This window comes from Bos indicus, chromosome 1, assembly GCF_029378745.1.
Source record: "Bos indicus isolate NIAB-ARS_2022 breed Sahiwal x Tharparkar chromosome 1, NIAB-ARS_B.indTharparkar_mat_pri_1.0, whole genome shotgun sequence".
Taxonomy (NCBI): domain Eukaryota; kingdom Metazoa; phylum Chordata; class Mammalia; order Artiodactyla; family Bovidae; genus Bos; species Bos indicus.
The window spans coordinates 109235423-109379601 of NC_091760.1; the positions used below are offsets into that span (position 1 = coordinate 109235423).

At 38.3% G+C, this 144179-nt stretch overlaps 4 protein-coding genes across 8 annotated transcripts in view; 1 reads left to right on the plus strand and 3 right to left on the minus strand.

Annotated features, from left to right (window-relative positions):
- Positions 1 to 2132: 2132 nt before the first annotated feature.
- GFM1 (G elongation factor mitochondrial 1) lies at positions 2133 to 52731 on the minus strand. Its single transcript, XM_019960227.2, has 18 exons — positions 52528 to 52731; positions 50031 to 50183; positions 48379 to 48511; positions 47740 to 47944; positions 45669 to 45785; positions 42763 to 42913; positions 34454 to 34608; positions 33818 to 33902; positions 31100 to 31237; positions 29557 to 29658; positions 28200 to 28256; positions 25525 to 25662; positions 24378 to 24460; positions 12171 to 12333; positions 10463 to 10607; positions 4334 to 4494; positions 3516 to 3569; positions 2133 to 3357 (listed from the first exon to the last, which is right to left on the minus strand). The coding sequence occupies exons 1-18, from the start codon at positions 52615 to 52617 to the stop codon at positions 3226 to 3228; spliced, it is 2262 nt and encodes a 753-aa protein (XP_019815786.2). The 5' UTR covers positions 52618 to 52731; the 3' UTR covers positions 2133 to 3225.
- Positions 16659 to 24342, plus strand: LXN (latexin). Its single transcript, XM_019960239.2, has 6 exons — positions 16659 to 17103; positions 18318 to 18380; positions 19696 to 19873; positions 20189 to 20325; positions 23674 to 23736; positions 24006 to 24342. The coding sequence occupies exons 1-6, from the start codon at positions 16975 to 16977 to the stop codon at positions 24102 to 24104; spliced, it is 669 nt and encodes a 222-aa protein (XP_019815798.2). The 5' UTR covers positions 16659 to 16974; the 3' UTR covers positions 24105 to 24342.
- A 3666-nt stretch (positions 52732 to 56397) lies between the features above and the next one.
- Positions 56398 to 88377, minus strand: MLF1 (myeloid leukemia factor 1). Of its 5 annotated transcripts, XR_002180672.2 has the most exons (9): positions 88202 to 88377; positions 75911 to 76058; positions 69146 to 69187; positions 64628 to 64711; positions 63416 to 63544; positions 61244 to 61403; positions 59599 to 59737; positions 58727 to 58789; positions 57884 to 58005 (listed from the first exon to the last, which is right to left on the minus strand). XR_002180672.2 is itself a non-coding variant. In XM_019960251.2 (8 exons), exons 1-8 carry the CDS (start codon positions 88246 to 88248, stop codon positions 57900 to 57902), a joined length of 855 nt encoding a protein of 284 aa, XP_019815810.1. In that variant the 5' UTR covers positions 88249 to 88377; the 3' UTR covers positions 56398 to 57899. The 5 variants fall into 5 exon arrangements, 4 of the variants coding, with proteins under 4 accessions (XP_019815810.1, XP_019815819.1, XP_070648635.1 ...); XM_019960251.2 differs by lacking the exon at positions 58727 to 58789 and having other exon boundaries at positions 56398 to 58005; XM_019960260.2 differs by lacking the exons at positions 58727 to 58789; positions 69146 to 69187 and having other exon boundaries at positions 56398 to 58005; positions 88202 to 88376.
- A 27589-nt stretch (positions 88378 to 115966) lies between these two features.
- RSRC1 (arginine and serine rich coiled-coil 1) overlaps positions 115967 to 144179 on the minus strand; it is a 448839-nt gene continuing 420626 nt past the window's right edge. The window contains exons 8-10 of the mRNA XM_070767993.1: positions 124386 to 124492; positions 117272 to 117424; positions 115967 to 116623 (exon numbers count right to left, since the gene is read on the minus strand). Of these exons, the coding sequence (XP_070624094.1) occupies positions 116531 to 116623; positions 117272 to 117424; positions 124386 to 124492 (353 nt within the window). The 3' untranslated portion in view covers positions 115967 to 116530. The remainder of the gene's footprint in view (positions 116624 to 117271; positions 117425 to 124385; positions 124493 to 144179) is intronic.

The window sequence follows — 144179 nt, forward strand, 5'->3', positions numbered from 1 at the left end:
GGAATCTAAGGTAACCTTTTAACAGATTTCAGGGACTTCAGTGTGGCTCACTGTGATTGCAAAAGGCAGTGGGGCGAGGTCTGTGTGTGGACTTCCCTATGGCTCAGATGGTAAAGAATCTGCCTGCAATGCAGGAGATCTGGGTTCGATCCCTGGTTCAGGAAGATCCCCTGGAGAAGGAAATAGCAATCCACTCCAGTGTTCTTGCCTGGAGAATCCCATGGACAGAGGGGTCTGGTGGGCTACAGTCTATGGGATCACAAAGAGTTGGACACGACTAAGTGACTAACACACACATATAAAATAGATTATAAAGATGAATTCTACCCTTACAACATACAAAAAAATTACCTAATTTATAGATTTACACAATCCACAAAAGTTAAGCCTACTAAAAGTTTCTCAATATCACCATTAGAACATCTTTTCTAGCACAAACTCTGTAATTGCTGACTTGATTTTGCTAGCTAACAATGGAGGAAAATTACTTTATCTGCCTTGACATAAAATGAAAACCTCTAAATTCCCTAAGCCCTCTTTTCATTTAGAGTCTAAAGAATTCTGAGTCACTCTGACACAATGACAGTTATAGGCAGCATCACATTCATCTTCCTAATCTCTTTCCAATTTTCAAAAATTTTAAGACATACAAGATAACACCAGGATTTTGCCTGTATTCCATTTGATTCTACTCATAGTTTTGTTTTGAGCTATGAATAGTTAGAAGTTAATAAGTTCTTCTGAAAATCATTTGGAAGTTTCTATGTTGGCCCTCGAATGAGAGTCCTTCATGACATAATGAGTTTATTACACTAATTTCTCTCAACTTAGGAAATTCTATGACCTGTTCTGTGACCTTTCCTAACTTTCAAAGTGCTACAACCACATAACATGCTGCCTGGCACTTATGGATAAATGAATGAATGCTCACAATAAACTGCCTGTGAAAACATTAACTATTTCAATGATGCATTAGTTTTATTTGAAGACATTTTAAGCAGCAATTAAAGCTCAAATTCAAAAATTCACACTTTTGGCAATGCAAGTAGATGTTTTCTACAAAGGGATTTTTTCCTATATGTCACAATTTACTGCGTAACCTGGAGGCTGCCTTGGTTAACTGGCATCAACTTTAAGACCCATCCATATTTCAAAAGTATTAAAATATGAAAAACTCTAACTTCAGTATTAAATTTTAGTGGGACTTGCCTGGTGGTCCAGTGGCTAAGACTCTGTGCTCCCAGTGCAAGGGGCCTGGGTTTGCTCCCTGGCCAGAGGACTGATCCCATGTGCTGCAACTAAAAGTTGCAAGCCACAACAAAGACCAAAGATCCTGAGTGCTGGAACTAAGACCCGGCCGTCACAGCGACAGTGTAGTGACTTCACAACCTAAGTGTAAGAGTGAGCGAGGAGGAAGGCAGAATAGAAAATCGACTGTGTATCTTACAGATAAAGTTACCAAGCTAAGAACTAACAGCCCAAAATCTACCACCACACAAAAATTAACAATATGACACACGTGAACATTTCACGTTTCAGAGGTACCGGTGATACTGCAGGGGTCTTTAACCGTGCCTGTACATTAGAATATGCTGGAAAACCTTTGCTCTTGATCCAAAGAAGCAGCAGTACCTAAGGGTTGGCCTGGATATTTTTTAAAGCTCCACAAGGAATTTTTAATTCCCAGCCCTGCTGCCAGGGTTGGGAATCAGGGTGATTCTACTGTCTAGCGCTGCTACCATTCTCCAAAGCAAATAACACTGTCTTTCTTTAAATTAGCCAACAATTATCCTAAGAGCAGGAAAAAGAAACCCTTATTTATAAATGCTGTCATTAATTTTTTCCTTCTGCAGACTACTTTGGCTGGTAATGTGGTCTTTACCAACTATAACCAAACTGAGTCAACAAAAGATGTTGGTTCTGGTCTTGGATGGGTTCCTATGAGATCTTATTCTTGTTTTTTGGATGAGCCAATTCTGAACAATATGGCAGAACTTCCTGGCAAAGTCCAATATACCCTAGAAACAAAAGCTTAGCATTTGTCTTTCATAATCTCAACACAGTATGTGATACATTCCAACAGACTCAAATTCAACTAACATTTACTGCGTGGATGAAACAGACTACCCAACAACCCTGTAAGTAGTATTTTATTATTTCCAAACTGTAGAAACATCAAAATGAACTCAGACAAGCATATGCAAGGGTCTGTTTTTTGCCTCACAGGTCTGTAAAAAAGCAACATTTATACCCCTGAAAACAGGCAGTTACAAATGTGTATAAGCCACAAACTTATACCATCAGCTCTATATAAAACAGCTAGAAATTTAGCTAGCATTTTAATACCCCAATGAAGAATCTGAAAAACATTCTCCATTAAGATCATATGGAATCCTTTTTTGTTTAAAAAAAAAAAAATTTATCCCCATGACTCATTTATTTTAGAATTGGAAGTCTGTGCCTTTTAACCTCAGTCAGCGATTTCACTGCCCTCCCCGCCCCTTTTAACCACCACCTACTTCTCTGCTCTCTGCGTCTATGAGACTTAGTTTTGTCATGTTTGTTCATTTGTTTTGATTTTTAGATCCACATATAAGTAAAATCATATAGTATCTGTCTTTAACTTATTTCACTTGGCATAATACCATGTAGGGCCATCCAGGTTGTCACAAAGGAACCCCACTCTTAAACAAAAAAAGTGACACTCTAAGAAGTATCATGATATATGCAATTCACTTTCAAGTATTCAGCAAAACAATATTTTTTTAAAGAATGGATGTGACACAGATGGACACCAAACAGCAAATATGACAAATTATTATCTGATAAACACTCTTAACAAAACCTCACTGTTCAGTCTAGACGGATGGTATATGGCTGTTCTTTCTACTGTGTTTTCAGCTTTTCTGTATACTGAAAATTCTTATGCTGAAAAATCTGCACGTTTATATATGTTCTAAGCTTATAAGTAGAACAGAAATAAGTCTCCTCTCTCAAATAAATATTAAATATATTTTGATAATAACCATATTTTTTATTTCGGTATAAAACCAATCAACAGAGTTGAGATATACACAGAATTAACCTTTACATAATAGAAACTCTTGAATATATAGGAAGGGCTTCTAAAGTTACTTGTTTTCAGTCTGAATTTATTCCACTGGAATCCATTAAAGTATCCAAACTTGCAGATACAGTTAAAGTTCGTCAACAAAGTGAGAAAAATTAGTTCTTGGCTTTTCCTTTTTTTACAGGAAGTTGACCTGTAGCTTCCAAATACTTATTAATGAGTTCTTCTTGTGTAGCTGGTGAACATGGCTGATATCTGCAATACTCCATTGTATATTCTCCCTTCCCCTGGGGATTCAAAACAAAATCAAAAAGATTTTAAAAAACCAGACCTCCAAAAACTATCAAGTAAAGAAATTCATGCACAGCCAAGATTTCACAAAGATGATCATTTTGTAGGATGACCTCTTGAAGAGCACTGAAGTAAAATTTAAACACCTGCTTACCTCTGTGCATGACCTAAGTTCCGTAGAATAACCAAACATATTATTCAGAGGGACCTGAAAACAAGCAGCAAATACTTCAGCATTACTTATTGGAAAATATTTGAGAAAAACACAGAAGCCTTAGCCATTTAACTCCTTTAGACTCAGGTATCTACTAGTAACTCTTGGTTTAAAAGAATTAGAAGCCAAAGAAAAACTTTTTTGTTTTATTGCGAATAGAAACCCAATTTGAAGATAATTTCATTTGACAGTCACAACTAGCAAATTGATCTTTCAGTTTCACGGAATGGACACCACTGACAGCTTTCCCCCTCATCCCCACTCCACACGGCTGCAGCTCAAGCACTCAAGTGTTTCTTCTGTGAAAAGGTGAATATTAATACAGCTTTTCTCTGGACTCCTCAATGATATGCCCACAGTAATGTCTTCTAGGAGACCTTAGGTAATATGACTAAACCCTTTCTCCCATGAACTTTAAGTCAAGTAAAGCAAAGGAGATAAATATCCTAGTAAATTAGAACATAAGAAAACAGCTATGTAAATAAAGCTATCATGAGGGAGAAGGGTAATTGTACATCTAAGAAAATGACATACAAAAGGCGTACGTGAAATGAATCTCATTTTTACCTTTTACACTTAAAGAGATGCTCTAACAGCGAAGTATAGAAATTGACACACACATATATAAGCGCAAATTCAACACTTGAATAGCCAGGGAAATGTGCCAATTTGCTCTACAATTTCCAAACACAAAAGCTAATCCTGGTTTTCTCCTGTGGATAATAAAAGCAAGGTTGTCAGTGACTAGCAGTACTTACGTCTGCATACAGTGTAAAATAGTCCTCAATTCCATCTTGTCCTGTGATGACCCCGTGGCGTCGGTTAATTCCTGCAATCACTGGTCCCTGAAATTCATTTGGGGCTATAACTTCCACCGACATAATAGGCTCAAGAATACATAATGCTGTATTTGCCAGGGCTGGAGTTTAAAAAAATAAATAATACATCGCTTTATTAATCTTTAAACAAACTGGAACTCTTTCCTTACCCAGATGTACAAAAGGGAGATGGAAAGTACTCTCCCAAAGGTACACACAAAAATGATAAGATTAAAATATTTGATCTGGACTCATTTTTCTAGCAGCAGTAGCAGCCACTCTTAAATGGAATTTCCAGAAAGACAACACTTAATTCTAATATTAGTATTTCCATTACCATATTTTTATCCTTAAAAATCATGAGGTTGCAGAGAATAATATAAAAGGGGTCTTAGAACAACACTCAGTAAAGTCCTTTCCCACTTAAATTATGCAGTTAACAGTCACTGATTCTTTCTGAGACCCGCACTAGCTGCTGAGTCCCTGACCTCGGCAAATCAACCCTTTCCTATTGGTCCCTGGCAGACATTTACACTTGGAGACAATAATCAAGTCAGGCCTGAGATCTGTCTAGGCTAAACAATTTCAATACCTGATTGAGAGCTAGAAATACAAGTTTCTGCTTTCTACTCTGCCTCTAATAAGTGACATGCCTTTTGGAAAAACACAATCAATCCAGGTATTGAGCTTCTTTACCAACAAAATAAAGACACTGGCTGAGAGGCTAATGGCCATTTAAGCACTGTACCCCAATGTGAATGTCCACACTTATTTTGTTTTAGTCCCACTTAGTACGTAACCAGGATACTTCTTACTGTAACAGATGCTTAAGGGACAAATGTAACCATGTGGAGAGAAGGTAACTTCCAACACTCAAATTTAATATGGACATTATGACAGTGTGGAATAATACTTCAGCCTCAGACTGGATGGATTATCTTTAAAGACTTGAAGCAGGATGTCCCTGGTGGTACAGTGGGTAAGAATCTGCCTGCCAATGCAGGGGATGCAGGTTTGATCTGATCTGGGAAGATTCCAAATGCCACCGAACAACTAGGCCCGTGGGCCACAACTGCTGAGAACACACGCTGCCCTTACTGCAGCTGCTGAGCCTGCAGCCGCGCTCCGCAAGAGAGGCTCCGCAGTGAGAAGCCCGTGCACACACCAACAGCAGCCCCCTCAGTGCAACCAGAGAAAGCCCGCACAGCAACGGAGAGCCAGCACGGCCCCAGATAAATAAAGCACGAAAAGGTGACAAATATGTAATTTTTCAAAAAATTATTAATTTCCCAAGCATTAATTCTGTTTATAATAAACTAGTCAGCAATTATTCTTGTATATTCCTTAAACCACTTGTTCTAAAGATACTACTAACTTAAGTGCAATACTTAGAACAGCCATTTAATATACTTGCATTTCTTTGAAATATTTTCTAGTTCAAATCATATCTTAGCTCAGACCTACCTCTGACTCATTAGTCCTAATTAGTGAGTTTTGATTTCAAAAGAGGGATAAGTGAGCTCTGCAGATTCCTCAGGGTCATTAGTGAGGCCCTGCAGAATTCTATGTAGACATCTAAAGCAGTTTAGACTAAAAATTCTAGACTATGGAAGCAGCTCTATTTCTTGTAACTTCTTGGGTTACCACAATGGCTGGGCTTTCTTGGCTCTGCTGCTGCTAAGTCGCTTCAGTCGTGTCCGACTCTGTGCGACCCCATAGATGGCAGTCCACCAGGCTCCCGCGTCCCTGGGATTCTCCAGGCAAGACCACTGGAGTGGGTTGCCATTTCCTTCTCCAATGCATGAAAGAGAAAAGTGAAAGTGAAGTCGCTCAGTCGTGTCTGACTCTTCGTGACCCCATGGACTGCAGCCCATTAGGCTCCTCCATCCATGGGATTTTCCAGGCAAGAGTACTGGAGTGGGGTGCCATCGCCTTCTCTGTCCTTGGCTCTAAATAAATGTAACTAATGCAGAACCCAGGTGGTGCTAGTGGTAAAGAACCCACCTGTCAATGCAAGAGACAGGAGATGCAGGTTTGATCCCTGGGCTGAGAACATCCCCTGGAGGGCATGGCAACTGACTCCAGTATTCTTGCCTGGAGAATCCCATAGACAGAGGAGCCTGGTGGGCTATACAGTCCATGGGGTTGCAAAGACTCAGACATGACTGAGCACACACACACAGAGGGACCCAGAAAGAGGGATGTGAACAGACATATTTAGTTACATATTATCTAGTGTTTTCAAAAGGTCAGTAATATAAAAGAGCTAAAGTGTGAAAGAGTCATCATATCCTAAAGGGAAAGAAGGGGCCAAGTATACAGTCCTCCCTTAACTGTTGAGGGCAACCTGTCCAGTTCTGTTTCATATTCCCCCACCCTCCTTTTAATTCCTTCTTTCTTCCCAAATCCACCTTCTGATTCACTTGCCTTTCTTCATGCTTTCTCTGTCCCATTCCGTAATGACAAGACTCCAGAGCTAATTCATCCTGCCATTTTTCAATAGTCACATGGCAGCCAAGTCCTAAAAGCAATTTTTCCTGAAGAATAGCAGGAAGTGAAAATATCCACACCATCCATCACAAGACCTTTAAGTCTAAAGTGGTGGGCAGAGGTGGTAATGTTTCTATTTCCGTTCACTAGGGATAAAGCTGAAAACACCATGCTGGGTGCCAAAGAGTTTTGAGAGGAGGTGGTCAAGGGCTAGGACCCTGGTGAGGGTTTAACTCTCAGTTCCACCACTAACAAGTAGCCTTGGGTCATTCGATTAACTACTCTTGAGTCTCAGTTTTCTCAACTATCAAGTCACTGTGGAAGATATGATAATTCATGTACTTAGCATAATATTAATACACAGCACAAAAGTCATCAATAAATGTTACTGTGACTTCTCTGAGACAAAAATCTGGGAATGGGTGGCATGGAACAGGTCAAAGGTAATATGAAGGGGGGAGGGATAAGCTTTCACTATGCCCAAACACATATGTGCAAGTGTGTTGTGTGCAAGTCACTTCAGTTGTGTCTGACTCTTTGTTAGCCCATGGACTATAGCCTGACAGTTTCCTCTGTCCACGGAATTCTCCAGGCAACAATACTGGAGTGGGCTGTCGTGCCATCCCCCAGGGGATCTTCCTGACCCAGGGATCGAACCTGTGTCTCTTATGTCTCCTGCACTGACAGTCAGCTTCTTTACCACTAGCACCACCTGGGAAGCCTGTGCAATATTTAAGTACATTCTGATTTAACAGTGTGGAATTACTATCTGCAAGCAGCTGGACATGCCCATGTCCACAGTTAAGTATGAAGAAGAGCCAGATTCAAACTCAGCCCGGGAGATCAAAAAAGGGACAATGATGAGTAAAATGAGCTATGTAATCCTGAGTAGGCCTTTATTTCTCCTGTAGAGTAACGACAAATTAAATGTCTGTGGAGAGACCAAGCACAGTGGTCTAAATATTGGCCAAAGAAAATGACGGTGGGACTTCCCTGGTGGTCCAGTGGCTAAGACTCTGCGCTCCCAAGGCAGGGGTCTGGCTTCAATCCCTGATCAGGGAACTAGATCCCACATCCTGCATCTAAGAATTTGAATGCTACAATTAAGAGTTCGAATGTCGCAACTAAAGATCCCACATGCCACAACTAAAAATACCCTGCAGCTACAAAGCAGATCAAAGAGCCTGCATGCTGCAACTGAGACCAGGGCAGAACATGAAAAGTTAAGAAAAGAAAAGAAAATGATGGTAACGGTTAACATCCATGGGGTGAACCAATCCCTGAAAGAACATTTAATTTCACGTTTCAGTTTTAGTTATATCACTGATTAATTTCAGGGATAAAGTTTAAATTGTGACTGAATATAGTTCCAGTTTTCACTTTTTTAAATTAAAAACGTATGAGCACATGAACTATTTTTCTTCCAATTTTGATAATAGAATAGTTCAAAAGTATAAGTTAATCTGATATTAAGCTCAATTAGCAACATTTACCACCTTAAAAGTCTTATATGATAATCAGTGGAGGTAGGTATGTGTATGAAAAGCTGATTTTCTTAAGAGCCCAGCAAATTTTTTTTTTATTCTTTTACACTTTTATCTTTTAATCATGGAGAAAAAAGAATCAGATGATGAAACAGCAAAGTAACTCATTTTTCATGCTAGCACCCTGTTCATTTGCACGTATTTTTCTGGCGAAAACCCCACAATACGCCTCAGTTCTACGATCATCTAGTGCTCTTCCTTTGCCTCCCTATCAGGCAATTAATCACACAGACGAATATCTGCACACTGAAGTCTTCAAAAACTAAATGGTACATATCTGTTTAATTAATATCATAGACATACAGATTTTTTTCATGGATATACGTATGTGTATATTATGGACATCTAATCTACATTTATTTATATTTCATATAGGTACAACTGAAAAGCATGATGCTCTTTATTGATTCTACCAATTATCTTGCTTTATGTAACCTCTACCCAGGAAAGCTACCTATTTCCAGGATAGAATAGTTCGTGATTTCTAATTTGTCTTAACTATACTAAAAAAAGTATCACAATGCAAAAAGTATCACAATGCATATGTTTATCAAATCATCACTTAAAATATTTCAGTTTTGTCAACTGCACTTCAATAAAGCTGAGAAAAATATAAAGTGATTACAACTAAATTGTCAATTTAAGACTTATTAAAGTACTAAACACCTTTGAAGGCAAAAGGCAAGTGTTATAATCTGCTGCTGCTGCTGCTAAGTTGCTTCAGTCGTGTCCGACTCTGTGTGACCCCACAGATGGCAGACCACCAGGCTCCTCTGTCCACAGGATTCTCTATGCAAAAATAATGGAGTGGGTTGCCATTTCCTTCTCCGTCATGCCTAATATAAAATCTTACTTTGTGACTTTATTTCCCTTTTCCTATTAACACAATTGTCAGATTTTGACAAAGTTTCTAGATCATAGATTTCAACTGCATTTTTAATAGACAGCTAGCTGGCATAAAGAAAATGAAGGATTCTTTTCCTCTTTCACAACTAGGAAATGAAATAACAACTAATGGCTCCCATTAAGCAAAATAAGGAATTAGCGGCTTGGTCAAGAAATAAGCAACCTTCTCCAGCCACTGCCCCACACCTGATCACAGATGCAGACAGACTAAAAACAACCAAGTCCAAAATTCAAACAAAATCAATAAAATCCTGATTCTCTGAATGCCTGGAAATGAAGTGTTAGAATTTTCTGCTGTCCATTTTGACCTTCTTTGATAAAAATATTTATGAAATGTTTTATGAATTATAATGTAATTTTCTGTGAAAACACACTTATGGACATAACTAATGAATCATCATCTAATGGATATGGAAGAGATGACAAACAGAATGAATTTTCTGACTTTCAGTTATAACTTAAAATTCTTTTGTTGAATAACCCTGATATCAAACTGCTGTGTCATTTGCTTTTCTCTCTTAAAAGCAATCAGTCAGATACATCTGCAGTTGTTTATGGTTCTGGTATCATCAGGGTTTTAATACACATTATCCTTGTGAGAAAGGTTGACAATTTTAGCAGTTTAGTAAGAAATCTGCACTGAGAATAAGGTTTACTGAATTCTTTCAAATGCCTAAAAGCCTACAATGCCATATGTGAAAAAACTGTTTACAAATTTATAGATTTTTCTGACATCTGAATAAATCACTAAAAACAGCATGACTGTAGTTAATGTTTGTTTAAAATATTTCTTAAAATTCTAAGCATTTGTCTTCTCTATTAAAAATACAGCTTACAGATTATCTATGAATTTAAACATATGAAAAATACCAGATAATTGAAGAGAACAAAGTAGGATCTTAGTTTTGTAAGAAAGAAAACAAAGTAATCTTTCCTCACACCGATTCTATGAGTACCTGTCCAGAAGCTACCTTGTTCCCTCGAGTGCTGCCTACTGCCCCAGGGGAAGTGGGCAGAAGGAGTGGGGGAGTTGGGAGGAGACCTAAGCAGCACAAGGCCGCCCTCTGTGGCTCTGACGGTCGACTAGGGAAGCAGACTCATCGATGTGGCAGGTGCCAGGCGCAGCTACCTTGTTTAAGAGCACCTTCTCCTGCGCGGATGAAGGAGATTTCATTGGAATCCACCATGTGATGTGCTCCATCTTGCAGAACAAACCGGAGCCCAGAGAGCTTGTGACCAGACAAAGGGCCCTTCTCGCAGGCATCCAAAAACCCCTGTTAATGAATAAGCTTCTTGAGTGTCTCTTCACTTGCAGATGCATTAAGAAAAACCCTCAAACATTTTAGTATTCAGAAGTTTAACATTTTCATGTATATTTAATTTTTTTTTAATTTCTTTAAAGTTGAACAGCCTATTTAAGCTTTATTATTGTGGAATGTAGATAAACAATCCTTTGGAACAGTCTATTACTTAAAGGTATGAAATGGTTTGAAAACGATGCTGAGTGTTAGCCATCACTTTCTCATAACCTAATATTCAAGAATTACTAAACTCTCATGATACATTGTAGATTGAGCATGATCTTAATTTTACAAGGCGTAAACAGAGGAAAGGCAAATCTAAGAAATTCCCTAAAGTAAAACTTTAATCAAAACTGACATCTTATCAACAGCTGTGTCTTAAGCTCCTACTCTATACCTATTACTGCTCTGACTCACTGGCAGACCACTACATAATAATTTTTGTGCTACACAATGTTAGAACTAAAATTAAAAACTAATTTCATTTTTCCAAAGCAATTCTTTTAAGACACAGCTTTACTGAGATATAACTGATATACAATAAACTAGACATATTTCAAGAGTGCAATTTGCTATGTGTGCAGTTCTTTTTCATTCATTAAATACTTGCAGAGCTGCTACAATTCTAGTTACACAGTTGCACATGTAGTACAATATATTTCTGACACTTCAAAATTGTAAACTCTGAATGCTGTAAAATATCTAAGCTTTCCTTCACCTATGTTAATCTTGGAGAGTAAAAGATAATTTAAATTTGTGTGAATGACACATTCATTTGTGTGAATGACAAAATACTGTTTTGAAATTAAGTATAATGGATGATCACAAAAACTGCTACCACAATTAATACTAAAACCAAAATCATGATCTGTTAATAAAGACTTCTGAGTTAAAAGTTTTTAAAAAATAACCTCAATCTTTATGAATAGACAGTTGCTAAAGGTTTACAACAGTCTTAAAGCCAGTGATGTAGAAAGCTAGCAAAACACAAATAACCCCTTATATATGCAAAACACCTCACAATTCCCAAAGAAATGTCAGAGTCTTATCCAATCTTCGATTTTGTGAGGGGTTCGGGATTAAGTACTGTATGCTCAATTTACAAAAGAAATTGGCTCTGAACACTGTGATTTATGCAAGGACATATTAATCATTAGCAGAGATAACAACACACGCAGGTCCTGGGAATCTTAACGCATGACCATTCTACTACAAGGGCACTACATGTAAAACTTTCACAAACCCCTAACGACTACTGAAAATTTCAATTGCTAATTATAATCAATCAAGTAGTTTCAACTTATCAAGAGAAATGTAATAACTATGATTCAGAGACAGAATGATTTCCTCTCATTGTCATAGCCTATATTTATAGCTCTTGAACTTAATGATTCTAAACCAGATGGAGAGCTTAATCAGATAAAGAAGCAGGACTGGAACAAAAATGAACCACAGAATACATGACAGCAATATGATTTGATATCTAATACACTTTTTTATTTTTTTCAATGCAATAAAGGCTTTGTTTGTTTTTACCTTTTCCACAGCAGGCACAAACTGCTTTGGTACATTCGACCCAAATGTTTCATCGGAAAACTCCAACTTAGTGTAGTTCTCTGGGTCCAGAGGCTCCAGTACACCTATCACTTTTCCAAACTGGCCTGCACCACCTGATTGCTTTTTATGTGTAAAGTCAAACCTGAAAGTAATATGAGAAGAAAAAAAAATCAACATAGTGTAATTACCAAAATGAAATAAACTCCTACTAACTGAAATGAAAAACCACCTCTCATCAATCTTACTTCTTCCTTCAAATAGGATGGCCTTGCTATAAAATTTTATTATAGAATTTATTTAAAAAGCAATTCGCTCCTTTCTGTTCTTACTTAGAGGTAGGGTACTCCATCAAGTAATCCATGGTTTTAATTCTGCTAATTTATCTGAATTTCACAAGTAGAAAGTAAAAGCATTAAAACAAAAAGCCAGTGGAAGGTTCTTATTCTAACCTACATTCCAAAAAGCTTACCCATTTTCTTTTGCAAACAGGGTTCTGTTTCCCTGGGACACAGGATTCTGTCCTGAATCTCTCTGAGGACAGTTATCTGAAAATAGGAGTTATGCAAGTAATTCATTCAGATAATTATTTGATTTTACAACGTGGACACTATGGACTGCTGCTGCTGCTAAGTCGCTTCAGTCGTGTCTGACTCTGTGCGACCCCAGAGACGGCAGCCCACCAGGCTCCCCTGTCCCTGGGATTCTCCAGGCAAGAACACTGGAGTGGGTTGCCATTTCCTTCTCCAATGCGTGAAAGTGAAGTCGCTCAGTCATGTCCGACTCCTAGCGACCCCATGGACTGCAGTCCACCAGGCTCCCCCATCCATGGGATTTTCCAGGCAAGAGTACTGGAGTGGGGTGCCATTGCCTTCTCCGTGAACACTATGGACTAAAAAAATACAAAAAGGGGAGTTTCAGGAAAGATAACTAACACCTGAAAATGATTAATGGCAAAATCATCACAATTAACATAAGTCAAATCCTCCAAACAGACATATATATATAGACACAGGTCAGTGTTTACTTCAAATTATTAAAGACAACATTAATAAGATGGCATAAGCATCTTGCATGCATATTAAATATATGTAAATATAGGCTACTATATCACTCAAAAAACATTTCATGAGTTTCTACTGTCTGCAAGGCATTTTTCTTTTAAACTGCAACCTTCCTCAAGACCATAAGATGGAAGAAGCTGGCTGCTTTCAAAGTTGTCTACAGATAACTGCAGGTAAGTGGACATTAATGAACATCTGTTCCTGCATAGAGATCTGTGAATGGTTTGGCAGAAGTAAATAGCAATTTCAGTAAGAGATGTCAGCTTGGAATGAGTTTTCATAGAAAGCCTAAGTGTGAATGTGCCTGATGAATTGCCTTTAAATAATGTTGCAGTTGCCAAGAGTTTCAGGATGGGCTGGTGAAAACAATGCTGAAAGGTAACCAGATATCAGAACCAAAAGAAGGACAGCAGAAGAGAAATAACTGCCAAATCACCACAGAATTACTAAGGGATTTCAAAACGGGTCCACTGACATATTCTTAGGTGTCCTCACGTTCTCCAAGACAATGTAAATTTTGTTTTCAATTTAATAATAATATCCATACAACATACTCTAGATCTGCGCTGTTTATATGGTAATCACTAACCATGGATATTTAATTGAAGTTAATTAAAATTAAATAAAATTTAAAATTCAATTCCTTAGTTGCACCAGTCACATTGCAAATGATCAACAGGCCAGTGTGGAGAGTGGCTGCTGTCCGGGACAGCGCACCGCCAGAACATTTCCACTGCTGCACAAAGTTCCAATGGACAGCAGTGCCCTGGAAGACCAGCTTACAAACGAGTTATCCATGCAGTTTCAGGGATCCTGGCTGAGTTTATAACCAAGTGGATGCCAAGTAAGAGGATGCAAGTGCCAGGCTTGTGCTAAGCGCTTTTTATGGACTCTAGTACTTATTCTTCATCACAGACCCATGAAATAGGCACTATTTTCTTACCATTATTTTACAGGTGAGAAACCTGAGGGTCAGAGAAGCTAAGTAACTTGCCAAATGTGACGCAACTCTTAAGTGGCAGAGCCAGAATTTGCACCAAGACCAACAATCAAACATGCTTCTAGAAGGACAGTAAGAATGTAAACGGATTTACACATAATGCATTCAACTCAAAAGGCTTATAAGGACACTGCACGAAGAGATTTTCCTAGAGCTTAGAGAAGCGGAAGAACTAAGACATCACTTGGTAGGCAGTGAATACACATGCTGAAGGTAAAAGAATCCATGCTCTTGTGGTCAGACCACTGGCTTTCTGTGAAAGAGTTTCATTTTGGCAAAACATCATCTCTCACATAAAAGTTAATGTTAATTAGAATTGTGTTGGTTTTACTGTTTATTTGTAGATTTATTTTGACATTATAGTCTTACCAAAGTTGCAAGCCATAGGTGTTTTTACTTATTTTCATATAGCTATTTAAAACAATAATTAATTTGCACGATCCCAGAGACTTATAATTGGAGAAGGAAATGGCAACCCACTCCAGTGTTCTTGCCTGGAGAATCCCAGGGACAGGGGAGCCTGGTGGGCTGCCATCTCTGGGGTCGCACAGAGTTGGACATGACTGAAGCGACTTAGCAGCAGCAGAGACTTATAATAATTTTGCTACTTTCAAGGTAACTCATAAATTATTAAACTTTGAGGATAATGATCTCTTGATTAACCATTAATGAAATTTTATGAAGAAACTAAGATCTCAAGGAATCTATAGGGATAAGATTCTCTTAATGCAGTTTAACATCTACACAGGCAACTTAAAGTTTTTACTATGTGCTTCCCTCCTGGCTCAGTCTGCAATGTGGGAGACCTAGGTTCGATCCCTGAGTAGGGAAGATCCCCTGGAGAAGGAAACAGCTACCCATTCCATATTCTTGCCTGGAGAATTCCATAGACAGAGGAGCCTGGCACTTTACAGTCCATGCAGTTCAAAGAGTCAGACATGACTGAGCAATAATATAATAATTATATTTTTAAAAGAACCTAAATTGGTATGTGTGTTTTTAGCAAATAAACGCCTGATATTGTCTGTCACCCAGTACCTCTATTACTAGCCTTGATCTACAGAGACGGTAATTACATCCTTAAAGCTTCAAACTGATGACTTTGGAGGGCTCACATATTGTATTTCTCACAACTCTAACTGGTAATAACACAGGAGATGTTAACTAGCTGCATGTGAAACTTTAAAATTTCATTTTCAGCAAAAAGATCTATGTAATCAGAATGTATTTGACCCCTCTTTCTTGGGCACTATCAAAGGAGCACATAATTCACACAGCTATTAAGCACACACACAAACAACTATCTAAGAGGTTGGCTGTTAGATGAATGAGTCACTGGCCCCTCCATCAAAAGAAGAAAAACAGCTTTCAATTTTTCAGAAAAAGCCTGAAGAGAAGAAGGGAAACCCTTTCTCTAGTTACTTGACAGCTGTTGGCTAATATAACTAGAAAGGATGGGAATGCCTTACTACTTACTATTCTTAAAAAAAAAAAATCTATTTACTCCAAAGACTTTATTAATAAATAAATTTAAAAGGGTATTTGAAGAGGAGAACACAATACAAATACATTTTTAACTTTTTTTTTTTTTTTTTAAAGCAACACAACATATATATCTATCCAAAGAACCTTCAACACCCATTTTGGGAAAAATACCTAAGAATCTTTATTTCTAAGCCAACAAGCTGCAGTGTCAGTTTGGTTACATATCTTTAGAAAACAAATCTTAGCTGCCAGTTCAATAACATTTCTTAAGAACAGTCTAGACTACAGTGCCTTTAAAGGTGACAGAAAAAGGTAATTAAGAGATCTGGAGAGTAAGAACGCACTGACTACTAAAAGTTTGTGCTTCCTTAAGGAGCTTTTAAAAAATGCTTTTGTCAGAAGTACTTAAATGTAGTGCCTTGTATAAACTCGGTTTTAAACTACGTTTTAATCCTCTTTCAAAGTGATCCAGAAAGTTGGAAGCCTGGTGTGCTCAAAATCTTGTCTTTCTAAGATTAGCAAAGGAAGAGAAGGGTCCAAGTATCTTTTAAAATCCCCCTGCCCTAAATTACATAATCCTCCAAATTAATGCTATCGCTTGCAGTCTTTCAAACCCTGATTTGGGCAGAACCAGTCCAACATCACAGAAAGCTGGGGATGAGCAAGATTGTTCCTGGAAAGGAGAGGGAAAAGAAGGAATCACACTCACTCACTACCAGGAGCTCCTCTGGACTTTGCCCCGAGCCTGACACTGTGGATGGTGGATAAAGAAGTTACTCCAGACTTTTTTCACGGAGAGGGAAACTCGAAGCCCCAGAGGCGACGCTGCAGTTAGGCAAAAGCCAGAAAGCCCCTCCCCGCACTTCTGTTAAGGTTGGTAGAAGGAAGGATGTAGTCCCGGACAACCCACCCCCAACCCCCGACTCCCTCCCTACCCCCACTTAAAGGTGGAGGGGGCTCTCAGTGCAGGAACCGGAGAGTAATTGCAGGCGGCATCAGGGCGGGGCTCCACAAGGGGCCCTGGCCTGGAGCCAGCTCCCAGGCAGCTGCTTTCAGAATAGGAAGGAGGGAAGAAGGAAGAGAGCGGGAAGGAGCTGGTGACCCCGCCCCAGCCCACGCCCAGCCCCAAGACGGCGGGAGGACTCTTCCGGCTGGGGTACCCAGCAGCAGGCAGGACGGGGACGGGGACGGGGACGGGGACGCGGACGCTCGCAAGTCCAGCCAACACTCAGCAAGAATGGAAATCCCTCCGACCCACTACCCGGCCGCCAGGGCGGCCTCGGTGGTAGAGAGCTGCATCAACTACCAGCAGGGGACTCCCCACAAGGTGTTTCTGGTGCAGACAGTCGAACAAGCCAGCCTGGAGGTGAGTCAGGCAGAGGGCGGTGCGGGCACCGGCGAGCGTTCCCTCCATTCCCTCCGCTCCCTGCTCGTCTGCTCCCAACTCCCCGACACCATGCCTGTTTCGGGTCTCACTGCTGCCGTCTCTCTAAAGAAGCTGGTATTTCTGGCATTTCTCTAGTCTCTGGGGCTGTTTATTGTTTTCACAGGGAAACACACACTGATACAGTTTTTATGGGCACTATTATAAGGAAATGGATAAATGTTCTAAGTTTGCGGCGGCTTCTCCCCTTTTCCCAAGTGAAACCTATAGGAACAGTTTTCAAGTTTCTTAAAACTGGTACCACGTTTCTCATCTACTGCTCCAATATGGACCAACAAAAGCTCTGGTCTTGCCTAAGATTCATTGCCTAAATTTTAAGACCAATTGTTCATTTAACCAAAACGAAGTCAGAATGAAGGAACTGTGGGCTGAAGCTTCACTTCCACCACCCAAACACAACTGCTGTTGACTGCTGTGGGTGATGGGCTCTCTCTGGCTAACGGGTTAAATTAAGTGCTATGCTTAAGACCTTAGCAACCACTAAGCTTGTTTCCATTTTACTGAAATCTAATGGATCTGACAGAAGTTTAACTTCCAACAGTCTGTAAGAGCTGACAGGGAGTACATATTTCAAAACCACACCAGGTAACATAATTAGGTATAAACTTTCAAATTGTATCTTGATTCAAAAGTGAAGTACCTAAATGTTTGTCTTAGTTATAAAATTTATTAAAGTCTCATTCTGCAGGTCCACTAATACACAAGTAAAAGCAGTATAACATCTCTAATCACTTTGCAGTAATCTGACTCAAAGTGGAATTCTGTTTGGAGGCTTTATGAAAAATCTTTTCAGTGGGTATCCTATTTGTCATCTTTAGAATTAAAAATGTTAAAATTTCTTATGTGGAACTCAGGGTCACAGATCCAGATGTCAGCGTTCTCTGATGATTGAAAGTGAATTATAACCGATTATATATGCTTTTATCCCACTCTTGTTCTCATCCAAAATAACCCTGCTTAGAAGACCTGCTAAATTAGACATCACACACACGGTGACATGCCTTGCTCAAGGTCTAAGGCTTTAGTCATTTACCTCCAACAGTCAGCTTCCCCTGGCCCCATCAAAAGAGAATGGATTCCTCTAACAATATAAAGACTTTATATGTTGTTATAAAAACACATTTTCTTAATTTTAGGATATTCCAGGAAGAGGACATAAGTACCGCCTTAAATTTTCTGTGGAAGAAATTATCCAAAAAGTAAGTGAAATATCCTTTATTATGAAATAAAATTTGATTCCTTACATTCCAGGTCACCTCTGCTGATCAAATCATAGGATTGATTTGGTTTTTTGGGTTGTTTTTTTTTTTTTGAGAAAAAGTTGTGAAATTCCTGCCTCAAAAAAAAAAAAAAAAAAAAAAAGATCACCATACAAGGGTTAGTTTTTACTTTTTGTGTATTCTGAGATACACTTAGTTTTCTATTGAGCTATTTAGAAGAGGCTCTGGATACTTCAATATGAATAAATTTCCTTTGAAAATGTTATATATGCATAGGTCAGTGTGAATTTATGCGAATAATATGAAGAAGTGAAATAATTAACTCTCTAATCATCATTAGGTGTTTTTTATTTCTGTCTCATTCTTTTATTTAAAGAAAGCAAGTGCTTTTAGTTATTTATCAGCAACAGAAAGGCCAACTGATACCACTGTGTTCAGATTAGAATCCTTCAGTAATGGGGCAGGGACAATTTTAAAAATTATACACCTATCTAATTATTAACAAGACAAACTTAAAAGGAAGGAACTGCCACTTGTACAATAACCATCTTGAAATTTTAAAAAGCTTGCCCATTTGTTAAGCATAACTAAGAGATACAGGCTAACAGAGAGAGATCCACTAAAAGGCATCTGAGCTGCTAGACGAATATTCATCTTTATAAAGCAGAACCAATGCTACAATCTTCTCATTTTACATCTGGATACAGATTGAAGAATCTGAGTTTGAGAAAATTTCTGTTATTTCAGGAGGAGAGAAGAATAGAATGACTTAATAAAGTCAGACTAAAATCTGCCTTAGAGATGGACTTCCCATTACTACTAAAATACAGTCAAAGTTTTCAACGAATTTACAAGATTATGAGACTTTATAAGTTATAAACTAAGTTACCTATTTTAGCTACCTCTAAGAAAATTGACTTCCCTAGTGGCTCAGATGGTAAAGCGTCTGCCTATAATGCAGGAGACCTGGGTTCGATCCCTCGGTTGGGAAGATCCCCTAGAGAAGGAAATGGCAACCCACTCCAGTACTCTTGCTTGGAAAATCCCATAGAATGAAAAGCCTGGTAGGCTACAGTCCACAGGGTTGCAAAGAGTCGGACACGACGGAGTGAGTTCACTTCAAGAAAATTACTGGGCAACCATGAATTAGATACCTCTGAAATAGGCACATTCAAGTCCAGTCTGAAGTAATACCATAGGGGGACAATGCTTTAAAGGTTCTATCTCAAAGAATAATAATTAGTAATGGATGTCCATCTACATGTAAAGACCTTTTGCAAAATGTTTCAAACAGGAAGTTACAGTGAACTGCACAGCTGAAGTACTGTACCCTCCAACGGGACAAGATACTGCACCAGAAGTCAACTTCACATTTGAAGGAGAAATTGGGAAAAACCCAGATGAAGAAGATAACACATTTTATCAAAGACTCAAGTCCATGAAGGAACCACTAGACGCACAAAATATTCCAGGTATATAAATATATAGCAGAGGAAAATATTTTTTCAATTTTAAAAACAGTATCAATTTACCTGTGCTCAAAATTGTTAAGATGTTTACATTATGCTGGAAATAAACTGACTTTCACAAAAATATTCATTACTAATCTAACAACAATAAAGGCCTTAGGACTTTATAGACATAGCTTAATTACTTTCTGCACACATTTGAAGAAATGTAAGAAATGACTTAGAATTTATATTTTAAAATTTATATTATAAAAATTTATATTTATATTTCACTATGTAAAATAATTCCATTTATCCTATAAATATTTCCTTCACCAGACAGTTTTGGAAATGTACCTCCAGAAATGAAGCCAGTTCGACATTTAGCCTGGGTTGCCAGTGGTTATATAATATGGCAAAATTCTACTGAAAATACATGGTATAAAATGGCAAAAATTCAAACTGTCAAGCAAGTGGTAAGTAATTTCTATAAAATACACTCTAAATAGGTTCAGTATTTACAAAAGGTGTCATAATTCATGATGGGGTAACTAGTGCCCCTTCAGTCATTCTGTATTTTCAGTAGTGAACTCAGTATTTGAAGGAGAGGTCAGTTACCAAGGCTGGAGAAGGTGAAGCTGCAGTTTCCAGTGAAGTCTTCAGTTATAATTTGGCAATGGTTTTTGTGTGCAGCTTAATACAGATCATTTCCTTTGGCAACCTAAGTTTTGTGTTCTGCTTACTATAATCATATGATACTGAAACTACCTCTGCTTTTTTCCTCTCCTCAAATGTTAGTGCCAGAGCTAGATAGAGGGTTGACACGTTCCCCACCTGGATCCGCCAAAATAAAATATTAGCATCTCAGTCTCTGTGAAGCTTGCTGCAAACAACTGTCTTTGATAACCCATCCAGTCATAACTGCCCGCCTATCTTGTTTGTTGCTAGCATGTACTTTAAGTCTGACAGAACTACTCCAAACTGCCTCTTTCTAGACCTTAAAGAGATTAAAACAAATTGAGTTTAGCTTTATTAAGAGGTTTAAAAGAAAAAAAAAAAAAAATATATCAACTAGTAGTATTTAATGGAATGCAAGAAAAAGATTCTGTAAGAGAAAAGCACTTTCCATTGGATTATCTCAGTTTGTTGATAACAAAATGCAAGAAAGCTGGAGCACCTTTACTCCACAAACTTTTGCAACTACCTATCAGATACCTTTGGGCTAGATCACACATAAGTAACCTTCCTGATCTTTCAGTTCAGTTCAGTTCAGTTGCTCAGTCGTGTCCGACTCTTTGCGACCCCATGAATCGCAGCACGCCAGGCCTCCCTGTCCATCACCAGCTCCTGTAGTTCACTCAAACTCACGTCCATCGAGTCAGTGATGCCATCCAGCCATCTCATCCTCTGTCGTCCCCTTCTCCTCCTGCCCCCAATCCCTCCCAGCAGCAGGGTCTTTTCCAATGAGTCAACTCTTTGCATGAGGTGGCCAAAGTACTGGAGTTTCAGCTTTAGCATCATTCCCTCCAAAGAATACCCAGGGCTGATCTCCCTTAGAATGGACTGGTTGGATCTCCTTGCAGTCCAAGGGACTCTCAAGTCTTCTCCAACACTACAGTTCAAAAGCATCAATTCTTCGGTGTTCAGCCTTCTTCACAGTCCAACTCTCACATCCATACATGACCACTGGAAAAACCATAGCCTTGACTAGACAGACCTTTGTTGACAAAGTAATGTCTCTGCTTTTCAACATGCTATCTAGGTTGGTCATAACCCTCCTTCCAAGGAGTTAAGTGTCATTTAATTTCATGGCTGCAATCACCATCTGCAGTGATTTTGGACCCCCCAAAAATAAAGTCTGACACTGTTTTCACTGTTTCCCCATCTATTTCCTATGAAGTGATGGGACCAGATGCCATGATCTTCGTTTTCTGAATGCTTAGCTTTAAGCCAACTTTTTCACTCTCCTCTTTCACTTTCATCAAGAGGCTTTTTAGTTCCTCTTCACTTTCTGCCATAAGGGCAGTGTCATCTGCATATCTGAGGTTATTGATATTTCTCCCAGCAATCTTGATTCCAGCTTGTGCTTCTTCCAGTCCAGCGTTTCTCATGATGTACTCTGCACAGAAGTTAAATAAGCAGGGTGACAATATACAGCCCTGACGTACTCCTTTTCCTATCTGGAACCAGTCTGTTGTTCCATGTCCAGTTCTAACTGTTGCTTCTTGACCTGCATATAGGTTTCTCGAGAGGCAGGTCAGATGGTCTTGTATTCCCATGTCTTTCAGAATTTTCCACAGTTTATTGTGATCCACACAGTCAAAGGCTTTGGCATAGTCAGTAAAGCAGAAATCGATGTTTTTCTGGAACTCTCTTGCTTTTTCGATGATCCAGCGGATATTGGCAATTTAATGTCTGGTTCCTTTGCGTTTTCTAAAACCAGCTTGAACATCAGGAATTTCACAGTTCATGTATTGCTGAAGCCTGGCTTGGAGAATTTTGAGCATTACTTTACTAGCGTTTGAGATGATTGCAATTGTGTGGTAATTTGAGCATTCTTTGGCATTGCCTTTCTTTGGGATTGGAATGAAAACTGACCTTTTCCAGTCCTGTGGTCACTGCTGAGTTTTCCAAATTTGCTGGCATATTGAGTGCAGCACTTTCACAGCATCATCTTTCAGGATTTGAAAGAGCTCAACCGGAATTCCATCACCTCCACTAGCTTTGCTCGTAGTGATGCTTTCTAAGGTCCACTTGACTTCACATTCCAGGATGTCTGGCTCTAGGTGAGTGATCACACCATCGTGATTATCTTGGTAGTGAAGATCTTCTTTGTATAGTTCTTCTGTGTTTCTTGCCATCTCTGCTTAATATCTTCTGCTTTTGTTAGGTCCATACCATCTCTGTCCTTTATCGAGCCTATCTTACCTTATCCTTAAAGGAGCTTCTTTATTGATATAGTCAATAGGGATTGTTTCAAGAGACTATAAAGAGAGAATAGTTTTATTCGATCCTGGGGCCATCTTTATAATTACTGTTAACAAAAGGAGCCACAGGATTTTTCAGTGCCTCATTATAAGCATTTAAGAGCCTTAAGTACAGCAAATTTCTGATGATCAAGGTTTGAAACTATGTAGATACAATATTTCTGTGTAGTTGATGGTGTACTTTAGATGCCCAAAGCAGTAGACAGCATAGATCAAAGCTTTAGTTACAAAATCAAGTATTACATTTTATTATTTTCAGTTTTTTAAAAGAGAATTTCTATTATAAAATTGGTTTTCTTTAGTGTAAACACTCATTTCAGCTGTTTATCCCTTAAACGATGCTTTTTTGAGCAATGGAAATATTAAGGAATTTAAATGACAAATTATCGACTGTAATGTTCTAAAATGTTCAAATTATAGACTATAATGTTATGAGTTCCACAACTCAGAAACGCAAAACAGAAAGGGTAAATGATTTAGAGTAAGAAACGGAAAAAAAAAAAAACAATTTTAAAACATAGTTTGAAAGAAATCTTATTTCTAAGAGAATAGTTTTTCTGCCAGGCCAAATAAATTATGACATTCAGTTTGTAATTTTTTTGGCTGTGCTGTGTGGCACATAGAATCTTAGTTTCCCTACCAGGGATTGAACCCATGCCCCCTGGAGTGAATGCGTGGAGTCCTAAATACTGGACTACCAAGGAATTCCACAACATTCAATTTTTAATTTTACTTAAGTATTATCATCTACTAATGAAAACTGATTTTTAAAATTAAAATATACTTTTTGCCAATGATACTAAGTTTAAAATGCCAGGTTTTTATTTTTTATTATAGCAAAGAAATGATGACTTCATCGAGCTAGACTACACTATTCTCCTTCATGACATTGCATCTCAGGTATAGTATCATTTACCATTATTTAATGTCACTTTGGAAATTGAGACTCACTTTGTAGCCTCAGTGTATGCATTGTTGATTTTGACTCTAAATCAGAATTCATGTAAATTCAAATAGGCACCAGGTTGAAGTATATTACCACTTGTAGCAATTTAACTTGTCTTATGCTATCTTTATGAGGACTGTTTTGTCTCCAACAATATAAATCCAACTGTTTTCCTAAATGTTTTTATTAATTTTATCACAGCATTAGTTTCTTTTACTTGCAGGAGATTATTCCTTGGCAAATGCAAGTTCTCTGGCATCCACAATATGGTACTAAAGTAAAACATAATAGCCGTCTGCCAAAGGAAGCACAATTGGAATAAACGAAGACCGTAACATTGGATTAAGTGTAAACATGCTTGTTAACGATGACCTGTATACCAGTCTTCACTGATATCTAGCTTAAGGGGTTAGACAAGTCCCAAAAGTGTCATTATCTATAAATGGCCTGATTACAGTACAGAACTATATAGCTTCCATAATAAAGAGCATCACAGTGTACAAGTGTCTTATCAACAGCAGTGGTGCCGTGTATACCCCTAATAAAACCTTTTAATTCCAGCCTCATTGCTTGTTTCATCGTGTTGGATACTTACGGAACAGGGGCCGTAATAGTCTCTCTGAAAGCAACTTTTGGCTTTCCTGTGATACAAGGACAGCCATATTCTCTTTCCATTCGCTAAAAAGAACAAGAGAGATCTTTTTTGATACATTTAAATTAAAAAATAATATTAGAAAAATCCTAAGAGTCTTAATTACCTCAGGATTCATTTAAAAGTGAAAGTGTTAGTCACTCAGTCATGTCCGACTCTTTGTGACCCCACAGACTGTAGCCCATCAGGCTCCTCTGTCCATGGGATTCTCCAGGCAAGAATACTGGAGCGGGTTGCCATTCCCTTCTTCAGGGAATTTTCCCAACCCAGGGATCAAACCCGGGGGTTTCCTGCATTGCAGGCAGATGCTTTACCATCTGAGGCACCAGGGAAGGTTATGATGAGCAAATAATAAATCTAAAATAACTTAAGTACCTTATGAGGATAAATACATTACAAACTTTTACAGATTTTATATAAACAAATTCTAATTTAGACTAATTAACTTACACTCACCTCCGGTTAATCTACTAAAACTTTACCTTTGCTCCATTTTATTACATATTTATTGGGATGGTATATGGATCTATTGTCAGAATTTTCTACTATCTCAACTTCAGAGATACAATTACAACCAGAATTTTTATCGTAAGTCAGATATATTAAAAAAAAAAAGTCATATATTTTGATCTCATTCATATACACATAAGACCTTTCCTAGGAAAGAAGGGTCTCCCATCTACCCATTTGTTTATCTATTTTATATTGATCTTCAAGTACTGACTTGAGAAGAAAACAGATAAGAAACGGTCTGGAGAGTGAGTACTGGTGGGCTAACTTTCTCAGCCGGTTTCTCCCTGAGGTTGTCCCCCTAAGGCTGAGACCTCAGGGATATACTTGACCCAAAGAACCATGACCTAGGTATGGATGGATGGTCTGACTGCAATGGTTTACAAATAAAAATATTTAGAGATCAAAAGTAATTAATTAGTAACAGACAGTAGAAGATGCAGTATACCACATCTGGATAAAACCAGAGTGAAGACTGAAGAACCACTATTAGTTTACGACCATTAGACTGAGAATTCTTGACTTTTACACTCTTAAAACACAGACATAAATGACGTGACTTGAACTTGTTATTCACTACCTGAGCATAGATTTCCAGGTGTAATTCTCCCATTCCAGATACAATTGTCTCTTTGCTGTCAGTGTCAAAGTGGACTTTAAATGTGGGATCTTCTCTTGTAAACCTGCCAATACCTTTGGAAAATTTTTCCAGATCATTCTTAAAAAAACAAAAAACAAAAAACATTATACATTGTACTAAGCATGATAAGCAATGAAACTGTTAAAATAATCTGACTGAATGAAATAAAAAACATGGGCAGTTAAATAAAAATGATCTACCATTTAAGTTCTTCACGCTATTTTAATATATGAGCTTGGATACCACACAAGAGAGCAAGGAACAGCTAACTTACACAATTTTCTTTTCACACCAAGATTCAAGAGCCTAAGACTTAACTCTGCCCTTTCCTATTGACGAAATCTCTCCATTTGTGGAAAACTCCCCACAAAACAGAAAGTAGAATCTGTGTTGCAGTTTAGAATTCCTAAACCAAAGGATTGGTTGAGGCTGTCATCAACTGTAACTGTGTTACAGTTTAGAAATCCTAAATCAAAGAAATCGGCATGGTCACCAAGACTCTAGGTTCAAGAGGACAGTTAAGACCAGCAAATGCACACTGAGACATCTCCACTTCCAAATAATCTACCTGGATGTAGTCTGATGTACCTCTATCCTCCTTAGATGTTAATTCCTTATGTGGTAAGCAGAATGCTGTTCTTCTTTAAAGACATGCCCCATCCCCCAAATCTGTTACCTTACCTGATAAAAGGGACTCTGTGGATATGATTAAGGTTACAGACTCTTCAGATGGGGAGATTATCATGAATAATCTGGACAGGTCCAGTGTAATTGCATGAGACTTTAAAAATGGAAGAGGAATGAAGAAGAGCAGTTGAGAGATAAGTGGGAAATAACAGGAGATATCTGAAGCATGACGGGCTCATTTCACTCCTGCTGGCACTGAAGACAGGAGAAAGGGGGCTACGAGCAGCCTCTAGAAGCTAGGGATGGCCCTCAGATGACAGCACGGAAATCTCAAGTCCCACAACGAGGAGCTGAATTCTGCCAACAATCTAAGCAAGCAAGGAACCAAACTGTCCCCCAGAGCCTCCAAGAAAGGAACACAAGCTTACCAATACCTGATTTTATCCCATTAAGAACTGTGAACTGTGACCTATACAACTGTAAAGTAATGCATTTGTACTGTTTTTAAGCCACTAAGTTTTTGCTAATTTCTCATGGCAGCAATAGAACATTAACAAGCCCTGAATCACCAGTGTTAACAGCCACATATGTAGCTAAAGAGGTGTTACTGTGCTTTGTTTATGTTATCTGGAATTCTAAGCACAAGGCTGCAAGGTAGAATTATCCCCATTTTACAGGTGACGAAGCTAGGTACAGACAAGTCAAGTGACTTGCTCAAGGCCACACAGCTAACTAGGAGTGAATCTTAAGTTAGTCTACCTCCAAAGTCTTTTCCCTTTTCCCTGCATTGGCCAGGGTCTCAACTTACAAGCTGCCCCACTACTGAGATTCAGGGTTTTATGCAGGGTTTCATCATTTGGTTTGTATTAACTCCAGCAAGCAGACAACCCTGAGACACCAAAAAGCTTTTTGAATATTGATCCATTTGATTTCCATCCATTATTGTGAACTATCAACAGTAAAATGTCTACATAAACTCTGAATTTAGGAATAAAGAATATTTTAACTTCTAGTCCTTTGTCTTCCAAAGGGAAAAGCAACCAATTTGGCAAAGAACTTTGAACAAACTGGCGTATCACTGTGGTAAGATATAAGGTTTGACTTGCTTCACATTTCTGAGATGGAGTGATTGAATGTTTCTTGCCACCTCGACATTCTCTTCTCTGTAATTTGAGAAGGAAAATCTCAAGTTCCTCAAAACAGGTGAAGCAGTAGCCATTAATATATCCATAAGACAATCAATCAGAACATGTTCTATAATGATAGTACCTGGATGACAAGAGATCATAAAATGTTCACTCAATGCATAAATGAATTAATTTCAATATAGCACATTAACATGACAGTTGTGAATATAACCAACTTAAGAACTAAACAATTATGGTTCAAGATGAGGACTAATTTCAGTGACAAGTTATGCAAATACAGAACCTATTCAAGCAGTTTTGGCTAAAAAGCTAAATGACATGAAATACAATCATAAGACTGTTATATCTGAAAGTGAGTCAGAACAGTCTTATTTGCAGGCCTTCCATGTTATAATCACGTTTACCACGTAACTACCATAGATGTGGAGATGTACTATAACCCATGAGGCAAGTACTTGATGCAATATTCTAATGTTCTTTACAGTGAGGTTTTTCTGCAATTTAAGACAAATGCCCCGGTTTCCTCTTTTCTCTCTCTTATGATCTGCATCTAGGAAGTTACTTACCATTCTGGAGCCAACGATATACCTTTACTATGGTAAGAGTTATAAAGCACAGTCTCATGAATATGTTAAAACCATCAACTTCTTCAAATATTCTGAGGAGTACTTACTAGTAGTAGACTGGTAAACTTTAAAAGATGATTTGAATACCAGAAAAGGAAACAGAGTCCATAAGAGTGCTTATGGTCAACCCAAGACACCATATGCATTGTGGAGACAGGTGAAAATGAGCTCAAGGTTTTACTGTGATTTACTAAGTGCTAAATCAAACTCCCACCTTGTTAGACGGCTTCATTGCTATTGAAATGACAGGATCAGGAACATGAATTGACTCCTAAAATATTTTTAAAAGAACAGACAAGAATTCAAACACAGTACTGTATATGTCAGAGATGGATTAATTTTAATGTTCTTTACAGCAGAAAAAACACTATAGTCAACATCTTTAAGGCAGACAAAATATATCTTGCTCTACTTTTCATTAAATTATGAATATATTTATATAAATAAAGGTTATACTGAAATCATTGATAAGAGAAGCAGAGAAAGGGACTAGATTCTTCATACATACCATATCTCCTTTAACCAGTCACAACTCTGAGAGGCAGATGGATTTTATTATCCCCATTTTACAAATAAAATAATTAAAGGGTTGGCAAGAAAAATGAATAACTTGGTCAAGGGCCAGCAGTAGCACAGGGCAGAAATAAGGCTCTGACCAAGGTCTATTTGCTTCAAAGCTCGAGCGCTTCCCACGACCTCCAGTCCCTTCATACTGCTAATGACAAGTTTCGAGAAAGTCTCATCACTAATACTTACTAAAAAGTCCACTTATTGAAACTGATTTTTGTAGTGTCCTAACTCCACATGTAAAACCACAGACATCAGAGAATACTTTAGACAAAAAAGCTAAATTATAAAATTAAGAATTCATCATATGATATAGGAGCTACTACAGAGACATCTGTTAGGGCTGGACAAGTTCTTATATATAAACAACGTACTGTAAGCTCCTATCCCCTTTGTACTCATATTCTTCCTTTACTGAATTCAGGAGAGGAAGCACCCTCATAAACACACGGTCATACTGTAGAAGAGCCGCCCTCCTGTGGGGGCAAAAAGGGGGCGGGCGTGAAGGGGACTGAAAGGCAGGAAGTCTTCTAGTTGCATCCTGCCTGCAGAGCACAGTTCTAATCTGTTATGCAATTCCCCGGAGTCCAGCCTAAATGTTACAGTCTGCTCTTATGGTTCTCTAGGAGACTGAGGGAGGCATCCTCTCTCCAGCTGCCGGGTTACTAAGGAAGGAGCACTTGGCTGGGACCAGCCTGATGATGGTGACAGCAATCAGGGGTACACCCACAATGGGGAGGCAGATCTCAGGGAGGAGTCACAGCCACACAGGCCAGGTTACCTAGTGGAGATTTTCCCTCCATGCTAAACCTTGGAGGATGGTGGAATGATTTTACTAAGAAAAATCAGGTAAGTTAGCTAAGTTGACATTAAATGAGCCACAACCAATCTACACTTGATACCTGTGGCACTCAATGAACACTTCTGTGCTTGTTTTTCTGAAGTACTGAAACATACATTCTTGAAATGCAAGTGATAAACAGCTTTGAAGTTAAATGACTTACCATAGAAAGGCCGCTATTATCTTTGTTTGTGAATGTGTCTCCACTGGCACAGTCAATGCCAAACAATGCACAGATGTCTCCAGCAAACACTTCCTCAACATCCTAAAGAAAGAAATAATGCAAAATGATACTTGCAAGTAATTCAAAACTGTACATAATCACTAAAAAGTAACTGCATAATAATCACACTGTGCACAAACAAACATGCCCAAATCTCACCATGAATTCCACAAAGAATTAGACAGAATCAATGCAATACCAACAATCAACCGTGGCAAGATACACCTTCAACAGGGCTCTTATTTAAACCACATCTCAACTGGCAAGATTCTACTGTAAATGGAAACTCAGAACACGGCATCTGTACTTGGAGATCTGCAGTACCTACAGAACACAGAGCCTCATGGTTCTAACGTTATTCCTATAGAATTAAAAAGTATGTAGTACTGTATGTGCTGCCATTGTCTAACAAGCAAATGTGTATGACAAAGGCATACACGGAAAACTTGCAAAGGAAGTTTTGAAAACAAAGGCAGGAGATGTAAGCAGTTAAGAAAACACAGGAAATCTAAGAATAAAGCACTGGGGCCTCTAAACTTCCTAGTCTTTGTCCTGTAACAGTTCATTCATAACAGCTGTGGCTGTGAATGAGCAAGTGCGCGTGTCTTGCTTTAATGGTTACACAGCTATAGGGAGCCTTCTGGCCCATGAAACAGCTGTGACAATCACTAATCCCTCTAGCCTGCCCCCTGCTGCCTATTTCAAAAAACAACGATGTCTAATTTTGAAAGACTGTCTATTCATTTTCCAGGAGATACAACAGTTATGGATGCCAAAAATGTCCACCATAAGATTTTGCTTAGACTAATAAATTTCTCTATGAATAACAGAGCTAAACTGGGAAAGAGTGCAAGGAGAGGACAATCTCCTGTACTTGGTATTCCTGCCAACGCTTAACCCTGTGGACCACAGAAGATAGGACAGGTTCAGAGCCAATTCAAGAAGTCAGATCATAAGCCAAAGTTTATCTCCCAGACTAGGCCTTCAGAGGTTTTAAATCTTTAGATGAGTTCTAGCACCAATAAAGCCCTTCTAGGGGTTGATTCTATTTCCATATTTCAGGAAGTAAATCCACTGAGCAATATGGGAAGTTACGTGTAAATTTATTATTCTCATTTACTTTTGAGAACCGCAGATCTACTAAACTAAAAACCTATTATACTCTTTCCAAGGCTAGCTTTTGAGGAAAGTGCTGTCCCTTCTCCCTAACCCTGGCCACTGAGGAAAGACAGCCAAGTCACAAATGGTGGTAGTTTTATACCACCATTATTAGAACAGATTAAGTGTTCTTAATATGTGCTAATTTAGCCTACACCAAAGTGCTACATGAGACATGTAGCCCACCTAACTAAAAAGGAAGAAGCTAGGAAAACACATTCAACTAAAAGTGATTTTCTTGTGGAGCTCAGGATACCAAAAAAGTAGACCTATTTCAACTGCATGAGACAGACTTCTGATTGTAGAGTGAAGCGCGGGTACTCACCTCCATCATGTCGGCATGCATGCGAACCAGTCGCTGCACCCGCACTTTCTTTCTCGTCCTCGTATTATAGATGTTATCACCTTTCTTCAACTCTCCTTGATAATTGCGAACGTACGTTAACTGGCCAAATCGACCAGCCTAGAAGTCAACATTAGGTAAGGACAGAAAGAGTGAAAAAGAGACAGGAATCAAAAATAAGAGGAAAATTTCACAATCACCTTCAAATACTTGCTCTCAGTTTTAATAGTACAACTTATATATATATGTTTCAGCTTATTGCCATAAACTACTTTGATGCTAGTTTTAAATAAAGTTAAATGGTTCTTGTGCTTTCTGATATCAAAATCCAAGACACTACTTGTTTGCTCTGAAAAAAGTTGTTAGAAAAAGTTTTAAAATTATATAATAAGCCAGTTATTTCATAAGTTCAGTTTAATACAGTAAGATATAAAAATAAGGTAAAATTATATTAGAAAGACAACAAAAATATTAGAAAGGAAAGACTATACATGTTATAAAAACTGATAATCACCTGGAAAGATATACAAATATGAATTCCGTAAAGTAACTGAATATAAAATGAATAATCAGGATCATTTCCTCCTGAATATTTAAAAGTTGCCAGTTCTTCCCATATTAATATTTAGGTTTAACACAATAGCAATAAAATTCCAAAGAGGACTTTTTAAATATATTATTAGTGATTTTTAATATTTAGAAGAAAAGCTAAAAAAAGAAAATAACTCTGATATAAGAACACGTTAAATACTTCAAAATATTAAAAGTAATAGTCCTTATAGAATAAATATCTAAAATGTTTAATTCATTAGTCAATAGATAAAAAAGGAGACATGACAATCAATGAAAAAATTTAACACTGTTCAAAAACTGGTAACTGTACAATTGGTCTTTTATTTGGAGGCAGAGGAAATTCACTTAGATCTGAACACCACATTCAGCAAAACAAAATCCAATAGGATTAACAATGAAAAAAACAAAGAAAACCCACAAGAAAGCAGAAGAGACAAAAGTAAGTATTTATAGAATATAATCAAAGAGGAAGATTGAAAAAATGACAAAAGACAAAGATTGCTATATTTGACTATGTAAATTTTAAACTGTTTTTTTTATTTTATTTTATTAGAGAAAGGTTCATACAAGTAAGTAAAACACTTTGACTCTAATTTTAAAAAGGGAAGGACAAAAAAATAAAGAGGGAATTACAAAAGAGGACACAGAATTGCATAATGATTCTATGGAAAAATGTTTTCTATTATTAAGAATTAAGGCAAGATATGGGGAAAAAGATTGGGGCAAGGGATGGTTAAGGAGTTTGGGATGGATATATACACACTGCTACATTTAAAACGGATAACCAATAAAGACCTACTGTTTAGCACAGGGAACTCTGCTCTATGTTATGTGGCAGCCTGTATGGGAGGGGAGTTTGGGGAAGAATGGATACATGAATATGTATGGCTGAGTCTCTTCCCTGTTCACCTGAAACTAAAAATATGAAAGCAATCTGGCAATATATACCATTAAACATTTAAAATATCTTGTATCTTTTACTCAAGAAACACATTCTGGGTATCCTAAGAAAAATATTCCTAGGACTTCCCTGGCGGCACAGCGGATGGGAACTGGCCTGCCAATGCAGGGGTCATGGGATTCATCCCTAGTCCAGGAAGATTCCACACGCCGTGGAGCAACTAAGCCCGTGCGCTGCACCTACTGACAGTGTGCCTAGAGCCCGGGCTCTGCAACAAGAGAAGCCACGGCGATGAGGAGCCCAGGTACTGCGACAGAGTAGCCCTGCTCACCGTAACTAGAGAAAGCTCGCACACAGCCAACAAAGTCCCAGCGCAGCCAAAACTACTAATAAACAAACACTGTCACTGCAATGTTATTTCTACTTTTTAACTTAAAATTACTTTTTCTGGATTTAGAATAAAAATCGTACTGTAAAAATTTAAAAATAAAAACTAGGAAAAAGCACCCCCCCGCCCCCCACCAGTATAATTCCATCCCAGAAATAACCACACTTGAACACTTCCGACTTATCTACCCTTTTCCTCCTTAAAATATTATACACAGAAGCAACACCACCACAGCAAAAAGCATACCCAGTCCCCAAATCTTGGTTCCTAATACCATTCACAATTAAAAGGAACCAGGACTCTTAGACAAATGGCTGATTCTCGAGCTGCGGCAGGAAATATACAACGTAAGCCTGGAAGGTAAGGAAGTGCTCACAGAAGCAAAATACTGGGGAACATCTGAGGGACACAAAAGCCACCTGAAAGAGCACCAACCGCGAAAACTGGTCAGTCTGGCAGTAAAATAAATAACATAGTACTGGGTTTTAACTCAAAGTATGAGACAAATATATGTAAGTCCAGACTGATAAAAACAAATGACTGCGTAAATAAATATGGGAGAGAAAGGACAACTCGTCCTTACAGAAGAATCCCACGTAACTCAGAGACACTGCCCCCTCATGGAGGAAGAACGTAATTCCCCACCCCTTAAGTGCGGGCTGTGCATAGAAACCTTCTTCTAGAGTCAGTATGGAACAGGGTAGGGGACAAAGTAAGTTTACAGTGGAGAAATCTGTAACTAAATCTTTCCTAAGAGTCACTTTGTAATAGGAATAAAAGCCTAAAAGAAAAGAAAAATTCTATATACATCAGTTAAATACATTAGAAAGCAACTTACCTCCAGTTTAAAAGCCAGGCCAACAAATGGATGGGAACTGTCTCTTTTGGGGTTCATTAAGATTTTTGTTTTCTCTTGGGAGTCACTTAAAATAAAAGACATACACATTTGTGAGATGCAACATTTGATATTTCTTTTATAACTATTGGCTTCATCAGAATATTACCTGAGGAAAAGCACACATGCACTCAACATTTCTGAGCTTATTCTTAAGTGAAATTTCACTGAATGGGATCAACAAGAATAACTTCTGGCCAATACTGCACTGCGACAGGACCAGAGTAGAATAATAAACACAAAATGCACCTCAGAAAAAAATAATGAAAGCTTAAAAAATTTTTGTTTCTTAAATAACATTAAAAAAAATTGGTTCCAAATGAGAAAATCTTCTAATGATGTAAATCTTGATAATGAAACAAACCATATTCTAACTTACAAATAGAATATGATATGGGAAGGTATATTTTTCTTTATGCCAAAATTGTTACCCAAACACAAATAAAGATTGGTTTTTATAAATTATTGGAAAAAACCCACAAATGCATCATAATTTCAAAAACCATTCTTAAATTCTTTTCTAGTGCACAGATGTTAAATTCTCTGTGCATAGACTAAGAATCAATTTCGAAGACTTACTCCTGATTGAGAATAGCATAATTCTGGACTTCAGATGGATTCGGGAGGTATTCTAAAACAGCATCTAAAAGAGGCTGAACTCCTTTGTTTTTCAAGGCACTTCCCAAAAAGACAGGAGTAAATGACCTGTTTAGAGTAGCTCTTCGAATGGCAAGCTACAAAAGAAAAAAAAATAATAATGATTAGTTCATCTTAAAGTTACATTTTGTGTTTCAGATCAATTACAAAGGAACAAATGAATGAAATAAATTGATACTCTTTGGAGTACTGGCTTTAGTGGAGACTGGAATAGGGTTCTCTACAACTTAAGGTCAAAATACCCTCCTGCTCCCACCAAAAATAGAAAGAAAAAGGCTATTTAACTTTCAACACTGTAACTGCTTTCAACCCTTAGAATGTCACTAACTTTCAATTTGGAGAAAAAACTATATACATACACACAGGACAGTGTAAATGGTATGTTAACAATTGTGTATAATAGAGGAAAAAGCAACATATATGCAAACAAAACAAAACAAAAATCTATGGAAAGAAACACCAGAAACTATTAACTGGCAACCCAGTTTAGGAATGGGGCCCAGAGTGGCTCAGACATAAAAGAATCTGCCTGCAATACGGGAGACCTGGGTTTGATCCCTGGGTTGGGAAGATTCCCTGCAGGAGGGCATGGCAATCCACTCCAGTATTCTTGCCTGGAGAATCCCCATGGACAGAGGAGCCTGGCAGGGTCCATGGGGTCATAAAGAGTTGGACACGACTGTGCAGCTAAGCACAGCACAGAGTGCTGGGCAGATGAGAGCCAGGTAAGAGACTTCTTACTGTATAACTTCATATAGTTTTTAAATGTTTAAACCATATGAAAGTATCTATTAAAAAAACAATTAACCAATTTGTTTTCTTTTTTTAAAGGATATACATACGGGAAGCCAAACCGGTACAAGTTGCTCATAAATTAAGGGTCCTGATAGTAGCAGGCTGTAAATAACGACCTCCTGATCTTGTACCAACCTCTCGTGCAAGCACCATCCATGTGCCCCAGCCTTGCTCCTCAGGGGCTACTGGCTACAGGCCTCAGAGGGGGCAGTAGAGCTTTAGCTCTGGCGGCTGGAAGAGGCCAACAGCAGTCTGTGCTATGGCCACAACCCACCACAGTTGTTGGTGCAGCAGAAATACGGAGCAGAATAGTCATTTCTCAGTCCTCAGGAAAAATAGAAGCCTAGATATTCCACAAAGCTTAAAGCAACACATTTATAACCACAATTTCTAAACATCACAATGAAAACTAGGATAACAACTGAGCACAATAAAAGGAGTACAAAAAGAAGAAAATAAGCATGTTATGAAAGCAATTAGCCTTCAGAATGGGAGAAAATAATAGCAAATGAAGCAACTGACAAACAACTAATCTCAAAAATATACAAGCAACTCCTACAGCTCAACTCCAGAAAAATAAATGACCCAATCAAAAAATGGGCCAAAGAACTAAATAGACATTTCTCCAAAGAAGACATACAGACGGCTAACAAACACATGAAAAGATGCTCAATATCACTCATTATCAGAGAAATGCAAATCAAAACCACTATGAGGTACCATTTCACGCCAGTCAGAATGGCTGCAATCCATAAGTCTACAAGCAATAAATGCTGGAGAGGGTGTGGAGAGAGGGAACTCTCTTACACTGTTGGTGGGAATGCAAACTAGTACAGCCACTATGGAGAACAGTGTGGAGATTCCTTAAAAAACTGGAAATAGAACTGCCTTATGATCCAGCAATCCCACTGCTGGGCATACACACTGAGGAAACCAGAATTGAAAGAGACACATGTACCCCAATGTTCATCGCAGCACTGTTTATAATAGCCAGGACATGGAAGCAACCTAGATGTTCATCAGCAGATGAATGGATAAGAAAGCTGTGGTACATATACACAATGGAGTATTACTCAGCCATTAAAAAGAATACATTTGAATCAGTTCTAATGAGATGGATGAAACTGGAACCTATTATACAGAGTGAAGTAAGCCAGAAAGAAAAACACCAATACAGTATACTAACGCATATATATGGAATTTAGAAAGATGGAAATAATAACCCTGTGTACGAGACAGCAAAAGAGACACCGATGTATAGATCAGTCTTATGGACTCTGTGGGAGAGGGAGAGGGAGAGGGTGGGGAGATTTGGGAAAATAACATTAAAAAAAAAAAAAAAGAAAAAAGAAACTCTCTTAAAAACTTGCTTTTTCTAGGACCAGAAACGGCTTGGTCACTAACCACCGAGGCTACCTTAGGCCACAAAGTCACATTTTTGACATTCCAACCCTCCCTTATATACAAAAGTAAGAATGAATGAATCTTACCACACCTTCTTTACTTCCACTGAATAGAGAAACACATGAGTGTGGTTGATGAATAGAAAAAAGGAGAAATTAAAGCTAAACCTATACCAGCCTAACAAAAGCTATGTTCTTACCCCAAATTTCCCTTACTTTTTTAAGAATCACATTCACACTTGGAAACTGCTGCCTTCCCACTGTGCCTGATACATCCAACGACAACACAGAAGCTAAAGTACACTGCAGCCTGGAAGAAAGTGAGAACAGCAGGACTGAAAGCGCTCTCGCTGAAAGCCCCCTGCAAGGCTGGCCCCTGGCTGGCGTCTGGGAATCTGGGTGTCAAGGGATTCCCAGCAGCTGGGAAGACTGGCTCACTGTGCCTATACTGCTGCAAAAACAATGGGATGTATGCTAAATACCTGCTTTCCTTCTGGAAGTCTGGAAATTGGTATGTGCTAGGCAGGGTGTGTCTATGTGAGTGTGTCGCTCAGTCATGCCTGACTCTGACCCCATGGATCGTAGCTGGCCAGGCTCCTCTGTCCATGGAATTCTCCATACAAAAATACTGGAGTGGGTAGCCATTCCCTTCTCCAGGGGGATCTTCCCAACCCAGGGATTGATCCTAGCTCTCCTGCATTGCAGTTTAATTCTTTACCATCTAACCTACCAGGGAAGCCTTATGTGACCAGCCTCCAGTGAAACCAGCACTGAGTCTCTAATGACCTTCTCTGGTAGACATTTCACAGGTACAGTCACGACTTGCTGCTCGAGGACACAGGCATGCACGGCAAGACTCCACTTGAGAGTGCCTGGAAGCTTACACCTGGTTTCTTCTGGACGTTACCTCACACGCCTTTTCCCTTTGCTGATTCCGCTCTGTACTCTCTCACTGTAATGCACCAGAGCCATGAGTGTGACTACGTGCTGAGTCCTGACTCCCAGTGAATCACAGAATCTGGAGTGGTCTTGGGGACTCCTGACACATTCCTTTTAATAGATCAAGACCTCTCTTTGGTGGTTCTTAGGATACACTGCTCAACTTTATTTAAGGCCCAGACCTATACTTTCCTATAAGGAGTTCTTTAGTCATTAGAGAGCTGAGGTGATAAGGCCTTTGTGAATGGTACAGAACTCAAGCTGAGATATGTTAGTAAGCATCTCAGTTTCAATAGGGTTCTTTCCTTGTGCACCTGATCTATAAACTCCCTGAGTGCACTTATTACACACAATGTTTATTTACCTGATCTCCGCTAAGTGCATGAAGTGGTTTGGCAAAATAAGTGTCAGTCTTTTTTTATTATGATAACATAAACATCACAAAATTGACTGTTTTAACCATTAAGTGTACAGTTCAGTAGCATTAAGTACATTCACATTGCTGTCACCACTATCTGTCTCCAAAACTTTTTATCACCTCAAATTGAAACTCTGGATCCATTAAACTTCCCATTCTCCCCTCCCCCAGCCCCTGGTAACCACTGTCCTACTAGAAACTTGACTGTTCCGGCTATCCCACAGAAGTGTAGTCATACAATACTTGTCCTTTTATGTCCGGCTTATTCCACTTAACGTGATATCCTTAAGACTCACCCATATTGTAGCATGTATTAGAATCTGGTTCCTTTTTAAAGCTGAGTAATACCCCATTGTATGAACACGCCACTGTTATTTGTCCTTCATTCACTGATTGGCACTGAGTTGTTTCCAACTCTGAGCTACTGTGAATCATGCTGCTGTCAACATTGGTGTGCAAATATCTGATCCTTGCTTTCAATTCTCTTGCATATATAGAAATGGAATTGCTGGACCGTATGGTAGTTCTTGGATATGAATCTGAGCAAACTCTGGTATACAGTGGAGGACACAGGAGCCTGGTGTGCTGCAGTCCATGGGATCGCAAAGAATTGGACACAACTTAGCAACTGAATGAAACAACGTGGTAGTTCTGGGTTTAATTTTTTTTTGGGAAATCACTACTGTTTTCCACAGAAGAAGCATCATTTTACATTCCCACCAGCGATGCACAAGGATTTCAATTTCTCTAAATCCTCACCAACACTTGTTACTTTGCTTTTTAAGTAACAGTCATCCTAATGAATAAAGTGGTATCTCACTGTGGTTTTGATTTGCTTCCCTAATGACTAGTGATGTTGAGCATCTTATTGAGCCATTTGTTCTCTGTTATGGAGAACTGTCTGTTTAAAAACTGAATACCAGTCTTAAGCAGGTGATTTCTCTTCATTTTAAAGAGCTGAACAATCAAGTAAAGAAATCTATATGGCCTTCCAAATAGTCAGCAGTGTACATTTCTAGTTTATCTTCTTTCTTTTTAATAAGGATATGTCCAAGAGGTTGGCTGTTTAAGTATCCCCTTCATGGCTCACTACCTTGGTGGTGAAGGGGCTTGAATAACTCAATGAAGCTATGAGCCACGCCGTGCAGGGCCACCCAAGATGGACGGGTCATATCAGAGAGTTCTGACAAAACGTGATCCACTGGAGAAGGGAATGGGAAACCGCCCAGGACACTTGCTGTGAGAATCTCATCAACTGTATAAAAGGCCAAAAAGATACGACACCAAAGACGAGTCCCCCAGGCCTGAAGGTGTCCAAGACACTGCTGGGGAGAGTGGAGGAGAATTACTGATAGCCTCAGAATGAATGAAGCGGCTGGGCCAAAGCAAAAATGACACTCAGTTGTGGATGTGTCTGGTGATGAAAGTAAAATCCCATGCTGCAAAGAACAGTATTGCATAGGAACGTGGAATGTTAGGTCCATGAATCAAGGAAAATTGGACATGGTCAAGCAGAAGATGGTGAATAAACAATGACATCTTAGGAATCAGCGAACTAAAATGGACAGGAATGGGAGAATTTAATTCAGATGACCATTATATCTACTACTGTGGGCAAGAATCCCATAGAAGAAGCGGAGTAGTCTTCATAATCAACCAAAGAGTAGAAATACAGTACTTGGCTACAGCCCCAAAAAAGACAGAATTATCTCAATTCGTTTCCAAGGCAAGCCGTTCAACATCACAGTAATCAAAGTCTATGCCCCTACTACCAATGCAGAAGAAGCTGAAGCTGATCAATTCTACAAAGACCTAGAAGACCTTCTAGAACTAACACCTAAAACAGATGTTCTAGTCACCATCGGGGATTGGAATGCAAAAGCAGGAAGTCAAAATATACCTGGAGTAACAGGCAAGTTTGGCCTTGGAGAACAAAATGAAGCAGGGCAAAGGTTAACTGAATTCTGCCAGGAGAATGCACTAGTCATAGCAAATACCCTTTTTCAACAACACAAGAGATGACTTTACACATGGACATCACCAAATTAGTCAATACTGAAATCAAACTGATTATATTCTTTATAACTGAAGATGAAGAAACTGTATACAGTCAGCAAAAACAAGACGTGGAGCTAACTGTGGCTCAGATCATCAGTGTCTCATAGCAAAATTCAGGTGTAAACTAAAGAAAACCAGGAAAAACAACAGGCCAGCCAGGTATGACTTAAATCAAATACTGTATGAATTCACAGTAGAGGTAACAAACAGGTTCAAGCAACTAGATCTAATTAACAGCATGCCTAAAGAACCACTGACAGAGGTCCCTACTGCACAGGAAGTGGCAAACAAGATCATCCCAAAGAAAAAGAAAAGCAAGAAGGCAAAGTGGTTGTCTGAGGAGGCCTTATAAATAGTGGAAGAACAAGTGAAAAGTGAAAAGCAAGGGAATGAGGGAAAGGTACATCCAGTCAAACGCAGAGTTCCAAAAAATAGCTAGAAGAGGCAAAAAGGCCTTCTTCAATGAACCATGCTTAATAATAGAAGAAACAACAAATGGGGAAAGGCTAGAGATCTCTTCAGAAAAACTGGAAACATCAAGGGAGCATTCCGCCCAAAGATGGGCACAATAAAGGATAAAAATGGTAGAGACCCAGTAGATGCTGAAGATCAAGGAGAGCTGAAAAGAATACACAGAAGAACTATATAAAGACGATCTTAATGACCAGATTATTACAATGGTGTGGTTAGTCACCCAGAACCAGACGTTCTGGAGTGCGAATCAAGCGGGCCTTAAGCCCTGCTGTTAATAAAGCTAGTGAATGCGATGAAATTCCAGCAGAACTATTCAAATCCCTAAAGGATGACACCGTCAAGGTTTTTATGACAGCCAATCTGGAAGATCCAGTAGTAGCCACAGGACTGGAAAATCCTCATCCCAATTCCCAAGAAGGGTAGTATCAAAGAATGTGCTAACCATTAGACAATTGCACTCATCTCCCATGCTAGTAAAGTCATGCTTAAAATCTTGCATGCCAGGCTTCAGCATTATGTGAACGAAGAAATTCCTGATGTCCAAGCTGGGTTTAGAAAAGGAAGAGGAACTAGAGATCAAATTGCCAACATTCCCCAGATTATAGAGAAAGCAAGGGAGTTTCAGAAAAACATCTATCTCTGTTTCATCGACTACGTTAAAACCTTTGACTGTGTGGATCATGACAAACTGTGGAAATCTCTTAGAGTGATGGGAATACCAGACCATCTTACCTGTCTCCTGAGAAACCTGTAGGTGGGTCAAGAAGCAACAGTTAGAACCCTGTATGGAACAACTGATTGGTTCAAGATGGAGAAAGGAGTACGACAGGGCTGTCACCCTGTTTGTTTAATCAACACGCTGAGCACATCATGAGAAATGCTGGGCTGGATGAGTTACAAGCCGGAATCAAGATAGGTGGGAGGAACATCAACAACATCAAATGTGGGGATGATACCACTCCAATGGCAGAAAGCGAAGAACTAAAGAGCCTCTTGATGAGGGTGAAGGAGGACAGTGAAAGAGCCGGCTTAAGACTAAAAAAAAAAAAAACTAAGATAATGGCATCTGGCCCCATACTGCATGGCAAATAGAAGGGGAAAGGTGGAAGTAGTGACAGTTTTCCTCTTCTTGGGCTCCAAAATCGCCGCACACAGTGACTGCAGCCATGAAATCATAGGACAATTGCTTCTTGGCAGGAAATCGATGACAAACCTAGACAGTGTGTTGAAAGCAGAGACGTTACTCTGCCGACAAAGGTCCGTATAGTTAAGTCTATGGTCTTCCCAGTGGTTCTGAGAGCTGAATGGTAAAGAGCACAGAATGCCAAAAAATTGATGCCTTCGAACTGTGGGGCTGGAGAAGACTAGTGAAAGTCCTCTGGACAGCAAGGAGATCACACCAGTCAATGTTAAGGGAGATCAACCCTGAAAATTCACTTGAACGACTGATGCTGAAGCTGAAGCTAAAGTATTTTGGTCACCTGATGCAAACAGACAGCTCATTGGAAAAGTCCCTGATGCAGGGAAAGACTGAGGCAGGAGAACAGGGCATCAGAGGATGAGATGGCCGGATGGCATCACCGATGCACTGAACATGAACTTGGGCAAACTCTGGGAGATGGTGAGGGACAGGGAGGCCTGGTGTGCTGCAGTCCATGGGGTTGCAAAGAGTCGGACTTCACAACTTTGCAACAAGACTGGGCGACTGAGCAACAACAGTGGAGAACTGTCTATTTAAAAACTGAATACCAGTCTTAGGCAGGTGATCAGTTCATTTTAAAGAGTCGAACAATTAAGTAAAGAAATCTATGGCCTTCCAAATAGTCAACAGCGTACATTTATAGTTATCTTTTTTTTCTCTTTGATACAGATAGGTTCAAGAGGTTCACTGTTTAAGTATCTTTTGTCTTAGAACAAACTGATTCCTTTCCCATTTTATATAACTCACTACTTAAAAAAAGAGTAATATGCCATGTCACACTTTTTTTGAAGGAACCAATTATGTTAAACAACTTTGCTCGGATTTCATTAATAAAACCCCTACATAAAAGCATCATGTCCCTTCCCTACAAAAAAACAAAAACAAAACCCCCCAAAAACCCTCTTTTTCTTGTTCATATAAGATGTATTTTGAGAGCACCTGCCTTTAAATCTGAGATTGAGGGAGTTTTTTCTTCCAGAAACATCTCTCCAAGTTGCTCATCTGAATTAGCAACACATTCAATCAGCTCCTGCCGGTGGTCTGCTGCCGCCGCCCTGAATTCTGCTGGAATTTCCCCGTATCGAACAATCTGACTAAGAGAAGAAATGTTTTATTTTGGTACTTTAAGAATATTCAATTAAGTTGTAACTAACTTTACTCCAATAAAAATTAATTTGAAAAAAGAATATTCAATTAAACATATAAGTTATCAGTGAAAAAGATAAACTAATGGCCAAAATGTTTTTTGAGATAAGAGCTCTGATATTTTTGCATTAAAATCACAAATAAGAAAAAAATGTATCTGTAAAATTCAGACGGAATAGTGGACAAAATATTTAAAACAGGCAAAGCAAATTGCTCAAGGTTCTACTACCAGTAAATGTATGAGCCACACACAATTCAAAGCCAAACTGACTCCAAAGCCCATGAGTATAGCTGACCCGTGAACAAAACAAGTTTGAACTGTGCAGGTCCACTTATACAAAGATGTTTTCAATAAACATGCAAAAATATGTGTATTACATTGTCTGCAAGACTTGTACTGAAGTGTATCATTATGTAGGAATAAGTGATATTTAATATGAAATTAAAAATGTATTAGTTTAATTACTGTTTTAAAACTTTGCTTTCAAAGAATTACATCCATACAGTATGCCTCTCACAGAATTAGAGAAACTGCATACCATCACAGGTAATTTTTTTAAGTCACAATATTTCCAATACTGTATTAGGAATATGATTATAATATCATATGCCATAAACAATTTTATAATAACTAGGCTAGGCTACTACTTTACACCAATTATACTAGGCTACCATAAAGCAATACATTGCTGCTTCTTTCTTATCAATGCATGAACTGTTATACCTGTAAATAAATATGAATTTCTTTTCACGTTATCTTTTCATTTTTGATAGTGTCCAGTCAACAGTAGGTTACTAGTAGGTAAGTTTTGCGGGGAGTCAACAGTTATACTCGAACTTTTGACTGGATGAGGGATCGACACCTCTCATCTCTACACCGTTCGAGGGTCAACTGTACTGGAAAATTCTATTAGATTAATCAGAATATCACAGTCTTTGACAAGCAAGATAGAGATTTGACTCATCTGGGTCATTAATAACAAATCCAATTACACAATTTTTTTTTAATACAGAATACTCCATTTTGTAGTTAAAAAAAAAAGTTTACTAATTATGACAGACTCTTCAAACTTGACCTCCATTCTCCATTCCTCCAGGGGCCAGATAGCTAAAAGTCACAAATAAATACACACAATGGAGAAATGGACATACTCGGTATTTACAAACGTCAGTCTGAACACTTTAAAAGTAGTTCTTTAAAAATGGAGTCTAAGGTCAAGCAATTAACAAGCTTTTCAGAAAAAAACTCCTGAAAAAAAAAAAGGGGTGGGGAAGGGAGAAGCAAATCGCAAACAGTCAGAAAATAATTCTTATTATCCTAAAGAATGGCTCTTCACAGCCTTCAGAATCTAATTTCTTCCTTCCTGGCAAGGTCCCTGGTTGTCTTTCATTTCGGAAACTTCCTTTCAAAATATACATACCCAGTGGTCTAGGGCTGGGAAAAGGCGCAGGTACATTAAGAAGTTCCACCTGTGGTTCTGATGCACAACAAAGTTTAAAAACCTCTACTTTAGAGGACAGAAACGTGCGCACTGGTAATTCTGGGCAAGCGAAGTAATCATTTACTTAAAAATATTTTTTGAGTCCCTATTTTGTACCAGACAGTTCTAGGGCTGGGGACATAGCAGCGAATAAACCTGATAAAAATTCTTGTCCCTTACATTCTAAGGAGTGAGAGGTAAACTCGGTTGTCATCACTTAGTCGTGGAACAAAAAGTGAGAGAAACGCCTTGTCCACTGAATGGGCTTGATCTTCTCCTTACGTAAAAGATGGTCAATAAAGATAAACTCTATAGTTATCTGATCACAATGGCTTTCATCCACCTGCCAGACTAGTAATCTCAGTTCCAAAAGAGAGGAAGGGACCCCTTAGAAAGGACCTTTGGAGAAACTGCCAGGCTCCGGAGCGACTCTTCAGAACAAAGGATCACTTACAACTCCCCACACTGTCTATTTAGTGCCATTCAAACTCTGGCATTCGGACCTGAAACATGAGCACCACTTGGGAGCATTCCAGAAATGCAAATACCAGGCTCCACTCTATAGCTACTGAGTTAGAATCCCTGCTAGTGGATCCGGATATGTGCATTTTTCCAGGTGATTTTTCTGAATGCCACAGTTTGATAACCACTGGGATTTGTATGCAAAGGTCTCTCAAAACTTGGTTGATGGACCAAATACCATGTCAAAAGTTACCAATTTGCTTTTTGTATTGCCCAAACATTCTTTTATTTACATAAAAGAATATGTAACTTCTTTTACACATTAATCTTTTTATCTTTGTAATCCTATGAAGTAAGTAGAGAAGTATTTATAATCCCTTCTTTCTTCCCAGTTTTTATAACAATACTCATGACACAGTAGTTGTTCCAACAAAGTCTACAGAACGAATGAACAGATCAATGAATAAAAGTAGAAAAAGAGATATTACATCATTAGTTTAAGCTGAAGGCCTTTCACCATACCATGTATATCACAGTGTGATATACATATATCATCCAAAGAGCAACATATTCCCCCTTGGACTGAATGCTAAGCAAAATGGGAAGTAACCAGAATTAAATGCATTAAAAGAAAATCATCTTAAATGACATTTTTTCAGTCTCATTTCAAAAAAGTTTATATTTAAAGCACTCATCCATATCCTTCTCTTTGATACTTTTTTAAAATATAAGATTTGAATAGTATATTTTTAACACTTACCCAAAGTCTCCATCAAAATAGATGGCTCGTTCCTCAATAAGATCTATAATACCTTTAAAATCACTCTCTAAACCAATGGGCAATTGTACAAACGCTGCATTATGACTTAGTTTAGACCTGAAAAATAAAAATACGTGTTTACCCCTTTTTCTCTTCATCAAATTTCTTTGAACTGACAAAATAAATTAAAAAAAGAAATCAATGGCAGATCTTTGGAACTGATTAGCAGGTCAGAGCCAAAGGTACAAAGCAGCTGGGAACAGACTGACAAATTCATTGTGCTCAGGAAGCACAACCCTATTTAGGCAACAAAGATAACTGTAAGATAAGTGTTTTTCCCATTAGATCCCCGGAATACCCTGAATCAGACACAGAAGGGAGAAGACAAGTCACTGAGTGGTTGGCCCGGAATACCCTGAATCAGACACAGAAGGGAGAGGACAGGTCACTGAGTGGTTGGCCAGGAAATTAAAGGATGGTGGGATAACTGTGTCCACGTCTCCTTCTTGGATCAGCTAATACAAGTGAAGCCAAGTACAGCTATCTGAAAAGGAAGTTCCCTAGGGGGAAAATCCATACGGTGGTTATTAGACACTCATCATCAGCCTGTGCACCCAATCAGGCACAACCACAGAACGGAAATTACACTCATTGGCAGGAATTCACATTCAAGTAGGCATATGCTGTTTAGTCTGTAACTCTGACCAGATAACTAAGAACTACCAAATACTTGAAGGAAACAAACAGCTTGAAAGAGATGGGAGTTCAAGAAACAGTACTAACTTCCAAGGAAAGAGTTACTAGAGAAAATAAAATGTAAAGATTCAAGAAGTAATCACCTCTATTAATATGAAACTGAACTACATAATTGCTGGGATTAAAAAGAACAAAAAACAGGCTAAATAACAGAAGGGAAGCAGATGAATACCAGAGAAGTGAATTGGAAGACTAACCTCAAAAATTTTCTCATAACCCAGTGAAAAATGAGAAGGAAACAGAAAGTATGAGAAAGTATGGTAGAAAAAGCAAGACAGAGAGGTCAGATTCAGAAGTTTCAAAAGCTATTTAATGGGAATCATAGGATGAGGTAACAGATAAAGGGGAGTGGAGCAAAGCAGTATTTGACTACCAAAATAGTCAAATAAATGCTGAAAGAGAATCTGCCTGGAATTCAGAAGAAGACTTGGTGGAAAGAGCCCGTTTACTGCCAACCACAAGTAAAATATAATTAGAACAAAAAGTGAAAACATTTCATTTTACCAAGAAAGTATTACAAACACCCAGTAAAGAAAAGGTTCACTTGCATATTCTCAAACATGTCATCTCCATCAGAGAGCACACAGCAATACCGTCGCTTCAAGTCCCCTAACACGCATCTCTTGTCATGAGACGCATTAGTCTCTCCACTGACTCAGACTTTACTGCCTACATCCAAGAGCTCAGTCACGGGAGACTTGGGTAGGAACTCTACGGCTCCATCTACGGATCTACCAAAGGTAAAAAGGGCAATCGACTCTTCTCAAAGGCTGTGTGAAGTACATCGTACTGTGAAAATGTAAAATCATGTGAAGACCACTGGGTTATGTCTAGAAAGGAAGGACTGCTGCTATCCTAACAAATACATTAACTGATGAAACGAATAAGCATACTATTGACAATTTAAGGCATTAAATTAAAATTCCTCAAATAAAGGTTAAAACTGAAGGCAATCCTTTATGCTTGTTTAAATAAACATGAAGTACTTTTACAACCTATCCTAGATTATAACTTCTCTAATTATAACACTACAAATTACCAGATGAGTTCTGAATTCACCTTCAACTTCTCTAAAAATTTAAGTCATATTTCTCCTATTATACAGAGAAAGTAGTTGGTAAAATCATATCACAAACTAAACTATGGACATCAGGGTTCCATTTACTAAGATAAGTAATTCACATACGTGAATTTTAAAAAGGAAAAAAAATTCAGGATAAAGCTTAATGACACTGAATTAACGGTGTTTCTAGATGTACACCTAGCTAGGTCTGGTAGCTAGACCGTAACTCCGCTCTGTTCTAAGGTGCGGTACCTCATTTGCTGCAGGGCCCTGGCTGGGTTGGAGCCCACCCGGTCCAGTTTGTTAATGAAAGTGAGAAACGGAACATTGTAGCGCCTCATCTGGCGGTTAACAGTCATGGTCTGGCACTGCACCCCTCCGACGGCACAGAGAACCAGGACCGCGCCATCCAGCACTCTCAGGGCTCTCTCAACTTCGATGGTGAAGTCCACGTGCCCTGAGCAGACAGACAAGTGTGTGAGGGTCTTAAAAAGCAGTCTGAATTTTTACAACGTGCACAAGTAAAAGTCTACCTCTGATCATTATGGAAGTCTTCTAATTAGAATGTGGACTCTTTAAACCACCAATATCATTCACCAACCACAAGGTCCAGGGGCCCAACAAAATCCAACTCCAAAGCTGCTAGGGCACGGGCACCTCTGGGATCAGCAGCAACGTGTAAAAGGGAGGAATCTTGCTAGTCACTATTTATTTGCACTATTTTTCAAAGAAACCACTTAAAGATGAAGTATTTTAGGTGCCATTCAGATTTCTCTAATAGGGAATTCACAGTTACACTTTAGGAGTTTTATTTGTTATTAAAAAATGAGCTAGGTCATAGGAGAGGAAAGAACTGTGTTGCTGCCCAAAAGGCTCAAGAACTCAACTCACCAGGAGTATCTATGATGTTGATATTGACATCTTTCCACATGGTATATGTGGCCGCTGACTGAATAGTGATTCCTCTTTGTCTCTCTAGTTCCATGGAATCCATGACAGCACCAACTCCATCTTTACCTTTCACCTAAACACAAGCAAAGCAATTCAGATTTCTCTGTCCCTGCCTTCCAAGAAGGGAAGACATCTTTACAGAAGGAACCAGAACACAGAGAAACTTAACTGTCAAACCACATCTCAGGAAATTGCAATTGAAAACTGATTACAGTATTTGGCCTCTATTAACAGTAACCCTTTTTTTCACTGCTGTTGTCAGCAGCTGCTACCACTGAGCGTCACCTGGTCTCAAAAGCCACCCTGGCTCCCTCTGCCGCGTTTCTTCTACCTGCCTTGTGTCAGTCTGTGAGCAGGTGTGCAGGGAACAGGTATATCCCTTCTATGCTACTTGTGGACTTTGAGGGCTGGGTGGGAAGGATTCAGCTTCTAAAGTCTGTGATTTAACAAGATGGTCTTCATCTGAAGTAACACTTGTAAGTGGAAAGTTGAGTTACTGGATATGTTATGCCTTCAGGAGAGTGCCAAGATTTTCTAAAATAATTTTTTCCTGATAACTGTAATTTTTAACTAGTAGGCTAATACATCATCAGTTTAAACCCTTTCCCCACTTAACATTATAAACATCTCTCCAAAACATATGTAAACATTATTTTTACGGCTGCTTAGGGGTATATCGTATTGACTTAACATTCTGTTTTTTTTTCAATTGGAGGAAAATTGCTCTACAGTGTTGCACTGGTTTGTCATAGATCAACATGAATCAGTCATAATTGTACATACACCCACTCCCTCTTAAGCCTTCCTCCCCTTTCTCATTGCACCCCTTGAGGTCACAGATCACCAGGCTGGGGTCCCTGGTTACATGGTAACTTTTCACCAGCTATGTATTTTGCACCTGGCAGGGCATATACCTCTATGCTACTTTCTCCATTCATCCCATTCTCTTCGTCCCCCACTGTGTCCACAAATCCATTCTCTACGTCTGCGTTTCCATTCCTTCCCTGCAAATAGGTTCATCAAAACCATTTTTCTAGATTCCATATATATACATTAATATACAATATTTGCTTTTCTCTTTCTGACTTACTTCACTCTATGTAACAGATTCCATCTCACTAAAACATTCTTTTTTATGCCTGGGTAATATTCGTGTGTGTGTGTGTGTGTGTGTCTCTCTCTCTCTCTTCATGCCTGGGTAATATTCGTGTGTGTGTGTGTGTGTGTGTGTCTCTCTCTCTCTCTCTCTCCTCATCTGCTGATGGACATATCAAGGTTGCTTCCAAGTCCTAGCTGTTGTAAATAGCACTGTGATGAACTCTAGGGTACACGTGTCTTTTTCAATTACGGTTTTCCCAGATTTACTTAACATTCTTAAAAAAACAATCTACTCAGGATACCCAGAGTGATGGTTTCTAGAGAAACTCCTCAGAGCAACATTTCAAGCCAACCTGAGCTATCCGCTTTGTGACTGATTAAATTTCCAGGGTTACGATCCTTTTAATCTTTCAGGATTGTGAAGTTTATTAAATCCTTACAAAACAATCAAAACCAAGGTCAAACTAATCTGAAGTCAACCATGAACCCCATACCTCATGCATTTTTGCGATTCTGCCAGTGTAGTAAAGCACTCGTTCTGTTAATGTCGTTTTCCCAGAATCAATGTGAGCTGAGATCCCGATATTTCGTATTTTTTCATTAGGAATCACCCCTGATGAACACCATCGGCAGATCTTCCAATTAGCCTGAAAACATAAAAGCTCAATTCAGTGCACTTTTTATGAGATAACAGTGGACAATTAGAAAGGGCTGAATGGACATCTCTCCTCTAAGAAATCTCAATGAACACAAAACAGCATAGGAGATAGCCTGAAAGGGCAAAACAGTGAATGTCTCAACTGTCAACTCCTATAACCAAAGAAGAGATTGCAAGGGAGAACAGGAAAAGCATACTATAATCTCAATGAACACAAAATAGCATAGGAGACAGCCTGAAAGGGCAAAACAGTGAATGTCTCAACTGTCAACTCCTATAACCAAAGAAGAGATTGCAAGGGAGAACAGGAAAAGCATACTCGTAAAGAAAAAAAAAAAAAAACTCAGAAAAAATACATTCAAATTAATTAAATATAAATGGACAGATATTTTTACTAAAAGGCACAGGTCTTAAAACATACACTGGGGCTGATAAAATCAGAAAGACAGTTCCCAACAGCTGCTTTAATAGGAAATAGTTTTCACCCTAAATTTTACTTTGATTTCCCCCTGTTCCTTCTTACTGTAGATTCATAGCTAGCAAGGATTTTTGAGGATTTTTAAGCTGTATGTGGAGGTGCCAATATGTTCAAGGTAGTGTACAAAAGGTTGCCAATTCCTTCTACCCTGAAACAATAACTTTTAAACAGCAACAACAACTTTATTTTACTCCAGTGGTGATGGGGAATTCTGCATTTTATGCAATCAAGACAATATAAATCTCTCCCTACAAGACTGCACATCCAAAATGCACTGCAGCCACTTCTAGATAAGGGGAAGTAGAAGATGTAAAATGGAATCTGGGTGATCAGCACTTAGTTGATTAAACTCCTGGGATATCAGCAAGCAAAGCAAAGTTCTGCATGACAGGAAAGGATCAACTCCTAATGCAGGTCAGGAAGCAACAATCAGAACTGGACATGGAACAACAGACTGGTTCCAAATAGGAAAAGGAGTATGTCAAGGCTGTATATTGTCACCCTGCTTATTTAACTTCTATGCAGAGTACATCATGAGAAACGCTGGGCTGGAGGAAGTACAAGCTGGAATCAAGATTGCCAGGAGAAACATCAATAACCTCAGATATGCAGATGACACCATCCTTTTGGCAGAAAGTGAAGAGGAACTAAAAAGCCTCTTGATGAAAGTGAAAGAGGAGAGAGAAAAAGTTGGCTTAAAGCTCAACATTCAGAAAACTAAGATCATGGCATCCAGTCCCATCAATTCATGGCAAATAGATGGGGAAACAGTGGAAACAGTGGCTGACTTTATTTTGGGGGGCTCCAAAATCACTGCAGATGGCGACTGCAGCCATGAAATTAAAAGACGCTTACTCCTTAGAAGGAAAGTTATGACCAACCTAGATAGCATATTAAAAAGCAGAGACATTACTTTGTCAACAAAATTCAAGGCTATAGTTTTTCCAGTAGTGAGGTATGGATGTGAGAGTTGGACTGTGAAGAAAGCTGAGCGCCGAAGAATTGATGCTTTTGAACTGTGGTGTTGGAGAAGACTCTTGAGAGTTCCTTGAACTGCAAGGAGATCCAACCAGTCTATCCTTAAGGAGATCAGTCCTGGGTGTTCATTGGAAGGACTGATGTTGAAGTTGAAACTCCAATACTTTGGCCACCTGATGTGAAGAGCTGACTCATTTGCAAAGACTCTGATGCTGGGAAAGATTGAGGGCAGAAGAAGGGGATGACAGAGGATGAGGGCTGGATAGCATCACCGACTCAATGGACATGAGTTTGGCTGGCTCCGAGAGTTGGTGATGGACAGGGAGGTGTGGCGTGCCGCAGTTCATGGGGTCGCGAAGAGTCAGACACGACTGAGCGACTGAACTGAATGCTAGTCCACTCTGCGACCTCTCCCCGCGTCCCGCAAAAGGCAGACAGAACCAAAGAAAGGTACGGGGAAGGTAAGGCTACAAATCAAATAAACCAGGTCAGCTAAAATAGACAGCACTCAGCCCAATGACACTCTGTACTGAAAAGAGCACTGGATAATGAGCCAGAAGCCCTGGGTTCGAGCCCTGAACACACTAATTTTTCAGTTGTCTTGATCTTCACTCCAGTTACCTCTTGTCTTTAAGGTATACCAAAAACACAAGGCTTAACCGGAGGCCGCCCAACCTCCCACGGCACAGAGGCGCTGCTCATTAATAACCAGCAGCTGTGCAGATACCCAAGGGGCTTTTCACACTGAGGTCCATTCGGAGTTGTCAGTAAGGAGATGCCAGGGAGGGAAGGGTGTCGCTTCCCCCCTGGCCTCGGACGCACCGCAAGGTCCCGGGGACAGACCGTAGTGCGGTCTCACCCCGTCGGACTCCACTACCTGCTTCCCCTGCCAGCCCAGGGCTGCGGGGACCCGCGGGAGCGGCCCGCGGCCCACAGCCGCGGCGGCGGCAGCTCCCAGCAACCTCATGGCGAACGCAGCACAGGAGAGAAGGTCCCTCGACTCCGGCTCTGTCCAGCAACCAGCACTACTACTGGAAGCGGTCAAAGTCACGCCGGCAATCAGTGCCGAAGAGCACTTCCGGGGCGAAGGATACGAGGGAGGAGAGAAAAAAAGAGAGAGGGAGAAGCTTCCGGATCTCAGAGTAGAGCGGCGTCCTCCGCTGCCCGGATGCCCTCTACCGACTGGGAAGAGAAAGTGCAGTCGCTTTGCGTAGCTAATCAGGCTTTTTATGCATGCTGCCAGAAAGATGCAGCAGCCTTTATTTTGCTTTGCCTATACAGCAAAGTGGAAATATGTTTATAATCGTGTTTAAAATTAAAATTTAAAAATAGTTATTTATGCTACTACAAAATATGAAAAAATAATCTACAGGATATGATCTGTAAAAAACTTGGGAAAATAATAAAATATCTACAAGTGATTTTTCTCAAGACGTTCCATCGTTGTTCGATGTTAAACATTATGTGTCTAGTCCATATAGAAGATAGCATCCTTGAAATTCCACTTCGATTTCTTGGAGGCATAGGAGCTAATGATCTTCCCCTCAAAACCTTCTTCTGCAGTCTTCGTTTCAACGGAAACTCCATTCCTCGAGTTGCCGGGACCAAAAATGTCACTTTAAACCCCTTTGACTTTCCTGCTCTAGTCAGTCGGCATGTACTATGGGCATTACGTTAAAAAATGGATGCAGAATCTGCACCTTCTCCCCACCTCTCAAAGCACTGCTCTCTCTACGGACTTACTGTCGTAGCCTACCTGACCTTACTGCTTCTGCCCTGCAGCTGCTCGGTCTATTCCTTCACAGTCACTAAAAGGGATCCTTTTAAGCGTGAGGGTGTCATGTTTCTGCTGAAAACACCCATCCAGTGAATCAGTCACTGTCATCTCTAGCGTAGGCTTGAAATTTTTTATAACGGATTTTTTAATCTGAAAGCTTTTCATTACCTTAAAAATTTAAATAACTAAATTAAAAAAAAATAATAACCTTCAGAATAAGCACCTACAAAGCCTTGCTTGAGCAGCCACGCCAGCGTAGCCCTACTTCACTTGCTTTTTCCTCTCCACCTCCTTGCCGACCCTCACAGAACCAGAGCCAGTGCTCTCCTCCTGATCCAGGCATGGCTCTTTCCCTTTCTTCTCTGTTCAAATATCTTCTATCAATTAGCTGTTTCCTGACCAACTCTTCTAAAACAGCAAGCTCTTTCCTATGTTTGTGCACTGCTTCGTTTTCCTTCAGAGCTCTTCTTAGATCCAGACACACTTTACACAACTGTCTATTGTCTGACTCCCCCGATGAGGACTGCTCCAAAAAGACAGTGATTTGATTTTGTTAATTGCTGTACTCCTTGCTGTGCTCAATAAATACTTGTTAAATGAGTAAGTGCAAATAAATAGAAATCAGAGTAAATTACAAGAGACAGGAAAAACCATAGATTTGATGATGAATTTTGGACTTACTTTTTGTATATCAATCATGTGTTAATTTGTAGTAAAGGACTGACTTTGATGAATAAATCCATTAATGTTGAATACACTTTTAAGCAAACTTTATTTGTAGGCTTTCAAAAATTGAGTCTTTATAAACCTTTGTATTTGTTTAAAATACACAAATTAAATAATAGTTATGTAAATGGTAATACAATTAAGGTTTTAATTTAAAGATATAATTTAAGTAAAAAAGTGTGTTACTTTTGGAATTGCTTTTTGAAATTACCATTTTAACAAACTAAATTTCCTAGAGTAAAAATTCATACTCTTCCTGTGTGTGTATATTTATATTCATATTTTTCTGTAATTATTATACCAAGTATATTCTTAATTTTTTTTAATTAATCACCACTTTTAACCAAAGTAATAAACTTTTGTTTGCTCCACAGAAAGAACTGGAAGACAAAAACCAAAAACCATCTAGCTAGTTTTCACACTTTATAAATTACTTAAATTTTAAAATGGCCAAAAATACACATACATTTAAAGTAGTTGCACATAGAATAAAGATACATTCAATGAAGTTCCTGATTTACTGCAGTGAGGGTCTAGTCAAACCTCAGTAGACTCTCCAAAATATCCTAGCCTGACTAGCTGAATACTACTGTCTTAGTCCATTCAGTCTGCTATAACAAAAGCACCATAGACTGGGTGACTATATGAAATTTATTTCACACAGTTCTGCAGGGTGGGAGGCCTGAGATCAAGGCTCCAGGAGATTCAGTGACAGTGTGTGGAACTTGCTGGTTCCTGGCGGCCAACTGCTCACTGTGTGCGCACAAGGCAGAAAGAACAGGTGAGCTGTCCAGGGTCTCATCTGTTGTTTTTGTTGTTTAGTCGCTCAGTCATGTCTGACCCTTCACAACCCCATGGACTGCAGCCCGCCAGGCTCCTCTGTCCATTGGATTTTCCCAGGTAAGAATACTGGAGTGGGAAATACTCCAGGAAAATACATTTCCTCCCCCAGGGGATCTTCCCAACCCAAGGATCAGACCCACATCTCATGCATTGGTAGGCAGATTCTTTACTGCCAAAACCACCAGGGAAACCCAGGGTCTCTTTTTTGTTGTTGTTGAGTTGCTAAGTCATGTCCCACTCGTTGCAATCCCATGGACTGCAGCATGCCAGTCCGTCCTCCACTATCTCCCAGAGTTTGATCAAATTCAAGTCCACTGAGTTGGTCTCTTTTACAAAGGCTTTAATTGTATTCAGGAGGGCTCCACCCTCATAACCTTACAAAGGCCCCACATCCAAATACCATCACGTTGCCATGAGCAAGTCACTATTTGCTACTAATGTGCTCCTGCCACTGCCTGGTGACAGTAATAGATAATGAAATCATAAAGGTAAGTAATGGAAATCTATCCCTGGGACTGAGTTACCAGGAAAATCGCTAAAGTAGCAAAGAACCTAAGTACTCAACTTGACCTTACTGTCAAGGCCACATTCACCAAACAGCTAATATCCTTACATTCCCCAAAGACACAGACTTCCGGGAAGATCAGTGGTTGTCAATAAAGAAAAAATAATATAAAAACTACAAGTATAGTTTTTATACTAGTTGATTTCAGAATGGGCTTCCCTTGTGGTTCAACTGGTAAAGAATCTGCCTGCAATGCTGGAGACCTGGGCTCAATCCCTGGGTTGGGAAGATCCCCTGGAGAAGGGAAAGGCTACCCACTCCAGCATTCTGGCCTGGAGAATTCCATGGACTGTATAGTCCATGGTGTTGCAAAGAGTTAGACACGACTGAGTGACTTTCACTGACTTCAGAATTAGGATAAAAATAAATTCTGGAAAAAGTCAATTTCAGTAGTGTGTGAACGTAAAGAATTGACATTTAATCTCTGGATGTCACATATTTTATAAATGGCCCCCTAGGAAGCACTGTTGGAGAAGGCAATGGCACCCTACTCCAGTACTCTCGCCAGGAAAATCCCATGGACAGAGGAGCCTGGTGGGCTGCAGTCCATGGGGTCGCGAAGAGTCAGACACGACTGAGCGACTTCACTTTTACTTTTCACTTTCATCCATTGGAGAAGGAACTGGCAACCCACTCCAGTATTCTTGCCTGGAGAATCCCAGGGACGGGGGAGCCTGAGAGTCGGACACGACTGAAGCAACTTAGCAGTAGCAGGAAGCACTGTGGCAGAAGATGAATTACATATTTAAATCAATTTTAACATGACTGCCCCAGTGAACAAATTGGGGTGAAAAAGGCATCTATGAATTCTGTTATATGATGCATGGAAGTTATACTCTTGTAACTACAATATTTATTCAAGTGTGTTTCATATTTGAATACAATGATTTGAGTTAACAATCAGTGTAATAATTTAGGAGAATAACTACAGTGTCTACTGGATTTTGATCTATCCAGTGAATTTACACAAACGTATTATTTAAAACCAATGCCTTATGATAAGTTCCCAATGTGTAATAGTATGTTATTAGTATAATCATTATTCATAAGAGGAAAATTTTAACATCTTTAACTGATACATGCTCAATTATTTTCCATTCTAAAACTGAGATGACACATTCGCATTTTATTTTAGTGACTAAAGGCATGAAACACAACTACTAATATTAACAGGATATGATACAGAAAATTAGAAGAGTATAAGCATAATTACACAATTCTAATTCCAAAGTTTAAAAAGGAAGATATTAGGATTATAGAGTGTTAGTTGACTTTGTTCTTTTTTTCTCCCTTTGAAACAACAAAAACTTAAAGAGTTAAGATTTTATATTTTCATCAGCTTTATGCTTAAATTTATATAAACAGATCAATGCTATAATTCTAGAACAAAAAATTCAAGAGCTGAATTTTTAAATAGTATAATTAAAAAGGGAACAGTTGAATTATTAAGTACCTTGCTCAAACACACACATCACCTGTCTAAGAAATTTTGAGACAATCAATCATTAAGGTTTGCAGAATACCAAATGCATTTTTCTAAATGTCACAAAGAGGCTGAGCAGAGTTTCTCCAAGGACAATCCAACTTTAGAATCTTAACCATGGAGATAAATTAAGCTGTCTGTGAGAAAGGAGAACAGAAATATGCTACCTTAAGATGTTAAAGAGAAACGTCAATGGAAAGTCTGATGAGTGTTAACAATGTAATACAGAACAAAAAAAGAATACACTGTATAAAGAAATGATAAGAAGAAAATTCAGGTATATTAGCAATTTAAAATCTCTTCAAAAATGAACTATTTGCTTATTCTTTATGTCCTTCATCAAAATAACAACTAACTTTTTATAAAGAGTACTAGTATAGTTTTTGCTTTATTTTTAAAAATTCTTTAAGCTGGCTGGCTACATAAACACATTATAAAATTTGAGCTAAATAATTTTAACCTTTATTAACATCACTCTATTACAGTGTTGCTAAAAAACTGGGACTATTTTTGAGCAGTTTACTTATTTTAACTAATTTTATATGATAGAACAGTTGTACGTTCAATCTTGAATATACAGGGGAAAACATAACCAATATAAAAATAATTATGAAAGCAAAATCAGCATATGTTATGTTTTAAAGAGTGTTAGAGAACAGCTTGCACTGTTGAAGATTCAAGTTTTATTCCTAAAGTAGGGACAATATAAAGCGAGCACTTTCAAGAACATTCAGAAGAAAGTTGCTAAGAACAGTACTGATTTAATAACAAAAGATTGGTCTTATGTGTATTACCCAGCACCATTACTTTCTCTGTTAAAATAATCAAAACTAAAGAAATCAAATGCAATGCTATTTATTTTTTGTTGATTTTCACAGGTGATCCTTTGATGTTGAGTTTGTCCACAAAAACATTTGATCTTCTTCCATGTTCAATGGCTGGACTTTGATGATGTTTCTCCCTAAGAAATATACATATGAACATTAACATCATTTTTAAATGGTCATTAAAACATCAACACAAACTTGATAAAGGCCACTGTAATTTAAGGTGAGTTTTATCTTAAGAGTTCTGTAATAGCTTTGAAAAACATATGGCAGACAATTTCACTTAACATTTAAGAGAGCAGCAGCTGCTTCCCTGAGACAGATTTAACTGTTTACCTTTGAACCATGCTGTCCAACATCATAGCCACTAGCCACATTATTTACATTTAAATTAATTAAAATAACATAGAATTTCAAAATTCAGTTCCTTGGTTGCATCACTGACATTTCAAGTGTGATTCAACAGCCACGTGGGGCTAGTGGCTACCATACTAGACAGTACAGATGTATAACGTTTTCATCACTGCAAAAAATCGTTTCAGAAAGTTCAGCTGGACAGTGCTGGTTTACAGAAAATGCCACTGATCGGGTTATAGATTTATAAACCAACTATAAGGAGCATGCTTTTCTCTAGCTGGGACCTGAATCTCACAGGCAAACTTAGGTTTGATTATAGCACTGTTAGGTTTTTATCAATGAACTTTTCAAAGGGAGACAATTATGGTTTACAATTAATAGGGGAGCAAGTTTTCTATGGAAAACATTAGGGCTCTAAATTCCTAGACAAGTATTTTAAAATAAAAGATGTTAGCACACAAAATTCTGCACAAGGCTTCTGGTTTACTTGGTACCCACTTGTTGCTTGCTGGTTCTGGGCAGCATTCCACCTTCTGCAGCGATCCTCCACTCTCTTATAGCCTAGAACAGATTTCTGTTTTGAGGCCTGGTGAGGCCTCTCTCTCTCTCTCTCTCTTAAGTCTAATGGCAACAGGAATTAGGTAGTGTTTTCAATTTTCCCCCAGAGAACCAAATTAAATGGTAACTCTAGAATATACACTAAACGTGTCCAAGTCTCATCTTTAAAGTTGGTTAAGGATATTTGTTTTTCACATCTATTCCAAAAGATAATTCCAAATGAGGCTAAAGTTTTTGAAAAATTCTTCCAGAATATCTAATACAGATATTGTAACATACTATTTAATACATAAGTATCTAAAAATATGTTTGCCATTAAATGCTCAATTTTGATCTGTTAGGGAAGTTTTGTTCAGCCTTTCAGCTACAGTCCCTCTCCCCTTACCATATCCCTAAACGCCAGTATCTTTACCTAGTACAACACCAGTTTCTTTACCTAGTACAACACCGGTTTCTTTACCGAGTACAAAATGTACAACTCCTCCTCTCTCCAGATGAGAATCTGTTGCATAAGAATAACTGCATTATAGTATATCACTTTTCCTTAGGAGGATTTTAGTCCTATTGTCTAAAGCATAATTTGCTAGTGAGTTACTAGTCATACAATCCTAAAATATTATTGGGTTTCAGGTACAAATTTAAATTTCTGTTGGAATACTCGGATGTAATTTAAAATTATTACATCTTTCACAAAACATTGATACAAGCCACCTGGTCATAAATCAAAACTTCCTGATAAGAGAGGTAAAATTACATAACTTTCCTTCTAATTTGTTTTTAAAAAACACAATTTAATTAGAAATAACTTTTACCTTCTTTTAAGTTCTCGGGATCCTGAATTCTCATGAGCAACACTTCGCATCCTAGAGTTATCTAGATTGCGCCATTGTCCCCTTGGCTGGTACTTCAGAATCTCATTTTGCCACTCATCATCAAAAGCATGAGCATCACCTACATTAAATATCAAAATGAAAGGGTAAGTAGTAAGGTGTCAACTGTCAGTAACTGCTTTGCTCCCTACATGTTCCCTGGTGTTTCCAACGGCCTAACCTTAGAGATAGGAAACTGCTTCAAATATAGAGGTCTTTGACTCAGAGTGATGCTTCCTTTTCTGTTTGTTCCTCTCCTATTCTTGCTGGTAATTTGGTTATTGCTGAGTTGTTTTTTCACAAACCTGCCTGGATATCATGTTGTTCTATCCCTGGACCCCATGACCCAGTGACACTGACTTACAGTCTTTCTTTTTTCCTGGGTCATCTCACAGTCATCCCACTTTTCCTCTACTTGGAGGACACTCCTCCTGGGACTAGCACTTCCTATTAATCTCACAATTTCACTACATAGTTTGGCCCCACAAGTTTCTGTTTCAGTTTCCTAAGATAGGTTACTCATCTGCCAATTTATGTTGCTATGAAGTAGGTAATCTAAATTCTATAATAATGATAAGTAAATGACAATACTTGTTCTTTCAGATTGCCTATACAACAATGTTACTTTGCCAAAATTTTCTTCAATATGTTAATTATTGTGAAGTATTCTGTATATATATAAATATTACCAAATTGCAAAGGTTAAAATTAAAGAAAGGTTAAGATGTTGTGGCTTTCATCTCATTGCATAAGAATAATTTTCTCTAATTCCAACCTGAAGAGAATTTCTTTCTCTAAAATGAAACAATAATTAAAACTCTTTACTATTATAAAACAGTTTTACTTAAAATACTTTCTAAAAACAGGAAATGAATATAACTTAAAAACTATAATGAGAAGAGTTAGGACACTAGAAAGAATTGAATGCATTAAAGAATGAGTAGGAAATATAGGAAGTGGAAGAGATGAGCTTGATCCATATATATTATCACTTTTAGGTAACCATTTAGAATGTTTTTGAAAAAGTAACATCATAGATGGCTGTTCACAATTATAGTTGGGAATTAAAATAAGCACAATATAAACTATATAGATGGTAAAATACTAATTTTGAAAAAGAAAAGCATGTGTGTTTATATGTTTATATACACATAAAACTATTAGGAATATATATACTAAAACATTAATACTAGTATTTGGGGTTGGAATTATGGATGATTTTATTTTCTCTCTTTGTACTTTTTTATGCTTTTCAAATATACTTCTTTGATAACCACAAATATATAAAGACTCGTTTTTACTAATGACAGCTTTACTAAAAAACGAAAGATTCCATTTTCCAAGTATAAAACAAAAAATAAATGATACTCAACATTAAAAAATCACTATGAAAAAACAGATCTACTATGAAACAATGAAACCACAATTTTATTACTATGTTGATGATGTCTTGCCTACATATACAATTCATAAACTGCCTGAAAGATCACATGAAATGTTTCTATTAAAAAAATTCTCACCAAGTGCTACTGGTACAGCTGCTATTTTAACTTCAAGAGGAAGAATGCCATTTTTTCTGATAACTTACATTCATTCATATTGATGAACTCTTGATTGACCTCTTCATCTCCAGTCTTGTTGTTCTTTGACTTTTTAATGACATGAGCTCGGTCATGGAGGTGATGACCAACAGCCATTTTTTCTAGTCCACTGTCGGAATCTCTTAATGCTTTCCTGGTTTCCTTTATCTGTGAAAATGAAGAATATAAAAATTAGTTATTATTTATATAAATATAGCATATAAACTCCTCAACCTACTTACCTATACAGGTAAGAAAATAAATATATTGCTCTAAAAATAATGGGTACTTAGTTCCACTACCAACTTGTAGTAAAATTATGGTAATAATTCTCTGATATTTCCTGACCTGCTTAAAATTAAAATGTCTAGGACAAGCAGAACCAGTATAATTATTTAAAAAAAGAATACATGTAAGGGCAACTAATTATTCAGCAGTCATGAAATGACTTAAAATATTGTTTTCATTTAAGTCACCCATTAGACAGGCAACCCCTAATTTTCTTTAGGATAAGTACTAACAAATAGAATAAATGGAAAAGTGGCAACTGGTACCAAAATCTGTAGGAGTCAACTGTTTCAAACCCTACATGATACAAAGTTGGTAATTTCTAGGTGAGGATGAGGACACACACTTCCTCCAGTCCAACAATAGTATTCCTAGCCCTTTCTTCACAAGGAGACAGCTATGAAGATGAATAAGTGAGAAATTATAAACACCTACATAATCTATTATTAGAAAAGGAGATTGTAAAACTGTGGTATATTCATATTTTGAACATTATATAGAAGTTAAAATAAAGAAACCAGAGCTACACATATCAACTTGAACAAATCTCAGAAGCAATTACTGAGCAAAGTCTAGTTGCAGAGCAAAGTCACGTGTGCTTGGAAACCATTTATACAAAGTTTAGAAACCTGTAAAATGATTCACTATATTGTATATGGAGCATACATAACTAATGAAATCATAAAAGCATGCATAAAAGTGGTAAGTTCCAGGTACAGACATACCTCAGAGATAGTGCAGGATCCATTCTGGACCTCTGCAATGAAGGAAATAGTGCAATAAAATGTGTCACACGAATTTCTGGTTTTCCTGTGCATATAAAAGTAATGTTTATTCTATTCTGTTGTTATTAAGCTTGCAGTAGCATTATGTCTAAAAAAGCAATGTACACACCATAATATAAAAACACTTTATTGCTAAAAATTGCTAACTAGGACCTGACAGCACAGGATTGCCACAAACCTTCAGTTTACAAAAAATGCAACTTATCTGTGAAGTGCAATAAAGCGAAGACCAGTAAAATGAGGTATGCCTGTATAAGAAAATGGTTCTCTTTGGGGAGGGAGAAAGGGAAAAGGGACCAAGGAGGGAGGAGCATATTGGAAATTTTAACTGCATTTCTGCTTAAAAAGAGAACAAAAGACAACTTAGAGAAAAGCATTATGACTTCACTAAACTGGATTACAGAAATATGGGGTATTTATATTATTCTCTATGTTCTGTCTGTACTCTTGAAATATTTTGAGTTAAAAAATTCATTTACTTCAAATATAAACTAACTGTAGACATTTATTTCATGAAACAAAGACTTTAGTGTCTACTTCCCTTGTCAACATGTAAAGGTAATAAACATCAGTAGACATTAAAGATAAAAAAGCACCCGGGCGCACAAATGGAGGTAGGTGGGGAGACAAGTGAGCCAAAGTGAAAGGTGCCCCGTCGTGTCCGACTCTTGGCGACCCCATGGACTATATATATAGTCCATAGAATTCTCCAGGCCAGAATACTGGAGTGGGTAGCCTTTATATTATGGTGAGTACATTGCTTTTTTAGACATAATGCTGTTGCAAACTTAATAACAACAGAATAGAATAAACATTACTTTCATATGCACTGAAAAACCAGAAATTCGTGTGACACATTTTATTGCACTGTTCCCTTGATTGCAGAGGTCCAGAATGGATCCTGCATATCTCCCCCACTAGCAGTGGGGGAGACAAAGAATGCCTTAAGATAAAAACTACCGTCAACTTCACTGCTTTTCACTCTGCTTTGTGTTTCCTTCCCTCTTCTCTTTTCTGCACCAGTACCAGGTCAAGTTTTAATAGCTAAAATTTGATATGGGTGATCTATCATTCCATAACTTTATAAAGTTCCAAGAAAGTACTTACTCCTCCTGGAGCCCTACGGGTTTGTGTTGAGGCCTGGAAAACCTTTGGCGGTTCATCTCCTACTTTGGAATAAGTCATCACGGAGGAGGAACTAAATGAATGTCCATTTGGATCCATTGAAAGGTGACCCTGGAGATAAATATAAATTGTATATCCAGTGAGTTCAGTCAAATATGAAGACTAATGTCAGAAGATTCAAATAAGCAACAACACTAGCTGTAAGTTCTAGTAAAGATACTGTATATGGTTAGTATGATGTATCCAAATGGTACCCCCATGAAGGCCCTAACCTCCTTCCATTTTAGGTACCAATTCACACTCCTCTTGTAAGGAATAATGAATAACAAGTGATTCACTTCGAATTCCTCAAATCTTTGAGGTCAAAGACTTCAAGGCTTAAGTTTATAGATGTTATGCTTTGAAGCACATGATACTTTTATAGTCAGTGGTTAACTTTTGTGAGCAATTTTGCCAATGTTGAGCCAATTAACCATATGCCAAGAAGTTTATACCTTCTGTGGATACCAATGCTACACTTCTAATGTCCAAGATTTGGACATTATAAGATGTGCTTAGATTTCAAACTGGATGACCAAAATAATATGGTTGGTCTTCATACTGAATCAAGTTATTATTTTGATTATGATTAATGTTATGAGTAGAAAAGTAAGAATATTAGTACTAGTTTATAAGTATTCAGACTATATGACTCTAATCCAGTTTCTAAATATCATTCTTAAAATTTCTATTTTGAGTTATTTTTAAACACTAAAACTTAATAACTTAGATGCTATAATTTTTTTAAGTAGACAAGTTATACATAATAAAAAATCTAAACTCATATAAAATGTTCATTACAACAGTGACCTTCAGCAGAATAAATATTTTTGAGGTTGAATTTTTTATTTTGAAAATTTAAGTAATGCTATTTATCAAACTTGTAGGTTATGAGATCATTTTGATAGGTTGTGACCAGGATTTTTAAAATATGAAATAAAATAGAAAATATCAATAGACACTGTAAACAGCATGATCCTTTTCTCATGAAACTTTCATTTCAGGTGTATAATATATACAGTACACAAGTAGTGTCATGATTTAAGATATATTTATTAGTTTCTGGAGACTATGGTTAGAAAATGGTTGAAAGCCACTATAATATAGGGTACCAATAGTGGAAAACAACATTCTCATCCATCTTTTAGTACTTACAAAGTTTCTTTGTAATTCCTGCATACTGTTTCGCATATTTAACATCATTCGGTCCATTGCCTGAAAGGGGCTGACATCTGTATGCTACAGGACATTAGGAAGTATGTTATTAACTATAAATACAACACGAAAGAAGCAAATCCACCTTCCCCAAACAGCTGAATTTCTTTTTTTATCTTGACTTTTGCTGTGGGATCTCATGCAGTGATCAACCAGGCAAAAATAATTTAAGGACTATACAATGAAAGCGATTTGTTAAAGAACACTTTGAAGCATACACACAATCCTAGACAGCCAGCATATAAATGGTTAGGAAGCTGTAACACTATAAACACATGCATACATACATGTGTATATATCCACATGAATATACATGCAAGAACAGGTAAATATACACATACATATCATTCAACTTGCTGAAAACATAATTTGGTTGCTATTTAAATACTGAGTGGTATATTCTGGGCTGGTACAGCTTTAGCATAGACTAGTCTTCAAATTTTTCCTTCTTATCTCTGTATATCCCACCAGGCAAATAAATAAAACCTGAGTGTAAGATAACAGTGTCATCTCCAGCAGGACCACATGGCTCAGAGAAGCTGACTCTAGAGTAGCCAGCCCTCTTTCTATCAGCGTTAGTGTTAGTTGCTCAGTCGTGTTCAACTCTGGAACCCTGTGGACTATAGTCCACCAGGCTCCTCCATCCATGGGATTTCCCAGGCAAAAGTACTGGGGTGGGTTGCCATTTCCTTCTCCAGGGGATCCTCCCAACCCAGGGATCAAACCCAGGTCTTCCACATTGCAGGCAGACTCTTTATTGAGCCACCAGGGAAGCCTTTCCATCAGAGTTGGTGCCAAGTGACGGAGGTTGAATCATTCCACTAACAGGTCTTGGAATTGTGGCCTATCACTGATTGCTCAGTAGGGCATCCCCTTGAAGCATGAGGTGTGCTCCTCTCCAAGAACAGTTAAGAATTCCTCTGGAACAGTGGTTTCTTAGCCAAGAGTGATTTTTACCCCAGAGGGACATTTTTAAATCATTACACTCATTTTTGTTTGTCACAACTGAGGAGGGTGTATGACTGGCACGCAGTGACAGGGGCAAGGGATTCTGTTAAATATCCTACGAAGCACAAGAATGTAGGACAGCTCCCCACAACAAGTCATCTGGCCCAACATGAAAGTAGCAGCATCGAGGCAGAGAAACACTGCTCAGAAAAATCTCCTATTGATTTTAGGTTTTATCACTGGAACGATCACCAGGAATCAAAAAGCAAAGCACATATTCTAGTGTGTCAGCCAAAGCATTGCCTACTGTTAGGAGTTTCTGGTTCCAGGGACTCCCTCGCTCAAGCAGGAGGAGTCTTTTGACTCCTACATGTAAGGCATTGTTAAGCAGTGCTGCTATTTCAGCCCTTCTGGAGATTCTTTTGCTTTGTACCCTCTTCTGGGACTCAGTAAAGAATTATCAAAGGTCTGTTTACGTTTCTGCCTTCTATTGGGTTTTTATTGCTAATGGCAACCCACTTTAGTAGTCTTTCCTGGAGAATTCTATCGAACAAGGCTACAGTCCATAGGATTGCAAAGAGTTGGACACAACTGAGTGACTAACACGTTCACATACAATAGGAAATAGAAAAATCAAATTCCTCTTTAGAATCTGCACTAACCATTGTGGGCTTCCCCTGTGGCTCAGTAACAAAGAAATCTGCCTGCAATGCCGGAGATCCAGGTTCGATCCCTGGGTCAGAAAGATCCCCTGGAGAATGGAATGCAACCTACTCCAGTATTCTCCTGGAGAATCCCATGGACAGAAGAGCCTGGTGGGCTCTGTAGTCCATGGTACCGCAAAGAACTGGACACAACTGAGCGACTGTCACATCACTTCCCTTCTAACCATAGTACAGAACAACAAAGACACATTTAGGAAATATGATACATCTTTCCCTGATAACTCAGCTGACAAAGAATCCACCTGCAATGCAGGAGACCCCAGTTTGATTCCTGGGTTGGGAAGATCCTCTGGAGAAGGGATAGGCTACCCACTCCCATATTCTTGGGCTTCGCTGGTGGCTCAGCTGGAAAAGAATCTACCTGCAATGCAGGAGACCCCGGTTTGATCCCTGGGTTGGGAAGATCCCCTGGAGAAGGGAATGGCTACCCACTCCAGTATTCTGGCCTGGAGAATTCCATGGACTGTATAGTCCACGGGGTCACAAAGAGTCGGACACAACTGAGCAACTTTCACACTTAGGTTGCAAAGGACAGCAACAGAATTAATCCGCATTTCAGAGATTCAACACAATTCCAGAAATATTGTGAATTGTTTGTTTCAGCGTTACACTGAAAATCAATGCTGTTTAAGAGATAATTCAAGAGAGGCTAAAGAGCTAGCCTAAGAAAAGTGAGGTAAAAAAGATCACATGTTTTGGGTATATTTTGTCTCTTCTCAATTCACTGTCAGCCACTAAAAGATGTTTCTGTACTTGTTATGCGGGTGGCCCAACGCCTTGACAAAAAGGGGAGGTACAAATTAGAGCTGAGATTCCAGTGGGCTTTCGAGGCCTTCAGGAACTTTGTACAGCTGCTCTTCTCTCTGCCTAGAATGTTCTCTCCTGACTCAGTATCGTTAGTTTCTTCTCATCATTCAAGTATCACCTCCTTCGAAAGGTTACCTGTCTAATCTTTGCTCCACCTGAACCTGTCCCTGTATCATTTGCCCATTTCGTCTCCTTCAGAGCACTTAGAAGCACTTTGACTATCTGAATTATTTTGTTCTTTATTGTCTGTCCTCCCACTCTGTGAAAATAACCTCTGTGAAGGCAGGGCTATCGTCTCTGTCTTACTCATCACCCTATTCCCAGTACTTTAGCAACAACTCCTGGTGCATAGGAGGGCTCAATAAATATTTGCTGAATGAATGAACTAATTATCTGTAGCTCAGTTCAAGCTCATATATCCAACTGCTTACTGGATAAATCAACCTGAACAGCCCACAGATGCCTCAACTGCAAAACACCCAGACCTGAAATGATCTTTCTGAGCACTCCTGCCCTCATACTGGCACTGCCTCAATGCTCTGTTCCTTAGCTCAGTGGCATTTTCATCTAATTCCTCAGGCCAGAAAAATAAGCATAAAACTTTTCTTCCCCTTCTCTACTGATCCAACAACCCAATGAATCGCCAAGTGCTATCCATTTACTTATTTAACTCTCTCAAAAGAGATTATTTCTCTTTATCACCACAGCTATTACTTGAGTAGAAGCTATCTATCACTCATACTTCTCAGAACACTTTGTCAGCCTCCTAGCCTCTCTGCCTCCACTCTGGCCCCTTCTAATACCTGTCTTCCCTGCAGGGACAATGCTTTTTCAAAAAATAAGAATCTGATTCTCATACTATTTTGACCAAAACTCATAAATTGCTTCTCCTGCTCTTTTGTTAAAGTCCACAGTCCTTATCAGGGCCAAAAGAAGTCCCCCCTGGTACCTCATCATCCTTACCTATACCTATTCTCCAACTCACACGCTAGGGCCAAATAACCCCAAATATCTTTGGGCTCCCTAACCTCCCAGTCTTTACACATGCTATTTCCTCTGTGTTGATCTCTCTTCTCCCTTCCCAGCTTTTCCTGGCTAATTCCTATTAATCCTTAAGGCTCAAGAGTCTTCTCCAACTGACCTCCACTCCACCAACCCAAAGGTCTGGGCTAAAGGGTTTTTTCTATCTGTGTGCCCAAAGCATGCTGAATTTCCTGATTACTTGACTGATAACTCTGTGCTACAGCTGTTTTTTTTTTCCTTCATTGCTTGTCCCACTAAAAACTCTGACTAGGAAGAACAAAGTTTATAAAGCAAATTTTAAGGTAAGAAATGGCTAAAGTCTAGCACAAGAGAATTCAAAAAACTTTTTCATGAGCGTATAGATGGATGCATAGAAAGTGCTCCAAGGTGAGATGCTATTCTCTGCTACTCCCCAGATTGCCTTTAAGTGTGTTAGAAATTAGCAGCACAGCAAAAGAGGACCAAAGGCTCAGAGAAAAACGGGTGGGAGAAAAAAGCTGGCTGCAGAGTGCTTGGACATGGGAAAGGAAAGCATGACTGAACTGACAACAGAGTGATAGAGAAAGCAGTCAGTCTGAGCTTTTCCAGATGTGCTTGTCTATCCTCAATTTGGTGCTTTTTTACTTTTTGAAAAGTCAGCATAAGCAAGTGGAAGTCTCCAACTTTTAAACACAACTACGGGGATCCCTTTTGTAAATAAAGTAAATCATCATCAACCAAAATGTACTTTTTCTTTTGGAAAACTGATTTTTTTTATGTTGACGTGAGGTACTCCACAAAACACAGGCCTAAACATTCTAAGACAAATTTAACACACGAAACAAGTTTTCAGTAACAAATGCTAAAAGCTGTTATGAAAGTGAGATGGCATGCCGATTCAGTATGCTTGAGCTAATGAGAAATAAAATATTGTCAGAAAATATTGCTAAAATGGCTTGTGTCTTATGATACGAACCATACCACCAAAACTGCCAAAAGGCACAAGAGAACTCATTGCCTAGAAAAAAATCCAATTAATTTTGGTATATTTATTATACAACAATCTCTGAAAAAGAAAGTAATACACTACATAATCACATAGTTCAGAGCTAACCAAATTACAAAACCGTTTAATCAAAAAGAGCTCAATATATATATTTAAAGTTATCTGCTTATTATTCATTATAGAGTCTGACATGAGACAAGACGACAAACAAGGAGACCACATATCTCTTTTAAATAAGACTACTCTAGTATTTATTAAAGAGAAAGTAATTGCTATGGACTAAGACAAACATTTTTCAAAGAAAATGCAAATTCACACCAAAATTAACACATAAGGTATAATGATTAAGATTATATCATCTTTCTTTTGTTCAAGGATTCCATATTTTTAAAAAATCATTTAATCTTGCCTGAAACCAATTAAAAATCAAAAGTATCTATATTAATAACATTTCAAAAGCTTAGAAGAGATATTGGTCAAAAAATTTAATGGATACCTCCTAAGAACTAATATGGAATAAGAAATACAGAATTCAAAAGGATCATGCATATAGGTTTAAAGATATTTAGTCTTTGATAGGAAAAAGAATGTTAAGCGTAATAGATGGAATAATAAAAATAAATTTTTAGATACATATATAAATTAAAAACTTTCATTACTTGGAAGTTGTTGAAAATAAATTTTGAGTTTCTCGGTAAAAGGTATATACAAAATTATACCATCATTCAGTGATAATTTTTTCCCTGTGTAAGTTATGTCAAAAAACTAGAGAAAACTGTGTTTAAATTTTATAATAAATTAAAACAGTAATCTCCAAAGTGTATTTGTACACCAGTAAAATTCCTCATTGTTTCTTTTAACTGAAAGGAAAAACAGATTTTACATTGACTCTGGCACCATCTCACAATCTGTCAGATGGTCATGTGTTATATCTTGAATTACAAACTAATTACAAACTAATGAAATAAACTTACAGATACTGGCTTAAAAACATCCCAATAAAGAAATCATGAACTGAAGAAAAAGCTAATAGTACAAAGAAATGGCGTAACTGATGCCTTTCCTACTTTTGTAGGAATCTCTATTTTCCCTCATAATAGGGCTGAGAAAGATGACAAATGCCAATGGGCAAAAAATAAAGAAAAGGGTTATCAAGTATATATTTGAAATATAAATTTTCATCCACTATGCTTAAAAGCATCAGCATATTACTCACTACTTAATCAAAATATTCATTTTAAAATTTATAACTTCACAAAAAGAGAAAAAAAAATCTTTGTGTAAATTATTATTAAAAAGTTCAATTAGAACAGCTAGCATGCTCAAAAAGCCTACTCTACTTAGCTGTGCTGCTTTCAAACTAGGCAGCTGATTTGTCCATCTTCTATAGTCAATTTCTAATTTTCATTCCTACTTTCATATGCAATTATAGGACACTGACTTAGAAAAGTCAAGTTGGGATAGAGGTCTTTTGTTGTTACTGTTGTTTGTTTGTTTTCTTTTAATTAATGTATTTAGTTTTTTTTGCTTTTACATAAATCTTTCATACTGAGACATAAACATGTCAAATGTATCACACAAAGGAGAGCCATATCTCACCAGTATAACTCATTCAGAGGAAAAGAAGAGTTTTGGTTAAAAAGAAGCTGAATGTTTCTTGGAAAACCTACTGAACCATATGAAATTCCTATATTTAAAAATTACTACTGCCCTTCAACTGCCCTAGGGCAATGCTCAGCACTCTTGGTTAGCAAAGAGTTTTCATAGCTTAAACAAGGAAAAAAAACTCACTGGTGTTAGTTTTCTAAGACAGTTGATACAATATAATGTAATTGAATATAATATTATATATACCACTTGATTTTAGATGGGAGAGGTAAGTAAATACTACCTAGCAGTATTTACTATATAAAACACCATGAAATTCAAAGTTTTATGAAATGGTTTGGTCTAAATCTGATATAGTAAAATCACCATTTACTTTCTATTTAATAGGTAGATGAGTACTGCAATTTCTCTTGGGAAACTGTTGAAAGAGATTATTATTAAATTAAAAAAAAATAAGATGATAGGTTCACCTGTAGGTGATTAGTGTCCTTTACTCAGTGTTGGTTTTTTTAAAAATGCTAAAAGCTTTGCACTCTTTTTGAATATTATCCTACCCTTCATTAAGGTAGTCAAAACCTACATGTGGCTATTTAAAATTAATTTTAAATAATTCGAATTGAAAATTCAGTTCCTCAGTAGCACTAGGCACATTTCAAAGGTTTTTTTCTTATATATAAATTTATTTATTTTAATTGGAGGTTAATTACTTTACAATATTGTACTAGTTTTGCCATACATCAGCATGAATCTGCCTCAGGTATACACGTGTTCCCCCTCCTGAACCCCCCTCCCTCCTCCCTCCCCGTACCATCCCTCTGGGTCATCTCAGTGCACCAGCCCCAAGCATCCAGTAGTCATATGTGGCTAATCATACTGGACAGGGTGGATTCAGAACATTTAGATCGTCCAGAGCATTCTATTGGATAATGCTACACACAGATTTTAGCTGACACCTATGGTTCATCATCTTCAGTTCAGTTCATTCGCTCAGTCGTGTCTGACTCTGCAATCCCATGGACTGCAGCATGCCAGGCTTCCCTGTCCATCACCAACTTTTGGAGCTTGCTCAAACTCATGTCCATTGAGTTGGTGATGCCATCCAACCATCTCATCCTCTGTCATCCCCTTCTCCTCCCGCCTTCAGTCTTTCCCAGGATCAGGGTCTTTTCCAGTGAGTCTCTCCTTCACATCAAGTAGCCAAAGTATTGGAGTTTCAGTTTCAGCATCAGTCCTTCCAATGAATATTCAGGGTTGATTTCCTTTAGGATTGACTGGTTTGATCTCCTTGCAGTCCAAGGGACCTCAAAAGTCTTCTCCAACACCACAGTTCAAAAGTATCAATTCTTTGATGCTCAGCTTTCCTGATAGTCCAATTCTCACATCCATATATGACTACTGTAAAAACCACAGATTTGACTAGACAGGCTTTTGCTGGCAAAGTAATGTCTCTGCTTTTTAATATGCTGTCTAGGTTGGTCATAGCTTTTCTTCCAAGGAGCAAGCGTCTTTTAATTTCATGACTGTAGTGATTCTGGAGCCCAGAAAAACAAAGTCTCTCACTGTTTCCATTGTTTTCCCCATCTATTTGCCATGAAGTGATAGGACCGGATGCCATGATCTTAGTTTTCTGAATGTTGAGTTTTAGCCAACTTTTTCACTCTCCTCTTTCACTTTCATCAAGAGGCTCTTTAGTTCTTCACTTTCTGCCATAAGGGCAGTGTCATCTGAGTATCGGAGGTTATTGATATTTCTTGATTCCAGCTTATGCTTCATCCAGCCCGGCATTTCGCATGATATACTCTGCATATAAGTTAAATAAGCAGGGTGACAATATACAACCTTGATTTACTCCTTTCCCTATATGGAACCAGTCTATTGTTCCACGTCTGGTTTTAACTGTTGCTTCTTGACCTGCATACAGGTTTCGCAGGAGGCAGGTAAGGTGGTCTGGTATTCCCATCCCTTTATATTTTCTAGTTTGTTGTGATCCACACAGTCAAAGGTTTTGGTATAGTCGATAAAGCAGAAATAGATGTTTTTCTGGAACTCACTTGCTTTTTCAATGATCCAACGGGTGTTGGCAATTTGATCTCTGGTTCCTATGCCTTTTCTAAATCCAGCTTGAACATCTGGAAGTTCTCATACTGTTCACATGCTGTTGAAGCCTGGCTTTGAGAATTTTGAGCATTATTTCCTAGCGGGTGAGATGAGTACAACTGCGCTGTAGTTTGAACATTCTTTGGCATTGCCTTTCTTTGGGATTGGAATGAAAACTGACCTTTTCTAGTCCTGTGGCCACTGCTGAATTTTCCAAATTTGCTGGAATACTGAGTGCAGCACTTTCACAGCATCATCTTTCAGGATTTGAAATAGCTCAATTGGAATTCCATCACCTCCACTAGCTTTGTTCGTAGGGATGCTTCCTAAGGCCCACTTGATTTCACATTCCAGGATGTCTGGCTCTAGGTGAATGATCACACCATTGTGATTATCTGGGTCATGAAGATCTTTTTTGTATAGTTCTTCTGTGTATTCTTGCCACCTCTTCTTAATATCTTCTGCTTCTGTTAGGTCCATACCATTTCTGTCCTTTATTGAGCCCATCTTTGCATGAAACGTTCCCTTGGTATCTCTGATTTTCTTGAAGACATCTCTAGTCTCCCATTCTATTGTTTTCCTCTTTCTTTGCATTGATCACTGAGGAAGGCTTTCTTATTTCTCCTTGCTATTCTTTGGAACTCTGCATCCCAATGGGTATACCTTTCCTTTTCTCCTTTGCTTTTCGCTTCTCTTCTTTTCTCGGCTATTTGTAAGGCCTTCCTCTCAGACAATTGTTTTGCCTTTTTGCGTTTCTTTTTCTTGGGGATGGTCTTGATCACTGCCTCCTGTACAATGTCACGAACCTCTGTCCATAGTTCTTCAGGCACTCTATTAGAGCTAATCCCTTGTATCTATTTGCCACTTGCACTGTATAATTGTTAGGGATTTGATTAATAATAAGGCCAATGATCTCATCATCTTAGACAAAAGTTAATTTATGCCACTAGAAACTGGACTTGGTAGCAACTATTTTAGTTTTTCATTCAAATATTGATTGCTCTGGGCCTTCTTTTGTATTCAGAATTGTTTTCTTACTTGACTTTCCTTATTTAATCCTCACATTTATGCAACCATATTAGTTCAGCTATGTGGTCTTTTTGGTTCCCCAAAACTTGATTTCAAGCCGCACTGGCAAGACAAATATGAGGCAAGCTAAAATACAAATCGTTCTAAGTTATGAATCAGATAAACTACAGTTTCAAATAAATTTACCTATTGGTTATATATTTCTTATTCCAGCTCATTAAACATTCAGATGTTTTAAGCACAGGTACTCAGGAAAAAAACATTTCTTCTTCTAATGGATAACCAGCAGAGTTACAGCTTAGGCATCCTCACTAAGAACTTCACAGCTGCATTATAAACAGATCTCCTTTCTGTGCTTACAAGGGAATAAAATCGTCACCTCCTACTTTTTGCACAAAGGCTACCAGCAGCTCATTTATGCATGCAAATAATATAAAGCAGTATGTACAGCCCTACTCTTTCTTTGCTATGTTTATAACAGATATATAAAATACTTCAATGCTCATGTGAAAGATAAAATTTAAGAATGTCATAGTTGATATTTCTGCTCTCTTTGACAGTTTTTTCCTTTGGGCTTAATTTTAGACTTTTATGGAAATTTATAGCCCTAAAAGTAAAAAAATAACATAATGACCACATTAACAAATTTAAAAATAATTGGAATGAAATTAATATATATATATAGGAATAATGTGTATGTGAAAAAGAATGTGAAGATTACTTTCATTTAAATGGCAAATGTAATTTTATCCATCAAACTTTTAGGAGTATTTGAAACATTTTGCTCTAACAACATTATTGCAAATAAAAAATATGAAAGTATTTCTTTGGAAGGTACTGGAAGTTTCCCAACTGACCAATTAAAAATGTTTATTGAGAGTAGCATGCGAACATATACATTACCATATGTGAAACAGATAGCCAGTGGGGATTTGTTGTATGACTCAGGGAACTCAATCTGGGGCTCTGCAACAACCGAGAGGGGGAGGAATGGGGTGGGAAGAGGGAGACAGTGCCACGAGGGAGGGGACAACATATGTAAACCTGTGGCTGATTCATGCTGATGTATGGCAGAAACCAACACAGTATTGTAAGGCAATTATCCTTCAATTAAAAAGAAATACATTAAAAAATGTTTACTGAGGTCCAAAGCTCTACATTTGAACTGTAGAGATTTATGTTTTAGAAACTCCTGTGGATTTGTTGTTCTAGAACTGCCATTCTTGAGGCTGAAAAAGCAACACAAATAAGCAGAAAACAGCTAAGGTATATGGCTGGATGGCATCACTGACTCGATGGACGTGAGTCTGAGTGAACTCTGGGAGTTGGTGATGGACAGGGAGGCCTGGCGTGCTGCGATTCATGGGGTCGCAAAGAGTCGGACATGACTGAGAGACTGAACTGAACTAAACTGAAGGTATAAAAATGTCCTGAGATTTTTGTTGTTTGTTTGTAACCTTTTAGTTTTGCTCTCAGACAAGACTTCTGAACATATACTGTAGTTCTACAAGGCTTCTGATTAACTTTTAAATTAACTTTTAAAAGTTAATCTAAGTTTTGAGGGTCCAAGGTAGCCAAGGAGTAGATTGGGTTTTCCTGGTCCAGTAGATAAAAAGCATTATACTACAGTTTTGGATGCTATTTTAAAGCGAGAAGAAAAAGTGCTTTATGCAAGGTTATTTCCATGCCTGTCCTAATTTAAGACATGCGAGTAAATGATAAGGTGAGAAAAACCTTATCATGGTTTTTCTTCCTTACATGGTTCACATGGAAAAGAATGTCTTAAGTTTGGCTTATAATATATAACCCTATGGTGCTAAAAGTTTTGGTATCACAGTGCAGTTCTATACAGTTAACACTTCATTGTCAAAGGATTCTCCTTTTTCAACAGGTCCTTCCCTGTGTATAACGGTTATTTCTATAACATTAATCCTATCCTATCATCAGAGATAAATTCTTCTGTAATACTTTTCTTCACTATCTTTAAAATACAGAACTTACAGTCAAGGAATTTTCTTCATCCTCATGTCCCATACGGTTACGAGCTCTTCCTCTCCTATCAGAGATGCTGAGCATGTCTCTTCCAAAAGGTTCAGAAAAACTTCTCATCATCTGTCGCATACTTTCTCGGTGTGCGATAAAAGAATCACTATTGAAAATACATGCAATCATGTAAGTGTAAATGTTGGAATTTAAATAATACGTAGGCAGCTTAATACTACAAAGAATGATTTGGGGCTAATATGCTTGTTAAAGAGACAAAAGGAGTTAAAAAAACACATTTTTGAAAATGCAAAGCACTTTGATACTTTATAAAGTAAGGTCATAATTGCTAGATATTGGATGTTATTACATCTTAAAATGAGAGTTTTCTCACTTTTAAAAGTCTTATAGTGCATGTGTAAATATGGAAAAATGAAATGGGGGAAAACTTCTACAACTAAATCCAATGTAAATGTTCAGTTCAGACTGTATAAATGTGTTTTTTTCCCATAATGGTAATAAAGCTTATTTCTTGGCAACTCTCACTAAAATGTAAAATAAAGTACACCAATATATTTCTGTGTGGAGAAGGAAATGTATTTTCCAGTATTCTTGCTGGAAAATCCCATGGACAGAGGAGCCTGGTGGGCTCCAGTCCATGGCGTTGCAAAGAGTTGGACACAAGTGAGTACTAATTTATCTTTGTGAAAACCCTAAAGCTTGTCAGATTTTGGTATTCATGGTAAGATGTTACTAAGCTTTGTTTCAATAAATACATTTCCTAACTGTTTTTAGTAAAGTATCAGTTTTAATTATATGCTAAAACAGAACTTTACTCCAAAAATATTGTGTAGTTCTGAAGTCTTATTTTAATTCAACTTGAACATAATTTCTAAAAATTGAATGTAGAAATTTGTTATGTAGAAAGTTTCAAATAATTATATCGATTTTACTATAACGGTGTATAGGTGAGTGTTTTTAACTCGTCTAAAGGATTTCCAGCAATTATAATCTAGTATTTTATTCAGAAAGAGCACAACTTTCCAGGTACATATGAGTATATTACAAGATATTACAGTAAAAAATAAAAAGAACTGACCTTCCTTATAGCTATGCCTATGTTCTTCTGCTCATTCTCCCACAAATGCTTATGTCACTAGGATTTTTGCAGGAGGAGGAGGAGGGTGTTATCCTGTTGCCTAGCATTTCTCTAGTGTGATCATAATTTATACCCCCCACAACAATTTATTTTTGGACATTTCAGTGGCTTCATACCACTCACCGTGATCACAACAAAACTCAGGAAGGTGCACTTTGTACGTTTGCTTTTCCTTTATGTCTTCAGAAACTTCTTTTAGAAGTTCGTCTTTAGCTCCACTTTCTGTATGTTGGTGAGTTTTAGCAGATTAAAAACTTTAAAGACTTCTCTTAGATATTGATGGAATGTTCAAATAAAATCTTTGTTTATAGAAAAACTAAATAAAATGAGTATTCTCAACAAATAAATCTAATAGGAAGGATGTTTATGAGAGTGTTTCCTGACTGTTTTGTTCTTCAGATCTGTTTATTCCTGTGAAGTATCAATTGTTCTAAAGGAAGTTGGTTAAGCAGAAAAAGAAATATATTTACAAATGATAAATAGCAGCTCCTTTGCATATCTGACCAACACAATAACTTTCAGCCACTTCTGCAGCAGGACTAGTGCTGGTCTGGATGACAGATCCATATACTAAAAAACTGTAACAAGTCAGTACTCTTCTTCATTTGTTCTCTTGCTGTCCTTCTCTTGTCCTTTATATACTCATCCACTTGGGGACATTTCCCTACTTTTCAGCCTCCCTCCTGCTGACAAATTTTACAGAAAGTCATAAAAGGAAAGTGCTCTCCAGTGTGTGCAGGCCGAGTACGCTCTTAGTGCAGCAGAACACAAAAATTTCAGCAGGAGTCCAAAAATTAAACTACTCTTGACCAAATTAGTAACCCAATCTCTGAAAATGAAGAGTTTCTTTAGCTAAACGTTCAGTATTTAATTACAGAAATACACTTGCCCTAAATTCAGTTAAGAAATATAATAAAATGAAGACACTAGAGCATTTAGGTTTATTTAGAGATTATTCATATTTCATTCTTTCTAGCTAAAAGCAGACTCTAATCTATTTAGGAATGATCAAGTAAAAACATTACACATACAATGCAGAAAAATGCCATAAATAAGATCATTCTCCCATGAATTCTTGTAGGATAAAGTTTTGGATCTGTCTTACTGATAGGAGTGATGGGCATGGGAAATGTAACGGATTACTGTCCTTAGATTTACCACCTATTAAAAAGTTTGATAATCACTATTTCAGCAGAATTATAGGCAACTAGCACTATGAGGCGGAGAAGGTAATGGCACCCCACTCCAGTACTCTTGCCTGGAAAATCCCATGGATGGAGGAGCCTGGTAGGCTGCAGTCCATGGGGTCACAAAGAGTCAGACACGACTGAGCGACTTCACTTTTCACTTTCATGCATTGGAGAAGGAAATGGCACCCCACTCCAGTGTTCTTGCCTGGAGAATCCCAGGGATGGGGGAGCCTGGTGGGCTGCCGTCTATGGGATCCCACAGAGTTGGACAGGACTCAAGCCACTTAGCAGCAGCAGTAGCAGCACTATAAGGAAGTTGTGACAATTTAAAGATTAAATAGATCAGTGGCACCCAGTGAAACTAGCAGGCAGAAAGAGAGTTGCTTTGTGCTTTCCCAAATAAAGACCTGAAGTCCAAAAGTTAGTTTACAATTAAGGAATCAGACATTGGTGTATGTTATCTTCCCAGTTTTTACTTAAAGGTACAGAGTTTCAAGTAGTTCTGAAACCCATAAGTGAGTTGTCTAAGAAATAATTCCTAGTTTTTATCTCAAAACCAGATTATTTTGAAGTGTTTCATATCCAGATGATACTCAACGCCAGGTGATAGCAAGAAACTAGAATTATTGTTAATCTTGTCAGATGTAAATATGGCTTTGTGGTGATGAAAGTATTTTTCAGAGATGTATTTGGAAATACACATGAGTGAAATACAAGAACTCTGGAATTTGTTTTAAAACACTTTAAAGACAGCAGCAGCAATAGAGATGGGTAAAGCAGGTGTATATTTTGAAATTCTGATTAAGGGGTACACCCTGTACTATACTCTTATACTTTTATAATATACATTCAAAGTGTGTCATGATAAAAATCTTTAAAGTAAACAAAAAAGAAATAGAACTATGTAGAATTAAACAATTGTATACTGTTTGATGTTTCAAAATGGATGATTCAAAAGAGTCTCCTTTTGCTGAGATCTTTATACTCACTGGACACTTAGAGTCTAGGATATGGGTACAAGTATGGGGATTAAGCTCTTCATTCTTATTAAAATGCAGACACAAAAAACACTCAGCGTTCCCTTTAGATACATGGATGAGATTCAACTTCAACAAGGAAAGATACTTCAGGGAATACTAGTTTTGGTCAGTAAATAGATGAGAATTAAACAGCTATTACTTTTCTATAGAAACATAATATTTAATAAGATTTATTTTTCTAATTGGGCTAAAAATTCAGCACTAAGTGTGGCTCATTAAAAATGTTGTCCAGGTTTCTCTTTATTCAAATAGGAGTAGGTGTATTTGTACATAGAACAAATGTCAAAAAACATCTTCTTCTTTTTATTGACACAAACAAAAGGCTGCTTTAAAAAATGGGCTCACAGTCTGGCTTTTGCTCCTGTCTGAACTGTTCAGGAAGAACTCTGGCTGGATCCTGAAGTGAGTTCAACTTATGTCCACCCAAAACAGCAATTGCTTAGAAATAAGACTTTTAAGATTTCTCCTGTTCAAGCTTAAATTTTTTTAACAAAGGGTAAATCTCTAATGGTAGCAAGGAGTTGTTTTAAAACTTTACAAATTAACAGCATAGTTTTCTTTCTCAGGTAAGCAGAGTTTTTATATTTTTCTACTTATTCATATTGTTCTCTTGAAAATGAATGTTTCATTCTTCTAGGAAAATATACTGGAAATATGATGACACTTTGCAAAGCTATTACTAGAAACAGGTCATACCATGTATATAAAGTAAATTAATAATTTGAAATATGATTAAATATTTACATGAAAAATATTCTTTGCATACCTGTTAAGTTAGTGAAGTGTGAAAGTTGCTCAGTCGTGTCCAATTCTTTGCAATCCCATGGACTATACAGTCCATGGAATTCTCCAGGCCAGAATACTGGGATGGGTAGTCATTCCCTTCTCTAGGGGATCTTCCCAACCCAGGAATCAAACTTGGTCTCCCACATTGCAGGCAGATTCTTTATCAGCTGAGCCACAGGGAAGCCCTTGCATATTCACAGGATGCAATATTTTGCAGACACTAAATTCAAGCTTCAAAGAATATCTAAAGACTAGGAAAATGCTTATGGTATATATTAAGGAAAATAGTTTATTTATAACCACAAAATTTGGTCTAATTTTGGAGAAAAAAATCCATATATGGAAAATAGAAGCAAAATAATAATAGTAACCAAAATCTAAAAGACACTTAAACGATGTTTGCTCCTTGGAAGAAAAGTTATGACCAACCTAGATAGCATATTAAAAAGCAGAGACATTACTTTGCCAACAAAGGTCCGTCTAGTCAAGGCTATGGTTTTTCCTGTGGTCATGTATGGATGTGAAAGTTGGACTATAAAGAAAGCTGAGCACTGAAGAACTGATGCTTTGAACTGTGGTGTTGGAGAAGACTTTTGACGTCCCTTGGACTGCAAGGAAATCCAACCAGTCCATTCTGAAGGAGATCAGTCCTGGGTATTCACTGGAAGGACTCATGCTGAAGCTGAAACTCCAATACTCTGGCCACCTGTTGTGAAGAACCGACTCATCTGAAAAGACCCTGATGCTAGGAATGATTGAAGGTGGGAGGAGAAGGGGACGACAGAGGATGAGATGGCTGGAAGGCATCACCGACTCAATGGACATGAGTTTGAGTAAACTCTGGGAGTTGGCGATGGACAGGGAGGCCTGGTGTGCTGCAGTCCATGGGGTTGCAAAGAGTTGGACACGACTGAGTGACTGAACTGACTGAACCAAAATCTTGGGTTGCGTGATTCCCTTAAACCAAATTTTCAGCATTCAGATTTTCCATGGGAATACATTTTCATTTAAGTGAGGAAAAATTTACTTATAGTACTATGATGACTATATGACTTCTTTCCGGATTGCTGACACAAACCACAATCAAACAGAATGAAGTTTGGCACCAAACATGTTTTTTACTCCACATTATTTACCTATCAGAAGCAGGAAAAATGTTGCCCCCCCAAAAAATTTTTAACTCCTGGATTGATTCTGGGTCTCCTGGGATAATCTCAACATAAGTTTTTTTTTTTTTTTTTTTAAGGACTGGTAATATTTCACTTCAGAATAAGTTCCTGTTTTTAAGATGCTCTCAAATATATGTTATATATATGTATATATATATAAAACTCAAATATAATTATATATATTTAACCAGTTATAGTTTTATTGCCTTGTACAAAATACAGATATTTGTGCTTCTAAGTAAAAAAGCATCACACTATTCTTTATTATATAAAAGTCTCAGATAATTGACATGGCAGTCCCACTCATCAAGGGAAACTCCTTCTTTCTTCTATACCTAGTAGTGGCATAAGCAGATTGTTATGGCTCTCAGATCATAAAGAAACACTCCCTAGTTTCAATAAGGTGGGCAGGTCCATAAAGAAAATGCATCAAGTGATTTATGTTTAGACACTATAAATAATGCATACAACACACAAGGAATTCTCTGGTGGCTCAGATGGTAAAGAGTCTGTCTGCAATGTGGGAGACCAAAGTTTGATCCCTGGTTCGGGAAGATCCCTTGGAGAAGGAAATGGAAACCCACTTCAGTATTCTTGCCTGGAAAATCCCAAGAACAGAGGAGCCTGGTGGGCTACAGTCCATAGGTCCCAAAGAATCGGACATGACTGAGCGACTTCACGTTCACTTTCTTTCACAACACTCTTAAGAGAATCTTTTAGGGCATGGGCCATGATTTCTAAAAATTTATAATCAAGTCTATAGCACTGGGCATATAGTAGAAACCTAAGAAATGCTTGAAGAATAAATGACATTTTCCCAGGTGTCCCAGGTGGTGTTAGTGGTAAAGAACCCTCCTGCCAATGCAGGAGACTCGGGTTTGATCCCTTGGTGGGGAAGATCCCCTGGAGGAGGGCATGGCAACCTACTCCAGTATTCTTGCCTGGAGAACCCCATGGACAGAGGAGCCTGGAGGGCTACAGTCCTTAGGGTCACAAAGAGTTGGACAAGACTGAAGCCACTTGGCATGCAGGCATGGAGGCAATTTCATTTGCCTACTGTTCAGAAGCACAGTTTAAAATGGTGGTGTGGCAGAAGGCTTTGATACTGTAAGAGTTGCAGGAGTGACTGTGGCTCCCTCCCGTCCTGTAAGCACTCCCTTGCTTTTGTGTGAATGTTTACAAAATTCATTGATAGAACTAAGCATTATGATGTAATCAGTCGGTACCAAATGGCACTCCTCGATCCAGCAACCATGTTATAATTGTGTTGTGTTCCTTGGCTCCTAATTCAATGGTTTGCACCTAAGGAACCAAGAAATGCCCCAGATGAACAGTTTAGCTTATCTAATAAGGTGACTTTGTTTTATTTCCTGCCGTGGCAATATTCTCAATTAAGAAAATATCAGTCTTGCATGTGTAATACATTCACTTTCAACTCAGTAAGTAGCTAAAAGTGGTGTCCTCAGACTACTTCCCAAGTGCAAAATAAATAAATTAAAAAAATTAAAAATAGAGATTATAGATATATATTTTTTAGCCCCTAATGAGACCAAGGAGATAGAGTAACAGTCTGTGAAAATATGCAGGGTGTCTTTAAAGACTGGCCATCGCAATACAGTGCCCACAAGAAGAGTCTGGGTGGCTTAAAGAAATGCTAACAATTTATAATGAAAAATAAGGCTGCTTTCCAACCTGTTTCTGAGCCTTTCATGTCTAATAGCTGATAAGTGGTAACATAGCTATTCTTTGCAGATGTCCATGATCAGAATTTCATTTCTGTAGCTCAGAAGGTTCAAAGATCATGTTTCTGTACAAAGCAGTAGAAATTTCTAGACTGGATTAGATATATGTAAACTCTGACATTTAATAATCAATGTTTCTTAGGGCATAGAAGAGGGGTCAAGACCATTTTATTCTCAAATTAATTTTCCTGTCAGTACATACATGTTTCTATTCTTAAGCAAATGCAAATGGGAGAAGAAAGTAGTATTCTTGAGAGAAAACTATCTCAACACTTTAAACAAAGTCCACAGAGAAAACCACAGTGGAGAGCTAGAAAATAAATTGTGCTCCATGTTTCCTTGTAAAATCCACATATAAATATGTGTATCTACATTTTAAAAAAGGTAAAGATAAGATGATTAAAAAAAAAAAAAACCAACTCTGCATGCCAGGAAGTGCTAGCTTTGAACCTTTGTGTTTTTAACCAAATTACAAGTATTATTTATTTGAAAAGGTGCAAGGAGATCCAACCAGTCCATTCTGAAGGAGATCAGCCCTGGGATTTCTTTGGAAGGAATGATGCTAAAGCCGAAACTCCAGTACTTTGGCCACCTCATGCGAAGAGTTGACTCATTGGAAAAGACTCTGATGCTGGGAGGGATTGGGGGCAGGAGGAGAAGAGGACGACAGAGGATGAGATGGCTGGATGGCATCACTGACTCGATGGATGTGAGTCTGGGTGAACTCCGAGAGTCGGTGATGGACAGGGAGGCCTGGCCTGCTGTGATTTATGGGGTTGCAAAGAGTTGGACACAACAGAGCGACTGAACTGAATTGAACTGATGAGAATATATACTGTGAAAAAACTTCAGCTCTGAAACATATAAGGAAACCCCCAAAAGTCCCAAGCATACGATAAAACACTAAACTTAATCACTTTTAAAATTTCTCTTTTTCTCATGAAATGTTTAAAGTGCTGTTATAGAAAGGTAAACATTAAAAATGAATATATTTGGATTCAAAACTAGATTTTGTTTTTTACTCAAAGCTCTCAAGTATTTGACAATTTGATACCATATTTTATTAGCCTCAATTTATTTAAAAATTCTAATTTTATACCCAAGAAGTATATTCTTTTTGTCTGCCAACTTTTGATTAATTAGTAAATTTGGAGAGTGTGCTTATGATTGATATCCCTGATTCTGAACTAATGAATTATTTAGAAAATGGCAGTGTTTAAATTGGGTTTCCCGGTGGCTCAGTGGTAAAAGAGTCCGCCACAATGCAGGAAATGTGGGTTGGATTCCTGGGTCAGGAAGGTCCTCTGGAGAAGAAAATGACAACCCAATCCAGGATTCTTGCCTAGAAATCCCATGGATAGTGTTTAAATTAGGAAGTGCCAGCATCAACAATGGCACCTACTGAATGCAAATACAGATCATCCTCCGCTTATGATGGGGTTGTATGTGTACGAAGTCACTTCAGTCGTGTCTGACTCTTTGTGACCCCATGGACTGTAGCCGTCCAGGCTCCTCTGTCCATGGGATTCTCCAGGCAAGAATACTAGAGTGGGTTGCCATGTCCTTCTCCAGGAGATCTTTCTGACCCAGGGATCCAACCCTCCTCTCTCACGTCTCCTCTGTTGACAGGTAGCTTCTTACCACTAGCACCACGTGGGAAGCCGTAATGGGGTTACATCCTCATAAACCCATCAGAAGTGGAAAATAACCCTGAAGAAAATGCATTTAACATACTTGAGCTACGAAACATTATAGCTTAGTCTGCTGCTGCTGCTGCTGCTGCTAAGTCACATCAGTCGTGTCCAATTCTGTGCGACCTCATAGATGGCAGCCCACCAGGTTCCCCGTCCCTGGGATTCTCCAGGCAAGAACACTGGAGTGGGTTGCCATTGCCTTCTCCAATGCATGAAAGTAAAAAGTGAAAGTGAAGTCGCTCAGTCATGCCCGACTCCTAGCAACGCCATGGACTGCAGCCCACCAGGCTCCTCCGTCCATGGGATTTTCCAGGCAAGAGTACTGGAGTGGGGTGCCATTGCCTTCTCCAATAGCTTAGTCTAGTGTACCTTAAACCTTAAATATGCTCAGAACACTTATTTTAGCCTGCAGTTGGGCAAAACTATCTAACACAAAGCCTATTTTGTAATAAAGTATTGAATTCCTCATGTAATTTATTGAATACTATACTAAAAGTGAAAAACCGAATGCCTGTAAGCATATGGGTTGTTCACTCTCATGATCTCGTGGCTGATGGAGCTGAGGCTTGCTACCCCTGCTACTGCACACCTTGTGAAAGTATCATATCCCATGTCACTAGCCAGGGAAAAGATTAACATTCAAAACTGAAAGTATGGTTTCTATTCAATGTGTATTTTTTTTATACCATCGTCAAGTTGAAAAATGTTAAGTGGAACCACTGTAAATTGGGGACCAAATGCAATCAGTTTCAGCAATCCAACAATCAACTATACCATATTAACTACAAGACAGAGAGTAAAAGACACTAGATTGTCATTAAATAGTATCTCTTGAACATTTTCTACATGTCAGAAGTTAAAATAGCCACCAGGCAACCCAATGACCAGACACATAATGTGAGCAATAGGGATAATATTTATATAAAAGATACAGGGCATGGAACCCCCTCTGTGTTCCTTAAGGTCAGTGGATGATTTAATAATGACTCTGTCACCTTTATCCGGAGAATGGGCAATGGCACCCCACTCCAGTATTCTGGCCTGGAAAACCCCATGGATAGAGGAGCCTGGTAGGCTGCAGTCCATGGGGTCGCTAAGAGTCAGACACGACTGAGCGACTTCACTTTCACCTTTCACTTTCATGCATTGGAGAAGGATATGGCAACCCACTCCGGTGTTCTTGCCTGGAGAATCCCAGGGATGGCTGAGCCTGGCGGGCTGCCGTCTATGGGGTCGCACAGAGTCGGACAGGACTGAAGCGACTTAGCAGCAGCAGCAATCACCTTTATCAATTCCTTACGCTTGACATATTAAGTAATGGATATTCATTTTGTTTGGGGTTCGGGTAAAAGGGGTGGGTCAAATGAAATAAATATTTGAAATTTACTTGAAAATAAATAAAATTTAATTTTTTACTTGAAATAAATACAAACTCACGTTCTCTTTCTTATCTCCTCTAATTATTTTTACTCTCTATATTACCAATTGTGGAGCAAAGAAATAAGTCAGTTTTATAAAGTTAATTTTATCCCCAATCTCTACGGTATGGCTGCCTGGATTTGAAGACGGCTACAGAGAATGACGACTGAAAACCTACCGCCATGTAACTGATGCTCCTACCCATCCTCAGTGCAGGGCAAGAGTGTTCTTTGATGTATGCCTACTATTTGTGTTCTGTTACTATTTCTGACCCTGCCTCTTGGGTTCATTGCCTTTGCTCAGAAAAAGGCACCCAAGAGTTTAAATTACACTTTTGTGAGATGTTTTAAAGAAAGTACTAATCATACATTAGTTTAATTACGGCCATTGCTCTTTTGATATAATCAAGACAATACAACTCAAAAGTTGTCATAATCTTCTTAACTGCCGCCCATTGTACTGAGGTCACAGTTACGTAAGAACCACTTCAACAGCTCAACTAAACTATGGATATATTTAGTCCCTACTCTCACAGGCTTTTAAAAGAGCAAATTATAATACAAACTTTGAAATCTGTTAAAATGACATTGTTCATAAACGTCACAACTGCTCCTAACCACATTAACTAAAACAATATGATAAATGTACCTGAGCCCACACACTCCTTGGCTTCCCTGGTGGCTTAGATGGTAAAGAACATGCCTGCAATGCAGGAGACCTGGGTTTGATCCCTGGGTGGGGAAGATACTCTGGAGAAGGGAATGGCTACCCACTCCAGTATTCTTGCCTGGAGAATTCCATAGACAGAGGAGTCTGGCAGGCTACAGTCTGTGAAGTTGCAAAGAGTTGGACACGACGGAGTGACTAACACTGCACTGTACACCCCTTAATTATAACGAATAACCTTTAGAATAAAATATTAATAATTGTTTTTTCACACTAATAATTTCATCTTTTCTACTGTTAATTTTCTCTCAGTTATTACCATTATGTTATTTGGTTTTAACATAGTACTATTACATTTAAGCCAATATAATATTTTCTTTTAAAAACAAATCTATGTAGTAAACTGGCAACATTTCAACCTTTTAAACAGATCAAGTTGCACAGAGAATTTAAGTGATCAAAATAAATTAGGACTGCAAGTCAAAATTCAAACTGGCAAAACACTTGGGTAAAAAAATAACACAAACCTTCCTGTTTTAGGGATCCAACTAGATTGTGTTACACTTTTATATAACCACCAAAGGAAGAACTATAGAAAATACAAAACCCAGGAAACCCTAGAAAACTAGATCATAATAACTATTTTCTGGATGGCTTCCTCTTTAGACATCACAGTATCTCACTTGAAACCTTGCACTGGGCTTGGCACTTGTTTACCTGAGGTGTTAAATGCAGCCTCTGTTTCCCTGCCTACTTGCACTTTTCATAGGAAGAGGAGTCCCTTTCCAAACAAGGCTACCTTTGTAACAAATCAAGAAAGGAAACAAACCGTGCACCTGGCAACTTCCAACCACTTCCAGGGAGAGACGGCAAAACTCTCCAATGCTCTTATAAACACATATTATGGAAAATACTATTTTAGAAAACGTTTCCCTTTTCGAAAACTTGCCATCTTATTAAATATTCCCTGCCTCTCTTTTGGAGTAGAAGCAGGTGTGGAAAGGGCCCTCTAAGTATAATTCTCTTCAGAAGTTCCACCGAGAGGCAGTTACCATCCCCTGCAAAGCCTCTGCAGCTGCGAAGGCGGGACTCTGAGCGCCAGAGGCAAAGAGGTTAGGGGGCGCCAGGTACCCGAAATCGGGCCGAGTTAAAAGCAGCTCGCACGCGGGTCGGTTGGGCGGGGAAGTCTGCACAGACCTCTCCCCACCTTACGCCCCCAAATTTCTCTTCCTTTCCAAATCCTCCTCTCCTTTCCCTCACACGCCCCTATATCCTCTTCTCCCTTCCCTTTCACGCCCCGCGAGTCTTCCTCAAACGGTCTCCTGGAGTCATCCGAATTCTCTCTCTCCTTCTTTCGCGTTTTAACTGACTTTCCCCTTAAAGTAGCTCCTCTCAAGATCTCCGAGTTCCCGGGCGACCGCGGACTCCCGCCCCCGACACTCACGAGAAGAAGGGATCATCCTCAAAGCTGCTGCTCAGCATCCCGAACATCCTGGCCCTGTCTCCGGCAGCGGCGTCCGCGGACAGATTGGCAAACGATGTAACTCGCCGCGGCCGCGACCCGAGCCAGCCTGACCAGCACTGTCAACGCTTGTCTCCCAGCCGCAAAGGCCGTGGCCGTCGCGAAAGGCGGTGCTTGACGCGGAGCTGCTTTCCTATTGGGCACAGATCCCAAAACGTCACCAAGACGAGGCGGGGAAACAGTGTGCCGCTGCCATGGCAACCGCAAGCAACACGGTGGAGGCTAGAGGCTTGGCCAAGCGCCAGCCGGGGAACCCAACATCAAGCCTCCCGTGGGACAAGAGAGCTTGTTCTCTGGGCTGCAGGAACACAGAAATTAGTCTACCCTCTGTGTGACCTTGGGTAAATCACCCTCGGCCTCGAAAAGGCTCTTTTGGGGAAAACGGAGATGGGTCAAGATTTGGGCTACACTGCATCCAAAGACCCATTTACCGGCCTCACGATCCACAGCAGAGTCCACAGCAGGTGGTTGACCTAACGCTGTGAACAATAAGAAAAGATGTGCAAAAAGTTTTTGAGTACATTTAGTAAATAGTGTGACTCAGTACTTGAGGGAAATGGGATGAGGCCTATTCGATTTCAACAAATTTGTCTTTTGTGAGCCTAACCTGAAAGTAGTGTTTCCCAAGTGGGAAATGCTTACGTTTTACGTATACATGGTATTTAAAAAATAAGATGAGAATGTTGCTCTCTTCCATCCTCTTTCAAGTCCGTTTCAAGGAGCAAGTCTCACTTTGGTGCTGGTGTGTCTCTTCAACACTTCTCCAGCATTCCTTAACCTAAGAGCAGGACTCAAGCCCAAGGCCTGCAGCAAGCAGCCATAGTCAACTAAAATTCCATTACTGTATATTTTTGTTTTAATTATATTTATATATGAGCCTTCTGTTTATGGCAAGGAAAGTGGTCTTAAATTTAAACAGTAACTTTAAATGAAAGTTTAAAAGTTTCAACATTTAAGTGAAACCATGTGCTAATTTCAGGAAATAGTACAGGTGAGATGTGGATATGTTGGGGGGGGGGGCGGTGGGAGGGGAGGGTATCATGACAGTGGTTCTCACATTATGGTTCTCACATTTCCAGTACTGAGCTTGGAAACAGTCCTTAAGCGTTGCTGCTGCTGCTACTGCTAAGTCACTTCAGTCGTGTCCGACTCTGTGTGACCCCAGAGACGGCAGCCCACCAGGCTCCCCCGTCCCTGGGATTCTCCAGGCAAGAACACTGGAATGGGTTGCCATTTCCTTCTCCAATGCATGAAAGTGAAAAGTGAAAGTGAAGTCGCTCAGTTGTGTCTGACTCTAGCGACCCCATGGACTGCAGCCTACCAGGCTCCTCCATCCATGGGATTTTCCAGGCAAGAGTACTGGAGTGGGGTGTCATTGCCTTCTCCGTGAAGCATTGCAGGAGCCTATAAAAATATGGAGGAGAGTGAACATTAGAGAAAGAGAAGAATGATTAGGTGTCTAAGAACAGAGAAAATGCATGTTGCATGTCCATCCTTAACTAAGTGGGCTACCCTAAGAGGGCTGTCACATGGAGATAGAGTGTTATCCATAGCTGCACAGGGCCTCCTGGGATTGGGCCAGCAGAGTGGCACTCTGCCAGCATGAAGAAGTGTGCAGGGCCTGACTTGGAGGTGGCAGGAATACTCAGAGTTATTTTGGGAGCCGGAAATTTAATCCTTTGGACCTTTTACCTCCCCACCTTTAGCCAAGTTCTTTGATTCCCACCCCCCACCCCATCCTGAGACTGATGACATGAGGTTGGGCAGCCTTTACAGCCCAGGTTAAGACCTCATAGCCCTTCCGAGAAAGAGGATATTTTTTTTTCTCCAGCCTCAGAATAAAGTTCAGAGAGCATATACATATTAGGGATATTCTTAATTAGTTTCAAGGCAAAACAATTATTTTAGAAGAACTGAAATTATTTTCTGTTTAAAATAATACAACCCAAGATGTTAAGGAGGCTACATTAAAATAAAAAACTTAAATGAAATGGGGAAAGTTATTGGTGATCAATGATAGCATTAAAATAGTTTTGAATTAAGGTCAAACAAAGCAGTTTGTGGGAAGTTTTCCCCTTTTGTTCCCATGGGGAAATTTTTCTTAGCATTGCACTGTTGAAACATTTAAGCTTTAGTCCAAGCATAGGTTAGTTCAGGGTGTTATCCGGAGCTTCTAAAAGCAGTTTGGGCCTAACGGCAAACACTTAAAAAATGTTAGTAGAGGAAAAGGGAGAGTGGATGCTAAAGAGACCTCATCAGTTTCAGATCAGATGGGTAACAGGTAGAAGCTGGAGCAGGGAAAAATAGAATTGCAAAGCAGGACTGTGGGGAGAGGGCCCTGCACTGTCTTATAAATAGAATCACAATAGATCATGTGTACTGATTGTGTGCCAGGTACTATGGTAGGCCCTTCATATACATTAACTCATTAAATCCTCACAATTTTTATGGAGTAGTGATTGTTTTACCTTCATTTATAGGTAATGCAACCAAGATACAGGGAAGCTAAGAAAGTTTCCAAACTTCACACAGCCAGAAATTGAACTGGGCAGAGTGCCTGGAGTTTTTGCTAGGAGGTGCTGTTTTCATGGAATGTGGGTGATGGGCCACACTGAGAGATGCAGATGAAAGCAGGTTATTATTTCTCAAAATCATGTAAACAAACTAAATAATGGGCTCATACTAAAAAGTGTAAAATTCAGTGGGGATATATTAAAATCAACATAACTTTACAAATATCGAGTGCCTACCCTAGTCAGACACTTATCTATACACTGAGGTGTTGGTGAACAAAACAGACAAAAATTCCTGTTGTCTTGGAGTTTATATCTTGTGAATGGGCAAATGAAAAATGACATCACAGAAAGTAGTATGTACGTTAAAAGGTGCTAGGTGTTACGAGCAAAAACTGAGCAGGGTAAGGGGACTGGAGGAATGCAGTTTTAAACAAGGAGATCTGTGTAGATCTCATTGAGATGGTGAGGTTGAGCAGACTCACTAGAAGGAAGTGGACATCTATGAGAAGAGCATTCCAGGCCAATGCAAAGGCCCCGAGGTAGCATGTGCCTGGTGTATATAATGCACAATCCATTCATAGGTCAGAGGAGTAAGATGGGCCAAGTAAAGTGAAAATAACCTACTAGCATAATAGCTCCTGTTTGTACTTATGTTCCAGGCATTGCATTCAGTGCTTCACATACATTTTCTTAATCCTTATAACAACTTTGTATACTAAGATGTTTATCTCCATATTACATATGGAAAACCCAGAGAGATTTGGTGATTGCCTAGTCAACTCAGGACTTCCCTGGTGGCTCAGACAGTAACATCTGTCTACAATGCAGGAGACCTGGGTTTGATCCCTGGGTCGGGAAGATCCTCTGGAGAAGGAAATGACAATCCACTCCAGTACTATTGCCTGGAAAATCCCATGGACAGAGGAGCCTGATAGGCTGCAGTCCATGGGGTCGCAAAGAGTCGGACACGACTGAGCAATTTCACTTCACTTCACTTAGTCAACTCAAATCTAAATTAGTCCTATTCCAAAGTGTATATTCTTGCCATCACCCTAATATATCTCCCTATAAAAATTAATTATTTATTGAGCACCTCTATGTAGTAGACATGGCACTAGTGGTAAAGAACCACCTGCCAATGCAGGAAACAGAGGAGACATGGGTTTGATCCCTGGGTTGGGAAGATCCCCTGGAAGAAGACATGGCAACCCATTCCAGTATTCTTGCCTGGAGAATCCCATGGACAGAGGAGCCTGGCAGGCAAGAGTCCACAGGGTAGCAAAAAGTTAGATAAGACTGAAGAGATTTGGCATGCATGCATGTACTAGGCATTTTTATGTATATAACCTCTAACCTCACTACAGCTTACATTTGGAAGGTCACTGACCAAGTTCAAAGAACACAGTGAAGGACATGAGACCCAAGCCAACCCTATAACTCTATTAAAAACATTGAGAGTTTAAAATGAGTGCAATTGTATGGAAGTTTGAACATTCTTTGGCATTGCACTTCTTTGGGATTGGAATGAAAACTGACCTTTTCCAGTCCTGTGGCCACAGCTGAGTATTCCAAATTTGCTGACATATTGAGTACAGCACTATAATAGCATCATCTTTTAGGATTTGAAATACCTAAGCTGGGATTCCATTACCTTCACTAACTTTGTTCGTAGTGATGCTTCCTAAGGCCCACTTGACCTCATACTCCAGGATGTCTGGCTCTAGGTGAGTGACAACACCATCCTGGCTATCTGAGCCATTAAGACCTATTTTGTATAGTTCTTGTGTATTCTTGCCACCTCTTCTTAATGTCTTCTGCTTCTGTTAGGTCCTTACCATTTCTGTCTTTTTTTGTGCCCATTCTTGCTTGAAATGTTCCCTTGATATCTCCAGTTTTCTTGAAGAGATCTCTAGTCTTCACATTCTATTGTTTTCCTCTATTTCTTTACATTGTTCCCTTAAGAAGGCCTTCTTATCTCTCCCTTCTATTTTCTGGAACTCTGTATTCAGTTGGATATATCTTTCGCTTTCTCCTTTGCCATGCACTTCTCTTCTTTTCTCAGCTATTTGTAGTTTCCTCAAACAACCACTTTGCTTTCTTGCATTTCTTTTTCTTGAGGATGGTTTTGGTCACTGCCTCCTGTACAACACTAAAGCATCTGATTGTGTGGATCGCAACAAACTGTGGCAAATTCTTTAAGATATTGGAACACCAGACCAACTTACCTGCCTCCTGAGAAACCTGTGTGCAGGTCAAGAAGCAACAGTGAGAACCAGAAATGGAACAAAGAACTGGTTCAAAATTGGGAAAACAGTACGACAAGGCTATATATTGTCACCCTGCTTATTTAACTTCTGTGCAGAGTAAATCATGACAAATTATGAGCTGGATGAGAAACAAGCTGGAATCAAGATTGCTGGGAGAAATATCAACAACCTTGGATATGGAGATGCTACCACTCTATGGGCAGAAAGCGAAGAGGAACTAAATAGCCTTTTGATGAGGGTGAAAGAGGAGAGTGAAAAGGCTGGCTTGAAACTCAACATTAAAAAAAACTAAGATCATGGCATCTGGCCCCATCACTTTATGGCAATTGGAAGGATAAAAAGTGGAAGCAGTGACAGATTTTATTTTCTTGGGCTCCAAAACCACTGGAGACAGTGACTGCAGCCATGAAATTAAAAGACACTTGCTCCCTGGAAGAAAAGCTATGACAAACCTAGACAGCATATTAAAAAGCAGAGACATTACTTTGCTGACAAAGGTCCATCTAGTCAAAGCTATGGTTTTTCCAGTAGCCATGTATGGATGTGACAGTTGGCCTATAAAGAAAGCTGAGCGCAGAAGAATTGATGCTTTTGAAATGTGGTGTTGGAAAAGACTCTTGAGAGTCCCTTGGACTGCAAGGAGATCCAGCCAGTCCATCCAAAAGGAAATCAGCCCTGAATATTCATTGGAAGGACTGATGTTGAAGCTGAAACTCTAATACTTTGGCCACCTGATGCAAAGAACTGACTCACTGGAAAAGACCCTGATGCTGGGAAAGATTAAAGGTGGGAGGAGAAGGGGATTACAGAGGATGAGATGGTTGGATGGCATCACCGACACAATGGACATGAGTTTGAGTAAACTTCGGGAGTTGGTGATGGACAGGGAGGTCTGGCATGCTGCAGTCCATGGAGTCGAAAAGAGTTGGAACGACTTACTGACTGAACGACAACAATAACAAAGAGTTTGAATTCACTGTGTCCTCTTTTCTTTTTATCCCTTAATTCATCAGTTCAGTTCAGTTCAGTTGCTCAGTCATATCCGACTCTTTGAGACCCCATGGACTGCAGCACACCAGGCCTCCCAATCCATCACCAATTCATGGAGTTTACTCAGACTCATGTCCATTGAGTCCGTGATGCCATCCAGCCATCTCATCCTGTCGTCCCCTTCTCCTCCCACCTTCAATCATTCCCAGCATCTTCAAATGAGTCAGTTCTTTGCAACAGGTGGCCAAAGTATTGGAGTTTCAGCTTCAGCATGAGTCCTTCCAATGAATATTCAGGACTGATTTCCTTTAGGATGGACTGGTTGGATCTCCTTGCAGTCCAAGGGAATCTTCAGAATCCTCTCCAACACCACAGTTCAGAAGCATCAATTCTTCAGCGCTCAGCTTTCTTTGTAGTACAACTCTTACATCCATACATGACCCCTGGAAAAACCATAGCTTTGACTAGACGGACCTTTGTTGGCAAAGTAATGTCTCTGCTTTTGAATATGCTGTCTAGGTTGGTCATAACTTTCCTTCCAAGGAGCAAGTGTCTTTTAATTTTATGGCTGCAGTCACCATCTGTAGTGATTTTGGAACCTCAAAAAATAAAGTCACTGTTTCCAGTGTTTCCCCATCTATTTGCCATGAAGTGATGGGACCAGATGCCATGATCTTCGTTTTCTGAATGTTGAGCTTTAAGCCAACTTTTTCACTCTCCACTTTCACTTTCATCAAGAGGCTCTTTAGTTCTTCTTCATTTTCTGCCGTAAGCGTGGTGTCATCTGCATATTTGAGGTTATTGATATTCCTCCTGGCAATCTTGATTCCAGCTTGTGCTTCATCCAGTCCAGCGTTTCTCGTGATGTATTCTACATAGAAGTTAAATAAGCAGGGTGACAATATATAGCCTTGATGTACTCCTTTCCCAATTTGGAACCAGTCTGTTGTTCCATGTCCAGTACTAACTGTTGCTTCCTGACCTGCATACAAATTTCTCAAGAGGCAGGTCAGGTGGTCTGGTATTCCCATCTCTTTCAGAATTTTCCACAGTTTATTGTGATCCACACAGTCAAAGGCTTTGGCATAGTCAATAAAGCAGAAATCGATGTTTTTCTGGAACTCTCTTGCTTTTTCGATGATCCAGCGGATATTGGCAATTTGATCTCTGGTTCCTCTGCCTTTTCTAAAACCAGATTGAACATCTGGTAGTTCACGGTTCACGTACTGTTGAAGCCTGGCTTGGAGAATTTTGAGCATTACTTTACTAGCATGTGAGATCTGTGCAATTGTGTGGTAGTTTGAGCATTCTTTGCTATTGCCTGTCTTTGGGATTGGAGTGAAAACTTACATTTTCCAGTCTTGTGCCACTGCTGAGTTTTCCAAATTTGCTGGCATATTGAGTGCAGCACTTTCACAGCATCATCCATTAGGATTTGAAATAGCTCAACTGGAATTCCATCACCTCCACTAGCTTTGTTTGTAGTGATGCTTCCTAAGGCCCACTTGACTTCACACTCCAGGATGTCTGGTTCTAGGTGAGTAATCACATCATTGTGATTATCTGAGTCATGAATATCTTTTTTTACAGTTCTTCTGTGCATTCTTGCCACTGCTTCTTAATATCTTTTGCTTCTGTTAGGTCCATACCATTTCCGTCCTTTATTGAGCTCATCTGTGCATGAAATATTCCCTTGGTGTCTCTAATTTTCCTGAAGAGATTTCTGCTGCTGCTGCTGCTGCTGCTAAGTTGCTTCAGTCGTGTCCGACTCTGTGCGACCCCAGAGACGGCAGCCCACCAGGCTCCTCCGTCCCTGGGATTCTCCAGGCAAGAACACTGGAGTGGGTTGCCATTTCCTTCTCCAATGCATGAAAGTGAAAAGTGAAAGTGTAGTCGCTCAGTCATGTCCGACTCCTAGTGACCCCATGGACTGCAGCCTACCAGGCTCCTCTATCCATGGGATTTTCCAGGCAAGAATACTGGAGTGGGGTGCCATTGCCTTCTCTGGAAGAGATCGCTAGTCTTTCCCATTCTGTTGTTTTCCTCTATTTCTTTGCAATGCTCATTGAGGAAGGCTTTCTTATCTCTCCTTGCTATTCTTTGGAACTCTGCATTTAAATGGCTGTATATTTCCTTTTCTTCTTTGCTTTTCGCTTCTCTTCTTTTCACAGCTGTTTGTAAGGCCTCCTCAGACAGCAATTTTGCTTTTCTTTTTTTCATTTCTTTTTCTTGGGGATGGTCTTGATTCCTGTCTCCTGTACAATGTAACGAACCTCTGTCCATAGTTCATCAGGCATTCTATCAGATGTAGTCCCTTAAATCTATTTCTCACTTCCACTGTATAATTGTAAGGGATTTGATTTAGGTCATACCTGAATGGTCTAGTGGTTTTCCATACTTTCTTCAATTTAAGTCTGAATATGGCAATAAGGAGTTCATACATCAACTACTTATAAAAAACCAACTATATCCTGGGCACTATTCTAGGCATTGAGTATACAAAACTCCCGGCCTTCTTGGAGCTTACTCTCCAGTAGATGGTTCTTTCACCAGCTAATTCTGCAGTTACTATTATTACAGCACCTCAGAATTTTCAAGATGTTTTTGAAGACTTTATCTCAAGTGCCCAAGAAGTGAACAGGCTCTTGAGTGCTGTACTTTCAGACTTAATTCTAGTTCTCCAGAACGATGGGTGTTAGGCCATAATAAACCCCTTACTATAGTTACTTTCAATGCGTCTAGGGTTTCATTTGCTTTAAACTGTGCAGAGATTCTGGGACATTATAACGTGAGAGAATTTGAAACGATGTCTGTTGGACACTGTGAAACTACTATCTTGAGATATTTCACATACTTTTTTTCAATATTGTGCTACATTCCTTTAGGGGATGCCATAGCTTTGGAAAGCTAGGTTTTTAGATGTTCCCAGGCGATGGCACCCCACTCCAGTACTCTTGCCTGGAAAATCCCATGGATGGAGGAGCCTGGTGGGCTGTAGTCCATGGGGTCACCAAGAGTCAGACATGACTGCGCAACTTCACTTTCACTTTTCACTTTCATGAAGGAAATGGCAACCCACTCCAGTATTCTTGCCTGGAGAATCCCAGGGACGGGGGAGCCTGGTGGGCTGCCGTCTATGGGGTCGCACAGAGTCGGACACGACTGAAGCGACTTATCAGCAGCAGCAGCAGCATGATGATAAGGATGTACCTTCTGAAAATCAATATGAAACAGGATATGTTGTTGGCAAATCTCAGTCTGTTCCCAATGTTTGAAATGTTGAGCTTGCTAAACAGGTACACATTGGTCAGTATGATTATTTAGAATCATAAAAAATTATTTTTTTTTCAATTTATTCATTTTTTAAAAGGCTACTGAGTTTTCAGGACATACATACTTAAGTTGTTGGTAATAAACAGAACCAACTACTGAGTAGTTTTTCAAATCTAGGGGAAACTGTAAATATTACTGAGGCAGGAAGGGATCATGAACTGAGATCATTTGGGGTAAGATTGAAGGCAGGAGGAGAAGGGGATGACAGAGGATGAGATGGTTGGATGGCATCACAGACTCGGACATGAGTTTGAGCAAGCTCCCGGAGTTGGTGATGGACAGGGAAGCCTGGCGTGCTGCAGCCCATGGGATTGCAAAGAGTTGGACACAACTGAATGACTGAACTGAACTGGGAACATCTGTCCTAACCCCATGATCTTTTTTTTTTTTTTTTCAAATTTTGTATCACAAATCCAATTTTATTAAAAGGTGTGATTCATTTTCCTTTTAGAGTACATCCTCTTTTCAACCAGCTGTCTTACCAGCCCTCATACAGGTTTGCATTATACCTTTATGAGAAATGGGGAAATCATACATAGTGCTACATGACCTATAAAATAAAAGCATAGGTCCAAGGTCTTCAAAATCCCTGGTGGGGCCACCTCTGATCCATATGGCACCATTGTTCAAATTAGGAACAGGCATCTCTCTCTCTCTCTCAAGATACTTCCATTAAGGAGACAATCATTTATAAGTCTACAATGTGTACAATATGACTAGTGCCACGCTCAGGAGTCACCCACTTAGTAATGGACACCCCAGTCCCAAGCCTGAATTCTACTCATAAGAAGTTAATGTACCCAGCTCATTCACAAACTCATGAGTAAGAAATGTAATTTTATTTTTCTGTAGCTGACCTTAGTCTATGTTCTGTGCTCCCATCTACCAGGGGTGACCCTTCCCACTCCCAGGAAGACAATGCCAAAGTGGAGTTGGTTGCCAACCATGCTGCATCCCTGAAGGCAGCTTTATACCCTCACTGGATGGAACCAGGACACTAAGCATTTCACAGTCTGGCACAGGGAAGAACTGTCTTGTCCTAAATGCCAATAGGATTCTTCTCCCTTTGAGAAACATGCTCTCTAGAGCAAGTTTTTCTTCCAGTGAAGTAACAGAGCAAATTGACTTCATGGAGAAAAACTTTCCATGTCAAATCCTCCTTTTCGGTGCTTGCTACTGAGGTGACAGCCAGGAGTTTTGTTCACACCAAACCAAGAACAAGCAGCACACTTTCCAAGTTGTGTTTACTTTTATATCTCGTTTTCTCTGTGGAGACATATATTCATGGCTGGCTATTTATTATGCACAAATTGTAACTGAGTCGTATTTTACTTGGAAAAATATTGAGAAAATATCACCTTTGGGGTATTGGTTACAAGAGATATGCCTTTGCCAAAGTTGCTGTAGTTGGCTCCTGAGAGCAGAAATAGAGGCTTTAGTCCCTGCTATGCTATGCTAAGTCCCTTCAGTCATGTCCAACTCTTTGCGACCCCATGGACTGTAGCCTGCCAGGCTCCTCCATCCATGGGATTCCCCAGGCAAGAATACTGGAGTGGGTTGCCATTTCCTTCTCCAGGGGGCCTTCCTGACCCATGTCTCTTGCTTCTGCAATGGCAAGCAGGTTCTTTACCAATAGCATAACCTGGGAAGCCCATTAGTCCCTGGGTGGGGTCCTAACATTCAGGTGGCAGTCAGGGAGAGTTCTGCTCTAGAAGGACAGAGAGGATGGAGGTGCTAGAAAACACTGGGGAGGGAGTGAGGGCTCACTGTAGGGTCAGTTCAGTTCAGTCACTCAGTCGTGTCCGACTCTTTGCGACCCCATGAATTGCAGAACGCCAGGCCTCCCTGTCCATCACAAACTCCCAGAGTTCATTCAGACTGAGGGCTGAACCAAAGATTATACTATTGCTAAATATGGGCAAGTTTTGGCCTTTCCCACATTTCTTAGATGTAAATGTTTGAGGCTTGGATATTTTGAAGCATGTGCCATTTTAAAAATATAGCATGTCTACATTTTTAAGCACATCTATATTTTTAAAATATAAACATAGATAAGGGCTCACTTCCATTTAGTGACAGTTTCCATCTATAAATTTTCTACCAAAAGTTTTACAAAATTTATCCCAACCTGTACTCTCACTAATGGTGCAAGGGAGGCACCATCTCCATTTTGCAGAAGAGATGGATTCAGGGAGATGGAGTGATTTGCTAGGTCCTCTAGCTGGTGACTGGTAGAATAGGGATTCTGATCCAGATCAGACCACTTCAAGGTCATTTTCTACTCACTACACCCCTAGGCAGTTCACATAATGAAAAAAGAACTTGGTGGTGAGAAATGGCATACACGTGAAGCTCCTACGGCTGTCTGAACATTGATATAGGTTGTTTGGTTTAAGTATATCAAAAGATTTTTGAATTTTCCTGAAAAACAAACAGTAACAAAAATGTTATTTAATGAATAAAACAAAAGTTATTACTCCAAAGAATCTGAGTGACAATGTAAAGTACAAATATATTACAATAACTTTTTTTTCTGTGACAAACTTCCAGAGAGTCTATAATGGAGCCACATGTAGTTTCAAAAATCCACAAAGACTAACAGTTATTTTTAATTTACTTTTTAGTTGAGGTATAAATATGGTAAACTCCAATAAGCTTAAATGTACAGTTCAATAAGATTTACATATGAATCAGTTCAGTTCTGTCGCTCAGTCATGTCCAACTCTTTGCGACCCCATGAATCACAGCACGCCAGGCCTCCCTGTCCATCACCATCTCCCGGAGTTCACTCAGACTCACGTCCATCGAGTCAGTAATGCCATCCAGCCATCTCATGCTCTGTCATCCCCTTCTCCTCCTGCCCCCAGTCCCTCCCAGCATTAGAGTCTTTTCCAATGAGTCAACTCTTTGCATGAGGTGGCCAAAGTACTGGAGTTTCAGCTTTAGCATCATTCCTTCCAAAGAAATCCCTGGGCTGATCTCCTTTAGAATGGACTGGTTGGATCTCCTGAATAACCCTATGTAAACACCACCCAGCTGAAGATACAAAACATTTTAGAAATTTCATGTTCCCTCCCAGATCATCTCTCTCAAAGGTAACTAGCATCTTGAGATTTTCTTCTTTTGCTTAACATGTTTGAAAAATTCACTTGTATTGTTGCATATAGCAGTGGTTTATTCTTTTTCATTGCTCTGTAGTATTTTATTGTAGGAATTTACCATAAGTAATTTACCCATCTACTGCTGAAAAACTTTTTTTTTTTTTTTTTTTTTGATGTTTAAGACTAACACTGCCATGGCCTTCTTATACATGACTTGATTAATTTTTTAAATTTTCTGGTTAGGCTGAACAGCTAATGGGATCTTAGTTACTCAACCAGGGATTGAACCCTGGGCCCTAGCAGTGAAAGTGCCGAGTCCTAACTGTTGGACTTCCAGGGAATTCCCAGGACTTGATTAATTTAAAAAATCAATTTAACATTCAGTTCTTAAAATCTTTATTTTCATTGAAATTTGGAAAACTTTCTACAGACAATAATTTCATAAGGAGGATTTTTCTATTGAGTCAACTCTTTGATGTTTGCAACTGTCTATTTCTTTTGTGTCTAGAATAGAAGAAGCACTTTGCTGCTTTTTTTAAAAAAAATGAAAAATTTTAGAATCATGATGCCTAAAACAAGTTGAATAGTAGGTAGCATTCTTTAAGAAATACTGTTGAGGTCATCTGTTCTCAGGAACTTTTTAATGTGACTGTCTAAAGCATTATTTCAAAAGTTATTTTTAAACCTTTGATAAGATTTGGAGAGAATTCAAGCTGTGGGTGGATGTCCCACTGTGAAAGCAATCATATGAGAAGACTGTCAGGGCTTGAGGGGATTATTTTGGAAAACTTTAAAAACTTGAATGCCTTCATCTTTGTCATATGCTTAGATGCTTTTACTATTTGAAATGGTAGGAAAAATTTTGCTTCATCTTAGAGGAAGTGTTTTTAATCTCAGAGCCATGCAAGTTTTAATGCTACCTGGGATAAATATTTTGGGATAACATGATAAAAGGGTGACAAGGAGTTAATAATAAGTAGCTTGGAGAAGGCAATGGCATCCCACTCCAGTACTCTTGCCTGGAAAATCCCACGGATGGAGGAGTCTGGTAGGCTACAGTCTATGGGGTCACTAAGAGTCGGACACAACTGAGTGACTTCACTTTCACTTACATGCATTGGAGAAGGAAATGGCAACCCACTCCAGTGTTCTTGCCTGGAGAATTCCAGGGACGGGGGAGCCTGGTGGGCTGCCGTCTATGGGGTCGCACAGATTCGGACACGACTGAAGCGAGTTAGCAGCAGCAGCAGCAGCAGCTCCAAGCTATACCTGGTTTCTTCCTAATTCGTATCTCCCTCAGACCTGGAAGCCCCTGGACCCTGATGAAAGAAACTGAGGTGGGCCAGGCCTGGGTTTGCTGGTGGGCAGAATGCTGTGGTCTGCTGAGTGTTCTTAATAATAAAAGCTAAAACCTACTATGTGCTAGGCACATTAATTTACAGCAGTTCTGTCACTATTTTATAGAATTAAGTAAACACAGGCTTTAGAGAGTTAAATATTATAATTTGTGCAAGAGCTATTGCTAACAAGCAGTAGAGGTGGGACTGGACATCAGGTTGTCTGGCTTTAGAATCTGGGCTCTTACTCAGTGCACTGGCTGTAACTCCCACTGTCTAGCACATAGGAGACTAGCTGTCTCTACATCCAACTGAGGGTGGGGCTTTACCTAGAGCCCACATCAGAAACACAAGACCAATAAGGGCCAGGTAAGTAAGAAAAGTGGGAAAAGTGGAACAGGTAAGACAGTGGAGAGAATAACAACAAACATGTACTGAGCTTCCACTGTGCACCAGGCACTTTAAGTGCTTGACCTGTTTTAACTCTCTTAGTCTTTCAAACAGTCTAATGAGATAGGTGCTATTATTACACCCATTTTACATAAGAGGAAGGAAAGGGTCAGTGAAGAGAAATCACGTACTCAAGGTCACACAGCGGGAAGTGGGACCCGGCGAGTCTTGCTGGGCACCTGTGCTGTATGGCCATGGGCTCCTAGAGGGTCCTGCATGGTGGGGCACTGAATGGATTTGTCTCTAGCAGACCAGATTGCCCTGCAGAAATTCACGTCCACTGGTAGTATGGGATTTCATATGAAATCTTCCCATTTTTTAAAGTGAGCAATTAATTAAAAACAAGATACCTTAGAAGGCAAACAAAACAAGCCTGTGGGCTGAATCTGGCCCAAGCCTGTGATCTAGTTACTGTGAAAGTGAGCTGTCATGGCAGGAAAGGATACTTGAGCCTGGTAGCATCTGCGTACACTGGCTTCTGAATGTAGCTCAAAACCACACTGACAGCGAGGCCTGTCCTGTGAGAACTGAGAAGCACCCCGACTCCCAGACAAAGGCCTTTGTAAGTCGACGCCAGTCACCACAAATCTTACAATATTGATACTATGAAGCACTAGCTTCATTTCTGCAAGGTATTTAGATTATAAACATAATGTTTTCATCTGGTTTGCATAAGCTTGGCACAAGTTGATTATCAGTTTCAGGTATTACATTACCTTTCTAGTTCTGTCTTAAAGTAGATCTGAAATCATCTTGCCTGTTCTCTAAAAAGTTCACATTCCAGTTTTTCAAACTGAAGTACTTGTAGGTTTTGACTCCAGCTCTCAGTAAATCCCTCCCTCAATGGGAGTTAAGGGAAGAGCCAGTCTCCTCTGTGCCAGTGGGACAGCAGTCTTGCTCAAGACTGTCCTCCCTGTAGAGCTTTGGAAAAATCAGACTCTCATAATATATGCAATAAAATATCAAAAGCCTATTTACCCATAGAAAAACAAGCTGTTAAACTAAATGTGACTGGATGCCTCCAAGAGTTTTTTCCCTCTTAACATTGTTCGCTTATTTGTTACTTGTTTTGTCACTGTTCAGCATGTATGGGAGAGCCATAGGTTTTAAACAAAAAGCTTAACAGACAACATATTTGGAATTTAATTTGTTTTCTTCATTTTCTCCCCTTCAAATCCTTATATTCATACTGGGCATGTACTCTAGGTTCTTGGGAAAAAAGGTGTTTAAGGGTTGTATTACTTTCGTAGAGCTAATACTGCAAGCTAGGTGGCTGAAACAACAGACGTTTAGTCTCTCACAGTTCTGGAGGATAGCGGGCAAGCTGTCAGTAGGGCCATGCTGGCTTGGAAGGCTCTGGGGAAGAATTCTTGCTGCTCCTTGGCTTGTCCCCATCTCTCTATTCTCTGCCTCAGTCATCACATGGCCTGCTCCCCGTGTGTTTCTGAATCCAAATTCCCCTTTTCTTATAAGGATTCCAGGCACTGGATTTGGGGCCCATCCTAATCCAGTGTGACTTGATTACAACTGCAAGGACCCTAATTCCAAATAAGGTCATACTCACAGGTTCCAGGTGGACATGAATTTTGGGGAGATGCTCTTCAACCCAGTGCATGCATTATTAGTACCTTGTACAAAAATAATCAGAATAGGTAGAGAAAAATTCTCAGGATTAATCACTATATAAGACTGGGAATGCCAAGTCACTTTAGTTGTGTCCAACTGTTTGTGACCCCATGGACTGTAGCCCACCAGGCTCTTGTCCATGGGATTCTCTAGACAAGAATTCTGGAGTGGTTGCCACTTCCTCCTCCAGGGGATCTTCCCAACCCAGGGATTAAACCTGTCTTCTGCAGCTCTTACATTGTAGGTGGATTTTTTACCGCTGAGCCACAGGAGGAGCCAGAGATTGGGAATATATGCCAACATCAGCTGACAAGTTTGCAGGTGTGTAATTCTGCAGAACTTTACAGCATGCGTTTACGATATTAACCTCATTCCTTCTAACTTCCTGCTGTCTCTACTTTCATTTTCTTCTTGGCCCTAGTTTCTTCACTGACTTGTTACAATTTCTCTTTATCTGGTCATATCCTTTGAATTATAAAATACTTGATGCTTCTCTGGAACAAAGAATGATAGGGATAAATAAATAAAATAATAACATAACCACCATTAATTTGATGGTAGTGTTGAGATATTGGCCTCCATTTAAGAACAAACTCATTATGAGAAGCCTTCTGACATGATAAAATGCCAGTGTAGATCTCGGAGTGATGTCTCTAATTGCCTAGACCTTTTTACACTAGGTATCTGCATGAGTTATAACTCTTTTGTGAAGATAAAAAGGATATTGTAAGAAATAGCCCCAGTGCTATAAGAGCTGTCAGACTGGAGGGCATTGCAAATGAGATTAATGATGTCTGCCTTAATATAAGAAGATTTAGCATAACCAAGATTATGGATCCTGCAGAAACCTGCCAGCACTCATTTATCTGAGATAAATATTATTTTTAATTAAAGTCCTAAGGTAGGTTATTCTTGAGCTAATGAGATCTATAGTGATTACCTTTGGGAATTAATTTTCTTCCTTAATTCTCAGTCATTTTGATGATTATCACTTATTCAGTGTTATGGCAGTCAGCTTGTAGGTCATGCTATTTCTAGCTAAAGGTGCTAGTATTTAGCTAGAACAAATAACCCAGTATTTGGTTTTATGTAGCACTCTCATTTTCTAATTATATTTACCATTTAACCCAAATACTGTTACAGATTTTTCTGTCCAACTGAGCTGTATATGATGAGTCAACATTATAAAACCAGATCACTCACAAGAGCATAAAGATTCAATCTAAGTGAAATGATAAGGAATATAAAATCAGAAAATAGGGCACTGCTATTTTTTAACTATTTAATTGATTCTAGTTCTTTGCTAGGCACTGTGCCGAGTGTTGTAAACACATCAACTCTAAACCACATACAGACTCTGCAAAATAGGAATTATTATTTGCTTATTAGATATGGAATAAATGCTTAGGAGACAGGAGGTTTAACTCTATAGCTCATGTTCATACACACAGCTTCTCTGCTATTGCAGCAATCACCCAGCTTTCAGCAGACCTCCACATAAACATTAGTGTTTGTCCAGTGTATGGTTTAACCAAGTTTTCAGTGACTCTATAGGGTTGGTGTTCTGGTTACTCTAGCTGTGTAACAAACCACCCTAAAACCTTGTGGTATGGGGTGACATTTTATTATGCTCATAGATGCTGTGGGTAAGGAGTATAGACTGGGAAATGAAGATGGCTTGTCTGTAGAGCCTCAGCTGGAGGGGACTGTGGCTGGAGGAGTCTACATTCACATGCTGGTTGTTGGCTGGAACTTCAGCTGGAACTGAACACCAGAACACCAACAATGTAGACCCTCCCTATGGCCTGGGTTTTCTTGGGACATGGCCACCCCTGAGTCATTGGTCATCTTGTATGGCAGCTCAGGGCTCTGGGGTGAGTATCCCAAGTGAATTAGGCATAAGCTTTTTGTGAATTAGTCTTGCAAGTTATGCTGTGTCACTTCTGATACATTCTGTTGGTTAAAAGCAAGTCACTAAGATTGACCCAGATTCAAGAAAGAGGTTATAGACCCCCACCCCTCAATGAGAGGTGTCAAGGAATTTGAAGACATGCTTTAAAGCCATCACAGTAGGTAAAAAGTATTCTATTACATATTGTTACCTGTCACTGATGTGTTGGAGTTAAGGTTCTCATCTATCACTCTGCCCCTTCCTGCTGGCTAACTCGGTTCCCAGACATATAAGCAAGGGCATGCTCCAGGTAAATGCACCTCTATTCCTAGTTGGGATTTCTGATCCTAATTTCTAGCTGATATATGGCCTTAATACATTGACCTGGGAAGAGCTGAAGCACTGGCAGTCCCCTTCTCAACTTTTTCTTCTAAGACCGAGAGAGCCAGACTATGCTTCTCGTTTACCTTAGATGGTTTTGCTTGGCTTTTCAGGAGCTACAGCTGAAAAAAATCCAAATTTATTGTTTCACTCACCTGAGATCACACACCTGGTTAATTCAACTTTTAGTAAATTAAAATATTTGTTGACAGGAAGACCCTGCTGGGGTAGATAGAAATCATTAAGAAAAGGTTGGCTGATAACTGCAGAATTAGAATTGAATTGAGCATTTTCCATGTGTTTACAACCTAAGATGAATGAAAATTTCTTTTTTGTCCTTTAAAGGAGAAAAAGTTGAATAGACATGGAAACTACCTAAATGGGAAAGGAGGTGATTATGACCAAGGGTTAAATTGATGATTTGGTGCCTCTTTTTCCCTGAGGCTTCACTTCAAGATAATCATACCATTTTGACATAGGCTGAAACGTTCATGCCAGACCTCTCTAAATCGGATACATTCGGGCTCAGAGAACCACTCTTCAATGACTAGTGTTGGTCTGGAATAGAGAGCTGAGGAGCAATGGTGATTAGGAATCTCAGAGTTGAGATGCTACTCACTTCGTGTGTTTGCACATAAAGCTGCCACTGTCACAGCTTAATGTATCTTCATGAAAAGATGGCTTGTTGAGTAGCTTTTGGAGAGCTGGAGAAAGGAGTATGCCCTAGGTTCATCCACCTAGAGCATGTTATCCAGAGTGAAGTTAAGTCAGAAAGAGAAACACACATATCATATATTAACACATATAGATGGAACCTAGAAAAATGGGACTGATGAGTCTTTTGCAGGGCAGCAGTAGAGACTCAGACGAAGACTTGTGGACACAGCAGGGGGAGGGGAGGGTGGGATGAAGTGAGAGAGCAGCATTGAAATATATACATTACCCTATATAAAACAGACAGCCAGTGGGAATTTGCTGTATGATGCAGGGAGCTCAATCCTGTGCTCTGTGACAACCTAGAGGGGTGGGGTAGGGTGGAAGGAGGGAGGAAGGTTCAAGAGGGAGGGGACATATGTATACTTATGGTGGATTCATGTTGTTGTATGGCAGAAATCAACACAATATTGTAAAGCAATTATCCTTCAATTACAAAAAAAGAGTATGCCAGTCAGCAGCATTTGATGGAACTATTTTCTGAACAAGCAGAAATTTGAGTGTGTAGATATGCTATGTAGCTGGATTTCTTTAGGATTTTCTATATTGTTAAAGGAGATCTCTTAACCTCTCTTGTGACAGGGGAGTTGTCGGCTAACCAAGTTCTAGTGGATGAGGTATAAGCTTCCAAGTTTCTTTTATTTTCCACTTCTGAGTCTTGTTAAAAGAAAGGGAGTAAGTATATCTTTCACACTGCCTGGAATGTAGGCAGTGGGATGTGAATATGATGGCTAGAGCTGCACTGAACCACACTGTGGAAGCCACTGACAGAGAGGAGGATGTTAGAACAAGAGCCTGGTTCTTGCCATATGAAGCCACCATACCCGCCTTTCAATGTCTCTCCCTTGAGAGAGAAATAAATGTGTGTTTTTTTTTTTTTATTCTATTTAAGCTACTGTTTGTTGTTAACTGTTGTCATTGTGTATGAAGGCAAAACTAAACGGTGTACTTAATTAATCCTAATTGATCCACTGCCCTTGCAAATAGTTTTACCAGCTTTGGTCCCAGCAGGAAACAAATGACATACTCTAAAGAGTTTAATGAAGGCATTATATACAGAGATGTGAATAGGGTTAAAGGAGTCAATCAGGGACTGACACCAGTCTCCAGGTCACAAGGGGCAGGGAGGAAGCTGTACCTGTAACAGGGTGACAGCTGTACCCTTGAGAGAGGGGCTAGCCTGCAGGAGTTGTGGCCTTAGGAAACCAGCTACAGCAGAAACAGCAGGGTACGGAGACCCAATTCTCTCTTCCTTCCTGTGATTTTCTGTTAGAGCCTGCTATTGCTTGAACCCAATCAGAAGCCAGAGGGCAAGGAAAACTGGGTGATTCAGTCTGAAAGGACAGCTTCCTGGGACACTGCAGAGAAAAAAAAAAAAAAAGAAAGAAAGAAGAGAGTGAAGAATGAATCTGAATGAGCGATGGAGAGAACAAGCTATATACAATGTCCCCTCATTATAAACTGACTTTTTAATTCTTAAATGATTCGAAGAACAGATTGAGATGATGATTTGCATGAAATTGTCCAATTTGAAAGTTTACTTACTGTTGTTATTTACTGGTTTATGGCTCAACAATTACACTTTTAGGAAGCTGTGCAACTGTTAAAAAGAATGAGGTACAGGTAGACTGCTCTGGAAAGTTCTCTAAAGCATATGATCATGGAAAAAAATTAACTGCAGACAAATCTGTTTTCCTGGTCCAAAAAGAGAGCCCATGTGTCAATATCTCAATAGAAATGCATTTGTTCAAGTACAGGGCTAGGCTGGGAGGACTTTTTCTCCCAGTCTAGTGGTCACCAGGTGTTCTGTGACAACCTAGAGGGGTGGGATGGGGTGGGAGGTGGGAGCAACATTCAAGAGGGTGGGGACATACATATACCTATGGCTGATTCATGTCGATACATGGCAGAAACCAACACAGTATTGCAAAGCAATTATCCTCTAATTAAAAATAAATTTAAAAATTTTTAAAAAGAGAGAAAAAAAATAATGGTCACTAGGTAGGGAGAGACAATGCAGCTGACCAAGAAAAACTGGTTCCATATGGATGACTTTCCTTTTGTGTTTTGTTGGTATTTTTCAATGAAAAAAATCCAAATCACAAAAGTGTGGAAGATATCACTTAACAAAAAGCTTAATTCTTGATATAAATCTCATTTTATGTATTCTTTTACTAGCAAATGGTCAAATTTAATAAATTGTATGTGATCATTTGCTAGCTGGCATAAATTATATAATTTATAGAAAAATATATAAATGAATATTGAGAATATTTTGAAGTACTTAGCAGAAAGAGAATTAGTTTAGTAAAATGGTGGCCGTTCATATTTAATTTACAAATTCCACATCTGAATTAGAATCCAACATTCAGGAACTTCCCTGATAGTCAAGTGGTTATGACTTTGACTTCCAGTGCAGGAGGTGTGGGTTTGACCTGGCCAGGGAGAGGTTGGGGAGAGGAGATCCCACATGCTCCTGGTTAAAAAAAAAAAAAAAGAAAACAAAAAACACCACCCAAAACTGAAAACAAAAGCAACATTGTATCAAATTCAATAGATTTTGAAAATGATCCACATTTAAAGAAATCTTAAAAAAAAAAAAAGAATCCAATATTCAAATCTCCCATTGACATTTAAACAGTATATTTTAAATTTCCCAAAGTAAAAATACATTTCAAATCTATGCTATCTTTGTTAGTAAAAAGAGATCTTTATCATGGATTGTGATAAATTCTAAAATAGGTTTCTCAAAAAATAAGAAGATAATTCTTTGAAAGAGTTTTGTAACCCTTTCAAAATTCTCTGAAAGTCTGTGTAAATGCCTTTCAAAGGGATTTAAAAATTAACTGAACAATGTCTTTTGGGAATTATATTACACTATTATGGCAAGATAAACATACTTAGAAAGTGGAACTTTAAGAACCCCAACAGAAACGGAGTCTCTGGGAATTTCTAGACTGTGTCAAATACTAACCTATTTACCAATCATTTGTCACCTTCTCTTATTAAGTTAACCATAAAGAAGGTGAGTTAAAAGTCTCTGAGCACCTTTGTTGAAAACGGCCCACATGACCTCGGAAACACAAGTGTGCTTGTGGGAGAACAAATGTTAATACGAAAATGGTTTACTTCCTGAAAGTTCAAGTGTTTTAGATGGAATAGCTATTATATAACACAGGCACTGGGCTGCTAATTATGCTTTATGGTAGTTAAAAAAATTTTTTTTAATAATCTACCTTGAACATGGAGAAAGTATATTTATTGAAGATTATAACCTTGGATGACTTCTCGTTTCCACTGCATGTGGTAACTGCAACCAATTCAAATATACAGCATTATCAAAAAAGTATTTTTTCAAACTATTAATAAGTGAGTTATCTAGATTTGCTGCAGCAGAAAGAGGAAAGAAAAAAGCTACAATGGGGCTAAATAATCCAGTTAAAAAATCTACCTGTTCTTTAATACAGTCATTCAATCCATTGTACTGGTATGTCGAAAATATTTATTTACTTCTCAATTATTGTTTTCAGTTCCATTTTAAGCTTATGATATTTTCATAGAACAGGCACAGGTAGATAAACTATAGCTATGGATTTTATTCAAGATGTGGGATTTTGGCAGTTAATTATTTAAAAGATTATGAAGGGAGCATGTACTATACTAGGTTTTTTTTACATTGGGATTTAAGCCTGAGTACTATGTTACAAGATGTGAAGAAGAAAGGGTCAATTCAGTTCATCATTCTCTCTTAGCACTGCTGCAGGATCATTTTGCCATTCAAGACCTAAAAATAAAATGGTACATTGTTGAGTTGAAAGTGTTGTCTTACTATGCTGGTAGAGTCTACTTCTTGAAATGGACCTGTCGTTTGTGAGGAGAGCAGTCACAGCATCCATGTGTGGACCCTAAATGACCACATCTGTATCACTTAAAATATTATTTCTATAATTTAAAAATTGGACCAGAAAGAAAGTCTGGGCAAGTGAAACTAGTGTCCTGGCTTAAACTCTGGTCCCACTGTTGCTCATCACTAATGCAACAGAGAAGGCCCTGTGTACTCTCTATTTCCTCACGGTATCCAAAGGCTTTGGTCAGTTCAGAGACATGCGGAGATACAAATCACAGAAACCAAACTCATTTGGCAACAAAACTTGTGTTTTTTTTAATTTAATTTTTTAAATAGTTTTTTTTTGGCGTTGTAAAAGTACACACAATTACTCTCTTACCCATTTTTAAGTGTACAGTTCAGTGTTATTAAACATATTCACATTGCTGTGCATCCATCTATGCCTGTAACCCTTTTCATGTTATAAAACTGGAACTATTCCCATTAAAGAATAGCCCCATCTCCCTTCCCCACTAGGCCCTGGTAACCACCATTATACTTTCTGCTTTTATGACTTTAATTACTCATATAAGTAGAATCACATAGTATTTGTCTTTTTGTGACTGGATTATTTCTCTTAGCATAATGTGTTCAAGGTTCATCAATGTTGTAGCAGATTGCACAATTTTCTTCCTCTTACACTAAGTGCCAAGTCACTTCAGTCATATCCGACTCTTCACAACCCCATGCACTGTAGCCTGCCAGGCTCCTCTGTCCATGGGATTCTCCAGACAAGAACTCTCCAGACAAGAGTGGGTTGCTGTGTCCTCCTCCAGGGGATCTCCTTGAACCAGGGATTGAACCCACGTCGCCTATGTCTCCTGCATTGGCAGGAGGGTTCTTTACCACTAGTGCCACTTGGGAAGCCCAAGGTACAGAGATATCTTTTTGTTTTTGGAGTGCCCAGGCCTAATATAGCTCATTTTTTATCTGGACATGATTGTCTACTTCCAGGATTTATAATGTGTCCCATGTATTTAACTTGTTGCTTTGAGATTTTGTGCCTTTTTCTGGGAGACCCAATAACCCTGGGTCCCAAGGAAATTAGGAATTTCAATGGTGTTCTGATCTGAGGCCTCCATGGAGGGGCTACATATTCACATGTCTAAATACTGTAGAATAGCCCCTTCTTTTAGGTGTAGTTTCCTTAGTTCCTTTCCCAGGGCCTGGGCAAACAAGTGTGGGCTGTCCCCAAACCCATAAGGCAATACTGTCCAGGTGTACTGTTACATCCGGCCCAAGCGGGAGTTAGTCCATTCAAAGGCCAACATATTATTCTTCCCCTTTAAGGTTGAGGAATATTCCATTGTATATATACACATTCATATATACTACAATTTTACTTCATCCATCCCTGGATAACTTGGGTTGCTTCCATATTTTGGCTATTATGAATAATGCTGCTATGACTGTGGGTGTACAAATACCTCTTCAAGACTCTGCTTTCGATTCTTTTGGGTATATACCTGGACACCGATTTATTTTCGGCTCCAAATAGTCTGAGTAATATAAATAGGCATATTGTTAAACAGACTGCTCATTTCAGATGGCAAATTCATTTTTCCTTCATTGAAAAAATATTTATTGAGAGCTTTCTTTGTGTCAGGCAAGGGCTAGATTCTTGATCATAGGATCAATGATAGCAAAAATAAGTTGGAAATACAAGATGACAGAGCATTTTCTTTGATTTGGAAAAAAAACTCCACCAAACAGAATGCTGATCAACGTCCATCTCTATGATAAAAGTGAAGATGAGTAGACAATTCACAGAGTTCTTTCTTACCTCCATTTTTATTTCTGTTCTTCTGTAAAGACTCAGATGTCTTCTTATCAAGATGAGTTGCTTTTCCATTATTCCATAAGGAAGTTCCAAAGAGTAATAAGTAGGGTTACATTTAAAGAATGGCATTTAAAATTTTTGAAATAATCCAAGAGCTGTATCTATTGAGTAATGGCCAAGAGATGGTTCAAAACCTCTTTTGTCACACTCACAAAGAATTTTGGGGTGGCGAGGCAGGGGGGGAAGGAAGGAGTAACATGGGTATAAGAATTCCAGATCAATTCATCCATAGTTTAGTGACCAAAAATGTCCAGTGTCTAGTTTCATTTCTAGCTTTTGTTACTATCTTAGCTGCTCACTTAAAGATTTTCACTTGATATCCAAACCAAAGGGAAGTCTGGCAAGGGGTTTAACCATATGCAAATGGATTGTATCATTTCTCTCCAAAACAATGTCTTCTATAACAGTACACGCTGGGAAACCAAACAGGGTCAGGAAACACACAGCGGCCCCATGGCTGTGCAAGCCTTACTGGCAGATACGATTCATTCTCAGAAGCACTCAAAGTCTCCGTCAGCTACCATTGCACGTGTCACGCAAGCATGGTGGTGACAGAAGACAGTGGCCAAATTGGCTTACTCCTCTGATTCTCCACCAAAAGGAAGCAATGATCAGAGAAGGCTAGAGGGTAACCAGGAACCTAAGATTTTGCCACGATTTTTAATAAGATGGAGAGGGAACGGCCATTTGGGTCTTTTACATGAGGGACTCTTCCCAGGGTGGGAAGTGCAACAGTTTCCAGCCTCCTTGAGCAGCTATCAGGAAGATGGAAATGGATAGCTGAGAGATCCTGTGGCTCCAGGGGCTTTTCATACTTCAAGTCTCCATTTAGCTGTGATCTCACCCATGAAGTCTTCCTTAATTTTCTAACTTACATTAACTTCCTTAATTTTCCAACTTTCTTCTTTGCAACCATGTCCTCTCCCTGTCACTAAGTATTATATCTTTTATGTCATACATATGTCTAGGCTTCATAACTAAACCTCCTGAAGGCAGGATCCCCATTGGATTCGCCATGTATACCCAATCACCCTTACTCTGTCCAGCAAAAACTAGGTAGTTAGAAAAATGTTAATGAGTAAGTAGATAAGTCTGACTGAAGAAGACCTGAGATTCCTTGAGTAAGCAGATAGTAGGTTACTAACTGCAGAGCATCTGGTGCTTCTTGTGGTCTTGGCAGAGAGGGAGATCAGGGAAATCCAGGGACAAAGCTGGGGTCTACTGGCCACGGCAGTTCAAGCACAGACACAAGGAGTACACTGAAGCTGGAGTGTAGCTTCTCAAATAATTACACATGCAACCATTTGTTCCATATTTCATTAAGATGGGCCGCCATGACAAAATGCTCCCTTGGCATAAATAGTACACTTTTTCTATCAAGGGCTTTCTTTTGTGTTACTTTACTGAAAAATCAAAGTAGGCATTTCTGCTATCAGTATCCTCATTTCACCTGCTGGGATGCTAAAGAGAAGTAGGTGAATGACTCAAAGTGCTTTCTTCTCATATCCTTGGGCATTTGCTTCTCCTGACTAGAGAAGGCCACAGAAAAAAATGTTCTTCTTCCATTTTCCCTGAGAACACACTTGTTCAGAAATGAAAACTTGTATATATAGTTCTCATCATTTTGTATGAAGTCAACGTTTCAAGAAGTACGTTGAGATCTCATGTAAGTCGAAACTGTTGCCAGTAATCAACTGGTATGAAAGGAACTGTTCTGTTTTATAGATTCATTATATTAGGATATTAAAGAAGGCCTGCATGGATCGCCTACCTTGAATTTGGTGATATATTTGATAGTGGTCTATGAAGTCTTTTTCATTAAATTTGATTTCACTTATGTGGTAACACTGTAGTCTTCAACAGGAATTTGGGTAAACAAAGTTAATAATACATTAAAATAAATCACATTGGAAATCAGGAAGAAGGGGAATAGTCATTTGCCACAGGCCTTCGAATTCCCTGGATCCACCGGGGCTGGACCCTGGCAGTCATTGAGTTCCTGCAGGGACTAAAGTTTAGTTAATTAAAAAAATAACGATTCTCTATCTCATGAAAAATTTAGTTTTAAAATATAAATCTGCTGCTGCTGCTAAGTTGCTTCAGTCATGTCCGACTCTGTGCGACCCCATAGATGGCAGCCCACCAGGCTTCCCCATCCCTGGGATTCTCCAGGCAAGAACACTGGAGTGGGTTGCCATTTTCCTTCTCCAGTGCGTGAAAGTGAAAAGTGAAAGTGAAGTCGCTCAGTCGTGTCCGACTCTAGTGACCCCATGGACTGCAGCCTACCAGGCTCCTCTGTCCATGGTATATTCCAGGCAAGAGTACTGGAGTGGGGTGCCATTGCCTTCTCCGAAAATATAAATCTACTGCAGTTCAAACCTCTGTATTTAGACTACTTGCCAAAGAGGAACTCTGAGGTTAAGTATAATTAAAGTGGATCATAGTATTTTCACTATTTTATATATGAGGAATATCAGGCATTCTGAGAAAAAATGCCTAGTCCACCTTCTCTGGAGAATCATTAGTGGCCCAAATGACAAACCGTATTCTTTCCCAGACCACTAAAAAATACTTCCCCAAAGGGTGATAGTTCTGTTACTATTTATGTTATGTAATAATGAAATATAAAATTATTCAGTAACTGTGGTCCCTTTTTAAAGTCACTAAAATTTTGTATATGTTAAAAATCACGCAAACCTGAGCTCATACTGGGCACTTTACTTATAACTAAGGAAAAATATCCACTAGTGTATATTGAGAGAATGGAAACATGTTTGCATGGAAAGCAAGTATTTTGTCATTAGTCTGTTTCCAACCCTTTTGTAATTGATTTTAAGTTATTTAGAGTTTTCATTTTTAACAGGGATTACAATTTTAACAGTTTCAGAAATATAAAAAGATGGCATCAAAATGTCCTATATATTGGTAATCTGAGCCCAAGAGCTTTTCATGCTTAGCTTCTGTTCTTAGCTTCACAGATACAAAATTGAGCAGAATAGAAAAGGGAAATATTCATGTCAGCTGTTGAAAACTAGTTTGTAAGACAGGCCTAAAAGCGTTTATCTCTGGCATGTTCAGTATGGAATGCATAGCTGATTTTCATTCAGCCACCAGAGAAAGGCATTCTACAATGACAGATAGCCTTATCAAACTTACAATTAGCTGGATTCTTCTGCAGTATACAGCAGTTGGTTAAGTAAGGCTGAAGTGAGAGCTCTTACCAGTTTTGTCAGAAATGATTCTCCATCATGAATATTTGGTCAACTGGTTAGGTCTAGTGTGAATGTGTAATTTTCAAAAGAAGGAGCTGAGAACTGCTAACATGTCCCAAAGAAGCACCTATTAAAAGCTGATCTCAAAGCAAACAAACCATCAATTTATTTAATTTTCAAGTAGCTTTTTCACTAAATGTATTATTCCTTTAAGATTACCACGGCTCATTCTGCTTAGATTGTTTACAGTGCTTGTTATTGTGCTTAAAATTTTGCAGTAAGGTGAAATAAAACATTCCAAACAGTTTTAAAATACATGGAAGATGAAATCTCACACTTATACAGCATATAGTTTGATTCTTTTATATTCACGACTAATCAAAATTGTGTCTTAAAACAGCAACTTGGTATTTTTCAAACTGTACTCAGAAACACTACTGTATACCATTTATTTTAATACTAATACTTCTAGGATTAGCTTTATTAACAGTATGACATTTTCATGCATCCTTAAACTTTATACTAGTTTCAATATTCACAATGTTTAAGTTCAAATCAACTAGTAGATCCTACATGAGAAAAGAATGAAATGAGATTACCCTTTTTATATAATCAGCTAAATTATTTTTAAGAGTAAAAAGTTAATACTAGGATTTAAAAACCTAAATTTCCAATGTTACTGTTAATTCAACCACATGAATATTACTTTAGGCCACAGGACTGCCCATTAGCCTTTCTTGTCGGAGAGCGATTAATCTCTTGAACCATTTTTCCTCAGCATCAGCTTTCTCAATAAATAACTGAAATGAAAAAAAAAAAGAAGAAGAAAAATATCACTGTTTGCCAAATAACTTGGATTTGATCTTACAAATCATCTTTATAGAATACATCCTTTAGCACAACATTTAGATACTACTTAACTCTTGATGACTTCTTAACTGAAGATCATCTATTTGGAATAACCCTTGGAAAGTTTGAAAGGACTAATATAAAAATCATTAGCAATTTTACATTTCATTTTGTAAAGTTTATTTCCTACAAACTTTCTGAGAGACAGAGTGGTACGACCCTAATTCACAGAAGACAGCACAATATGACATTAAAGACATGCCCACAGTCAATAAGCCAATAAGTCAATAAGCAGAGCCAGAATTAGATCTTTTAGTGCCAGATGAAAAAATGAAACAAAACTCTTCTTTTTTGTCTAATTTTCTTAACCACATAAAGAATCTTCTAGAAATCAGGTAACATAGGGTGGCCCAAACCAGATTCAAATACTGGTAACAGCTCTAAGGGCTGGGGGTGAGCTGTCTTATGTTTGGCAAATATGAACATATGAACCCATTTTCTTCAATGGTCTTCTTGTCACCAGCCCAAAAGAACAGCAGTCTGAGTTAACTTCAGTGAACTAGACTTAAACTGACATTCTTAAAGCTTAAGGGTCTTACATTTGGATGAGCCAGAGAATTGTCATCTTGGTACTTGATAGCAGTAGGGATGTTGCTTGGGTCTATTTCCTTTTCATTACTCGGTGGATCAGCCACCACTGATGCGGGTCCTGATGTGGTTGCTGCATGCTTCACTTCACTAGCTTCCACTGCCTGAAACATAAAACACTTTAGATTTTGAATAATAATTGCTAAACTGGCCTCCTTTGAGATGATACTAACCGCAACATGGCCCTAGGATACTGAATAACAGACTATTCCTCAAACAAGCAAATACAAAGAAATTGTGAAAATGTTATTCTTTCAATCAACATATTTTTCTTAAGAAATTTGTACTTATGAGTCTATACTATTGAAAAAGTATATACATTACACAGATGTAAATTCTATTAATCGAAACACGTGGGCAACAAATCTCCATTGAGCTGGTCTCTTTAGGTATAAAAAGCAAATCTAAAGATTTTTATTACTATTTCTTAAATAAGTGCCTTCAGTTCAGTTCAGCTCAGTTCAGTCGTTCAGCTGTGCACGACTCTTTGTGATCCCATGAATTGCAGCACGCCAGGCCTCCCTGTCCATCATCAACTCCCAGAGTTCACTCAAACTCCTGTCCATCGAGTCGGTGATGCTATCTAGCCATCTCATCCTCTGTTGTCCCCTTCTCCTCCTGCCCCCAATCCCTCCCAGCATCAGAGTCTTTTAACTGCCTTACTGAAATATAATTCCATATCACAATTCATATCGCTTTCATTACATCAGCAGAGTTCTGAAACTATCACTCCAAACAACTTTAGAACATTTGTATAACCCTCCTAAAAAAACACATACCCATTAGCAGTCACTGCTCCCCATTTCTCCCCAACTCTGACATCCCTAGGCAACCACTTATTTACTTTCTGTCTTTATGGATTTGTCTATTCTGTACATTTTATATAAAAGGAATCATACGATATGTGTTTTTTTGTGTGTGTGTGACTGGCTTCTTTCATTTAACATGTATATCAGTATTTCATTCCTGTTTGTGGTTGAATCCTATTCCACTGTATAAAATATTATAGGCCAGGTACTGTGCTTGGTACCAGGGACAAAAGACTAATAAATCATTGTGCCTGCTTGGAAAGAACCAAGAGTGTAGTGCTGCTCAGGTTAATTTCAACATCTCCTTCCCTGAGCTAAAAGGCCAGGGAAGTGCCTAATTAACAGCAAGGCTGCAGGGATAATATGAAATGAATGATGAGATAAACTAGATGAGAAGTTGGAATTAAAAGTTAAAATTAAAAAACTCTAGATGATTGACTAGCCTTTTTTTTCCTACACCCATTGTTCTAAACCTATAGCTTTTCAATTTCCATGTTTTGTTGACTTTCCTACTTCTGAACATCCACTTCTCTGAATGAAGTGTAAAACAGATGTCACTGGGGAAAACATCTAGAAAATGAAATACGCATGAATTAGTTATTAGAATGATTTATCTCAGAGTTGGAGATTAGTCTCTTTAACCAGTACTTACTAAGCACTACTAATTGCTCAGCACTGGGTACACCAGGGAGAATAAGAAGACATGTTCCATGTCCGAACTGAAGATGACATTTTGCTGAAGGGGTGACAGATCTCTAACAAAAAAATACCAAAATATATATATAAAGACAAATTGCAACAAGTTACAACAGAGCTGTTTAAAGAAATATTTGGTAAATTTGATTTGGAAGTTTTTTTCTTTTATTTTGCAGCCAATATATTTTACCCCAGACCTCTAACATTACTACATCTCCAAAACACTGGTCACAGAAGACTCATAGCCCTAAGGGATATGACACTGACTTTTTATAAAACTGAAGGCATGTAACAGTAAAACCCCATATTCCGCAGAGAGGGAAGTGGGGAAGTATCCTAGCCCAGTGAGGTCCAAGACACAATTTTTTAAAATTATATGTTGCCATACAGGGAATAAAAGAGTATGCGTACGTGCATGCCTAATCATTTCAGTCATGTCTGACTGTGCGATCCCACAGGCTGCAGCCTGCCAGGCTCCTCTGTCCATGGAATTCTCCAAGCAAAAATACTGAAGTGGGCATACTGTTCTGCGTAACCAGGCCGGGCTATGACAGGGCTCAGCTAGGAGACTGGCTGTCCATATTGAACAACCTTGAAAAATTGTGAAGTGTTGTTATTCTAGTTGCCAAAGATGCGGACTGCACATATTCAGGTGGCAGAGATAACATTCTATTATAAAAATCAGGTAATCTGATTTTGTTTTTACCTACACAGTATGCTTATATATACATAAGGTATAAAAAGAAAACAAAGTTCTCAATGGTTAGGATCAGAACATAAAAGTTATTATCTAATAATGGCTAATTTAAAAATGCGTGAGGAAAATGATTAATTGCTTCTTTAAGTGAGGAAAGCTGTTTTAGAGAAAATTTGACTTTAAAAAAACCCTCAATATGGCCAGCCCACGATCAAACATCTGGCTTCAAGTAGCACTGCCACCTGGTGGTTCAGTTTGGAACAATTTGTTTTAATCTGCACTTTGTAAGTAAAAGAACAAATGACCACGCTGCTTAGTTAGGTACCCTTTTTGAATACTGGTGGATATCAGCCAAATACAAGGTTAGGACTGAATAACTGATAATAAGTTTATCTGGGAGAGCAGTCTGAAAACAAGTTGCATCTTGGTTCCTCAAGTTGATGATGTATCAGGAACTATCAGATTGTCTATCTACTCACATTAGAGAAATAGGATGGTAGAGAGTTAAAACTAGTTAAATCACTGTGTTGCAGGAGACACACCATCTAGCATGTCACTGGTGATAGCCACTTTTCTGGTAATATCTCCCTAGTTAAATTAGTAGAATTTATACAGCTGAAGACTCTACCAATGGAAGGGGTCATTAGGTTATACAAAAGCCTTCTTTAGAGATACAAATTTTATACCAAACGTGTGTAGAATTGTCCAGGAGAAAAGGATGTTGAAACTTGGGTCATAATTTAATTTTCAAGAAAAGGATAGCCCATAAGATCTCCCCATGACCTGGATGAAATGGTCCTCTAGATAATTTACCTCCCTTTGCTAAGTCATCTCCTGATAAATAATTCATCTTCTTGGACATCCTGAATCTTTACCTCATATTGCAGACACAGACATTTTAGCAAATGGAAGGGATATCACTTTCTAAACTAATAAATTGGCCCACTGTTTTCTATTACAGTCCAGTGCGAATTTATGCTTTGCTGGCCCATCACTGCTCTTCTGATGATTTTGATATGTGACGACTAATACAAGCCCAGGGTTGGATAGCTAATATTTTATTAGCCTTACTGTACATTTACCAAGGTAAATGCCATCTTCTGAGGCTTTTTAGCATATTCCCCTGTTAGGGTCACTTCAAGGCATGCTTTCTTTATAACTTAACAGGGAATATGCATTGAGTTACAATTATGAGAGACATTTAATCAGTAGGAAAAAAGTGGGTTCTGGTGTTGGACAAATTTGGTTTTGATGCTGCTTTCAATCATTTATTAGATTTAACAATGGATTATAAAATTTGCTGAACCTCAGTTATAAATGTTACTAGGATACTAGTTAAATTATAAAAGTTAAATGTCTAGTATAATGGTAGCCATTATAATGGTAATTATTATTTTAGTTGTTATTTAAATATATATGAAAAAGTGGGGCTGGGATACAACATTGTTTTATACCATTTGCTTAGTGCTTTAACATTTCAAATGGCTGTGTCGAAACAAACAGGTTTCAAGCTGATGTCTATACACGAAACCAGTAAGTTACTGTGTAAAGTAATTTTAAAACTCTTTGCTTGGTAATACAGTAGATCACCAAGCCTCAAGCAAGGAGAATTTTAGGTCTAGAGAACATAAAAAATTACATAAAACAATCTCTGGCATAACTAAAATGGAAATTTTTGTGTCTAAAATCGCTCTGAAGGAAGTCGCACACTTGGTCTTCAGTGAGAGAAGGTAGATTAGTAGCAGGAAGACGAGGCGTGGCAACAGCTTTCATTTCTTGAATACTTATATATGCCAGGCATGTGGTTAACTGTTTTATGTAAATATCTTGTTCATCCTCATAAAAACCTCTGCTACAGGTATTATCCCCATTTTAAGAGAAGAGAGTCAAGGTGTAATGAAACCATTACATAGTTGAAGGATATAGTCAGCAAATGGCAGAATCAGAATGTGGCTCCACGTCTGACCCTCATCTCATGCTTTTGACCACTGCTTCCTAATTGCTAAATGCAAGATTTATTGTAATCTGGTTTGCATTTTAGAGGAAATAAATAAAATTATTGGTAAAATATTTAAACTAAACATATTTCTAAGTGGCTCAACTCACAGTGCTGGATTAATATTTTGAGGCTGCTTCTGCTTCTCTGTCATTCTTATCCAGCCAAGAGCTAGCCTGTTCCAATTTTATATCTTTCTATGAATTATTGTTAAGGGGAAATTCTTTTTAAAAGATAATTGAGACAGAAGGTGGGTTTCCCTCACACAGATTTCTTAAGGTTGCTTACAAAATGAAGAGACCCCCTAGGGGTTCCATCCTTGTCCTCTTAATCCTTAACTGTGGCATCTGAATTGGAAGTATAAGAAAAGCCATATTGAAACTGAGTAAATTCCAACTCAGCACTAAAAACTAAAGCAAATAAAAGCTGATTATTAAAATAATTAATAATGGTGGTCCCTCTGATGATAGAGATAGGTGAAATTCCTTTATATTGCTTTCATAGGAAGCCCATTTAACTACACAAAGGGTTTGTTATAAATTTGGGAAGAACAGTTTTTCTCTTGGATTTAATCAGTTATCTTAAGATTAATAACCATAGGAAATAATATTTTAAAACTTTTCTTGGGAATATAACAAGGTAGAAAAATTACTAATTCTGAAATTAAAATATATAGATATTATTACATTTATACATTTCAGAAGTCTTTTAAGAAATTCTGAAGAATTTCTGTGTTTATCAGCAAGGTCTCTGATTTGTGAGCAAGGAGACTCAGGGAAACTAAGAGGCGTATCAGAAAAACATAAATGAAGTAAAGTTTATACTTAAGACGGATTGAATACCTACAGTAGAACTTTTCAAGTTTTGTATACACTATACATACTTGGTGTGTAGAACATACTTAGATATTAAATAATTTAGATGCTAGTCTATAATTTAAAAATAAACATTTAATGGATTAAGAAACATGTTAGATATTTGATAATCATTATATTTAATTCTCAATTACTCTAAAAAGTAGATATTATTAGCTTAATGTTATGAATTTGGAAACAGAGGCTTAGAAAGAGGTTGAGGTTTGCTCTAGATCATAAATTATGGTAGGAAGTGTAAAAGTTAAGTTCAAAGTCAGATCTTGAGTCCAAAGTTCATGCTCTTTCCACTGTATTAAACAGGGTTTGGATCAATTTCCTCAATCACTGTCAATTTTACTAGTTACTGGAAGAACTGCTATTATCTTGGAAGAGAGGAACAGAACTGCAAATAAATTTATTATATTAATAATTAATACAAAATGGGAAAAAGTTATTTAGAAGAAAACTCAGTGTGTTAACCATAGAGGAATAAATAGTTCCACAGAAAGAAAATGCTAGTTTATCTTAAGTGTGTCCGGTGAGAACTGGGAAGTCAAGGTGAACTCTAGAAAACAAATACTACTGAAGTCAACTTCAAAATAAATTACAATTCTCCTAGGAGAAGTGAATGACCCCATAACATGTACAAGTAAGATATTAAATAAAATGGGCAGCTATATTTATGAATGTGCATTTCACAGCTCCTTTTTCTTCAGAGATTGTGGTGGCAAACTACAAAATGTTCACACGAAATCAGCGAAATAACAGGGCAGGGGCATGGACTAACCAAGGTTGTCTAGTACATCCTGGCATCTTGCACATGCTCAATTCATGTCTCCAGAATGAATCATTTTAAAATATATATGGTAACTGAAAAGCCATCCATCTCACTAACAATAAAATAAAATGCTAACAGAACAACAAAAGGTCAATTTTTACCTATTAGGTCAGTAAACATGAAAAAGTCTGACTTAAAAAGTTAGGTGTTAACCAGGCTGTGAGAGGCACACTTCTCCCTGTACTTCGGGGTGGAATTTGAACTGATACAGTATTTTGGGAGAATGACTTTGGAAATAGGTACAAAAATAAACAATATTAACCTTTAACAAATAACTCCATCTTGAAAAATTTATCCTCTGGTGATAATAATGGATATTCACAAACATATATATAATACCTCCAAATGTACAACTGTTTAAATATCTACTTATCAGAGGAAACAAAATGAACGAATTATGATATTGGGTTGGCCAAAAAGTTCATTTGGGTTTTCCCGTACCATCTTACAAAAGAATCTGAATGAACTTTTTGGCCAATCCAATACATTCATCAGGAGAATGCCATACACACAGTCATTAATATATCTACAGATGCAGAATATTTTTGAATAAGTAGTAACTATACTACATCTTCATTATATGTGTGATATTAAAGAATACATGTACTTCACAGTAGACAGCCTTTTCTTCCTAAAAGAACACAAATTCCAAAAAATAACCCTGATAATGATTGAAAGAATAAATCAAATACTCAACAGAAATAAAATGCCAATGAAAGCTCCTTTTATTAGAGTTGAGTAAGTGATACCCATATATAGACAAAGAGTGTAGATAGATATACGTTACTATTTGGGCAATAATTTTATTGTTGAAGTTCTTTTCTAACTTTTCTCTAGCAATGTCAATTCAAAAAGCAGGTGTATCCATTTGAAAAGAAAATGGTGTATGTTCACAAAATGCACATTACTGCTATAGAACTGTCATGTTGACATTTTACTTTGTCTTCTTGGTGAATTTTAAAATAAAAATACCATCAGAAACATTTTTACAGGTTTTTTTTTTTTAACAATTTAAACAAACTGATTCTCACCGATTCTTCTCTCAGTAACACGCTGATACTCTCTTGCCCTACTTCATCTACTAGAAGAACTTATATTTAAGTAAAATCCATTAATAAAGCTTCTCTTTAGTTGGAATGTAAAGGCTTATTCATAATGCCTGGATGAAAACTTACCTTTTTGATTTCTTTACTTGATCTGAATGTTTGCTGAACAAAAGAATCACTTTCAATGGCTTCAATTTCTTTGACTCTTTTTACTTGTTCTACCAGGGTGGTTTGGTCTAAAAGAGAGCATATAATGTCCATGTATTTTGATGTGTAAGCTTGTTAACAGCACTATACCTAAACAATGTTCCTTCTATGAAGTAATATTATGACTTACAAAATTTAACTGGATTAAAAAAAAAAGACATTATGGTTAAGTTATAACAGAAACATTTTACCCCTAGAGATCCACAAATAGAACATTCCTTCTCCAAGGGATCTTCCTGACACAGGGACTGAACCCGGGTCTCATGCACTGCAGGCAGATTCTTTACTAACTGAGCTGCCAGGGAAGCCTCTGGTATAACAATATATAATTATATTTACATTAATTATATGTTAATTTTAATTATATATTAATTTTCTTCTTATTATTTAATCTATCAATGGGTTTCCCTTCCATGGAGTCGTAAAGTCAGACATGACTGAGTGACTGAACAACAAGAACATGGCATTATGCTGCTGCTGCTGCTAAGTCGCTTCAGTCGTGTCTGACTCTGTGTGACCCCATAGCAGTCCACCAGGCTCCTCCGTCCCTGGGATTCTCCAGGCAAGAATACTGGAGTTGGTTGCCGTTTCCTTTTCCAATGCATACATGCATGCTAAGTCGCTTCAGTCATGTCCAACTCTATGCGACCCTATGGACAGCAGCCCACCAGGCTCCTCTGTCCACAGGATTCTCTAGGCAAGAATACTGGAGTGGGTTGCCATTTCCTTCTCTAGTGGCATTATGTGTGGGATTTAATTTTAAATACTTCAGGTCCACTCCTCCCCAAAATTGAAGTAGGCATTGATATATTGGTGGTTTAGTTGCTACATCATGTCCAACTCTTGTGACCCCATGAACTGTAGCCTGCCAGGCTCCTCCAGCATGCCAGGCTTCCCTGTCCTTCACTGTTTCCCGGAGTTTACTGAAACTCATGTTCATTGAGTTGGTGATGCCATCGAACCATCTCATCCTCTGAACCCCACTTCTCCTCTTACCCTCAATCTTTCCCAACAGCAGGGTCTTTTCCAGTAAGTCAGTTCTTGACATGTTACCCCTAAATATTTTAGTAGGCATCTCAGATAAGGGCTTAAGGAAAAAAATTAGCAACATAACTACAATACTATCTTTAAGTCCAAGATTATTAGGAACAATTCCTTAATATTGTCCTGTATAGTCCATGTTTAATTTTTACTGATTGCCCAAGAAAAGTGTTTTTTTTTTCTTTTTTTACAGTTGGTTCATCTGAAACAGGATCTAAACAAAGTCCACATATTACACTTAGTCAACAAGTATCTTAAATTCCGTTTAATCACAAACAGTCCACCAACTCTTCCTTTCATTGTCATTTATTTACTGGAGAAAATGGATCATTTAGCCTCTAAAATTGTCTATATTCTGGATTTTGCTGATTTTATTATCATGGTGTCATTTAACATGTTCTTCTATCCTTCGTATTTTCTGTAAACCAGCAGTTAGATCTAGTCAGGCTTAAGTATGAGGTTCAGTTTCTTCTGGTCAAGCATACATCACAGGTAGTGCTGTGTAATTCCAAATACATCAGATTAGGATGTGCTTCTTCCACTTTTAATGATGTTAAGCTTGATCAGTGTGTTCAAGATGATGTCAGTCCTACCGTATTATTAAATTCTCCACTAAACTTTCACTTAATGGTTTTAGCAGACATTAATGATTGTTGCTTAAATCCATTATTTTATTAGGCACTGCAAAATGGTGATTTTTTTTTCTAATTCTATTATTTGTACCATATTTATTAACTCTGGTCTAAAGAACTTCCCTCATTGACTATTTTATGATTGAAATATAGTCTGTACAGGAAAAAGCAGAGTGTTTAATTCTCTTTATTGATCAATTCTGGTCCAAAGGTGACCATTATGAGCTCATGAATAATTATATATTAATGCATTTCAGTCCGTAGGCATCATCTTCGCATTTTGATTCTACCTTTGCCAAGTGGGAGCCTCTTGGATATGAAGAGTGGGAGAGTGGGAGCACTCTTCTGATATGACCTCTTTTGTTAAGACTGGTAAGAGGTCCCATATAATCACGATGGTATGATCACTCATATAGAGCCAGAAATCCTGGAGTGTGAAGTCAAGTGGGCTTTGGGAAGGATCACTACAAACAAAGCTACTGGAGGTGATGGAATTCCAGTTAAGCTATTTCAATTCCTAAAAGATGATGCTGTGAAAGTGTTGCACTCAACATGCCAGCAAATTTGGAAAACTCCGCAGTGGCCACAGGACTGAAAAGATCAGTTTTCATTCCAATTCCAAAGAAAGGCAATGCACAGAATGTTCAAACTACTGCACAATTGCACTCATCTCACATGCTAGTAAAGTAATGCTCAAAATTCTCCAAGGCAGGCTTCAACAGTATGTGAACTGTGAACTTTCAGATGTTCAAGCTGGTTTTAGAAAAGGCAGAGGAACCAGAGATCAAATTGCCAACATCCACTGGATCATGGAAAAAGCAAGAAAGTTCCAGAAAAACATCTATTTCTGCTTTATTTCTGCACTATTTCTACTTTCTATGTCAAAGCCTTTGACTGTGTGGATCACAATAAACTGTGGAAAATTCTGAAAGAGATGGGAATACCAGACCACCTGACCTGCCCTCTTGAAAAATCTGTATGCAGGTCAGGAAGCAACAGTTAGAACTGGGCATGGAACAACAGATTGGCTCCCAATTGGGAAAGGAGTACGTCAAGGCTGTATATTGTCACCTTGCTTGCTTAACTTATATGCAGAGTACATCATGAGAAATGCTAGGCTAGAGGAAGCACAAGCTGGAATCAAGATTCCCAGAAGAAATATCAATAACCTCAGATATGCAGATGACACCACCCTTATGGGAGAAAACGAAGAACTAGAGTCTTTTGATGAAAGTGAAAGAGGAGAGTGAAAAAGTTGGCTTAAGGTTCAACATTCAGAAAACTAAGATCATGGCATTTGGTCCCATCACTTCATGGCAAATAGATGGGGAAACAGTGGAAACAGTGTCAGACTTTATTTTTTGAGGCTCCAAAATCACTGCAGATGGCGACCGCAGCCATGAAATTAAAAGATGCTTGCTCCTTGGAAGAAAAGTTATGACCAACCTAGACAGCATATTGAAAAGCAGAGACATTACTTTGCCAACAAAGGTCCATCTAGTCAAGGCTATGGTTTTTCCAGTAGTCATGTACGGATGTAAGAGTTGGATATAAAGAAAGCTGAGCGCTGAACAATTGATGCTTTTGAACTGTGGTGTTGGAGAAGACTGTTGAGAGTCCCTCAGACTGCAAGGAGATCAAACCAGTCCATCTTAAAGGAAATTAGTCCTGAATATTCATTGGAAGGACTGATGCTGAAGCTCAAACTCCAATACTTTGGCCACCTGATGTGAAGAACTGACTCATTTGAAAAGACCCTGATGCTGGGAAAGATTGAAGGTTGAAGGAGAAGGGCACGACAGAGAAAGAGATGGTTGGATGGCATCACTGACTCAATGGACATGAGTTTGAGTAAACTCTGAGAGTTGGTGATGGACAGGGAGGCCTGGTGTGCTGCAGTCCATGGGGTCGTAAAGAGTTGGACATGACTGAGCGACTGAACTGAAGAGGTCCCAGGTTCATCCTGTACAGTTCCTGTCTTAGACTTGCGATCAGCCATTTCCCCAAGAGGCTTGGATTTCTTTTAGTGGGAAATGACATTTATTAAAGACAATAACCTGAGCAGTAGGGGTTCCCGTTGTTTTTGGATTGTCATTGCTTCTCATATTTTTCAGTGGGTGGGATAGGAAATATGTATTTTTAGGAGAGAAAAAACAAATATAAGTTTATGCTGATATTACCAGCTGAATTCAAGATTATAATACTTTTTTGAGTCTTTTATATTTGTATATCATTCCTCTTATTCTAAGAATATTGCTGCTGCTGCTGCTGCTGCTAAGTTGCTTCAGTCATGTCTGACTCTGTGCAACCCCAGAGACGGCAGCCCACCAGGCTCCCCCCTCCCTGGGATTCTCCAGGCAAGAACACTGGAGTGGGTTGCCATTTCCTTCTCCAAAGCATGAAAGTGAAAAGTGAAAGGCAAGTCGCTCAGTCATGTCCGACTCTTAGCGACCCCATGAACTGCAGCCTACGAGGCTCCTCCATCCATGGGATTTCCTAGGCAAGAGTACTGGAGTGGGGTGCCAGTGCCTTCTCCACTAAGAATATTACTTAGGCTTTAAAGATATGATCAAAAGGACTTACTTGTTCTTTCTGAGTTGCCTTTGTATTAGCTTCAAAATAATAAGATAAACACTACTATTGAGATGAATTATGCAATTTAAAATTGATGGTTCTTTTTGATTTTAGGATTTGTTCCACTGATGAACTGTCAAAACACTATAAAGTCACTTGGAGAAATAATTCTCCATGTGATTATGCTACCAACTTGATATATAACAGTTAGGTTCATTTGTTTCAGCTTTTTAAAAAGTTTTTAAATCTTTTGCTTTGTTGTTTTCATAATTAATATTTTGTTTTTTGATTGCATAAAACATTCTTGTAAAGTCAAAATTAAAACATCATTCAGAAAAGTCTAGGTTTCCTTTCTGACCCCATTCCCCTAGTTCTTCCCCTAATCCACAGGCAATCATTTTTTATTAGGTTTTGATTTTTATCCTTCCATTGCTTATTTTTGAAAATATGAGCATACATATTCTCTTCTTTCTTACACACAATTAGCATGCTATACATTTCTATGTATATTACTTCTCTAACTTAGCACTATGTTTTTTAGCATAGAGACTTGCTCATTCTGTTACAGATATACAGTAACCTACTATATGGTTGCATAATAGTTTTTTTCCTACCAATACCTATTGATGGTCATTTGAGTTGTTCCCAGTTGTTTGCCTTTATAATTAGTGCTTTAATAAACAGCCACAGTCATGTGTCATTTCATATTTTTGTATTTTTTTCACATGCCAGATGGACAGGAAAAAATGCAACTTTATGGATCACACACTCATGATTAGTCTAAGCTGAAATGAATACACAGCTGAATTAGGAGCTACTGAACACTCAGCCAAGGTATCTAAAAATGCTGGGATTTTAGCCTTTATGAATAACTGAATTTACTTAAAAAGCAATTGTAACAACTGGTTTAACAAGATAGAGCTACTTGCATCAAAGCAACTTCTACATACTAAGCTGCAAAAGTAAATCTGGTTGAATATGCTAAAAAATAAAAATTAACATTTTATGAAAAATCTTTGGTTCAATTTTTGGCCAACACAAATTATAAGTATATAGTCTTATGCAAGTTCCAGTTTATTTAAGAGAAAGACAGTCCTTCTGAAGATGTGTCCCTGACAGCTCTAACCAGTCTTTTCTCATGTGAGAAATCCTGCATGGAATGCGTGGAAATAATAGCTTCAGAGACAACACTTCCATCTTTGGAAGAATATATTTTCCAACATAAAAGCAAACACTGTCAGAGTGTCACGGAAGAGCAAATAGTTCCACATGCTTTAGAATAAAACCTCCTGTGGACTTTAATTATGCAATGTACAAATTGAGCATGCGAAACAAGAGAAGATTCTTTGCCCAGCTAACTTATTAATATTAACACATCCTGTACCAGAGAATAGTATTTTACTATTTACATGTATATAGCACAGAAAAATCATAAAAGATACCATTCCAGGTGATTCAACTTTAATTTTTCAATATGAAAACACGTTTGTTTGCGTAGGTCTTAATTACTCTCACAATTATTTCATAATCATTAGTTCCCAACCAAAAACACTATCTCTGACTTCAGGATGATGTCTTCTAAGTATCAACTCTTTGACCCTTCGGATTTTTTTCTCTAACATATTCTCTCATTTGGATTTACAAAGCACATCATTAGTATTAGATGTCAGAGGTGAGCTCACAAACAGTACTTGATGTAAAGCTTCCAGTGTTTGTAGCTTTAAATATGGGCATACAACCAGCTCCTAACACAAATAAAAGTGTTATCATAGAAGCTAGCCAAAGAGCCAGTATGTTTAACAAAATAGCACTGGAGAAATTATAAAGGATGGAAAGAAGATTAGAAGAAAAACAGAACATTATCTTTGTGTTTCTTTAAAGATGAGGGCTAACAAAGTGACAGGACAGACAGGGAAAGCCTGTCTGCCTGACTTACAATACGAAAATAAACCAACATAGGTTTTACCTTTCAATGCGGGGGGCCATTTTACTAGTGATATTTAAAGAGTGTGATATTTAAATTAAAGAGTAAGAGTGATATATAAATTACAATTTGAAAGATTCATAGGATATTTACATTTCCAGCCTTATAAATAGCTCAGCTCCGTGCTGTCTGAAAACAGGCATAAAACATGTTTTAAATTGCTTCATACTCAAAATTCTAAGATCAATGCCCACAAATGTATGTCTTAGGTATAACCCAGTCATTTTGGGAAGCAGAATAAAACACATAATATATAGTAAATTGTTTTAAATTCAGGCTCTTAAGTTTTACATGCCAATTTGTCATTTAAAATTTCTATACCAATTTTAAGACTAGGAAAAATGTGGATTAAAACTGATTATTGTTTATATGCTTGGCATGAGGGCCTAGCATACAAAGTATCCTGCATTTACCAGCCGTAAGGTAAAAATGAAGACAAGTGACAATGTTACTGGGAGAATAAAAATTATAGGATGTTTTAAAATATTAACATGATAAACATGAAGTAAACATTTATATTTGCACTTGATGTTTTTGATAAATACATTATTGGTAAACAAGATGACTTTCATAGGTTGCTTTCAAGAAGTCTGTAGAATATTTCATATTTCATAGTAAAAGAAAAAATAATAGAGTCAAAGTTAAGTCACTAGAGACTAAAAAAGTCAGGTATTAACTCATTTGCTGAATGGAATATTATTTTGTTCCTCTTAAGACGACAATTAAAATCAAATATTTTGTTACCATTGATCTTATAAAAATTAGGCTCACCTGCTACTTAAAGTTGTATTTAACAATTTCACATGACACACAATTTTCTTTGAAAATATTATCAAATGGTACACAAATTTAAGATTGGTAAATAATGATGACAAGGTCTGATATAAATTTTTATTTGAAAAGACAAAATGTAAATCTGTAAACTATTTGCAGATTACAAACAAGCCCATCTCTAAACTGGCAGCAATGCCAGGCTGAAAACAGCAGATGGCACTATTTCCCAAGATGTAATCATGTGCTAGGGGACAGCATGAGTTTCATGAAAGGTATCTTGACTCCTTTTGAATATTAATAATTTATGAATTTCCCCAAAGTTAAAATGCATTTTATTTTGTAAAGAGTTTGGGTTGGTTGGCTTCATAGTTACTGAGTTAGTTATGCTGCTTTTCTCTCCCAAAGGGGAAAAAAATTATATACTAATATACTGCTACAAATACATAAATAATACAAGAGAATATCTTATTTTCATTTTAAATGGACTAAAATTTTAGTCAAGAAGGGAAATATCTGAAAAATCCCTTTTATGGTATAATACAGACACTGAAAACAAAACAAAGTCCTTGAAATGTAAAGTATTTTCAAGTGTTTTAATAGAAGGAAAAAAAGCAAACAGTAACAAACTGGTTATTCAATAAATAAGCAAATAAAGATGGCTAGTCAATAAAATTCATAAACAAATAAAACATCCTGTAAAGCTTACTTGGAATTCTATAGTTAAAGCAACTTCTCATGAACAAAAATTCTAATTAAACAGCCACTGGTTTCCCTCCAAAACAGTGTATTTTAAATAAGTTTCTTTCACAAAGCATACAAAATATATATTATAAATCCGTCCAACACTAACACTAACTGATATCCATAAATAATGTGAAAGATGAGAAAACTTCTTAAGTAGAATGTGGCTTGTCTACCAGTCTTCTGGAAGCTTATGGTACAGTACCAAGTTATATCTGCCAATGAGGCTCCTGGAGTACTCTAGTAACAAACCCCCTTGGACGGGGTCCAAGACAGACTTACAACAAACTGCTATCCATATCAAATTAAGTAACAGGAATATTTTTAATGTGACTGAACCAGTGAAGAATTTCTGATAAACATTTTAATAAGTGCAAGTGAACTGAGAATCAGACTAGGTTTTATGAAAAACAAAACCCTTACTGAAAATCTACACAAATTCCACCTCATTTAGTTCTTCTCACCTAGAACGCTCTTAACTTTTTCTATCACTTTCCCTTGGCATCTGTGAGAAAAGGACATCTTCCATAATTCATTTGGCTCTCAGCATATGTTACCTTGCACTGATATTAATCTCTTCATAAGCAAAAGCTTCATTTCCCCCAGCTATAGGGACATATCTTTTTGTGTCAACTTCAGCAGTTAGCATGGTGTGCTCTATGATTTAGTAAGCAGTCAATAAATACTTGCTGAAACTTAAAAATTAAAAGGCATGCTTCCCAGGTGGTGCCAGTGGTGAAGAACCCACCTGCCAATGCAGGAGATATAAGAGACGTGGGTTCGGTCCCTGGGTCGGGAAGATCCCCTGGAGGAGGAAATGGCAACCCGCTCCAGTATTCTTCCCGGAGAATTCCACTGACAGAGGAGGCTAGCGGGCCCCAGGCCACAGAGTCACAAGAGTCGGACACAACTGAAGTGACTTAGCATGCACACAACGTGACTATTAAAAAAAAATCATGGGGGAGCAATGTCAAATTATAAGAAATTTGTAACTTAAGAAATTAAATGTCCCTAATTAGTTATAACGGCTCTGAGTCCAGACTATCTGGATTAAACCCTGTCTCTGCTACTTACTAGCTTTGTGACCTTTGGGAAAGTGGGCTGTGATGGTCTGTTTTCTCCTCTGTGACATAGGGAAAATAGCTGAAACATCATCGGATGGCTGAGACATTGCTTGTCTCCTTTCTTCCCTCTCTTTCTTTCTCCTTTCCTACTTCCAAATAGTTGAGCACATTCAGGCAAGTGTTCTGCATACCAGGGTTTAGAGACAAGAGTTTCTTCCCTCATGGAACTTATGTTTCAATGGGAGAGATGATTAATACACATGCAAATAGACAATGTAGGATCAAGGAAAATAGAGGGCTACAAAAGGAGGCATAGGGCTCAGGAAGCAATAAAAGCACTGAATAACTGAGAGCTAGTACTAGAGCACTGATTTAGTAATTGTACTAAAGACATAGAAGTTAGCTAAAAAGTGAGTATAAACCTCTCAATTTCTGGCCATATGGAATCCTAATGGATGTCTAGTAACACACACTCCCTATAAGAGTAGTCCTCTGGTAGAAATCATGTTTTAAAACAGATATATATTAGTGTAGTGTTTGTAAGTCTACAGACCCTTGTTTTGATCATCAATATCTGGAATGCCTTTCTAGTGAGGAAGGTCACAGAGGCTAATTTTAAATATTAAAATGGTTGTTAAATAGGTCAGATGAGCTGTTATGGTAGCAGGAGCAGTCATCATGGCAGTAACAGAAGCTTACATTTATGGCATTAAGTGCTAAGCAGATTCACATGGATCACCTCATTTAATGATCATGACCATCAAAGATGGTAGTGTTAATATTTCCATTGTACAGATGAGAAACTGAGGCTAAGTAGCTTGGCCAAGGTCACACAGCTGGTTGGTGGTAGAAGTGGGATCCAATCCCTGAACTGTGATCCAGTCATTATTTACTAGTCAAATAAAGTCTTTATTCCCTCCTGCCAGGTAACATACTCTTTTCCCCACCTTCTTAACCATTTACTAGTGTAATAAATGTCCTTAGTATTGTTCTTATTCTGCATTTTAATGCTTATTCCTTCAGTAAAATACAACATAGCTTTATTAGTAGAAGAGACACCATAAATATCATCTTGGTCTTCTGGCATTATCTTGAGCTAGATTACAGATGTATATTTTTGGAACCTTTATTACTCAAATAAATTTTTAAAGAATTATATATGTCACATTCTGAAAATCTTTATTAATGAATAAAAGAAACAAAACTTTTAGAAAACCTATCATTCTTTCATTTAAGCCTGAAGATAATCTGAGTAGTAAATTACTACTTGAGAGCTGTTATTTATTTATTGTGCAGTAACTGTTGCTACAAAAAACTAGAATGGTTTCTGAGAATTTGACTACACAAAATATTAATAGACTACTGCCTTATGCTTGTCTCAAATGTAATAAACAAGGGTAGTTAAATTCACTTTAATAAAAGTAATAATTCCAACAAAGCTAAAGCTACTGGATAGAAGAAAGGAATATAATTTGAAGTATACTGGATTAGCAGGGCAGAATACAGACTCTGAAGTTGTTATTTGTTGTCCATTTTAATTTCAGAATTCTTATTGACTCTAATTAAAATTCTGTAGATGGAAGAGTTGTGTTTCTGAGGCACTTGCAGTGAATGCTGTCTGCCAGCCATCTCCAAACACCCCATAACCACACACAACTCGCCTGTCAGGAGAGCTAATGCAGACATCGCAGGGCACACCACATTTGTCACTGTGGCTAATATCAGAGATACGCAGCTCTTTTTTCTTAGCACACAAAAGCAAGATATGTAATTCAATGCTCAATTTACCCTTGTCTCGCAGGAGATTTTTCCCCGCTAATTGATAGAAATTAAGCCATTAATCAAGCCACTAGCCATCATTCAAACCAGAGAAGATGAATACAAACTTTCATCATAACCACCTTCCCCATTTTAGTGTTCATTAGCATTAATTTTTAATGCAATTATGCTATTCTTTTACGCTGAGCTCATAAATTACTGCTCTTTTGTTGCTGGCTGGCCTTGTAAAAGCCAAACTAATGCTTTGTGCTCTGATCTTAAAGGCAATTACTAGATTCTTCTATCTTTTATATCTTTGCATCCCCAATAACCTATATATATATATGCACACATATAAAATAACACCCATGACTGACTATACCTGTTTACTTTTTTAATGCCTCTATATAAAATCTCTGAGAACATATAAATGTAGTAAAATGCACCTAAAGTAAATAAACACATATCCCCCCACATACATAAAAAATACAGATGTTAATTATTATAAAGTAAGATCACATATATTCATATTATATTTTGGGTTCAATATAGATATTGCTACAGTTTCCCATGATTAAAGAGTAATATATCATTTGCTGTAAAGGTATAATTTTTATAACAAATTTGAGAAAATAAGAACATTAATATTGACTATTATACACATTTATAAGGGTCAAAAAACTACTAAAAACAGAAAGAATAACAATGAAATACTAAAATCCCTTAGTTCTTTATCTAAGGTTATCATTTTATGTTTAAATTCTTATTTAAAAAAAAAAACTATGCTGAAACTGGAAAGTTAATAAGATTTAAATGAAGAGTAATAAAAGGTCAAAAGAACCATTTACCCAAAAATGTTTGTAAGTGCATATAATAACTCCATAGTCTTAAATTTTGCAAAGTTAATGCATCAGTTTATTACAGAATGACAGTAAAAGGAAAAGACAAATTTTCCATAAATAAATATTAAATCCAGAGACAGAGTATCCACTCAGTTCTCCAACCCAGAGAAAACGAAAAGATGTACCCTCCTTATAGTACTCCCCCCCACCCCTCCCACAAAGCAATGGTTATGCTCACTCCAAGGTGTGGAGGAGATAAAAAAAAATTTGCAACTCTCTTCTTCATATCACCCCAGTAATGGTTTTTGTCTTTGTTTGCAAGTTCTTACGTTCTGGCCTCCCACATGCTAGAGAAGGGTGCATATGTGGCATTCAGATTAATGAAATAAAACTTAATGGAAAAATTTCAGCTATACTGGTATTGGTGTCAGGACCCTTTGGACTTGTACAGCTGCCGCGTACCCCTAACACCACAGGATTGTGGTAGACAGTATATTCAGGAGTCCTCTACCAAAAATAAAGGGTTTGAACTATTAACTTCTTAAGAATGAAGAAGGTGATGATCAGCTTGACTTCATCTTATGTTTCCTCTCATAGCTAGTTCTTTATTAGATTTCATCTTTAATAGAAAGTTATACATGGTTTAGAAGCAATGAAGTTTATTCTTTAAGGACTTAATGCTATGAACCTGGGTACTCGCTATGCCAGGATAAGTGGACAGCCTAAATTCAAGTCTTTTGTGATCCATTCCTTTATGATGTCAGAAGCAAATAGGTACCTAACATATTTGAATATCACAGTTGTCAAGATAAAATTTATGAGTTCTAATACATTTTCTTAAAAGCATTTTATGTTTGGACTCATAAGCCATGGCTCTACCTACTCTAATTTCCCTAAACATATTGATAAAAATGCTGGGGTTCAGAAACAGGAATTGAAATTAACTTAGCCAACATCTATTTAATGCCTCTATCTGCCAGATGCTAGTCTGGTGCCAGAGATTTCTGGTTGAAATGACATTTGATTTTGCTTTCTCAGAGCTCATGGGAAAAATCGAATTTTTATTTATAATTTTTATTTGCAAGTAATTATGAGCTGAAGGTACAGTGGATGGGTACAAGGATTTGTATATTTACAAAGTAGCTTTGCATCTGTTATTTCATTTGACACTGAATCGGATATAATTTTTGGTAATATATAATATCCCCATTTTTCAAATTGGATATGTGAAACTCGAAGTTTAAGAGATACCGTAAGAAGCAGAGTGGGGATATGAAACCAAGTCTTTGAACTTCACATTTTGTATGTTTCCCATTGCACCAAGTGTCTCTTTAGCCTTTGAAACTCTGATAACCTTACATGCCTTAAATGATGAATAGCTATGATTGCTTACGTGTATTTCATATTCTTATCAAATATATATACAATTTAATCTTTTAAACAGAGATGGGGTAGGGAGAATAGTAGTGGATGGTAGAAGACCTTAATTTCTCTTTCTTAAAAGCAGAGTATTTTGCTATAGTATTAAGGAAGTACAGGATACAAAATCAATAGTTTTAAAGAAACTATTAAATACTTCAAATTGAGCTTCACTGAAATATAATTTACATATTACATATAATGATTATACTCACTTTAAGTATACAATTCAATGAGTTTTGATAAATGTAAACCACCTGTGTAACCAATACCCAAATAAAAATATAGAATACTTTGATCACCACCAACATTTCTTTGTGCCTCTCTCTGTGGTCAATTTCTATCTGTACCCTGACCCCAGACAATCACAGATCTGCTTTCTGCCAAAAAGGATTAGTCTCCATTTTCTAGAATTTCATATAAACTGTTATATTTTTTCATGTCTGATGTCTTTCACTCTCCATATTTTTGTGATAGGTCCAGGTTGCTGGGTACCTCTGTTGTTTTTTTTTAAATTACTGATAGAATTTTATTACATGAATATGTAACTCATATACAACAATATATATATTCAGTTCAGTTCAGTTCAGTAGCTCAGTTGTGTCCGACTCTTCGCGACCCCATGAATCACAGCACACTAGGCCTCCCTGTCCATCACCAACTCCTGGAGTTCACCCAGACCCACGTCCATAGAGTCAGTGATGCCATCCAGCCATCTCATCCTCTGTCATCCCCTTCTCCTCTTGCCCCCAATCCCTCCCAGCATCAGAGTCTTTTCCAATAAGTCAACTCTTCACAGGAGGTGGCCAAAGTATTGGAGTTTCAGCTTTAGCATCATTCCCTCCAAAGAAATCCCAGGGCTGATCTCCTTCAGAATGGACTGGTTGCATCTCCTTGCAGTCCAAGGGACTCTCAAGAGTGTTCTCCAACACCACACTTCAAAAGCATCAATTCTTCGGCGCTCAGCCTTCTTCACAGTCCAACTCTCACATCCATACATGACCACTGGAAAAACCATAGCCTTGACTAGACAGACCTTTGTTGGCAAAGTAATGTCTCTGCTTTTGAATATGCTATCTAGGTTGGTCATAACTTTCCTTCCAAGGAGTAAGCGTCTTTTAATTTCATGACTGCAGTCACCATGAAATGACTTTTAATTTCATGACTGCAGTCGCCATGAAGTGGTGGGACCGGATGCCATGATCTTCAGTTTCTGAATGTTGAGCTTTAAGCCAACTTTTTCACGCTCCACTTTCACTTTCATCAAGAGGCTTTTGAGTTCCTCTTCACTTTCTGCCATAAGGGTGGTGTCATCTGCATATCTGAGGTTATTGAGATTTCTCCCAGCAATCTTGATTCCAGCTTGTGTTTCTTCCAGTCCAGCGTTTCTCATGATGTACTCTGCATGTAAGTTAAATAAACAGGGTGATAATATACAGCCTTGACGTACTCCTTTTCCTATTTGGAACCAGTCTGTTGTTCCATGTCCAGTTCTAACTGTTGCTTCCTGACCTGCATACAGTTTTCTCAAGAGGCAGGTCAGGTGGTCTGGTATTCCCATCTCTTTCAGGATTTTCCACAGTTTATTGTGATCCACACAGTCAAAGGCTTTGGCATAGTCAATAAAACAGAAATAGATGTTTTTATGGAACTCTCTTGCTTTTTCAGTGATCCAGCAGATGTTGGCAATTTGATCTCTGGTTCCTCTGCCTTTTCTAAAACCAGCTTGAAAATCAGGAAGTTCACGGTTCACGTATTGCTGAAGTATATAGAATTCTATTATATGAATATATCCACAATTTGTCTATCCATTCACCTGTTGATAGAATTTGGGTTGTTTCCATTTTCCGGTTTTGAGAATAAAGCTGCTATAACAATTATGCACAAGTTTTTGTGTGGACATGTTTTCACTTTTCTTGGGTAAATATGTAATATTGGAAAGGCTAGATTATATGGTGGGCTTGGATTTCTCTGATGGCTAATGACATTGAGTATTTTTAGCACTTATTGACCATTCACTTCTTTTTTAAAGTTGGTGTTCAAACCTTTTGCTCATTATTTAATTGTCTTATTATTTGACAGTTTTAAGAGTTTTAAGAGTTCTTTGTACATCTTTTGTCAACATTCCAATATTTTCTATCATCCTATGACTTGTTTTTTTGTTCTTAATGGAATCTTTCAAAGAGTAGAAACTTTTAATAAAAAAATTCAATTTATTATTAAAAAATAGTTTGTGCTATTTGTGTCTATCAAAGAAATATGTGCCTGCTTCAAGACTGCAAAGACTTGAAAAAGATCCTATATTTTCTTCTAGAAGTTTTACAGTTTTAGTTTTTATATTTAGGTCTATAATATATTTCAAGTTACTTCTTACGTATAGCATGAGATAAGGGCCAATGTTCATTTCTCCCCATAACGATATTCAGTATTTTTCAGCAACATTTACTGAAAAGATTTCCCTTTCTCTACTGAATTGCCTTGGTAATTTTATTGAGAATAAATTTGTCATACATTTGATGGCTAATTTCTGGCCTTTCTAGTCTGTTCCATTTACCTATAAGTCTATCCTTACAGTAATCCACAATCTCGATTACCATAGTTTTATAGTAAGTCTTGAAGTCAGGGAGTGTGAATCATTTGACCAGTTATTTTTAAAAACTGCTTTAATTATTTGAATTTTATGTAAAATTGATTCTCAGTAGAAACTTTGCTTCTAACACTTTACATTGAATTTTAGCATGAGGATGCAAAATATAATTTATAATGAAACTCCGTTTCAGGAATAAGTTGAAATACATGATTAATCAAATTAGACATGCTCTCAATATTAATTAGGTACAATATTTAAAACAAGAAAAGAGATTATTGTCAAATATTTAAACCAATTTTAAAAAGTTTTTATGAAATGATCAAGTTGTAAAATTGTTATTTATCATGAATAGTTACTGCCATTGTAAATTTTTATTTTTGGCGATGCTTTACAGCCTGAAGGAATCCTAGTTCCCTGACCAGGGACTGAACCCAGGCCCCAGCAGTTAGAGCACCAAGTCCCAACCATTGGACTGCCAGGGAATTCCCTTTTGTGAATTTTTATTTATTCTGATTTTGAAGTCAATAATTGAGCCATATCCATATTATTTTACTCAGAAATTGCCACATAAGAAGATAACGGTGGCCTGAATGACTAAAAACGTGTAGATGGCAAGATTTTTTTGGAGGGGGATTGTCACTGAATGTAGTCTGAAAAATGCATTTTATTGGTGTAACCAATAAAAGAAAAACCAGAAGGAAGAAAAAAGAATGACAGATGAATAAAACAGGCAATTTTTTAGTAAGTGTAAACAACCAAGGATAAGTGTATATGTTCAAGAGTCTGAAAGACTAAAACTTGGATAAACTCTAACTGTTCAGGGAACCGAACAGGGGCACAGAGATCCCAAACCAAATACATAAATAGTCTCTACTTTTCAAACTATCACCTAAGAAGCAACATACAAACACATCCTAAACTGAACTCTGAAGTTTGCAATTATAATATCCTCTCTGTTTGGCCCATCACCCTGCCAGTATTTTGTTCTCATGATAGTTTTTTCCTTTCAAAAAAATGCAAGTAAGATTCTTGGCTCTAATCAAGAAAAGCCTTAAGTGCCATGTCATCTATATTATTAAATTAGGGTGCGTTGAAATTAGGGTATGTTGAAATACAGTTGGTTGAGCTGTTATCAAGAAATGCACATGATTCTTATTTGGTTTGCTTTACTGCTGCTAACTTGGGGTAGGACTAAAACCTAAACAATGTTATGAAAATTATATGATAGTAAGTAGGCGCTATGAATCACATGCACAGCTGTATAATGTTTTCAATTAAAGTATCCTGGTGAGATAACCTAATGATTTGATTTTGAAAATTCTACTTTAAGAAAAAGAACGTAGAAAGCATTTAAATTGGAAATCTTACATCAGTAATGACCATACTTTTATAAAAATGGAGATAAGTTTCCATAATTTTAACCTGTTTTCAATGTAATATCAATAAAGCAAATCATACTTAATTCCCACATTTTCACAGTAAACTGACACACAGAGTCATTCAAATATGATGAAGAACAAAGTATAAACGAAGAAATAAAGGAATTAACAAATGGGGAAATGAGAAAATACTAGCCTATGCCTCCATGACTTTGAGGGAAATCAGCTATATGAAAAAAGTAATATTAATACTAACCATTAATTTGCTTCTAAGAGTGTTTTTCCATAACAAACATAATGCTATAAGTCATAAAGCTGCAAAATATTAGGCAGGTCCAACTCTATTTACAGATGAAGTGACTGAAAATAAGTGCTCTAAGTTCTAACTTCACAACTAACTATACTATCTTGGGCAAGTATTCCCACTAAATTTCCATATTCTCTTCTGAGTTAAGATAGTCAAAGTAAAAGTCACTCAGTTGTGTCAAACTCTTTTTGACCCCATGGACTATACAGTCCATGGAATTCTCCAGGCCAGAATACTGGTGTGGGTAGCCTTTCCCTTCTATAGGGGATCTTCCCAACCCAGGAATTGAACCCAGGTCTCCCACATTGCAGGCAGATTCTTTACCAGCTGAGCCACAAGGGAAGCCCAAGAATACTGGAGTGGGTAGCCTATCCCTTCTTCAGCAAATCTTCCTGACCCAGGAATTGAACCGGGGTCTCCTGCATTGCAGGTGGATTCTTTACTACTGAGCTATCAGGGAAGCCCTGAATCAAGACAGGATGTCTACTAAAGTGCTCTGGTTGGAAGAAGCACTTCAGCAGAGATGAGTTTATTGTTCCATAGAAGAGAAGAGGGCCCTACTGCTGCTGCTAAGTCGCTTCAGTCGTGTCCGACTCTGTGCGACCCCAGATATGGCAGCCCACCAGGCTCCCCCGTCCCTGGGATTCTCCAGGCAAGAACACTGCAGTGGGTTGCCATTTCCTTCTCCAATGCATGAAAGTGAAAAGTGAAAGTGAAGCCGCTCAGTTGTGTCCGACTCCTAGCGACCCCATGGACTGCAGCCTACCAGGGTCCTCCGTCCATGGGATTTTCCAGGCAAGAGTACTGCAATGGGGTGCCATTGCCTTCTCCAGAGTGTCCTACAGCACTCACAAATTAGGAGGAAGGAGAAATCCAAGAGATGAGGAACTGAGGAAAGGATGAGGACTGTGTAGAGGCTTTTGTTGCTGTTCAATCACTCAGTCATGTCTGATTCTGCAACTCCATAGACTGCAGCACGCCAGGCTCACCTGTCCTTCACTATCTCCCGGAGTTTGCTCAAACTCATGTTCATTGAGTCGGTGATGCCATCCAAACATCTCATCCTGTCACCTCCTTCTCCTCATGCCCTCAGTCTTTCCCAGCATCAGGGTCTTTTTCAATGAGTCAGCTCTTTACATCAGGTGATCAAAGTATTGGAGCTTCAGTTCAGCATCAGTCCTTCCAATGAATATTAAGAGTTGATTTCCATTAGAATTGACTGGTTTGGTCTCCTTGCTGTCCAAGTCTTCACCAGCACCACACTTTGAAAGCAACAGTTCTTTGATGCCCAGTCTTCTTTATGGTCCAACTCTCACATCCATACATGACTACTGGAAAAACCATAGCTTTGACTGTATGGACCTTTGTTGGCAAAGTGATGTTTCTGTTTTTTAATATGCTGTCTAGGTTTGTCATAGCTTTTCTTCCAAGGAGCAAGTGTCTTTTAGTTTCATGGCTGCAGTCACTATCTGCAATGATTTTGGACCCCCTCAAAATAGTCTGTCAAAGTTTCCATTTTTTCCCCATCTATGTGCCATGAAGTGATGGGACTAGATGCCATGATCTTAGTGTTTTGAGTGTTCAGTTTTAAGCCAGCTTTTTTACTCTCCCCTTCCACCTTCATCAAGAGGTTCTTTAGTTACTCTTCGTTTTCTGCAGTTAGGTGGTATCATCTGCATATGTGAGGTTATTGATACTTCTCCTGGCAATTTAGACTCCAGCTTGTGATTCATCCAGCCTGGCATTGTGCATGATGTTCTCTGCATGTAAGTTAAATAAGCAGGGTGACAATATACAGCCTTGACATACTCCTTTCCAAACACTGAACCAGTTCATTGTTCCATGTCCAGTTCTGTTTCTTCTTGACCTGCACACAGGTTTGCAGTAGGCAGGTAAGGTGCTCTGGTATTCCCATCACTTTAAGAATTTTCCACAGTTTGTTGTGATCCACTGCTAAGAGTCAAGACATGACTGAGCGACTTCACTTTCACTTTTCACTTTCATGCATTGGAGAAGGAAATGGCAACCCACTCCAGTGTTCTGGCCTGGAGAATCCCAGGAATGGGGGAGCCCGGTGGGCTGCAATTTATAGGGTCACACAGAGTCAGACACGACTGAAGTGACTTAGCAGCAGCAGCAGCAGCACACAGTCAAAGGCTTTTGGCACAGTCAATGAAGCAGAAGTAGATGTTTTCCTGGAATTCTCTTTTCTATGATCCAATGGATGAGGCTAAACCCTGGGAATAGGGTAGGACAAGCAGTTCTGAGGATGTGAGCAAGGGACAAGACAAGAAAGGAAAGTGAGATTGTGACAGAACATTTACAATAGTTCTGGGCTTCATGTGGAGATCTGCCCATGACAGCCCAGTGTGGGAGGACAGTGGCTCTACAGCATAATCTTTAACCATGGGAACATCATTTCTGAGCCATCTATGTTTCATACATTTTAATCCTCATGTGATTGGTGCTCTAAAGATCGATCTGTGATCGCCAGGAAGAGGGAGTTGGCAGTGTTAGTGGTAATCATTCTGTAGTATCTCAAAATTTAACCAGAAAAATCAATACTGGGTCCATACAAGTGGAGAAATTTATCACCTCTTAAGGCAGATAA

Coding starts and splice junctions, on each gene's coding strand:
- LXN (XM_019960239.2), top strand. CDS start 16,975: ATGGAAATCCCTCCGACCCACTACCCGGCCGCCAGGGCGGCCTCGGTG. Junction 18,381..19,695: donor TGGAAGAAATTATCCAAAAA/GTAAGTGAAATA, acceptor TGTTTCAAACAG/GAAGTTACAGTGAACTGCAC. Junction 23,737..24,005: donor TTCATGACATTGCATCTCAG/GTATAGTATCAT, acceptor TTTTACTTGCAG/GAGATTATTCCTTGGCAAAT.
- GFM1 (XM_019960227.2), bottom strand. CDS start 52,617: ATGAGGTTGCTGGGAGCTGCCGCCGCCGCGGCTGTGGGCCGCGGGCCG. Junction 24,461..25,524: donor ACCTGGAAATCTATGCTCAG/GTAGTGAATAAC, acceptor TGTTCTTTTTAG/CGAATGGAAAGAGAATATGG. Junction 10,608..12,170: donor TTGTGCCTGCTGTGGAAAAG/GTAAAAACAAAC, acceptor ATTCATTAACAG/GGGTTTTTGGATGCCTGCGA.
- MLF1 (XM_019960251.2), bottom strand. CDS start 88,248: ATGTTCGGGATGCTGAGCAGCAGCTTTGAGGATGATCCCTTCTTCTC. Junction 69,188..75,910: donor ATGAAGAAAATTCCTTGACT/GTAAGTTCTGTA, acceptor ATTTTTTTCTAG/GCAATGAGTTCTCTTGTGCC. Junction 61,404..63,415: donor CCCGTAGGGCTCCAGGAGGA/GTAAGTACTTTC, acceptor TCATTTTCACAG/ATAAAGGAAACCAGGAAAGC.